This window comes from Hordeum vulgare, chromosome 7H (assembly GCF_904849725.1).
Source record: "Hordeum vulgare subsp. vulgare chromosome 7H, MorexV3_pseudomolecules_assembly, whole genome shotgun sequence".
NCBI lineage: Eukaryota > Viridiplantae > Streptophyta > Magnoliopsida > Poales > Poaceae > Hordeum > Hordeum vulgare.
Window position 1 is genome coordinate 492,569,146 of NC_058524.1, and position 144,179 is coordinate 492,713,324.

The 144,179-nt window shown below is 44.0% G+C and overlaps 1 protein-coding gene across 1 annotated transcript; it reads right to left on the reverse strand.

The window, feature by feature from the left end:
* Nucleotides 1-107,358: 107,358 nt before the first annotated feature.
* On the reverse strand, nt 107,359-111,161 carry LOC123411827. The gene is made up of 8 exons (XM_045104781.1): nt 110,903-111,161; nt 110,582-110,640; nt 110,230-110,484; nt 109,958-110,015; nt 109,725-109,849; nt 108,141-108,203; nt 107,932-108,056; nt 107,359-107,712 (listed from the first exon to the last, which is right to left on the reverse strand). Exons 1-8 carry the CDS (start codon nt 110,943-110,945, stop codon nt 107,571-107,573), a joined length of 870 nt encoding a protein of 289 aa, XP_044960716.1. The 5' UTR covers nt 110,946-111,161; the 3' UTR covers nt 107,359-107,570.
* Nucleotides 111,162-144,179: the final 33,018 nt, after the last annotated feature.

The window sequence follows — 144,179 nt, forward strand, 5'->3', positions numbered from 1 at the left end:
TCGAAATCAACCAAAACACCCACTTAGATGTTCCTGATGTGTATATTACGGCTCAACAGGCGACACAAGTTTTCTATCTACCGTGGGCCTGCCAAACGGATCCAAATCTCAAACTTTGGGATGTCGTTTATGAAGTGCCACCACATTTTAGACCACCTACCCTCAATGAACAGGATTACGAACCTCACATTAACCCAGACACATATGAAGGAGAATTCTTCCAAGAAACACGTATGTCCAAGAAACGTTTCAAGAACCACTCTACTTCACCCCAGAACATTGAAGTAGACAGCGACAGTGAATCCGTCTTAACCCCTGAGCCCGAACAGGAAGAACTGGAAGAAGAAGAGGTTACTGCTGTGGATGACCTGTCACTTCTTGACTGATTACATAATGGTGGCCTTCCACATGTTCTTCGTGATAGTGATGATGATGATGCATTTATTGATTATAGTGATGATCATGATGCATTTATTGACCCTGAAGCATATATAGACGAGCACGATTGTTATTAGTTCATGTTAGGTATTCAACTATTATACTATATATAAATTTTGAGTTCATGTTAGGTATTCAATTTTTGTTAGTCATGTTAGTATTTATGACGATGATACACTTAAATTATATAAATTTTATTACTCATGTTGGTATTTATGTTGTACTCATTTCATTTACTCTTTGTCATGACAGGTGTTGAAAGATGGTGGGAAAGGGTCGAAAACACTCCGCGGCTCCTTCTTCGTCGGTGGGTGATGGGATGGGTACTTCCATTCCTGCCTCGCCTCTTCGGAGAGCGTTGCTCTCTACTCTGCAAGGAGCGCCCCCGTGAGAGGAGGTCGACCTCCCGCGAAGCCGAGAGGTACTAAAGGTACACGTTGTATTCATGTTGGTATTTATGTTGTACTCATGTTGTATGTATATTGGTATTTATATACATTTTATTACTCATGTTGGTATTTATGTTGTACTAAAGGTACATGTGGCCGCGGGAGAGGTAGGGCGGTGGCTGCCACGCCTTCTGAGGTGGAGGCTACACGGTCTCCGCCACCACCCCAAGCTGATTCACCTGAGCACATGGCTTCTAGGGTGGATTCATCTGAGGTGGAGGCTACATGGTCTCCGGTTCACGAGCCTTGGGTCGACGAGCCTCAGGTCGACGAGCCTTCGACCCACGAGACTCGTGTCCTAGAGGCTTCGTTCCAGGCGACTTCGGAGCAAAGCAGGGATGAGGGTACGTCCCAAGAGACCCAGTGGGATACCTGGGCTGAGCCAACTGGCCATGCTGGTAGCAACGAGGAGCTGGGTGAGGGGGCTGTTGTCTACCAGCATGGTAGTTCGGGGCTCCCGCTCGTGCCGGCGACCCCCGAGCAGAGGTGGTCGATTAGGCCAAATGGGGACAAGTAAGTTAATTTACTATTATTTAACCTTTTGCCTTCGCGTTTTCTCAAATATCTAATGTTTTGGCTTTAATTTGTCATACTGTAGGGGTTGGATTGTTGCCAAGGGTGTCCGCAAGCCCAACAGCGTCCTTGGTGTGCTTTGCCTTAAATACTTCCCAGGGTTTGTTACGTTGCCCGGTCGGGAGCGAGAGGTAGGAATGACCTGGGAGCACTACTTGGGTGCCCCGGTCCCGTCGGAGGTGGAGATCGATGGTGTTTTGTGCCACACGAGGGCCGACATGGTGATCCGACAGTTCTGGGTAATTTCTCCTTCACACAATTATAAATCAACCATAGCTATTTATTGTACTAATCAATGTTGTCTCGTTTGCAGACCTACTACAGGTGTGAGGAGGGATACGAGGAGGACGCGGGAAAGGTTATCGAAACCGAATGTCGCCGCCTACTTCAAAACTTTTGGCACGAGGCTCGGGTGCAGGCTGTTCGAGACTACTATGCCACGCGGCGTATTAGGATTGACAAAGCGAAGTGTCGTGATGCTAAGATGGAGAAGGAGCATTACATGAAGGTAATTACATATTATTAAGGCTTTGTAGTTAGTTTCCTTGATTTGGTTCTTACGCGCTCAAATTTCTCTTTATTAACTTAGGTGCCCCCGAGATAGTGTGTGGATAAGATGGATTGTTGGGAGGCCTTGGTGGATCACTAGTGCTCCGAAACGTGGGAGGCCAGCCACAACAATGCCAAGGAGGGGCGTGGCAAAATGGTTAGTGTGCCACACCATCAAGGGAGCGTCAACTTAATCCAATTTGGCGAGGACTCGGTATGTGGTTTGCTTCATGCCTCATGCAACTCATTCTTAATGCTATCTTGAGCCCTTTACTAATACAATTTTCCTCTCTCTCTCTTTTAGGCGCGTCACAATAAGATGGAGGTGCCACAGATGTACGACCTGTATGCGATGGCCCATACTGCCTCGTACAAGAAGGTCAAGGCATTCTCTGACTCTGACCTCGAGCACCCAGAAAACTTCACCAACATCTCCTCCCACCACAAGCTCGTGAAGTACAGAGATCACGGGAAGGCGAGGAAATGGGAGGATTTTAACCCGAGCGAGGGGCCTATTAATCCAGAGCTGGTGATGATAGCTGGCAACGGGAGGCCCCATGGCTCGATCGCCATTGGAGACGGCCTTATACGTTGTCCTAGCACTCTCCGGCAGATAAAGGCACGCCAAACAAGCTCCTGTCCGGAGATAACACATCGTCCACGGCCAGTCGAGCTCGCCATCGAGGTTAGTTTAATGGACTCAACTATCTTTCCGCGTTATGTTGTGCGTTGGAATCAATATGATTACATTGCTAACAATGAGTTGTGTTGCAGGCTGCTATTTAGAAAGAGAGAGAGAGGCAATGCAGGCGGCTATGGCGGAGAAGGATAAGGAGATTAGGGAGCTGGAGGAGAGGACGACTGCATTGGTGGAGGCGGAGAGGGCACAAAATGATGCGTCTAACAGGGCCATATACGAGCTCTTCGTGGTAAGTTTCTTCTTCATGTTATTGCAAATCTTGCATTTGAATGTCCGTTTCATTAATAAATAAAAAGTTTGACTTGTCGAAGCCAAATGTACAGTCTATGTGCGAGAAGAGCGGCCAAGTCCCTCCGCCGATGCCAGTCATTAACGTGGCGGGGACGGTGAGTTTCATTTCAGTGCAGTGATCTTAAGAGTGTCCTCATGCTAACGACACATTGCAAACGATGTTTGGTGCAGAATATCTCCCGAAACGCATCGCACGACCCTTCTACAGTGGAGCCTTCTCCAGGGCAGCCTTCTCCAGGTGAAACAAGCCAAAGCCACCGTGCTTCACCGCCGTGATGACGATAATGGTATGTTATTTCTAGTGTTTTAATAAAAATTAGCTAGACTTCCATCTAAATGACATAATGAGCTTAGTTAGCTCCAAAATAACCTATTTAATAACAAATGACCTATAGTTAGCTAAGTTCTCTCCTAAATGACATAATAAGGCTTACGTAGCTGCAAGATGACCTATTCCCCTAACTTAGGTATTAAATGGCCTATAATTAGCCTAGCTAGATCCAAAATGGCTTAATAAGCATAGTCTGCTCCTGAATGACCTATTTTACCCAAGTTAGCTCCGAAACGACCTATAGTTAGCTAGGCTTCCACCTAAATGACATAATTAGCTTAGTTAGCTCCAAAATGATCTATTTAATAAAACATGACATATACTTAGGTAATTATCCTCGAAATGACATAATTAGCTCCAAAAAGGCATTCTTAGCGAATGCAACCCGAAGAAGGGGACAAGAGGAGAAGAAAGAGGAAAAATGAAAGGAAGGAAGAAGAAGAAGAAGAAGAGAAGAAGAAGAAGAGAAGGAGGAGGATAAGAAGAAGGAGAAGAAGGAGGATAAGAAGGAGAAGGAGCTCCTCCTTCTCCTTCTTCTTCCTCCTTCTCCATCTCCTTCTTCTTTTCTTCTTCTTCTCCTCTTCCTTCTCCTTCTCCTCCTCGTCCCCCTTCTTATTTTACTTCTTCTTCTGTTTCTCTTCTTCTACGTAGCTTAGACTCATCCAAGAATGACAAAATTGGCTAATTATCCTACAAAATGACATAATTAGCTTAGTTAGCTCCAAAATGACCTATTTAATAAAAAAATGACCTATATTTAGCTAAGTTCTCTCCTAAATGACATAATAAGGCTTACGTAGCTGCAAGATGACCTATTCCCCCTAACTTAGGTATTAAATGGCCTATAATTAGCCTAGCTAGATCCAAAATGGCTTAATAAGCATAGTTTGCTCCGGAATGACCTATTTTACCCAAGTTAGCTCCGAAACGACCTATAGTTAGCTAGGCTTCCACCTAAATGACATAATTATCTTAGTTAGCTCCAAAATCATCTATTTAATAAAACATGACCTATACTTAGGTAATTATCCTCGAATTGACATAATTAGATCCAAAAAGGCATTCTTAGCTAATTTAGCCCGAAGAAGGGGACAAGAGGAGAAGATAGAGGAAAAATGAATGGAAGGAAGAAGAAGAAGAAGAGAAGAAGAAGAAGAGAAGGAGGAGGATAAGAAGAAGAAGAAGAAGGAGGAGAAGAAGCAGAAGGAGCTCCTCCTTCTCCTTCTTCTTCCTCCTTCTTCCTCCTTCTCCTTCTCCTTCTTCTTTTCTTCTTCTTCTCCTCTTCCTTCTCATTCTCCTCCTCCTCCTCCTCCTCCTTCTTCTTTTACTTCTTCTTCTCTTTCTCTTCTTCTACGTAGCTTAGACTCATCCAAGAAAGACTAAATTGGCTAATTATCCTACAAAATGACATAATTAGCTTAGTTAGCTCCAAAATGACCTATTTAATAAAAAATGACCTATAGTTAGCTAAGTTCTCTCCTAAATAACATAATAAGGCTTATGTAGCTGCAAGATGACCTATTCCCCCTAACTTAGGTATTAAATGCCCTATAATTAGCCTAGCTAGATCCAAAATGGCTTAATAAGCATAGTTTGCTCTAGAATGACCTATTTTACCCAAGTTAGCTCCGAAACGACCTATAGTTAGCTAGGCTTCCATCTAAATGACATAATTAGCTTAGTTAGCTCCAAAATGGTCTATTTAATAAAACATGACCAGTACTTAGCTAATTATCCTCGAAATGACATAACTAGCTCCAAAAAGGCATTCTTAGCTAATTTAGCCCGAAGAAGGGGACAAGAGGAGAAGAAAGAGGAAAAATGAAAGGAAGGAAGAAGAAGAAGAGAAGAAGAAGAATAGAAGGAGGAGGATAAGAAGAAGGAGAAGAAGGAGTAGAAGAAGGAGACGGAGCTCCTCCTTCTCCTCCTCCTCCTCCTCCTCCTTCTTCTTTTACTTCTTCTTCTCTTTCTCTTCTTCTACGTAGCTTAGACTCATCCAAGAAAGACTAAATTGGCTAATTATCCTACAAAATGACATAATTAGCTTAGTTAGCTCCAAAATGACATAATAAGGCTTCCGTAGCTGCAATATGACCTATTCCCCCTAACTTAGGTATTAAATGGCCTATAATTAGCCTAGCTAGATCCAAAATGGCTTAATAAGCATAGTATGCTCCGGAATGACCTATTTTACACAAGTTAGCTCCGAAACGACCTATAGTTAGCTAGGCTTCCACAAAAATGACATAATTAGTTTAGTAAGCTCCAAAATGGTCTATTTAATAAAACATGACCTATACTTAGCTAATTATCCTCGAAATGACATAATTAGCTCCAAAAAGGCATTCTTAGCTAATTTAGCCCGAAGAAGGGGACAAGAGGAGAAGAAAGAGGAAAATGAAAGGAAGGAAGACGAAGAAGAAGAGAAGAAGAAGAAGGAGAAAGAGGAAGAAGAAGGAGAAGGAGAAGAAGGAGTAGAAGAAGCAGAAGGAGCTCCTCCTTCTCCTTCTTCTTCCTCCTTCTCCTTCTCCTTCTTCTTTTCTTCTTCTTCTCCTCTTCCTTCTCCTTCTCCTCCTCCTCCTTCTTCTAATACTTCTTCTTCTCTTCTTGCTTCTTCTCTTTCTCTTCTTCTACGTAGCTTAGACTCATCCAAAAAAGACTAAATTGGCTAATTATCCTACAAAATGACATAATTAGCTTAGTTAGCTCCAAAATGACCTATTTAATAAAAAATGACCTATAGTTAGCTAATTCTCTCCTAAATGACATAATAAGACTTACGTAGCTGCAAGATGACCTATTCCCCCTAACTTAGGTATTAAATGGCCTATAATTGGCCTAGCCAGATCCAAAATGGCTTAATAAGCATAGTTTGCTCCGGAATGACCTAGTTTACCCAAGTTAGCTCCGAAACGACCTATAGTTAGCTAGGCTTCCACCTAAATGACATAATTAGCTTAGTTAGCTCCAAAATGGTCTATTTAATAAAACATGACCTATACTTAGCTAATTATCCTCGAAATGACATAATTAGCTCCAAAAAGGCATTCTTAGCTAATTTAGCCCGAAGAAGGGGACAAGAGGAGAAGAAAGAGGAAAAATGAAAGGAAGGAAGAAGAAGAAGAAGAGAAGAAGAAGAAGGAGAAAGAGGAAGAAGAAGGAGAAGGAGAAGAAGGAGTAGAAGAAGGAGAAGGAGCTCCTCCTTCTCCTTCTTCTTCCTCCTTCTCCTTCTCCTTCTTCTTTTCTTCTTCTTATCCTCTTCCTTCTCCTACTCCTCCTCCTCCTTCTTCTTTTACTTCTTCTTCTCTTCTTGCTTCTTCTCTTTTTCTTCTTCTACGTAGCTTAGACTCATACAAAAAAGACTAAATTGGCTAATTATCCTACAAAATGACATAATTAGCTTAGTTAGCTCCAAAATGACCTATTTAATAAAAAATGACCTATAGTTAGCTAAGTTCTCTCCTAAATGACATAATAAGGCTTACGTAGCTGCAAGATGACCTATTCCCCCTAACTTAGGTATGAAATGTCCGATAATTAGCCTAGCTAGATCCAAAATGGCTTAATAAGCATAGTTTGCTCCGGAATGACCTATTTTACCCAAGTTAGCTCCGAAACGACCTATAGTTAGCTAGGCTTCCACCTAAATGACATAATTAGCTTAGTTAGCTCCAAAATGGTCTATTTAGTAAAACATGACCTATACTTAGCTATTTATCCTCGAAATGACATAATTAGCTCCAAAAAGGCATTCTTAGCTAATTTAGCCCGAAGAAGGGGACAAGAGGAGAAGAAAGAGGAAAAATGAAAGGAAGGAAGAACAAGAAGAAGAGAAGAAGAACAAGAGAAGGAGGAGGATAAGAATAAGGAGAAGAAGGAGTAGAAGAAGGAGAAGGAGCTCCTCCTTCTCGTTCTTCTCCTCCTTCTCCTTCTTCTTGTCCTTCTTCTTTTCTTCTTCTTCTCCTTCTCCTCTTCCTCCTCCTTCTTCTTATTTTTCTTGTCCTTCTTCTTCTCTTCTTGCTTCTTCTCTTTCTTATTCTACGTAGGTTATTTTCCCCAACAAAGACATACTTAGCTAATTAGCATAGTTACGTAAAAACATCATAAGAACCTTGGTTAGCTCATTAAAATGACTAATTTAGCTCCAAAATGACATAACTAGGTCAAAATGGATTAATAATCATAGTTCGCTACAAAATGACATATTTTTATCCAAGTTAGCTCTAGAATGACCTATACTTAGCTAAGTTCTCTCCTAAATGACATACTAAGGCTATGTAGCTCCAAGATGACCTATTCCACCTAATTTAGCTATTAAATGGCCTATACTTAGATAATTTCTCTCCGAAATAACCTATATATACTTCTTCATCTAGTATTATTCTTCTAACTTTCTTATTTGTCATTTTGTAGATTACATTCACTTCACGAGAAGCTCGGATTATATTAATGGAATGCTTGAAGATGATTTCTTGTACCATGGCTTCACATAAGCTTGTATTGAAACTATTGTAGTATATATATGGATATATATGAAACTTTGTATGCATGTGGATGAAACTGGTGTAATATATGGTTTGGTACGGATGCAACTTGCATAATATGTATGTACTATGGATGAAAGTTATTTTAATATGGTTATGAGTCCGGAAAGAAATTTATTTATGTAATATATATATATATATATATATATATATCTCCTGATTATTGTGAAAAATGTTGGATATAATAAGAAATAAATTAAAAAGGGGCCGGTTCCCCCCTTTGCCGTCTACCCCCACATGGCAAAGGGGTGAAGGCAGACGACAAAGGGGGAGAGAGGGGGGTTGGTTCCCCCCTCTGCCGTCTGCCCCCACATGGAAAAGGGGGGATGGCAGACGGAAAAGAGGGGATAGAGAGGGGGCTGGTTCCCCCCTTTGCCGTCTGCCCCCACATGGCAAAGGGGGGAACCAGCCCCCTCTCTCTCCCCTCTTTGTCGTCTGCCCCCGCATGGCAAAGGGGCGATGGCAGACGACAAAGAGGGGAGAGAGAGGGGGCTGGTTCCCCCCTTTGCCGTCTGCCCCCACATGGCAAAGGGGGGATGGCAGACGGCAAAGAGAGGAGGCCTACCGTTAACACTTAACGGGGCCGTTGGTGTATGTGCCGTCCCATTTATTTTTCCGTCTGCCCCCTCATGGAAAAGATTCTTTGCCATCCGCTTTAAGAAAGCACACGGCAAAGAACCTCTTCACCGGATTTTTTTTGCCGTCTACTTTGCCGTCTGCTGACCGACGGCAAAGCCTTTGCCGTCAGTGGTTCCCCCCTTTGCCGTCCACCATGGCAGACGGCAAATTCTGATTTTCAGTAGTGATAGGTCTTCGTGTGCGTAGGATTTTTTTTGTTCCCCATGCAACGTTTCCCAACACTACCTTAGGTGTGTGTGTTCGGATTTGGACTTATTCTTGTACTGGTGGCTTGGTGGTTTGCTTTATCTACAAAGCAGGGTCAAATCCTTTTTCGATAACACTGCAAGACACAAGTAGCACATGCAAAAAAAGAGAAGTCTGAATACTAATCCACATCCACTTTTAATCGACTCATGACCTGTAGGAGAGGGGTGTGTGAGGACGTCATACCCTAGCTCTAGGCGACAGCTTCGTGTTGTATTGCACAGGGTCGCAACCCCCTGGGTAGCATACAATTAGTATCACATGCTTGGAGTACAAGGAATAGCTAGAGATAGAGATAGATTCGGTTTACAAGAGATAACATAAGTTTAAACTAACTCTAACCTATCCAACTGCTTGATATCCAAGGTTTGATCATCAAAGGCAGCGACATCATGTGTGAAATGTAACACATGCGTTCATTGACATGTTTAATACCCTCCCTTAATCACAAATTTGTCAAGTTGAGATTACGTTTGAATTCTTCAAGATTTCTTTTTGGTATTGCTTTCTGCAACCTGATCTTGTGAATGCACAAAACGAATGTCCAATTACCTTTTAGCAATTCTTTCTCTGAAAAAATGGAAATCAATTCCAATGTGTTTTGTCCTGCCATAAAAAACAGGGTTAGCAGATAAGTAGGTAGCACCAATATTATCACACCACAAGCATGGAAGTTATGTATTCTTCACACCAAGTTCTTTTAGCATGGACTGCACCCCAATGATTTCTATTGTGGCATTTTCTAATGCCTTGTACTAAGATTCTGGGCTTGATCTTGATACAATGGCTTGTTTCTTGGCAAACCATGATATCAAGTTTGGACCAAAAACACTACAAAGCCACCAGTAGAGTGTTTGTCATCTAGACATCCCGCCGACTCAGAATCAGAAAAAGCACTAACAAAAGTGGATGAATATTTGTTGAAAGTGAGACCAAGATTTAGAGTATGCTTCACATATCTTACTATGCATTTGGTAGAAGTCCAATGAGTGTTGGTGGGTGCATGAAGAAAATGACATACTTTATTTACAACAAAATAAATAACAGTTCTTGCCAGAGTTAAATACTGAAGCGCTCCCAACAAACTTATATATCTGGTGCTATCCTTTTGGCACAAAGGTTCACCATCAGTAGCCAACAATTTTTCCGTACTAGAGAGAGGAGTTGGAGAGGACTTACATCCCTACAAACCCACTCTTCTCACCAAATCAGTGACATATTTTTCCTCGGAGAGATGAAGACTATCACCATGTTTCTTGACTTCAACCCCTAGGAAGAAATGCAAGTCTCCCAAATCCTCTAGTGAAAAATCACCACTTAGATCTTTCAACTATGATGTTATTGCCTCATTAGATGAACTTGTGACAATAATATCGTCAACATAGATAAGAACAAATATATAGGTATTTGACTTATTTTAGATAAACAAGGACGTATCCGATTTGGAAGGAGCAAAACCAAGTGCTTGTAATTTTTGACTGAGTCTGGAGTACCATGCCCTGTGAGCTTGTTTTAGTCCGTACAAGGATTTATCAAGCTTGCACACATGACATGGTTTATTCTTGTTTTCAAACCCAGGAGGTTGTTTCATGTATACTTCCTCTTCTAGAACACCATGAAGAAACACGTTCTATACATCTAGATGTGTGAGACTCCATCCCCTGGAAACAACAATAGACAGTACAAGACGAATACTTGCAGATTTTACAATATGACTAAATCTGTCCTCATAGTCTATGCCATACACTGTTTGAAGCCTTCTGCAACAACTCTGGCCTTGTATCGATCTATGATTCCATCAGATCTTCTTTTGACTCTGAAAACCCACTTACAATCAAACAATTTTTTTACCTCTCTCTGGGGAACTAGATGCCATGTTTTGTTTTTATGAAGTGCCATGTGTACCTCTTCCATAGCCTTCTCCCACCGTGTATCACTGAGTGCCTCGTCAAGAGTACTAGGTTCACCCGTCGAACATGCCAAACCAAACTTTGTTATTTGTCTGTAATTAAAAGGCTTCGTTACCCCCTTTTGTAGACATGTATGCCGTAGAACAAAAGTTGTAGCAGGGTTGCTTGGAACAGAAGATCCGTCGGCTCCACCAACTGATTCCAAAGCAGATCTCCCCAATGAGACATCAGGATTTTCTGTGGCCTCGGGTGGAGCTGGTGATGTAGAGGAGGGACCAGAAGATCCTGAGCCACATTACTGATCCTTGAGAGGCCGATCATGGAGTGATGATGGCTTGGGCCTGGACGAATTGTCGCTGGATCCTGAGCCAGCCGACTGGGCAGGATCAACACCGAACTCCGCACCGGTATCCTGTCGGCTCGGCTGGTCGTCTCTGCATGCCTATTTGTGCCTCTTGTAGTGGTGGGGCCCATCTGCAGACCAGCGAGCGAGCGCACGACGCGTGTCACCACCAGATTTGACAAGGCTCGATGGTAACATCGTCCTCTGGCAACCATGTAGTTTTTCTGGATAGCGACTCGTGTTCGTCATCCATACTTTCTGGAGGGTCGCTTTGACGATTGCTTCAGTGGAATTGTGAGGAATTTGGAGGGTCATCCTATAAATTTCATCATGTTCCGATGGAGGAATCTCCTCCAAACTCCGATCTACTCGAGTCATGTCAAATCTAGATGAGAATCTAGACGACTTTAGGGCAATGAGTCAAGTGGCTAGTTCAGAGTTCGTTTGCAAGATCCCACCGTTCATCAGATGCAGAATTCTAATATCGATCACCCCTCAAAAGTTCAGCTTTATACAACCGTTCAAACTCCAATAAACGTCCTATGAGTACTTCAATTTTCGGATCTGCTTTCTGCGCGAAAACTAATCTGACCCAAATTCATCTTTCTTCATGAATGGGATATGGGACATCATTTGTGGAGATTTTTTTCCAGGGTATTGTGTGTCGTTTTCAAATACATGCCCACAAATTTGAAGTATTTTCCGAGGCAATCCTCACCGTCGCGCTGATGTCAAACCGTCCCGACCACGTTGGTCCATGGCTACCGACCTCCGCTAACATCGAGTGCACCGTCGCTCCATCGAGCCGACGGCAACCACCTCGGATTATCACCTGGGCGAGCCGACCAAGTGTTTGGCATCGTGAAGGACAACTAATTATGAAGAGAACATCGTCACCCTGTGGATTAAACGGATTGGGCGCACCACCATCACTGCGCGGTCACTTTAGAAAGCCGGCATTGGCCGTGTCACAAATTCTGACCTGCAACGGCATTTCCGTGTCGTCGCTTCTTCAAGCTGGCATCCATCACGCCGACCTGCTTTGATACGTAGGCTGGCATGGGGGCTCTACCGTCAACTTACCAACTTCTTCATCACATCGGCTAGACCGGGGGATTCACCATCTCTTCATCAACTACTCTCGGGACTTCGTCTTCACCAGCCGACCAACTCCTCGCATCACGCTGATGCAGTCGATCATCTTGAACAGATCGATAGCCTTGCCCCAGGACAGAAGTTGAAGTTCGACAACCTAGAGTACGTCGCCAACGCTCAGGGCGATCTGTTCCTTGTTAGGTTCACGACATCACCCGATGAGCCCGGACGTTCCGAAGCTTTAACTTCGGGCCTCCTCCTCGACCCCATTTCCGGATCGACCCCTATCCTGGATTTTTTTTTGAGCTCGGATCCGATGACTACATCCGGAAACCTGGGGTCGACCGTTACGTTGGATTCGGCTTCGAGCTCAGGTTCGAAGATAGGGGCTCGACCTTGGCCGTGTACGCTACCTGTACTTAGGCGCCGGTGATCATCGAGCTCCCCCTAAAGGCCACTGCAAGCTCGACGCATGTAGGCATCAGCTAACTATAGACGGTTGCACTACGCGGCAACGGAGATTAATGCCATGAAAGTCAAATCAAGGGTCATTACGTCGGGTGAATATTAGGTTTTGTTTTTCCTGACTATTCTCTCAGAACATAAAATTATTGTTGTGCACATAATATTTTCTATTGGTTTTGTACTTCATTATTTTTGTAGAGATATTTTATCAATATTCATGTATGACGTTGGTCTGGCTAGCCTCTTGTGGATTTCCGACCTGTGTCGATGATACGTCTCCACCATATCTATAATTTTTGATGGTTCCATGCTATTATCTTGTCAAACTTTGGATGTTTTGTATGCCTTTTATATCTTTTTTGGGACTAACTTATTAACTCAGTGCCAAGTGCCAGTTCCTGTTTTTTCCGTGTTTTTTACCATTTTCAGAGGAATATTTTAAACGGTGTCCAAACGGAATAAAACTTTCGAAAAGATTTTTTCCAGAACAGAAGATACGCACGAGACTTGAGAATGAAGGCAGGGGCCACCAGGGGACCCCACAAGCCCCCTAGGTGCGGCTAGGGGGGCCCGCGCCTAGCAGGCTTGTGGCCCCCTGTGGCTCGCCTGCCCTACCTCTTCCGCCTATAAATTCAGAAAAAATCCATAACTGCGGCAGAGATCCATGAAAATACTTTTCCGCCGCCGCAAGCTTCTGTCTCTACAAGATCCCATCTGGGGCACGTTTGGTGCCCTACCAGAGGGGAGATTTGGATACGGAGGGCTTCTTCATCAACACCATGACCTCTCCGATGATGCGTGAGTAGTTCACCATAGACCTTCAGGTCCATATCTAGTAGCTAGATGGCTTTTTATCTCTCTTGGATCTTCAATACAAAGTTCTCAGTGATCTTCATGGAGATCTATCCGATGTAATCTTCTTTTGCGGTGTGTTTGTCGAGATCCGATGAACTGTGGATTTATGATCAGATTATCTATGAATCTTATTTGAGTTTCTTCTGATCTATTATATGCATGATTTCCTATCCTTGTAATTCTCTTCGAGTTGTGGGTTTTGTTTGGCCAACTTGATATATGATTCTTGCAATGGGAGAAGTGCTTGGTTTTGGGTTCATACCGTGTGGTGACCTCACCCAGTGACAGAAGGGGTAGCAAGGCACGCATCATGTTTTTGCCATCAAGGATAAAAAGATGGGGTTCACATCATTGGTTTGAGTTTATCCCTCTACATCATGTCATCTTGCTTAAGGCGTTACTCTGCTCGTCATGAACTCAATACATTAGATGCATGCTGGATAGCGGTCGATGTGTGGAGTAATAGTAGTAGATGCCGAAAGTATCGGTCTACTTGTCTCGGACGTGATGCCGATATGTATGATCCTTGCCTTAGATATCGTCATGATTTGCGCGGTTCTATCAATTGCTCGATAGTAATTTGTTCAACCACCGTACTATTTTCTATTTTGAGAAAAGCCTCTAGTGAACACTATGGCCCCCGGGTCTACTTCACACCATATTTCCAGCCTTACACTTTTACTTCATTGCACTTTCCGCCTTCAGATCTCACTTTGCAATCAATCTTGAAGGGATTGACAACCCCTTTATAGCGTTGGGTGCAACATCTTTTGTGTTTGCGCAGGTACTCTGGACTTGGCGCGATTCTCCTACTCGATTGATACCTTGGTTCTCAAACTGAGGGAAATACTTACTGCTCCTGTGTTGCATCACCCTTTCCTCTTGAAGGGAAAAACCAACGCAAGCTCAAGAGGCAGGAGAAGGATTTATGGCGCCGTTGTCGGGGAGGATCAAGTCAAGAACTCATCCAAGTAAGTGTCGCAAACTCATCTCTTGCATTTACTTTTTTTTGCCTCTCGTTTTCCTCTCCCCCACTTCTGAAAAACAAAAATTTACAAAAATATTTGCCTTTTTTCGTTTGCCCTTTTCGTTCGCCCTTTTCTCTCGCTTGCTTTATGTTCGTTTGTGTGGGATAGTCTACTTGTCCTCATGGCTAGACCCACCGCTACGAACAATACTCCCGAGAACGAAGTTCTCGGTTTCAAACAAAATGAGGAAGAAAACTTAAAGGACACTTGGTATAGGATTTGCAATGCTCAGAGTAGATCTGCTCGTAAGCAATCTACTACTGTCCTGCTTCGTAGTTTTTATGTGGGTATTTCTCCTTGGAATAGGTATATTATTGACACCATCGTAGGCGGAAATTTCTTGGGTAGCCATACCGTTGATTCTTACGGAGCTGTAATAAATTTGGTAGGCTCACCCCCACTCATGGTTAAGGAACTACCTTAACTCTGGAACATGTGATGCATAGGCTAGACGTCATTGAAAATAAAGTTGCTACGATCGAACTCATTGAGAATTTGGATAAAAAGATCCACAATCAAATCACTCAGTACGGATCCAAGGTGGGAATGGTTTTGAAAAATTTAAAGTAGAAGGAACCCACAGTTAACGGAAAACTAGGTCATGATTCCGCTAGGATTGGCAAACTAGAGGATGTTATAACCAACTTGGGTTCCGCTTTTGCCGTTGTGCAGAATACTCCAAATTTTGCCCACAATAAGGCCACCAAGTCTGTTTTTGTTCCTAAAAATAGTGGTGAATCATCTATTAAGAAAGATGAAGACCTTAAGATGATGAGTGATCATGCTACTTATGGTTTGAGCACCAAAGACGACGATACGTGATTCTATCGCCTTATGCCTAGCTAAGGGCATTAAACAATAGCGTATGTTGGGAGGCAACCCAATGAATTTATATTTTTATTTCTGTTTTGTTGCGTCGACACTATCATAATTCTGTTATGATTGTGCCTTTTGTGTTTCTTTTTGTGTTTGAGCCAAGCAAAACCTTTATGACTAGTCTTGGTGATGGTTGTTTCATCCTGCTGGAAAAATACAGAAACTTTTCGCTCACGAGATTATTTTTCAATTTTATTCATAAAGAGATTTTGAGTTGATTCTTTTTGCTGCTGGTTGATATGCCTTTTTACCAGGCAGTCGCAATTTGTCATAATTTTTGAGGTACCAAAAGTATACGAAGTATACAGATTGCTACAGACTGGCCTGTTTTTGACAGATTATGTTTGTGTTAAGTTGGTTGCTTGATTTGATGAAACTATGGATAGTATCGGGGGGTACTAGCCATGGAAAAGTGAGAATACAGTAATCTAACACCAATATAAATAGATATCAAGATTGCTACAATACCTAAAGAGGTGGTAGTTTGTTTTCTTGTGCTAATGATATCACGAGTTTCTGTTTAAGTTTTTTGTTGTGAAGTTTTCAAGTTTTGGGTGATGTTTTCATGGACAAATGGATAAAGAGTGGAAAGAGATCAAGCTTGGGGATGCCCAAGGCATCCCAAGCAAAATTCAGGGACACCAAAAAGCCTAAGCTTGGGAATGCCCCGGGAAGGCATCCCCTCTTTCGTCTTCAATCCATCGGTAACATTACTTGGAGCTATATTTTTATTCACCACATGATATGTGTTTTGCTTGGAGCGTCTTGTACCGTAGGAGTATTTTCTTTTTGTTGTGTCACAATCATCCTTTCTGCACACCTTTTGAGAGAGACATGCACTCATCGTGAATTTACTAGAATGCTCATCATGCTTCACTTATATCTTTTGAGCTAGATAATTTTGCTCTATGTGCTTCACTTAGATCTTTTAGAGCACGACGGTGCGTGACTTGGTAGTTGGTTTGTGCTATGAAAGTAGTCCCAAAGGTGGTAGGTACTCAAAGAGCACACAAAAACTTCCATCTTCATGTGTATTGAGTAGAAAGAAAAGTTTGATTCCTCTCAATTAGTTTTGAGACATGGATTTGGTAATATTAAGAGTTATGTTAGTAGGGTGTTGTGAATCTAGAAATATTTGTGTTGAAGTTAGTGATTCCCGTAACATGCACGTATGGTGAACCGCTATGTTAGGAAGTCGGAGCATAATTGATCTATTGATTGTCATCCTTTGTGTTGCGGTCGGGATCGCGCGATGGTTAACACCTACCAACCCTTCCCCTAGGAGTATGTGTTTAGCACTTTGTTTCGATTACTAATAAAAACTTTCCCAACAAGTATGTGAGTTCTTCATGACTAATGTAAGCCCATGGTATATATGCACTTTCACCTTCCACCATTTCTAGCCTCTCTAGTGCCGCGCAATTTTCACCGGTGCACAAACCCACCATATGCCTTCCTCAAAACAGCCACCATACCTACCTACTATGTCATTTTCATAGCCATTCCGAGATATATTGCCATGAAACTCCCACCGTTCCATCTCATGACTTGTGTCGTCACTCTTATATTGCCATTGCATGATCTTAAGATAGCTAGCGAGATGTTTTAACGTCATACGCCAAGCTAGATCGTTGCACATCCCGATACACTGCCGGAGGCATTTCCTATAGAGTCATCATCGTTCTGAGCTTTGATCTGTGAGTAAATAAAAGTGTGATGATCATCATTATTAGAGCATTGTCCCATGTGAGGAAATAAAAAAAGTGGCCAATTTGCCCGCAATAAAAAAAGAGAGAAAAAGAGGCCAAAGAGCCAAATAAAAAAGAGAGAAAAAAGGGAAGAGACAATGCTACTATCTTTTTCCACACTTGTGCTTCATAATAGTACCATGTTCTCCATGATTGAGAGCCTCTCGTTTTGTCACCACCATATACTAGTGGGAATCTTTACTATATAACTTGGCTTGTATATTCCAATGATGGGCTTCCTCAAAATTGCCCTAGGTGTTCGTGAGCAAGCAAGTTGGATGCACACCCACTAGTTCTCCTTTTGAGCTTTCACATACTTATAGCTCTAGTGCATCCTTTGTATGGCAATCCCTACTCATTCACATTGATATATATTAATGGGCATCTCCATAGCCCTTTGATACGCCGAGTCAATGTGACCATCTCCTCCTTTTTGTCTCACAAACACCACCACACTTTATTCCACCTATAGTGCTATATCCATGGCTCATGCTCATGTATTGCGTGATAGTTGAAAAAGGTTTGAGAAAGTAAGAGTGCGAAAACAATTACTTGGCCAATACCGGGGTTGTGCATGATTTAAATTAGTTGTGTGGGGATGATGGAGCATAGCCAGACTATATGATTTTGTAGGGATAACTTTCTTTGGCCTTGTTATTTCAAAAGTTCATGATTACCTTGGTAGTTTGCTTGAAGTATTATTGTTTTCATATCAATAGCAAACTATTGTTTTGAATCTTACGGATCTGAACATTCATGTCATATGAAAGAAGTTACAAAGGACAACTATGCTAGGTAGCATTCCACATCAAAAATTCAGTCTTTACGACTTCCGTACTCGAGGACGAGCATGAGTTAAGCTTGGGGATGCTTGATACGTCTCCAACGTATCTATAATTTTTGATGGTTCCATGCTATTATCTTATCAAACTTTGTATGTTTTGTATGCCTTTTATATCTTTTTTGGGACTAACTTATTAACTCAGTGCCAAGTGTCAGTTCCTGTTTTTTCCATGTTTTTGACCCTTGATACGTCTCCATCGTATCTACTTTTCGAAACTATTTTGCCCTTGTTTTGGACTCTAATTTGCATGATTTGAATTGAACTAACCTGGACTGACGCTGTTTTCAGCAGAATTGCCTTGGTGTTATTTTTGTGCAGAAATCAAAGTTCTTCAAACGTCCTGAAAATCTACGAGGAGCAGTTTAGGAAAATAAGAAAAATATATGCGCCAAGTTCCACCTGAGGGGGTGGTCTAGTGGGCCACAATCCCTGGCTCCGCTACCACCCCCTTGGTGGCGGTGGGTAGGCTTGTGGGGCCCACACGGCTCTGTCGCCCCCAACCTTAGGTCTATAAGTTCACTTTCGTCCCAGAAAAAATAAAAAGAGAATTTTTCGTCGCGTTTACGATACGGAGCCACCGCCACCACCTGTTCTTCATCTGGAGGGCAGATATGGAGTCCGTCTTGGGCTCCGGAGAGGGGAAATCGTCGCCATCGTCATCATCAACCTTCTTCCCTCTCCAATTCCATGAAGCTCTTCGTCATTCATGAGTAATCTATTCGTAGGCTCGCTGGGTGGTGATGAGTAGGATGAGATCTATCATGTAATCGATCGAGTTAGTTTTGATGGGGATTGATCCCTAGTATCCACTATGTTCTGAGATTGATGTTGCTACTACTTTGCTATGCTTAATGCTTGACACTAGGGCCCGAGTGCCATGATTTAAGATCTGAAATTATTATGTTGTCACCAATATATGTGTGTTTTAGATCCGATCTTGCAAGGTGTAGTTACCTACTATGTGTTATGATCCGGCAACCCCGGAGTGACAATAACCGGAACCACTCCCGGTGATGACCATAGTTTGAGGAGTTCATGTGTTCACCAAGTGCTAATGCGTTGGTCCAGTTCTTTATTAAAAGGAGAACCTTAATATCCCGTAGTTTCGTTTTGGACCCCGCTGCCACGGGAGGGATGGACAATAGATGTCATGAAAGTTCTTTTCCCTAAGCACGTATGATGACACACGAAATGCATGCCTACATCACATTGACGAACGGGAGCTAGCCACATATCTCTCCGTGTTATAACTGTTGCATGATGAATATCATCCAGACAAATCACCGACCCATTGCCTACGAGTTTGTCCCACTGCTGCTGTTACTTGTCTTGCTCTGCTGCTGTTACAACTGTTGCTAGTGTTGTTACTTGTCTTGCTCTGCTGCTAATGCTGCTACTACTGTCGCTTGCTACTGTTGCTACTTGCTACTGCTGTCACTACTGCTTTTCCTTGCCGCTGCTATTGCTCGTTACACTGCTGCTACCTGCTACAATTTTGGTTCGCTGGACGTTGACGGGAACTGACAACTTCCGTCAACGAGGCAACTTGGCGCCATTGATACAATCGTTAGGAATAGTCTGCCGTCAACAGATCGTTTCTGACACCGTTGTTATCATACTACTTTGTTGTTACTACTTTGCTTGCAGATACTAATCTTTCAGGTGTGGTTGAATCTGACATATTCAGCTGCTAATACTTGAGAGTATCCTCTCACCTCCTATAGGCGTACCAACAAATTTGGGTTGAATACTCTACCCTCAAAAACTGCTACGATCCCATGCGCTTGTGGGTCGTCAACAACATTCTTCTAGTTTCGATTGCCGGAGAGTTTTAGCAGCATTCATCTGGTGCCGTTGCAAGGGGAAGAACAATTGACATCAAGAATTTTTCTGGCGCCGTTGCCAGGGAGGTATTGCTATTTTCTCTAAGTCACTTGGGATTTATATCTGCTGATCACTATGAAGAACCTGAAGGATCCGAAGACCAAAGTCTTGCCCTCAACTATGAGGGGAGGTAAGGAATTGCCATCTAGCTCTGCACTTGATTCACCTTTAGTTATGAGTAAGTTTGCGACATCACCTCCTGCTAGAAATCTTGATATGTCGCCTGTGCTTGATGATGCTTATGATGCTACTACTAGAGATGCTATGCTTGATACTGCTAGAGATGATGTGCTTGATACTATGCCTGATGATACTATGCTTGATACTATGCCTGATGCTATGCTTGATACTGCTGGAGATGCTATGCTTGATACTTCTTTGCCTGATGATGCTAGAGATGCTATTTTGCCTGATGATGCTATGCTTGATGATGCTAGAGATACTGCTTTGCCTGATGTTCCTCTAGGAGTGTTCCTTGATGCTCATATTGCTAGAGTTACTGCCAATGCTCGTGATGTTTCTGATACTACCGATACTATTGAGATAGAACCTGCTTTTGCTCCTGCTAGATCTAGCTCTCCTAGATATGAATTGCCTGATATACCTGAGGGTTACGTTATGGAGGGAGAGATAGCTGAGGATTTTCTTGCATGTAAGGATGCCTATGACGCTGAGAAATTACTTCTCAAGTGGAAGGAAAAATCTCGGGAAGCTAGGATGAAATACGACCTGAAGTTTGCCACTTCACCTATCTTTATCACCGATAAGGATTATGAATTCTCTGTCGATCCTAACATAATAACTCTAGTCGAATCTGATCCTTTTCACGGTTGTGAGTCTGAGACGTTCGTAGCCCATCTTGCCAAACTACACGATATAGCCACCCTTTTCACTAATGAGGAGAAGATCCACCACTACTATATCCTTAAGCTATTTCCTTTCTCTCTAAAGGATGATGCTAAAGCCTGGTTCACCTCTCTTGCTCCTGGATGGTGAGTAGTCCCTAGGAGATGGTCTATTACTTCTATGAGAAATATTTCCCTGCACATAAGAAGCAAGCTGCCTTGCAGGAAATATACAACTTTGCTCAACTCCAAGAAGAGAGTCTTCCACAAGCTTGGGGGAGGCTCGTCCAGCTACAGAATGCTTTGCCTGATCACCCTCTTAAGAAGAATGAGATACTTGATATCCTCTATAACGGACTTACCGATGCCTCTAGAGACCACCTAGATAGTTGTGCCTGTTGTGTTTTTAGGGAACGAACTGTAGAACAAGCTGAGACTCTACTGAATAACATCTTGATCAACGATAATGCTTGGACTATTCCCGAACCACCTCCTAAGCCAACTCCGAAGAAAAGAGGTATTCTATTCCTCAGTCCCGAAGATATGCAAGAAGCCAAGAAAACTATGCAAGAGAAAGGCATTAGATCTGAAGATGTAAAAAATCTACCGCCTATCGAAGAGATCCATTGCCTCGATAACCCAATACAAGTAGTAGAAGTGAATTCTCTGCGTAGGTTTGATGAGAGTGATATTCCTTTTGATAAACCTGCTAGCCTATGCTTTGATGAATTTGACAACTTTGTTGCCAAACAACAGAGTTTCAATGATTATGTTAGCAGACATTTGGAACAAAGTACTCGTATGCTTAGCCATTTAAGTGCTTGTGTAGACAGAAATGTCAATGATCTAAAGCTTCTGAGTAAACATGCCTCTATGATTATTACTCAGGTAGAACAAGTACTTAAAGCTCAGAATGACTTGCTCAATGAATTAAATGAAAACTCTGTCAGAGTCATTACTAGAGGAGGCAAAATGACTCTGGAACCTTTGTATCCTGAAGGTCATCCTAAGAGAATTGATCAAGATTCTCAAGGAATCAATGCTGATACACCCAGTCATCCTAAGGAGAAGAAGAAGGATGATAGAAACCTGCACGCCAGTTCACCAAATACTGTCACACCTGAAGAACCTAATGATATTTCTGCGTCTGATGCAGAAACACAATCTGGTGATGAACATGAACCTCGTGACAATATGGACAGTGATGTTCATAATAATGCTCAACCTAGCAATGATGAGGATGTGGAGATTGAACCTACGGTTAATCCTGATAACCCACAACCTAAGAAATACGATAAGAATGACTTCACTGCTAGGAAGCATGGTAAAGAAAGAGAGCCATGGGTTCACAGACCTATGCCCTTTCCTCCTAAGCCATCCAAGAAAAAGGATGATGAGGATTTTGAGCACTTCGTTGAGATGATAAGACCCATCTTTCTGCAGGTGCGGTTAACTGATATGCTCAAGATGTCTCCGTATGCCAAGTACATGAAAGATATCGTGACTAATAAACGGAAGATACCAGATCTTGAGATCTCCACCATGCTTGCCAATTACACTTTCAAGGGTGGAACTCCTAAGAAACTTGGTGATCCCGGAGTGCCCACTATACCTTGCTCCATTAAAGGAAACTACGTAAGAACTGCCTTATGTGACCTTGGAGCCGGTGTTAGTGTTATGCTGCTCTCTCTTTATCGTAGACTTGAGTTGGATAAGTTGACACCCACTGAAATTTCTCTGCAAATGGCCGACAAATCAACTGCTTTTCCTATCGGCATTTGCGAGGGTGTGCCTGTTGTGGTTGCTAATACCACTATCTTAACAGACTTTGTTATCTTGGATATTCCCAAGGACGATGCTATGGCTGTCATCTTCGGAAGACCCTTTTTAAACACTGCAGGGGCTGTTATAGATTGCAACAAAGGCAATAGCACTTTCCATGTCAACGGTAATGAGCACACAGTGCACTTTTCGAAGAAATGATATCCAGTAGATTGCATCAATGCTATTGAAAAGACTTCATCGTTTCTCATTAGGAGCTTTGAATGCCCTATTCCTCGTGTTAAGATGAAGTATGATTTGCTTGTTGGGGAGATACATATCCCCATTGAGGTGACTTAGTGGCTATTAGAAAATTCTCCGTTCTCTCATGAGATTCAAGAAGGCTTTGTCATGAGGACTTGATCAATCCCACTGACGGATTTCTTTCGATGACCATGAAACGGATGAATCAAAGAGTCACATACCTCTGTTTTAAGCTTTCATTTCTTTTGCTTAGAAGAAAAATGATAGAATTAGTCTAGCTTTTCCTGTTTTCTGTTTTAGCGTCCCCGAGAAAAATACCTCGAAAATAGAAGTTCTCCGATGGTCCTAAAAATTTAGTATGATTTTTTCTAGAATTTTTGAAAAATTCTGGGCCTGAGAGCTAGCCTGGGGGCCAGACCAGGGGGCCACAAGCCCTGCTACCACCACCTACCCCCCTGGTGGCGTAGTGCAAGCTTGTGGGGCCCACAGGCACCCCCTCCACTCATTCCAGCTCCCACCCTCTTCTTCCACCTCCAGAAAAAATTGTTTTGCAGCTCAAACTCGTGTTCTTGCTCATTTGGTTGTGATTTTCGATCTCCTTGCTCAAAGCACCATTCTCCGAACCATTTTGGGAAAATTACTCCTTGGCAAGTGACTCCTCCATTGGTCCAATTAGTTTTTCCTCTAGCGCTTTATCCTTCGCGTACTCTTGCTACCTTGGTGACCCTGTTCTTGAGCTTGAAAGGTTGATTTTAGCTGGTCCCAAGTAGTTTTAGAGCGTGATACGGTCTCTAGGCACTAGTAGGAGTAGTTGCTACAAGGTGTGGTGGGTCTTCATTCACTTTTCTCTTGAACTACAAAAATTTCAGCAAAAGGAAATTATGGTCACGAGGAAAGTTTCCTGGTGGTTCCTCAATTAAGAAGGGTCCTCGTCTTTCTTTTCGGGAGCCCAAACCTTTTCAACTAAGGGACGCACCGGTTCAACCATGTGAATGGCCTTCCGATGAGTTCATGATCGCAGCAGGTTTCAAGGATGAGTTTGATACACTTGTCCGCAATGCCGGGTTAGAAGAATTCCTCTCAGATAAATGTGAATAGTATGCTATGCTCACTACCTCTTTCGTGCGTAGATTTAAATTTTCAGTTGGCCGTGACTCATCCATACTGTTTGATCTGTACGATAAATCCTATACCGTGGATTTGGAGGATTTCAATAGAATTTGCAAGATACCCGATGGGGGGCAGTATTAACGATCCTTCTAAGTCTTCGGTCAGAGACTTTGTGTCAAGTATAACTGTTGGAGAAACCAGAGATATCACGCAAGCCACCACAGGAAGCATCCATTTCCCTGCCTTGCACTACCTTGCCCTCTTCATAGGTAGGTGCATTAACGGCAAGGGTGCACATTGTCACCTATGCGCTTCCGACCTTAGTATCCTTAAGAGCACAGTAACAGGTGACATGAGCTTCAATATGGGAGCTATAATAGTAAGGAGGCTGAATAAAAATACCAGTGAGGGGGATTTCTTTGGTGGATTTTATGCTACACGCTTAGCAAATTTTCTTGGAGTATCCATCCGTCCAGAAGACCCTCCTCTCCGTACAGCCTACATTGATCGTGTCGCTCTAACACGCTACCAGTTCCTTGAGAGAGATCATGGATCCCTCCTATACCGCTTGATATTTAACCGGTAGCGTGTTTTCCATATTACCTTTCCTTCTCCCGCTTTCTTTGACTTTTAGGTAAAACGAAGATACTACATAACCATAGGAGAGGGAGAGAAGTATGAGAGGGAGGCGACGGCTGCTCGACTTCGCGAGGTAGCTATTCAGGCAGTGGCTGCAGCACTCCTGTATAACACCCATTATGACTTTGGGTTTCGCCAGGACCATCCCTAGGAGTAGACCAAGCTAGGCCAAAAGCCTAAGCTTGGGGGAGTACGTGTTCTCACTGACTTTACATTCATGCTTATGCTTTCACTTTGTTAGCCGGTGTTCACACTTTGCCACTGTATTATCCATGCTAGTTTATTTTCGTTTTCTTGTTTTGTGTCTTTTGAGAAAACCCAAAAAGATTTTTGTTTCTTCTTTTGCTTGTTGGGAGTTTTCCCGTGTAAATAGTTTTCTTTCTCTGTGTGTCAAGGTAGAAGATATTGGTTACAATGTTTATTGGTTCTTACATGCTTACGTGTTTAGCTTTCAAAGAGCCATATTTCTTTGTCTTCTCCTTTGTGTTTTCCTGCAGATTCAGCTTAGTCCAATGTGATTATTATTGTTCACATTGTTCCGCCGTGCAAATGAAAGGCAACAATGATGATATATGATCAAGTGACTGAGACTGAAAAGCTGGTATGAACTCTATCTATTTTGTTTTTGTAAATATGACTAACTTGTCGACCCAGATTTAGCTTTGTTGTGAGAGAACCATGTTTGCACTGACAACTTAGAGATCATTGTTTCTGATGACATGCTTATTTAGACGAGAGCTTATAATGGTTTGTCTTGAATGCCAACATAGATTTTGAGATGACTATGATGTAGTATGATAGGATGGTATTATCCTTTGAATGTTTCAAGTGGCTTGACTTGGCGCATGTTCATGCATGTAGTTGAAACAAAATCAACATAGCCTCTATGATGTTCGAGTTCATGGTGATTTATATCCTGTTCATGCTTGCATTTGATGTTAGTCAAACTCATTGCATCTTGATGACTGTTGTCGCTCTCTGGTTGGTCGCTTCCCAGTCTTTTGCTAGCCTTCACTTGTACTAAGCGGAATACTGCTTATGCATCCACTTCCATAAACCCAAAAGTTTTTCCATGAGAGTCCACCATACCTACCTATTTGCGGTATCTACCTATCATTCCAAGTAAATTTGCATGTGACATTCTCTAAACCTTCAAGAAATAATCTGTTTTGCATGCCCGAACCGCTCATGTGGTACTAGGGGCTATTGATATCTTCCATGCTAGGAGTGTTATCCTCGACATTTGTTTATTCACTGTCATTCACGAGAAAGGGGCCGGTAATTGGAATGCCCAATTCCACACTTAACTCGAAAACATAACTGTAAAACAAGACTCCCCCCGGATTGATGTTAGTAGTGACGTTACCCGAGGATTCGGCTAGCTGTGGAGGGTGACTGATTGGTGGTGGGGGAGTTAAAACTTTACTTTTCTGTTTGGGAACCGCCTATAGCATGAGTAGCATGGGAGATATTGAGAACTCTTGGTCATTGCGTTGACAATGAAAGCATGCCACCCAAAATTATTATCTCTGTTTTCAAAGCTTGAGCTCTGGCACCTCTGCAAATCAATGCTTCCCTCTGCAAAGGGCCTGTCTGTTTATTTTCCTGTTGAGTCATCCTCCTCTTATATAAGCACCAATTAGAGAGCACCTCTGTCATTTTTATGCTTTGCTTTTGATTGACATTGAGTATGACTATGACTGGATCTTCATTGCTATGAATTACAATGTTTAGTCAGCCCTTGATCTTTGAAAGTGCTCTGTATTTATGTTTTGCGGTCTCAGAAAGAGCTAGCGAGATACCACCTATTCGTATTGCTTCATGCTTGTTTTGATTAAAGTGTTGGTATTTTAAACTCATTATTATTTGCACGTTAGCTGATTATGCCATTGATATTAGTTTACCGTGAGACCTTTGTGTCATTTGCTTATGTGGTTAACTTGTGATCTTGCTGAAATTTTGGTTATGAGTTAGACATAGTTGCAACAACAAGATCAAACAGAGTTTGCCAAAGTTTTTCTTTCTCTCTCAGTTTGTCAACTAAGTTGCTTGAGGACAAGCAAGGTTTTAAGCTTGGGGGAGTTGATACATCTCCATCGTATCTACTTTTCCAAACTCTTTTGCCCTTGTTTTGGACTCTAATTTGCATGATTTGAATGGAACTAACCTGGACTGACGATGTTTTCAGCAGAATTGCCTAGGTGTTATTTTTGTGCAGAAATCAAAGTTCTCCAAACGTCCTGAAAATCTACGGGGAGCAGTTTTGGAAAATAAAAAAAATATCTGCGCCAAGTTCCACGTGAGGGGGTGGGCCAGTGGGCCACAAGCCCTGGCTCCGCCACCACCCCCCTGCTGGCGGTGGGTAGGCTTGTGGGGCCCACACGGCTCTTCCGCCCCCAACCTCAGGTCTATAAGTTCACTTTCGTCCCGGAAAAAATAAAAAGAGAATTTTTCGTCGCGTTTACGATACGGAGCCGCCGCCACCACCTGTTCTTCATCTGGAGGGCAGATATGGAGTCCGTCTTGGGCTCCGGAGAGGGGAAATCATCGCCATCGTCATCATCAACCTTCTTCCCTCTCCAATTCCATGAAGCTCTTCGTCGTTCATGAGTAATCTATTCGTAGGCTCGCTGGGTGGTGATGAGTAGGATGAGATCTATCATGTAATCGAGTTAGTTTTGATGGGGATTGATCCCTAGTATCCACTATGTTCTGAGATTGATGTTGCTACTACTTTGTCATGCTTAATGCTTGTCACTAGGGCCCAAGTGCCATGATTTCAGATCTGAAATTATTATGTTGTCACCAATATATGTGTGTTTTAGATCCGATCTTGCAAGTTGTAGTTACCTACTATGTGTTATGATCCGGCAACCCCGGAGTGACAATAACCGGAACCACTCCCGGTGATGACCATAGTTTGAGGAGTTCATGTGTTCACCAAGTGCTAATGCGTTGGTCCGGTTCTTTATTAAAACGAGAACCTTAATATCCCATAGTTTCCTTTTGGACCCCGCTGCCACGGGAGGGATGGACAATAGATGTCATGCAAGTTCTTTTCCCTAAGCACGTATGACGACACACGAAATGCATGCCTAAATCACATTGACGAACGGGAGCTAGCCACAAATCTCTCCGTGTTATAACTGTTGCATGATGAATATCATCCAAACAAATCACCGACCCATTGCCTACGAGTTTGTCCCACTGCTGCTGTTACTTGTCTTGCTCTACTGCTGTTACTACTGTTGCTACTGCTGTTACTTCTCTTGCTCTGCTGCTACTGTTGCTACTACTGTCGCTTGCTACTGTTGCTACTTGTTACTGCTGTCACTACTGCTTTTCCTTGCTGCTGCTATTGCTCGTTACACTGCTGCTACCTGCTACAATTTTGGTTCGCTAGACGTTGACGAGAACTGACAACTTCCGTCAACGAGGCAACTTGGCGCCATTGATACAATCGTTAGGAATAGTCTACCGTCAACAGATCGTTTTTGACACCGTTGTTATCATACTACTTTGCTGTTACTACTTTGCTTGCATATACTAATCTTTCAGGTGTGGTTGAATCTGACATATTCAGCTGCTAATACTTGAGAGTATCCTCTCACCTCCTATAGGCGTACCAACAAATTTGGGTTGAATACTCTACCCTCGAAAACTGCTACGATCCCATGCGCTTGTGGGCCGTCAACAACATTCTTCTAGTTTCGATTGCCGGAGAGTGCTAGCTGCATTTTTCTGGTGTTGTTGCAAGGGGAAGAACAGTTGACATCAACCCTTTTCAGAGGAGGATTTTAAACGGTGTCCAAACAGAATAAAACTTCCGAAAAGATTTTTTCCGGAACAGAAGATACGCACGAGACTTGAGAACCAAGGCAGGGGCCACCAGGGGACCCCACAAGCCCCCTAGGCGCGACACGGGCAGCGCCTAGCAGGCTTGTGGGCCCCCTGTAGCTCATCTGCCCTACCTATTCCGCCAATAAATTCAGAAAAATTCCAAATCTGCGGGAGAGATCCACGAAAATACTTTTCCACCGCCGCAAGCTTCTGTCTCCGCAAGACGTTTTGGTGCCCTTCCGGAGAGGAGATTCGGATACGGAGGGCTTCTTCATCAACACCATGACCTCTCCGATGATGCATGAGTAGTTCACCATAGACCTTCGGGTCCATAGCTAGTAGCTAGATGGTTTTTTCTCTCTCTTGGATCTTCAATACAAAGTTCTCCATGATCTTCATGGAGATCTATCCGATGAAATCTTCTTTTGTCGAGTTCCAATGAATTGTGGATTTATGATCAGATTATCTATGAATCTTATTTGAGTTTCTTCTGATCTCTTATATGCATGATTTCATATCCTTGTAATTCTCTTCGAGTTGTGGGTTTTGTTTGGCCAACTTGATATATGATTCTTGAATGGGAGAAGTGCCTGGTTTTGGGTTCATACCGTGTGGTGACCTCACCCAGTGACAGAAGGGGTAGCAAGGCACGCATCGTGTTGTTGCCATCAAGGGTAAAAACATGGGGTTTACATCATTAGTTTGAGTTTATCCCTCTACATCATGTCATCTTGCTTAAGCCGTTACTCTGTTCGTCATGAACTCAATACACTAGATGCATGCTGGATAGCGCTCGATGTGTGGAGTAATAGTAGTAGATGCAGAAAGTATCGGTCTACTTGTCTCGGGCGTGATGCCTATAGGTATGATCATTGCCTTAGATATTATCATGACTTTGCGCGGTTCTATCAATTGCTCGACAATAATTTGTTCACCCACCGTACTATTTGCTATTTTGATAGAAGCCTCTAGTGAACACTATGGCCCCCGGGTCTACTTCACACCATATTTTCAGCCTTACACTTTTACTTCGTTGCACTTTCCGCCTTCAGATCTCACTTTGCAATCAATCTTGAAGGGATTGACAACCCCTTTATAGCGTAGGGTGCAAGCTCTTTTGTGTTTGCGCAGGTACTTTGGACTTGGCGCGATTCTCCTACTAGATTAATACCTTGGTTCTCAAACTGAGGGAAATACTTACTGCTCCTGTGCTGCATCACCCTTTCATCTTCAAGGGAAAAAGCAATGCAAGCGCAAGAGGCAGCAGTCGACACCGACCATGCGCCAGATAATCGACCTCGACCACATTGCGTCGTTACATCGGCGAGTCGACGTCGTCATACCGCCTCTGCCGACTTTGGCCCTCATGCTATATTGTTTCTCATTACTTAATTTATTTAAGTTAATTAATTAGAGGATTTTCATTTTATTATTATTTTTTATTACTCTTGGCTTGCACTGTATTGTGTGCACATGTAATTGACTTCGACTGCATCATGCGGTCACCTCGCCGTGCCGACATTGTCATCGTGCCTCCATCAACCAAATTGTGTTGTTCACATGATCGAATGGCGTGGGGGAATTTCCATCACGTGTAACACCCCGAAAATTAACCATGATTTCATTTATTAAAATTTGGCCACATTTATTTTAATTTTTGTTTCTAGGTTTTCTGTTGATTTCAGACCCACTTCTTTTCTCTGAATTATAAAAATTTCTTCTCCCAAGTAGGAGTTTTTGAAAAATATGATGAGACTTGAGTGGTGGCATCAAAACATTTCTCTTTATTTGACAAAATTCACTGGAGGCCTCTTATAAATATTTTTCCAAGTTTCATTTATTCAAAATGGCTTTTTGATTCCTTTAAGGACCTCATTTGCCCTACAACCATTTGATAACTTCATTTAAAAATTCTACGAAAATTTGTAGGTGACATGTGATATCCATGGATCACTTTCATGCAAAACCCAATGCGCGTTTTGGAAACATTTAGCAAAACAACCCCTTTTATATCCTGGTCCAGTTGGTGTTTTGAACTACAACCACTGGATCTACTATTTCAAAAATTCTACAAAAAATGGGAGATGTCAAGGGAGGCATGTAGTTCACTTTTATGCAAAAATCCACTTTGGTCTTTTCAAAATTTTGAGCAACCCACTCCCTTTTCTGTTCTGGACTAGTTTTGTATTTTGTACTACAACCATATTTTATTTTGCCCCAACTCCATTGGGATTTTTACTACTGATAATAGGCACTACCAAACCCTTAAGTCCAGGAGAGCAGCCCCATTAGGATGTTTTGAGATCATGCAATAATGACCTGTAGTTTCTGTCCAGAAACAAAGTTTGGAAATACTTGCGCTAACAAGTTACGGATTTTCAAAAACTAAGTTTGCCATCACCCTTAGCATCTAAAAAGGCCTTGGACTGGAAATTTTGGTGGCCATAAAGCTTCTCTAGATGCCCATGGCATTCTGTCGAGCACCTTTTTGTGTCTGGCCAGAATTGACATGATTTTTAGTTTTCATTGTGGATTTAATTCTGTGGCAAACCACATGTCTAACAGAGGCTTGCTAACAACCCTAGCTACCCTGTTAAGTTACACCAAAACCTAAGCCCACTTGCTCGTAATGGCATTTAGTCGAACAGTTGGCGTGCGTGCTCAGGGCGCAAGCAGAGCGCGCGTATTGCAACCGCACCACCCGAGCCGCCACGTCCACCTTCACCCGCCCCTTTGGCCAATCTCACCCGTAGGGTCGCGCCCCGTCTCTTCCCTCTCGTCGCAGCCGCTCAGCCGCCCCCTAGAGCCCCGCAGCATCGCCTTCAGAGCTGCCTTGGCGGCTTGCAGCCGGCTACAGCTGGCCCCTGCCATGGCAGCGCCACCCAAGTCGCCCAGCGCGCCAGCTAGCCTCTGGTACGACTCCATTGTTCGTAAGCTAGCTCGCGGCCCCCTCCAGGCACCGCCACGTCGCCTCTTAGCAACAATTCATCGGAGTTATCCGCAGCAGCGGGGAACCGACATCGCCCGCATATATAAAGGAACTCCGAGCTCGCCCCGAACCAGAATAGGCCCTCTCCGACCCCTCTCAAGCTCCCATTGCAGCCAATCGACCAGGGGAGGTCGTCTTCCTCACCTGCAGTCGAGGTTCGTCCGCCGCACCTCTAGTTAAATCCTAGGCCAACAGAGCTTTTCTAGAATCGTTCTTCCCCTCGGTGGAACGACACTGGCATCGCGATCCCATACCTCCTCTCATTTTTTCTCGAGGTGAGCCATGTGAAAAGTCCCATGCGGACCAGTGCCGCCGTCCGCCGGCCTCGTAGCCGCCGTAGCCTCCCTGACCTCCCACGACTAAGTCCCCACCTCCGCAGATCGCCATGGCACCCCGAGCACATTGGTGCTCTCAGAATCGGGAGTAGTGGCCCCAATCGCCGGTGAGTTTTGCCGGAGGCCTCTCCTCCGCTCCGCTGGAGGAGGGAGATAACCGGTTTGACGAGGGTCAAACCTGTCTGGCGGGCCCCACTCATCAGCGACACAACCGAGCTAGAGCCGCCTTAAGTGAAGGCATATTCGTGCATGTACGTGTCCTCTTCCACAAAAACGTAATCTCTGTGAATCGTTTTCTTTTCTGATTTATTTGAAAAAACAGAGCTTTGACTAATCTTTGACTAGCCATATCTCTTATAATAAATCTCCAAATGAGTTGACTCTTTTTCTCACCTCTTTAAAATTTTATCTAGTTTATTTTATTATTTATTTGCAAATCTTCCAAACAACTTTTTAGTGCTGTTTGAATTGTCTGTTGATTTTAGTAATTTCAAAATAGGATTTGAAGAGAAGATAAAAACTTTCAGAAAGTTTTGATGTGCACCTCATCCCTCTACACCTTGAAGGAAAGCATTCTAGACTTGGATATATTATTGTTGGGTGTGATTTGTTGTGATGGAGGAAACATTACCGTTATGTTAACATAAGTGATGATATTTCATATGGTGATATGATCATGCACATGAGTACATGGTGAGAAATTATATCTGTTGCATATTGAGATGCATGCGATAGTAGTCAGTCCCTTGTTCCACACATGCCTACCGAATGGGATTCGAGAAGAGTCGGTGTCTCAAAAAGACACGACCTTGGGGAATGACATCTCGTAGGACGAGGATGGTTAGCAAGGCATGTTAGGGTATGAAAGGTGGTGATTCTGTCGGGAATTGTGTAACATTTTTGTTGTGCTAATCGTGTAGGGGATATTATAAACCTCCTAAGTTGACCGTAGATCATGTCTTGTTAGTGTGTCACCTTACCCCTTCGTGCTGCCACGGGTCCTTCCGAAAGGGAATACGGTTTAGTAGGTCGTAAACCTATTATCAGGTACACACCAAGTAGAGGGGCCGGGATGAAGGTCTCCAGGGCACTGGAATAAAGGGAGTTACCCGGTTAGGGGGTATGGGTGTTTCCGGTCTGGGACCGAGAGGGGAAGAGATCTCCCCTTGTAGCGCGCGGTAGAAATGTGATCCCATGCTATTCGAGGATGTTGGCCTCCCCGTCTTATGGTTTTTCCCTGGCAGCATAGTCTGGGTGAATCCGAACCTCGCGGGGGTAAAAATGGGTATGTACTCGTTCTGAGTGTTGACTTCTAAAATAGCATACACAGGATTGGTCCGAGTGACTATTGAAACCCGTGGGCTATGGGTAAAGAGTACACCCTCTACAGACTCAAAACTATTAGAGTAGCCGTGTCCACAGTCATGGACGACTGGTTGACAGGTCAAGTATTGGTCTTCGGAGGAAGTTAACTTAATCATGAGACTAAATAAAAAAACCTGGTGGATGATTATGATTATTATTTTTACCATGGACTAACCCTTATGATATATGAATGTTGAATATCCCTGGGACGGTTTTACCTCCTGGATATTCATTGTTATTATTTCATATAAGAACTTTATGTGGTGTCGCTGACACGCCCGACTATGGCATGCTCGTTATTATTTCACGTAAGCCCTTTATGTGGTGTCTCTGAGACGCCGACTAAGGCATGCTTTATATCTTATCCTTTCGAAGCGTCGCTCCAGACACTCAATCGGACTATTTCTGTGTTCTTGTTAATATTTGAGAGGATTGCCGCCCGATGTTCCATTAAATCTTTCTTTCTTTGTTTTCTTATTAAATTCTCAATATGATTAAATTATCTGTTTGCTTGCACTTAAGAAGTTGGAGTATGACTAATAGAATATCATTGAATTATTTCAAGTGCATATTAACCGCCTGTTATTTTATGTCTGATTTGATGATGTTCGCGAGTACATTCAAAGTACTCAGTGGCTGGTCCCTGGCTATTGTCATGGCCATATTGCGTGTTTGGAGAGGAGCATCCCGACGAAAGCCCCGGAACCTAGGCTCCTAAGATAGAAGCCGCATGGGATTGGAATTATCTAGGTCAGCTGTTCCTGTGGGAAATGGAGTCCCATTGACGCTGGAGATCCCCGAACTGCTTCCGCCATCAACTACTAGAAACCTTTTTGATGTACTCCATAGGCCATCTTGGTCTTGTACTTTAAATTTGTAATTTTCTTGGACATTTGTATCAAGGATTTGTGTACGAGCTAATAGAATTTCTGGGGCTGGTCTGCACAAGGGTCATTTTGATGGGAATTTAAAATCCTAGAAAAACCGGCCCTGACAACCTTGGTATCAGAGCCAAGATGCCATTGGCTAATCCTATCTTATTCGGGTCAATAAACCCTAGGTAACCATCCAAGCCAGCTAGTACCATAACCGCAGCCAAGCATGTCCTTGCTAGTAGTCTGAATAGTGTTAACCGACACCTTTCGATAGCTAGTGGCCAACCTATCAGACTAGCCCTATGGTCACATGCTCGTGACCGATGCCTGAGTGGTCCCATTCGCAAGCGTGCAAGGGAAGACTCCGTTTTCTTTCTGTAAAGGGAACAACGGCCCAAACCCATCACATCATAGCCACAATCGCCTCACAAGAGCTGCTACTTCTTGAGCTTGCGTTGGTTTTCCCTCGAAGAGGAAAGAGTGATGTAGCAAAGTAGATAAGTATTTCCCTCAATTTGTTGAGAACCAATGTATCAATCTAGGAGGATGAACAAGCAAGGCCCCAATATTAGCACCTACACAAACAATCAAACACTTGCACCCAACGCAATAGAGGGGTCGTCAATCCCTTCACGGTTATTTGCAAGGATGAGATCTGATAGAGATAGGTATAAAAGATTGCGGAAACGAAAAGTAAAACAAAAGTAAATAAATGGCAGAAATATATTTTTGGTATTTTTGGTTTATAGATCTGAACATATAATATGGAAAATAGACCCCCGGGCCATAGGTTTCACTAGAGGCTTCTCTCATGAAGGAAAATAATATGGTGGGTGAAAAAAATTACTGTCGAGCAATTGATAGAAAGCGAATAATTATGAAGATATCTAAGGCAATGATTATGCATATAGGCATCACGTCCGTGTCAATTGGACCGAAACGATTCTGCATCTACTACTACTACTCCACACATAAACCGACTCGTGCGTGCATCTAGAGTATTAAGTTCATGAAGAACGGAGTAACACATTAAGTAAGATGACATGATGTAGTGGGATAAACTCAAGCAATATGATGAAAACCCCATCTTTTTTATGCTCGATGGCAAAAATGCAATACGTGCCTCGCTACCCCTACTTTGTCACTAGGTGAGGACACCGCAAGATTGAACCCAAAACTAAGCACTTCACCCATTGCAAGAATTACCAATCTAGTTGGCCAAACCAAAGCAATACCTGGAAGAGACTTGCTAAGATGTAAATTATGCATATAAAAATTCAGATAAGATTCAAATAATATTCATAGATAATTTGAACATAAACCCACAATTCATCAGATCTCGACAAACACACCGCAAAAGAGTATTACATCGGATAGATCTCTATGAAGATCATGAAGAACATGGTATTGAAGAACAAAGAGAGAGAAAAAGCCATCTAGCTACTAGCTATGGACCCGTAGGTCTATGGTGAAATACTCACGCATCATCGGAGGGGTAATGGAGTTGATGTAGATGCCCTCTGTGATCAATTCCCTCTCCGGCAGATTACGGGAAAAGGCTCCCACATTGGATCTCACGGGAACATAGGCTCCTGGCGGCGGAAAAATATTTTTGTGGCTCGTTCCGATATTGGGAGAATATTTGGGAATTTATAGGCCAAGGATTAGGGTTAGGAGGACTGGAGGGGACCCACAAGCCAGGGGGTGCGTGTCGTGGGAATGAACCTGACATTAGAGGTGTAGGGTACGAAAGAAGAGGGCAGAGTCCTAGCTACGACAAGCTTGTACGCAAGATGTATGAGTTCAGGCCCCTCTCGTAGAGGTAACAACCCTATGTCTCGGTGCTCGGGAGCTCTTGCGGTGTGGAATATGTGTTACAGGGGGTGCGAACCCTTGTGCCAGAGGGGAGGGGTGGCTTATATAGAGTGCGCTACCCCTCAGCAAAGCCCAACATCTAAGGGTTCGATCAATAGTGTTTAAAGGTGTACTCTCTTCATCTCAGTTTATAAGTCCGACACGTGTACCTAGGTCGTCAATTTGACCAACTTAATGATAAACATATATTAGAAAAAAATTATCATTAAAAACATTAGATGTTCTATTTTCTAATGATATAATTTTTATATTAGATAATAAATTTTATATAAGTCAAATTCACGACCTAGGTACACGTGCTTGCCTTCTAAACTGTGACGGAGGTAGTACATTACTGATAACGTGCGTAATAAATTCTATTCATGATGACCAGCCAAACGCTCGCGTGTTGGCCTCCTTGGAGTGGCTTCTGGACTTCTGCATCGAATGGTTTCTTACGAGTGGAAGTTGGTTGTCGAGTGAAGGGGAACATACTCTGAGTGATTGCTTACCAAGTGACTTAGACGCCATGGATATTCAGTTAGAATCTTCCTTGTGTCCTTCAAGTTAATAATGAGGTACACCTAGGTAGGACACTTACATCAGGCCTATGATCCTACCCTACGTACATATCCCCATCATTAGCCACCGAATAGATTGGGATTCCAGTGAGGAAGGGGTCGATGCAGATTCTATTGAGGTATACCTATCTTGAACGTACTTCCGAGCTTGATAGAACTGTGTGTTGACTAAAGTCTTCGTCATTCACCCTGATCGATTCTGTTGTAAAGCACGTCCAAATGAATTTAACCGTCGAGGTTGGTCCGAGTGGTTAATGAGGTCTTGAGATGTGACATATCACTTCGTCAGGTCCGGATTTCACGGGATTCAAAATTTCGGTTAGCGCGCGCTGCGCGATGATGACGCGACAACCAGGGCAAGTGGGGCAGCGACGCCTCGATTATTGCACCGCCCTTATCACCAAGTATCGTGTCTCCTGTGTTATCGGGATAGACAGAGATCCGACGGGTCCACCAGTCAGTGACTCACTCGGGCGATTATAAATCTGGCTAGCGCTAGGGTTGAGGCAATGCTTTCCCCTGATTCTCCCCTGCTTCCTCTCCACCTCTGCCTCGCAGCTGCTGCTTTGATCCGTCCCGCTGCCGCGGAAATGACGAATGGCAAGATGAGCCAGCTCGAGTGCGCCAAGAAGGGGGGAAGGTCGAAGAAGGAGGTGGTTGATCAGTGGTGTCGCCAGGGTGGATCCAGGGAGATTTTCTCCCGTCGACCGTCCGGACGGAGGACGTTCTGGAGCTTGTTGAGAACGGGATGGTGGATGAAAAGTCGTGGAGGTTGCGTGAAGGGGAGATGGAGCCAGAGCCCCGCGAAGGGGAACAAGTCCTCCCCGTTAGTCACATTGAGCGAGGTTTCTCCCTGCCCCCTCATCCTTTCGTCCGCGGTTTCTTGCATTATTTTGGCGCGCAACTTCATCATATTCCTCCAAACTACATCGCGTATGTTGCTGCATTCATTACATTGTGTGAGTGCATTCTGGGTTGTCCTCCTCACTGGGGACTGTTTAAGCACATCTTCACTGTGCGCTCCCAAGCAGTGAAGAAAGCAAACCCGAGTGACAGTAGGACTCATGTCATTCAGTTGTGCGATGGTCTCGGGATTCAAGAGAGAAGTAGGAGTACGTATCCCCAGATGACCCTTCCTGAGTCCGTCCGGAACTAGCAGTCGACGTGGTTTTACTCTAACGATATTGCATCTCCGAACATGTCGACTGGCCTTCCCCTATTCACCTTGGAGCGACCGACTGCTCCAAGGACGATAAACATGTTCGTTGATGAGAAGACTCAGGTGGGGATGTTGGTCAATGAGGTGGTTAACTTGGTTCGTGGCGGAGTTTCGGGGATGGATTTGCTCGAAACGTTCCTTGGTCGGCGTATTCAGCCTCTCCAAGCGAGGGATCATGCCATGTGGCACTACTCGGGTCCAGAGGATTCCACTCGGTCGCACTTGGAGGAGGTTTCTGAGAAAACCGTAGTCCAGTGGCTCAAAAGCATCACCGGAGCCTATGACAATCCAATAGGAGCCAAGCGAATCTTGCCTTACTCTGCAGAAAACAAGCCGCGGAATTTGGTGCGTTATTTCCATTATGATTAATTCCATATCTTTGTCGAGTGACTAAATCTTTGGTCGATTGACTTTGCTACCTTTGAATCTTGCAGGTGTGGACAAACATGCATTCACCCGTACCCAACGGGGCTCAACTGGACGTCGATGGGGAAAGCGAAGGTGGCAGCATTGACAGCGACTGTGCTGAAGACATTGAGGGGAGTGAAGATGATTCGGGTGAAAGTGAGGAAGAAAACCAGTCTCCTCTGCGACCTGAGTCATGATCCAAGCATCGCCATGATCCAGTGGCTACCCCGAGCAAGACCTTAGTGTCCAGCACCAGGAACGTGAAGCGCGACAGAGCTGCCACGACTGAGTGTGCAGAAAAAGCCGCCAAACAACCTAATCCTAATGCTCCCAAGCCTCGGAAGGCTCTGCCTTGAATGAGGATCGTCGTGCCAGTCGCTTCTACGTGAGTGCCTGTCTTTTTATTTCTTTTGTCATTGTGAATTTCCATGCCTTTGACGACCGAGTGAAATTTACTTGCCAGAGCTGCTACCTCGGTGACGACACCTGTTGCGGATGAAGAAGATCCCATGTACTTGGATGCTGTGGACATGCCTGCTTCTCAACAAGGTACGACAAGTCTTCATTCTACCATGTTTTTTAGATGAGAACCCGTCGACTGAACTAACTGATACTGTCGACTAACACCTTCGGACGTCATCCTTTTGAACGACGAGGGAAAACCGCAACGTTCGATTGCCTAAAAAACTCAGGACTTGCCTGCAGGGCTGGTATCGAGTGCTCGTCCAGCCAGCTTCACTTCTTTGATTATAGCTCCTCCGACTGGTTCAACTATTGTGACAACAGTGCTGACTACGCCTCCTCTGGCGACTCCTGTTATCACTACTGCGATGCTGACTCCTTCAGCGCTGGCATATTCTCTGCAGCGTGTCCCGGAGGATCGAACTGGAGTTGCTAAAGAAGCCATGATTCAAGCCGAACAAATGATGCAGCGGACCAGAGATGCGTTTCAGGCTAGCAAGTTGGCATATAATGCCAGTTCGGTGCTTCAAACCAACATCCAAGGAAGTGCAATTGTAAGTTCATTTCCGACTGAGTCTTGTCAATCTTGCTTTTGCACCCACTGGGTGTTTTCCTGTGTCGTATGGTTTTTTGTCTCTGATCGAGTGGGGGCACGCTGAGTGAACCCACTGGGTGTAGTCCCCGAGATCGATGTCAAGTTCTTGCATAGGCAGGGGTCTGATTTGGAGTCTTCTTCTCTCTTTTTGACTCGGACAAACCGAACCTGGTCGAGTGGTTTTGTATCCAGTGGGGGCATGCTGAGTGCACCCAGTGGGTGTAGCCCCTGAGATCGTTGACGAGTGCTTGCATCGGCAGGGGTCTAATTGGAAGACACATTTTGTTTCTTTTTCGTGACTCGGCCAGGACAGACCTGGTTGAGTGGTTTTGTATCCAGTGGGGGCACACTTACTGCACCCACTGGGTGTAGTCCCCGAGACTATTGTTGATCGTTTATGAAGGACAGTAGCCTTAAGAACTCAGACGCAGAAGACTTTTTTGCATTTATAGAAATTATGGGTGGGTGCGGCGGGCCGCCATTCGGTCGGCTGAACTGTACTTCTCTACTCGGGAGTGAAAAAATATTAGTGTCGACTAAACTATTTCCTTGATATTTTTCAAAAAGCCTGTGAGATTGGAGTCAAGTATGCTGACTTGGCGTCACAGAAGAACCAGCTTCAGCTGGATCTTGAAGTGAAGACCAATGATTTGGACGCCTTGAAGAAAGCACTCGAGGACAAGGACAAGGTCCTTGCGGAGGTTAAGGAGAGGTCCGAGGCTGCTGAGAAGAAGCTCTTGGAAATTGACAAGTTGGGAGAAGAAAACACGAAGCTAAAGAAAGAACAACTCGAATGTGGGAAAAAGCTTGAGCAAACACTACAGGAATTAGCTTCTTTGTCGTCTGCCATCACAGACGGCAAAGAGTATATCACGGACGGCAAAGAGTATATCACAGACGGCAAAGAATCTCACTGTTCGCAAAATTTCTGCATCAGCCTACGACGGCATTGTAGCTTCTTTGCCTCTGCCTCACCGAAGCGGACGACAAAAAACTTTGTCGTCAGCTTTCCATGAGAGCAGTCGAAAAATATGTCGAGACGGCAGCCGGCAGGCGTTGCCTCCGTTAGGGGCTAACGGAGGCTTTTCCGTCTGCCTCCCCCTCTTCTGTGCCGTCTGCCTCCCCCCTCTTCTTTGCCGTCTGCCTCCCCCTCCTCCTCCCCCCTCCTCTGTGTCGTCTGCCTCCCCCTCTTCTTTGCCGTCTGCCTCCCCCCTCTTCTGTGTCGTCTGCCTCCCCCTCTTCTTTGCCGTCAGCCTCCACCTCCTCCCCCCCTCCTCTGTGCCCTCTTCTTTGCCGTCTGCCCCCCTGGAAGCGGACGACAAGGATACTATATGGCCAGCTGCTGCTGCGCAGGTTGCACAGCTGGGCGCCACGTGGCACCTTTGCCATCGGTCAGCTAATGGCAAAGGCCTTTGCCATCAGCTGGCAGATGGCAAAGAGCCTATATTGTCACATTTTTGTTTATTTTTTCTATTTCACAGCACATATATATATAATTCATAGCACATATATGATAAATAGGTCACAACACATATATGATATACATATAAAGCTCATCAATGCCATTTGTTCATCAACGTACATCCCATATATCAAAAGAACCAACACATACAAAGTTTCATGCATATATACATACATATAGTTGCACATATATTGTTCATCCATATATACATATACATATAGTTCCACATTGTTCATCAACTCAAATAAAAACAGGAACTAAAGCACTCCAATGCTAGCTTACATGCATGTAGTACATCCAATCTGCAAAATGGGAATAAAAAAGTGAGAAGAAGAAGAACAACAACATATATATGACAAATAAGCTAAATTGAAGAAGAAATAGAAGAAGCAAGAAGAGAAGAAGGAGAAGAAAAACAAGAAGGAGGAGGAGGAGGAGGAGGGGAAGGAGGAGGAGAAGAAGAAAAAAGAATAAGAGAAGAAGAAGGAGAAGAAGGAGGATAAGAAGGAGGAGAGAAGAAGAAGGAGAAGAAGGAGGGCTCCTTCTCCTTCTTCTCCTCCTTCTCCTTCTTCTTCTCTTCTCCTCCTCCTCCTTCTTCTTCTCCTTCTCCTTCTCCTTCTCTTCTTCTTCTCTTCTTCTTCTTCTTCTTCTTCCTTCTTTTAATTTCTCCTCTTCTCCTCTTCTTGGAGCTAAATTAGCTAACTATGTCTTTTTTGCAACTAAATGGGTTAATTATGTAATTCTAGAGGAAAACAAGCTAAGTATATAATATTAATGAGCTAACCAAGGTTCTTATGCCATTTTGAGCTTATTATGTCTTTTAGGAGCTTAATTAGTCATTTTATTGAGCTAACCAAGGTTCTTATGATGTTTTTACCTAACTAAGCTAATTATGTCATTTTGGATGATAATTGGCTAAGTATGTCTTTGTTGGGGAAAATAAGCTAAATCGAAGAAGAAGAGGAGAAGAAGGAGGGAAGAAGAAGGAGAATAAGGAGGGCTCCTTCTCCTCCTCCTCCTGCTTCTCTTCTTCTACTCCTCCTCCTTCTTCTCCTTCTCCTTCTCTTCTCTTTCTCTTCTTCTTTTTGTTCTTCCTTTTCATTTCTCCTCTTCTCCTCTTCTTGGAGCTAAATTAGCTAACTGTGTATTTTAGAGCTAAATGGGCTAATTATCTCATTATAGAGGAAAACAAGCTAAGTATATAATATGAATGAGCTAACCAAGGTTCTTATGCCATTTTGAGCTTATAATGTCTTTTTGGAGCTAAATTGGCTAATTATGTCGTTGTTGGGGAAATTAAGGCAAGGAGAATATGAAAGAGGAGAAGAAACAGGAGGAGGAGGAGAAGAAGAAGAAATAAAGAAGAAGTAGGAGAAGGAGGAGGAGGAGGAGAAGGACTAGAAGGTCCTTGGCCTTCTCCTCCTTCTCATCCTCCTCCTCCTCCTCCTCCTTCTCCTTCTTCTCTTCTTCTTCTTCTTCTTCTTTCTTTTCATTTTTCCTATTTCTTCTCCTCTTCTCCTCTTCTTGGAGCTAAATTAGCTAACTATGTCTTTTTGGAGCTAAATGGGCGAATTATCCCATTTTAGATGGAAACAAGCTAAGTATATAATATTAATGAGCTAACCAAGGTTTTTATGCTATTTTGAGGTTATTATGGCATTTTGGAGCTAAATGGGCTAATTATGTCATTATTGGGGAAATTAAGGCAAGTAGAATATGAAAGAGGAGAAGAAAGAGGAGGAGAAGAAGAAGAAGAAGAAATAAAGAAGAAGGAGGAGAAGGAGGAGGACGAGGAGAAGGACTAGAAGGTCCTTGGCCTTCTCCTCCTCCTCCTCCTCCTCCTTCTCCTCCTTCTTGACCTTCTAGTCCTTCTCCTCCTCCTCCTCCTTCTCCTTCTCCTCCTCCTCCTTCTTATCCTTCTCCTTCTCTTCTCTTTCTCTTCTTCTTTTTGTTCTTCCTTTCCATTTCTCCTCTTCTCCTCTTCTTGGAGCTAAATTAGCTAACTATGTCTTTGTGGAGCTAAATTGGATAATTATGTCATTATAGAGGAAAACAAGCTAAGTATATAATATTAATGAGCTAACCAAGGTTCTTATGCCATTTTGAGCTTATAATGTCTTTTTGGAGCTAAATTGACTAATTATGTCATTGTTGGGTAAATTAAGGCAAGGAGAATATGAAAGAGGAGAAGAAAGAGGAGGAGGAGGAGAATAAGAATAAATAATGAAGAAGGAGGATAAGGAGGAGGAGGAGGAGAAGGACTAGAAGGTCCTTGGCCTTCTCCTCCTTCTCCTCCTCCTCCTCCTCCTCCACCTTCTCCTTCTTCTCTTCTTCTTCTTCTTCTTCTTTCTTTTCATTTTTCCTATTTCTTCTCCTCTTCTTGGAGCTAAATTAGCTAACTATGTCTTTTTGGAGCAAAATGGGCTAATTATCCCATTTTAGAGGAAAACAAGCTAAGTATATAATATTAATGAGCTAACTAAGGTTCTTATGCCATTTTGAGGTTATTATGGCATTTTGGAGCTAATGGGCTAATTATGTCATTGTTGGGGAAATTAAGGCAAGGAGAATTTGAAAGAGGAGAAGAAAGAGGAGGAGGAGGAGAAGAAGAAGAAATAAAGAAAAAGGAGGAGGAGGAGAAGGACTAGAAGGTCCTTGGCCTTCTCCTCCTTCTCCTCCTCCTCCTCCTTCTTCTCCTCCTCCTTCTTCTCCTTCTCCTTATCTTCTCTTTCTCTTCTTCTTTTTGTTCTTCCTTTTCATTTCTCCTCTTCTCCTCTTCTTGGAGCTAAATTAGCTAACTGTGTCTTTGTGGAGCTAAATGGGCTAATTATGTCATTGTTGGGGGAAATTAAGGCAAGGAGAATATGAAAGAGGAGAAGAGAAACTTACCGTAGTGGTCATCAAGGAGGAGAAACACCTGGAGAAGGGTCGTGCGATGCCGCTCGGGAGTTATTCTGCAGAATAGATATTTTGCAATGTCTCAGTTAGCATCATGACACTCAGTTATTAATACTAGTTTATAATGAAACTCACCGTGCCAATCAAAGAGAAGACGGGCATCGGCGGAGGGACTTGACCGCTCTTCTCGCACAAACCCTGAAGAGTGGGTCGTATTAGTTAGTAATGAAAGAGACATTACACACATGATTTGGCTAATGTGAAAAAAAACTTACCACAAAAAGCTCGTACAGGGCCCGTTGACCCGCCTCATTCCGGGACCTCTCCTCCTCAATCAATCGTGCCGTGGTCTGGTCCCTCTCATCAAGAGCAGCCTGAAGAGCAGCCTGGCTTGCCAATCTCTCTTTCTCAAGAGCAGCCTAGTTTGCCAATCTCTCTTTCTCAAGAGCAGCCTGGTTTGCCAATCTCTCTTTCTCAAGAGCAGCCTGGTTTGCCAATCTCTCTTTCTGAAGGGCAGCCTGAAACACCATTCCTCGTTACCACAGTAATGATCTATGGTGACACACATAATGAAATGGATGAAAGTGTTCTTAGTCCGTACAACTAACCTTGATGGCAAGATCGACTGGCCGTGGACGACGCGTTATCTCAGGATAGATGCTCGACTGGCGCGCCTTGATCTCCGGGAGAGTGAGTGGACAACGTATTATCCCATCTCCAATGGCTATCGAGCCATGGGGCCTCCCGCCACCAGATATCATCACCAGCTCTGGATCCAAAGGTTCCTGGCTAGGGTTAAAGTCATCCCCTTTCGTAGCCTTCCCCGCGTCCCCGTATGCAACGAGCTTGTGGTGGGATGATATGTTGGTGAAGTTATTGGGATCATCCAGGTCAGACTCAGAGAATGCCTTCGCCTTCTTGTACGAGGCAGTATGGGCCATGCCATAAAGGTCGTACAAGTGTGGCATCTCCGTCTTATTGTGATGCGCCTAAAAGAGAGGAACAAAGTATTAGCATGAAGGATGAATTATATGAATCATGAAGCAAATCACATACCCAGTTTCGTCCAAATTGAAGTAAGTTGGCGCTGCCTTGATGGTGTGGCACACCAACCATTTGGCTACGCCGATCCTTCGCATTCTCGTGGACGGCTCGCCAGCTGCCTGTGCACCACTCATCAACCAACGCCTCCCAACAATCCATGTTATCCGCACACCATCTCGGGGGCACATGTAAGTTATTAGAAAGAATTTTGAGCGCTACGCCTATGAATGAAATCAATAAAACTACGTAGAAGGACTTAAGAATAGGTAATTACCTTCATGTATTGCTCCTTCTTCAGAAACTTTCCGCGACAATCCTTCTTCTGCTTCTTAATACCACCTCCTCAGTAATGAATGCCTCAGCCATCGATGCTTCAATTCTACGCTTATTTTTACATTTATCTCGAAGTGTCTTCTGCATCGTCTCAGTTGCATAGCACCAACGATCTTGCACGGGCCCACCCAATCTTGCCTCGGTCGGTAGATGTAAAATCAAATGCTGCATTGGATTAAAGAAGCCCGATGGAAAGATCTTCTCTAACTTGCACGACAACTCCGGTGCAAACTCCTCCATGTCTTCTACCACGCCAGGCGACAATTCCTTCGCACGAAGAACACAGAAGAAATAGCTCAGCTCCGCCAGTACTAGCCATTCATCCTCAGGAATAAAAGCACGTAACATCACCGGCATTACCCGCTCTAGCCATATGTGCCAATCATGACTCTTGAGACCAAAGATTTTTATTTTTTCAAGACTCGCTCCCCTCTTTAGATTCGCTGCATACCCATCGGGGAACATCAAGTGCATTTTGACCCACAAGATAATTTCCCTCATAGCTGGCCTTCCAAGATTGAACCAGGCCTTTGGCTTCGACCACTTCTGCTTTCCTTTGCCTTCTCGCATGTTTTGTAACGGTCTATGACATAGTGTCTCTTGATCGACTCTAGCCTTAGTATTATCCTTTGTCTTCCATCTATGTCGAACAATGTACCAAAAATAGCCTCTCCGATATTCTTTTCAGTGTGCATCATGTCGATATTGTGTGGAAGAAGGAGGTCTTTGAAGTAAGGTAGATCCCAGAAGCACGGCTTGTGAGTCCAGGCGTGTTTTGAATTATACCCCTTGAAATACCCTGGACGCTCCGGATCAGGCTCGAGGGTGTTTAACTCATCCAGGATCTGTTGGCCTGTCAACGCAGGTGGTGCCAAGTTTTTGACAACTTTACCTTTGGTAAAGTTCTTCTTGTCTTTTCTGAACTGATGGTCAGGATCCAGGAACTGTCTATGCAACTCAAAGCAAGAATACTTCCGACCCTCCTGCAACCAATGAAACTGAAGAGCTGCCTTGCATTGGGGGCACGAGAACCTTCCATGCACACACCATCCAGAGAATAGTGCATACGCCGGCAAGTCATGCATAGAGTACATGTACCACACATGCATTTTGAAGTTTTGTTTTCTAGCGGCATCGTATGTCTTGACCCCATTATCCCAAGCGTCTTCCAATTCATCCTTAAGAGGCTACAGGTACACATTCATATTCTTCCCCGGATAATTGGGCCCTGGAATTATCAACGTCAGAAATATGTTCTTTCTTTGCATAATCTGACCGGGGGGGAGATTGAGTGGAATGACAAATACAGGCCAACAACTATATTTGGTTGTCGTCATGCCGAAGGGATAAAAACCATCCGTGGCGATGCAGACTAGAGGATTCCTTGGATCTGCCGCTTTATCCTGATGCAATCCATCGAAATGTTTCCACGCTTCCCCATCCGATGTGTGTACTACCATCTTATTCCCATCCGCATCTAGTTCGGTTCTTTTGCCCAATTTGTGCCATGTCATCTGTCCGGCTGTCTCTTCGACCATGAAAAAACGTTGAAGTCTTGGTACGATTGGCATATACCGAAGAACACTAACTGCGATTTTGGTCTGCCTCTTCTCACCCATACCGTTGTCTACCACAAGATACCTGCAAGACTCGCAATTGGGACAATAGTCCAAGTGTGCATACTCCTTCCTAAATAAGACACATCCTTTCTCACATGCATCTATCTTCTCATAGGGCATCTTAAGTACACGAAGTATTTTGTCCGACTGGTACAGGTTTGCAGGCATGACATGGCCTTTGGGTAGGAAGCGTCCAAATAGTGTCATCATCACGTCGTAGCATTCTCTTCCCATGTTGAACTGAGCCTTCAGAGCCATTACTTGTGCAATGGCATCCAGCTGACAGAGCTCAGTGTGCTCATGGAGAGGACGTTTTGAAGACTCCAACATTTCATAAAAGGCCTTTGCAGATTCCTCCATCTCATCTTCTGAATCCCAAGCATCATCAAAGTCTTGCACCATGTCTTCGATCCCGGTACCATGCTCGTCCGTGCGACGACGGACCACCTCATCTCTTGTGTGTTGTATAGACTCACCATGAAATGTCCACAGCGTATAATTAGGCTTAAACCCCCACCTCTGCAGGTGTTTAATCATTATAGCCTCTGTCGTATTTTTATAGTTGTCGCATCCAGGACAGGGGCAATAGTTTCTTTCCTGGCCATTTGCAAATGCGGCTTTCACAAATTCCTTTGTTTTTACAAACCATTCTTTCGTCATCTCTTTCTGACTTGGGTGACCGGTATACATCCACGCACGATCACTCATCTAGCCTAGCTACTAAAGACAGACGAAATATATTTATATATAATTTAGCATTTATATTCATCGGTTAATCAGGTTCGCCATTTTTATTACATCCAGGCAACCTACACACTAATAGGTAAAGATAGGTCCTAATCCCACCCGAGTATGTGTAGATTGGGTTCATTTTCCCATGCTCTGCTCCGGATCCAACGCAAAATTTTGGCAGCACCTCCCCGCTGTTCTCCTGATACACGTCTCCGCAATAAACAAAGAGGATGTGCATCCGGAGAACAACATGGAGGCACTGACGAAATTCCGCATCGGATCCAGAGCACATCATACGGGAAAACGAACCCAATCTACACATACTCGGGCTGTCCATGGATAATGTTGGAGAATTCGAAAGGATGGCGGTTATAAATATGCAAAGACATGCATATTTATAGATGTCTCCCTTTCGAACGGGAGACGCATACTGGTCACGCATACTGATAAATTAATTTAATTACCTAAATCTAGAAAGTTTCATCCGGAAACCGAGCCACAGTAAATGAAGGGGCAAGGAGGAGATGAAATTTGTACTGACCCACGAATGCAGGGGCGGAGCTCGTACAACGCACGGGGAGGTCCTCGCACAACAGACCTCACAGCGACGAGAGAGCTATCACATGTAAATCCACCCGATCAACACAAATATTCTAATTATGTCATTTTAGAGGAAAACAAGTTAAGAATATAATATTCATGAGGTAACCAAGGTTTTTATACCATTTTGTAGCTAAATGGGCTAATTATCTCATTGTTGGGGAAAATAAGGTAAGGAGAATAAGATAGAGGAGAAGAAAGAGGAGGAGGAGGAGAAGAAGAAGAAATCAAGAAGAAGGAGAAGGAGGAGGAGGAGAAGAAGGAGGAGAAGAAGGAGAAGGAGGATAAGGTATTCTTCTTCTATTCTTCTCTTCTTCTTATCTTCTTCTTTTCTTCTTCTCCTTGTTATTTTTGTCTTCTCCTCCTCCTCCTCTTTTTCTTCTTTTTCTTCTTCTCCTCCTCCTCTTCTCCTCCTCCTCTTCTTCTTCTTCCTATTCTTTCTATTAAGCTAACTAACTAACTAACCTAACTAACCAAGCTAACTAAACCTATCACTAAACCAAGATAGCACTAAACAGCAAAAAATAACAAAAACAGAATCTACCACTAAGTAACTAAAAAAGAATCTAGCTAACTAACCAAGCTAACTAACTTCTCCTTCTTAATTTTTTCTTATTCTCTTCTTATCTTGTTCTTTACTTCTTCTTTACTTCTTCTCCTTCTTATTTTTTTCTTCTCTTCTTCTTCTTCTTCTTCTTCTTCTTCTTCTTCTTCTTCTTCTTCTTCTTCTTCTTCTCCTTCTTCTTTTTCTTCTCCTCCTACTCCTCCTCCTACTCCTCTTCTTCTTCTCCTCTTCTCGTCCTCCTCCTCCTCCTCTTCTCCTCTTCTCCTCCTCCACCTAACTAACCAAGCTAACTAACTAACCTAACTTATTTAACAAGCTACCACTAATTAACAAAACAAAATCTACTACTAAACTACCTACTAAATCTACCACCTAACTAAATCTACCAACTAACTAAATCTACCACTAAAACTACTAAAACTACTAACAAGAAAAACTACTAAAACTACTAACAAGAACAACTACTAAAACTACTAACAAGAACAACTACTAAAACTACTACCACCAAAACTACTAACAAGAACAACTACTACAACAACAATAAAAAATCATGCCGGTAGTTATAATCTAATTCCAAAAAATAATGCGGGTGCGGGGGGGGGGTGTGGGGGCTCACCGGGAGGGGCGGCTGTGGCGGGGCCGGGGGTGTTGGCGGTGGCGGGGCGGCGCCGGGGGCGCCAGGGGCGGCGGCACGACGGTGGTGGGGCAGCGGCAACGGGGGCGAGGTGGGGCAGCGACGCAACGGTGGTGGTGGCGCGACGATGGCAGCGGGGGCGACAGGGACGGCGGCGCGACGGGGGCGGCGACGCGATGGTGGCGGCGGCGCGACGGTGGTGGCGGCGGCCGGTGGGCGTCGAGGATTGGGAGAGAGAGGGGCGGGTGAGCCGTTACACAGTGTGGGTGAGAGAGAGAGGTGGTGGGGTGGGGGGAAAGAGACGTTAACGGGGTTAGCTCTTTACCGTCTGTCGGCGGACGGCAAAGAGTCTAGACTCTTTGCCGTCTGCCTCCGGACTCTTTGTCGTCCGCTAGCCGACGACAAAGAAGGGACTCCAGTTTGACCTAACCACCCCGCGGTCAGGTGGGCCTATGTACATGTTTGCCGTCTGCTGTGAGACTCTGCCGTCTGCTAGCTGACGACAAAGATGTGACTGATGGCAAAAACACTCTATGCCATCAGCCAGTGCTTTGACGTCTGCTTTGTGGAAGCTGACGACAAAGACACTCTTTGCCATCAGCTAGCAGACGGCAAAGATTAGGCAGATGGCAAAAAACTGGTTTCCAGTAGTGAAATGGCGAAAAGGGGAAACGACATGGAAAAGTATCTGAAAGACTTCCTCACCAAAATGCTCGGGACGCTTACTCGTATGCTTCTTTCGCCGAGTGAATTTCTTCGAACTTTACCGAATGAATTGTGACTGACTTTTTGTCTTTCCTTCGCACAAAATTCTGCCTAAACTTTGATAAGGAGACTGAGGAGGTGGAGCCGTATCTGGACCCCACTAAGTCACCCGTTTCATATGCCGTGGCCGTAGATATGTTCCACCTCAACGCTCGTCTCTTGAAGGTCCAGGGGTACGTTGCCCGACTGCGAGCTGCATTGGGGAAGATTGACAAGGAGCTGTGGCCTAAAGATACTTTCCGGACTGATCTGGAGTCCATGATGAGCCGCTTGGACCAGATTCCCGACAGGGTGCAGACATGGAAGAAGTCTTCTGCGCGATGCAATGCCGACGTCAACCTTTCACTCGTCTGGGTCCATTGCAAAGAAGCGAGGGAAGATAAGTTGAAGGCCCTCCAGGTGGCTAATACGAAGAAGCTCCAGTTTGAAGACTTCATGGAGACCTTCATCGACGCGGCGACTCGCATTGCGGATGGGATGGACCTTGAGACCTTCGTTGAGCCTGCAAGTCCTGGTGAGCCTTGAGAAGGAACTTTGATTACTGCCAAACTTTAAGTTGCCATGCCGAGTGTTACTGTATCCATTAGAACTTCATTCGGGTGTTGAACCCGAGTACTTTTCGTCTGCATGGACGAGTTTAATCCATGCTGGATTTTTTTGAATTTATCGACATTTGGCGGAGTTTGTTTGGTTTTTGAACGTTCTCAAATTCGGAGAATATAACTTAGGCAATGACTGACTCGCTGCTAAGTATCCGAGTGAATAGGTTGCTATTCATTCAGAAGGGTTTTTGTAACTTTGGCGATTGACTCGCGGCTAAGCCCCGAGTGAGAGGATTGCTCTTCACTCGGAGTAGTTTCTATACTTAGGCGAAGACTGGTTCCTGGCTAAGCACCCGAGTGAATAGGTTGCTATTCACTCGGAAGGTTTTTAACTTAGGTGAACACATGTTCCCAGCTAAGCCCCGAGTGAGAGGATTGCTCTTCACTCGGAGTAGTTTCTATACTTAGGCGAAGACTGATTAGCATCTAAGCATGTGAGTAAATAGGTTTCTATTCACTCGAAAGGGTTTTTAATTTAGGCGAAAACATGTACGAAGCTAATCCCCCGAGTGAGAGGATTGCTCTTCACTCGAAGTAGTTTCTATACTTAGGCGAAGACTGATTCGCAGCTAAGCGTCCGAGTGAATTGGTTGCTATTCACTTGGAAGGGTTTTTTAACTTAGGCGAAAACATGTTCGCAGCTAAGCCCCGGAGTGAGAGGATTGCTCTTCACTCGGAGTAGTTTCTATACTTAGGCGAAGACTGATTCATAACTAAGCGTCCGAGTGAATATGTTGCTATTCACTCGAAAGGGTTTTTAACTTAGGCAGAAACATGTTCGCAGCTAATCCCCCGAGTGAGAGGATTTCTATTCACTCGGAGTAGTTTCTATACTTAGGCGAAGACTGATTCACAGCTAAGTGTCCGAGTAATAGGTTTGTATTCACTCGGAAGGGTTTTTAACTTAGGCGAAAACATGTTCGCAGCTAAGCCCCCGAGTGATAGGATTTCTCTTCACTCAGAGTATATTCTATACTTAGGCAAAAATTGGTTCACAACTAAACATCCGAGTGAATAGGTTGCTATTCAGTAGGAAGGGTTTTTAACTTAGGTGAAAACAGGATTGCAGCTAAGCCCCCGAGTGAGAGGATTGGTCTTCACTCGGAGTATATTCTATACTTAGGCAAAAACTAGTTCGCAGCTAAGCATCCGAGTGAATAGGTTGCTATTCACTCAGAAGGGTTTTTAACTTAGGCGAAAACAGGTTCGTAGCTAAGCCCCGAGTGAGAGGATTGCTCTTCACTTGGAGTATATTTTGGGTGTGAAGCTGCTCCATTGGAATCGACACAAATTTTAGAAATTATGACTTTGACAAGCAACATTGTTCAGTAAACTCTCTTATTACATCAATCCAACTGGTTGTCAAGCATAAAAACGTGGGAGTAGATCCGCATTCCAAGCACGATGCTCGTCGGCCCTCTTATTGAGGTTGTAAAGATGGTAAGCTCCATTATTCAGTACCTTGGTGACGATGAATGGTCCTTCCCACTTAGGGGCTAGCTTGTGAGGTCTCTGTTGATCCACTCGGAGCACCAGATCGCCTTCGTGTAATGCCCGACTCCTGACATGTCTTGCATGGAAGCGACGAAGATACTGTTGATATACAGTCGACCGAATTAAGGCTAGTTCACGCTCTTCTTCGAACAGATCCACTCCGTCCTGACGTTCCTGTTCAGCTTCAGCCTGTGAATATAAATCCACATGGGGAGAATTATGAAGGAGATCACTCGGCAAGACAACTTCAGCTCCATACACCAAGAAGAAGGGTGTGCGTCCAATTGATCGGTTAGTGGTTGTTCTCAAGACCCACAAAACAGATGGCAGTTCAGTTACCCAGGCTCCAACTGCATGTTCCAAATCCCGCATGAGTCACGGTTTTAGCCCTTGAAGGATAAGGCCATTTGCCCGCTCACCTTGTCCATTGGTTTGGGGGTGTGCGACTGACGCATAATCCACCCGAGTGCCTGAACTCCTCTGAATCGAAGTTAGAGCCATTATTTGTTATGATGCTATGAGGAACTCCATACTGAAATGTTAGATCTCTCATGAACTTGATGGCGGTGCACGAGTCCTAATTCTTTCTCGGCTTGGCTTCAATCCATTTAGTAAACTTGTCGACTACAACAAGCAAGTGTGTGAATCCACTCTGACATGTTCGGAAGGGGCCGAGCATATCCAAACCCCAAACAGCAAATGACCAGACGAGTGGGATGGTCTTCTAGGCAGACGCAGGCTTGTGAGACAAGTTAGAATAGAATTGGCAACCTTCACAGTGATCAATGATATCTTTTGCCATCTCATTAGCACGCGACCAAAAGAAACTGACTCAATATGCTTTGGCAGCAATGGTCCGGGAGGACGCATGGTAACCACAGGTCCCCGAGTGGATTTCTTCCAGGATCAGTCGCCCTCCCTCAAGGGAGATGCACCGTTGGGCTATGTGAGTAACACTTTCTCTGCAAAGCTGATCGCCCATCACAGTAAAAGCCTTCGATCTGCGGGCAATTTGCTTAGCTTCAGCTTTGTATTCAGGGAGTTCTCTTCTCAGGATGTATGCAATGTATGGTACTGTCCACTCAGGCGTGATCACCAGAATTTACATAACTTAATCAACGACTGCTGGAACGTCAATCTCAGTCGGATTGGGGGTGCTTATCAGTTGTGGGGGCTCTTCAGTGAAAGGATCATCGATCTTGCACCGAAGGAGTATGTAAATGTTCCAGGATCACATTGCTGGGGACAGGTTTTTGAGTTGATCCAATCTTGGCCAGTTCATCAGGTGCTTGGTTTTTCAATCGGGGAACATGGTGGAGTTCCAGATCTTCAAACTTCTTCTCAAGTTTCCTTACTGCATTGCAATATCCAGTCATGGCGGGGTTCCTAATGTCCCATTCCTTCATCACTTGATTGACCACCAAATCTGAGTCGCCGTACACCATCAAGCATCATACGCCAAGTGAGATGGCCATACGCGACCCCTAAAGGAGGGCTTCATATTCAGCCTCGTTGTTGGAGGAATCAAAATGAATCTGGAAAATATAGCTGAGCTTGTCGCCTTTTGGGGACACCAATACCACACCAGCACCGGGCCCATTTAACATTTTGGAGCCATCAAAGAATATAGTCCAGTGTGCCGAGTGAATTTGAGCTGGCTCTTGTTGTTCCACCCACTCGGCCATGACATCAGCAAGGGCCTGATACTTGATAGCTTTCGTTGCCTCGAATTTGACGTCAAAGTATAACAGCTCAATGGCCCATTTAGCCACATGACCCGATGCGTCACGATTGTTAAGAATCTCTGATAGTGGAGCATCGCTGACGACTGATATAGAATGATCTTGAAAGTAATGCGCCACCTTCTTCGCTGATAAATATATTCCATAAAGGAGCTTCTGGTAATGAGGATACCTTTGCTTCGAAGGGGTCAATAATTCCGAAATGTAATAGACTGGGCGCTGGACCTAATAAGCTTTGCCTTCTTCTTCTCGCTCGACGGTCAGAACCGTGCTGACAACTTGATTGGTAGTTGCGATGTATAAGAGCAGGGATTCTTTGCCGTGTGGAGCAGCAAGCACCGGCTAGGTGGAAAGCAGGGCTTTTAGGTAGACAAACACTGCTTCTGCCTCGTCATTCCACTCAAACACATCAGATTTTTTCATGAGTCGGTATAAAGGCAATGTCTTCTCACCGAGGCGAGAGATGAGCCGACTCAACGTCGCCAGACTGTAAGTGCATCTAGTACCCTTAGTGATTTTGGTGGTTTGAGAACTTATAGGTTAAGAGACTAATGTGTTTGTAAGTGTACACATGCTCTATAAGTCGCCGAGGAGTTTGAGTTATACGATGAATATTGACCCCTAAAAATGTATGTCTTCGGCTGAAGACTTTGGTCTTACCTTGAAAACTTTAGTCGGAAAGAAATTGCGATGAAATTGATATTCCTCATGAAGATATTGAAGATGAGGAATTCGGTGTATCCTGAAGAAAAACAGACTGATGACTTTGACGCGTGAAGACTTACTCTTTCCGTTCCATTTTCTTTACTCTTGAGTCATAGGAACACCGTACTTTTAAAGGGGGTCGAAGTAATTCTACGGAATGAATTTCCTCATGATGCTTAACCCAAGCCTAAACCTACCAAAGCCTCAAGTGAGAAATATGAGAGACATGAGGACTTTCACAGTTGAAAGTTCCGACCATTGCCGCGACACGTGCCACCTCACTGATCTTATCCACCCAACGGTCACATTATTGAAGGGCATTTATGTTAAATCATGTCGGGATGCTCCCACTCTATAAATAGGTGCCCCCACAACCACTAGTTGGTTGGCTGCTCCGAGAGAAACTCACACTTGTCATTTAGAGCAACCCAAATTCCTGAGAGTCTTCGAGAGAGAATCATCAAGTGAGGAAATACCCCAAACACCAAACCCCAAACCAAAAACTAAGTGATTGAGCATCACTTAAGAATTTGTTCATGTGTGGAACTGAAGCCTTTTACCTTTGAGGATTGTGCATCCTCCAGACGGTTAGGCGTCATGGTCTAGAGCATCCAGCAGTCAATTGTGGATCGCCAGGTGACCGAGTTTGTGAGGGTTTGGAAGTCTGCCCTGAAGACTTACCACGAATGTCGAGCGAGGACTGTGTGTCCTTAGCTCAAGGAGAATACGGTAGGGACTGTGTGTCCCGGGACTGTGTCTCCTTTGGTTTCAATAGCAAGCCGCTCCAAACCAGACGTACAACTATAACAACAGTTGGAACTGGGTCATCAACAACTGTCTTCATCGTGATACGGGTTCTATTCCTTCAACTCTTTCATTTCCTCAAAATTGTATGTTGAAGACATTCATCTGTGCTATTTGAAGAATTTTTCTGAAGACTCTCTCTGAATATCCTCAACCTAAAATTCTTCACTCGAGTTAATCTTCACCTGCGTTCTTTGTACCTACGTACTGTGCAAACCGATTCTCATAATCTTCACCAAGTAATTTGCTGTAGTAGTCTTTGCACTTCTGATCCTGCACTATTTTCGTTGCACTTAATTCATCATTGAGGAATTTCCTCAGCGATGAAATTCTAAAAATCGCCTATTCACCCCCCTCTAGTCGATATAACACACTTTCACACACAGCCTATGAGCTTCTGGACGTCGTGCACACGCACAGGGCTTTTCATCCGGACGATGGCGCCGATCTTCTCGGGGTTGACATTGATCCCACGTTCGAAAACGAGCAAACCGAGTAACTTGCGGCCAGGGAATCCAAAAGTGCACTTAGCTGGGTTTAGTTTGATATCATACTTCCTCAGGTTGGCGAATGTTTCTGCTAGGTCAGTCAACTGGTCGGAACCTTTGCGAGAGTTGACCAAAATATCATCCATGCATGCTTCAACATTCCAACTGATTTGATCGAGCAGGCACTTCTGGATCATACGCATGAAAGTGGCGCCGGCATTCTTCAAACCAAAAGGCATGGTGATATAACACAAACACCCAAAAGGGGTGATGAAGGCCGTTTTTATTTCATCTGGGCCAAATAGATGGACCTATAGGTAGCCAGAATAAGCGTTAAGAAAAGATAAACGCTCCCACCCCGCAGTCAAATTGAAAATTTGATCAATCCAGGGGAGCGGAAAGTGATCTTTCGGGCAGACCTTATTGATGTTCTTGAAATCGATACACATACGAAGGGACTTGTCCTTCTTGGGGACCATGACGACATTCGCGAGCCAATTGGAGTGGTAGACCTCACGTATGAACTTCGGCTCCAAGAGTCGTGCCACCTCCTTGCCGATTGCTTTGCTCTTTTCTGCTGCAGACTGACGCAAATGCTCTTTGACAGGCTTTGACTTCGAATCCACTCTCAATCGGTGCTCACGGAGGAACACGGCATGTGAGAAGGCTTCGATGCAAAGATGTCCCAGTTCTCACGGAGGAACGGTATGAGCTCGGCTTCCTATTTGTTGTCGAGTGTTGTGGATATGTTGGTCGGAGCAACATTAGGATATGTCGGGTGGATATTCACTGGTTTGACTTCGCCCGCTGACTAAAAAGCGGACTCAGAAGTGGGCTTCTTGGAGCGCATCAGGTCGGGAGGGTCAGCATTCTTCCGATATTACTCCAGTTTGACCACAACCATTTGTTGATCAGCAATTTTAGAGCCTTGTTCCAAGCACTCTTCGGCTCTCTGTCGATTGCCTGTGACTGTGATGACTCCCTTAGGCCTTGGCATCTTCATATTTAGATACACGTAACAGGGTCGGGCCATGAAATGAGCATAGGCTAGATGACCAAGGATGGCATGATATGCATTATGGAAATCCACCACCTCGAATGTCAACTTCTCCTTGTGAAAGTTTTTATCAGAACCGAAAACAACGTCCAATGCAATCTGGTCGAGTGACTTGGCCTTCTTTCCAGGAATGACTCCATGAAACTGCATATTGCTCTCACTGAGTCAGGACATCGGAATGCCCATCCCCTTAAGAGTTTGTGCATACAAAATATTCAACCCGCTTCCTCCATCCATCAGGACCTTGCGAAGCCGAACGCCTTCCACAACTGGATCAACCACCAGAGCCTGTCGACTACGAGTAGGGACATGAGATGGGTGATCCGACTAATCAAATGTTATGGGGGTTTGTGAGCACTTGAGGTATGTGGTGGTGGAGGGTACAACCATGTTGACTTCTCTGTTGATGACCTTCAGTCGACTCCTGCTCTCTATGTCAGCAAAAATCATCAGGGTTGCTTGGACTTCTGGGAAATCATCTTTTTCTTCCTCGTTCTCCTTTTCAGGACCTTTTCCACTCGACTCATGCTCTTTAAACTGTTGGATCAACAACCTACACTAACGAGTGTTGTGCTTAGGCAATATCAGATTGCCATCTTCATATTTCTTCATGTGGAGTAGAGACGGTTGATCCAAAACATCCAACTGACCCTTAGACTTCTTGGGGGGAAATTTTCCTTTGGGTTTTCCCTTGAATTTTCCTTGTGTCGCCAAAGCGGCTGCTTCTGCCGGAGTGGAACCATCAGCCTTGCGCTTCTGCTTCCGATTGGAATTGCCACCAGCATCATTGTCGACTGCTTTCCCTTTACTGCTATGGATGCGGTCTTTTTCTTCGCCATTCGCGTATCGGGCATCAATCTCCATCCTCTTGCTCATGGACATGTCGCCTATACGACCGAACTTCAAGTACAGCTCTCTGTATTTGACGCCAGCTTTGAAGGCACAGACTTCCTGGTGCTCAGAAACATTCTCCATCGTGTGATCAAGGATGGTCCATCGCTGAATATAATATCTCAAAGATTCATTCGACTTCTGCACGCAAAGCTGTAACTCGGACAAACCGGTAGGACGTTTGCATGTACCTTCAAATGTTTTGATGAACACTCAGGCGAGATCCTCCCAGGAGTAGATGCTAGAAGGAGCCAACTGATTCAGCCACGCCCTGGCTGAACCATCCAACATCAGAGGCAAATGCTTCATGGCGACGCTGTCATTACCTCCACCAATCTGCACTGCCACTCGGTAGTCATCAAGCCATGTTTCAGGCTTAGATTCTCATGTGAACTTACTTATTCCAGCCACAAACCTGAAGTTGGGGGAATATCAGTAGAACAGATTGCTCTACTGAAGCACTCGAGACCAGAAATTGCAGTACTGCTTCCACTCGGACGATCTCTGTCGAAACCATCTTTGTGAGCTCGGCCCCTGTCAATCCTCCTCTGGACGAGTACATTTCTTGGAATAAATCCAGGACTCCGCTCATCATTGAACGGGCGCCTATCGTCGTAGTGTTGGGAAACATACGTACCACACCTCGGAGGAGAATGCACCCGACGGTGGTCATCACGGTGATAACGGGGAGCGAACTAATTCCGCCCCTGACCTCTGTGTTGATTCTCTCGGTAACCTCCGTCTCTACAATGTTGGGGTGACCCTGGACTGTAAACTGAATGAACTGTATCTGCTGTAGGTGAATTACTGTGCAACTTATTGAGAGATTGTGATACAGCTGAGTTTTGTTGATGCGCTGCTTGAAGCAAAGTACGAATCTGCTCTAAGCCTCTACCAGCCTCTGAGTTTGCTGGCTGAATAGAATCTGCTATCTTAGCGGCAGCTGCAACATTTAGTACCGGAGTATGATATAACTCAATGTTGTCCTGTCGTCCACTCGAGAAGAGTTGCCACTAATGCTAACTAGAAGTTGGAGGACGTCGACGGGCATGTCCACTCGATGGTTCGCCGACCTCGTGTTCACCGCGACCGAACCCAGGCGGGCTCTCCATAGAACCCGCCATAAAGACCTTCTCTATTGGATTGCAGCTCTCGCACTCGGAAGGAACATCACACTGATCTAACACCGAGTGGATCGGGCTCTGGAGAGGTTCAGCAGGCTCGATGGCAGCATCCTGCGGAGATGACGGAGATGATGCCTAGCAAGCCACTTCGTGCTTCACCCATTGATACATCTCCGTCGTATCTACTTTTCCGAACTCTTTTGCCCTTGTTTTGGACTCTAATTTGCATGATTTGAATGGAACTAACCTGGACTAACACTGTTTTCAGCAGAATTGCCATGGTGTTGTTTTTGTGCAGAAATAAAAGTTCTCCGAATGACCTGAAAATTTACGAAGCATTTTTCTGGAATTAATGAAAAATACGTGCGCAAAGATCCACCAGAGGGGGTGAGCCAGTGGGCCACAAGCCCACTAGGTGCGACCACCCCCTGGCCGTGCCTGACAGGCTTGTGGGGCCCACAGAGCTCCACCGCCTCCAATCTCAGCTCTATATATTCCGTTTCGCCCGGAAAAAAATCAGAGAGAAGGATTCATCATGTTTTACGATACGGAGGCGCCGCCACCTCCTGTTCTTCATCTGGAGGGCAGATCTGGAGTCCGTTCTGGGCTCCGGAGAGGAGAAATCGTCGCCATCGTCATCAACAACCTTCCTCCATCGCCAATTCCATGATGCTCTTCACCGTTCGTGAGTAATCTCATCATAGGCTTGCTAGACGGTGATGAATTGGATGAAATCTATCATGTAATCGAGTTAGTTTTGACGGGGATTGATCCCTAGTATCCACTATGTTCTGAGATTGATGTTGCTACTACTTTGCCATGCTTAATGCTTGTCACTAGGGCCCGAGTGCCATGATTTCAGATCTGAACCTATTATGTTCTCGCCAATATATGTGTGTTTTAGATCCTATCTTGCAAGTTGTAGTCACCTACTATGTGTTATGACCCGGCAACCCCGGAGTGAGAATAGCCGAAACCACTCCTCGAGATGACCATAGTATGAGGAGTTCATGTATTCACCAAGTGTTAATGCATTGGTCCGGTTCTTTATTAAAAGGAGTACCTTAATATCCCGTAGTTTCCATTAGGAACCCGCTGCCACGGGAGGGATGGACAATAGATGTTATGCAAGTTCTTTTCCCTAAGCACGTATGACTACATACGGAATACATGCCTACATTAGATTGACGAACGGGAGCTAGTTACTTATCTCTCCGTGTTATAACTGTTACATGATGAATCATATCCGGCATAATCATCCATCACCGATCAAATGCCTACGAGTCTTTTACTACTGGTCCTTGCTATGTTACTTTATCGCTACTCCTGTCACTGCTGCTGCTGTTACTCTGTCGCTACTGCTGTTACTTTGGTGCTACTGGTTACTGTTGCTACTGCTGCTATCATACTACCTTGCTACAGATACTTTGCTGCAGACACTAAATCTTTCAGGTGTGGTTGAATTGACAACTCAACTGCTAATACTTGAGAATATTCTTTCGCTTCCCCTTCAGTCGAATCAATAAATTTGGGTTGAATACTCTACCCTCGAAAACTGTTGGGATCCCCTATACTTGTGGGTTATCAAGACTATTTTCTGGCGCCGTTGCCCGGGAAGCACAACTATATTCTCTGAGTCACTTGGGACTGACGTGTGCTGGTCACTATGGGGCATCCGAAAGATCGAAGAACTGAAATCTTGGCGTCAACTACGAGGACAGGTAAGGAACTGCCATCTAGCTCTGCACTTGATTCACCTTCAGTTATGAGTAAGTTTGCGACACCACCTCCTGCTAGAAATCTTGATATGTCGCGTGTGCTTGATGATGCTACTTCTGCTTCCCATGATCCTTATGATGATGCTATGCTTGATACTGCTTTGCCTGATTATGCTATGCTTGATACTGCTTTGCCTGATGATGCTATGCTTGATACTGCTTTGCCAGATGATGCTATGCCTGATACTGCTCTACCACTAGGTGCATTCCTTGATGCACAAATTGCTAGAGTTGCTGCTAGATGTGATGATGCTTCTGAAACTGCTGATACTATTGAAGTAGAACCTGCTATTTTGCCTGCTAGAACTAGCTCTCCTATGCGTGAATTGCCTGTTATGGCTGAACGTTATGTTATGGAGGGAGAGATAGCTGAGGATTTTCTTGCGTGTAAGGATAGCTATGATGTTGAGAAATTACTCCGTAAGTGGAAACAAAAATCTCTGAATGCTAGGATGAAATACGACCCGAAGTTTGCTACTTCGCCTATCTTTGTGACCGATAAGGATTATGCGACACTGAGTTAATCACTCTAGTCGAATCTGATCCCTTTCACGGTTATGAGTCTGAAACGGTTGTAGCCCATCTTACCAAACTGCACGATATAGCCACCCTATTCACTAGTGAGGAAACGATCTGCCACTACTATATCCTCAAGCTGTTTCCTTTCTCGCTAAAGGATGATGCTAAGACTTGGTTCAATTCTCTTGCTCCTGGTTGTGTGCGTAGCCCCCAGGATATGGTCTACTACTTCTCTGAAAAATATTGCCCTTCCCATAAGAAGCAAGCTGCCTTGTAGGAAATATACAACTTTTCTCAAGCTGAAGAAGAGAGTCTCCCACAAGCTTGGGGGAGGCTCATCCAGCTACTGAATGCTTTGCCTGATCACCCTCTTGAGAAGTATGAAATACTTGATATCTTCTATAATGGACTTGCCGATGCTTCCAAAGACCACCTGGATAGTTGTGTCGGTTGTATTTTTAGGGAACGAACCATAGAACAAGCTAAGATTCTACTGAATAACATCTTGTGCAATGAGAATGCTTGGACTATTCCCGAACCACCTCCTAAGCCAACTCCGAAGAAAAGAGGTATTCTATTCCCCAGTCCCGAAGATATGGAAGAAGCTAAGAAATCTATGAGAGAGAAATGCATTAAATCTGAAGATGTCAAAAATCTACCACCTATCGAAGAGATCCATGGTCTCGATAACCCGATACAGGTAGTAGAAGTAAATTCTCTGCGTAAGTTTGATGAGAGTGATATTCCTTTTGATAAACCTGCTAGCCTATGCCTGGATGAATTTGATAACTTTGTTGCCAAACAACATAGTTTCAATGATTATGTTAGCAGACAATTGGAACAGAATGCTCGTATGCTTAGTCATTTATGTGCTTGTGTGGACAGAAATGTCAATGATCTTAAGCTTCTGAGTAAACATGCCTCTATGGTTACTACTCAAGTAGAACAAGTACTTAAGGCTCAAAATGACTTGCTCAATGAGTTGAATGACAATTCTGTCAGAGTCGTCACTAGAGGCGGTAGAATGATTCAGGAACCTTTGTATCCTAAGGGTCATCCGAAGAGAATTGAACAAGATTCTCAATGAGTTAGCACTGATGCACCTAGTCATCCTAGGAAGAATAAGAAAGATGATAGGAACTTGCACACTAGCAACCCTGTTGCTGCTACACCTAAGAGTCCAAACGATGTCTCTGTCTCTGATGCTGAAACACAATCTGGTGATGAACATGAGCCTAATGATAATATCAATAGTGATGTTCATGTTGATGCTCAACCTAGCGATGATAAAAATGTGGAGATTGAACCTGTTGATCTTGATAACCCACAACCTAAGAATAGAAGATATGATAAGAATGACTTCACTGCTAGGAAGCTTGGTAAAGAAAGGGAACCATGGGTTCAGAAACCCATGCCCTTTCCTCCCAAACCATCCAAGAAAAAGGATGATGAGGATTTTGAGCGATTCGTTGAAATGATCTGACTTGTCTTTCTGCAAATGCGTTTGACGGATATGCTCAAGATGTGTCTGTATGCTAAGTACATGAAAGATATTGTGACTAATAAGAGGAGGATACCTGAGGTTGCGATTTCCACCATGCTCGCTAATTATACCTTCAAGGGTGGAACTCCTAAGAAACTAGGTGACCCCGGTGTGCCCACTATACCTTGCTCCATTAAAGTCAACTACGTTAGAACTGCTTTATGCGACCTTGGAGCCGGTGTTAGTGTTCTGCCTCTCTCTATTTATCATAGACTTGAACTGGATAAGTTGACACCCACTGAAATCTCTCTGCACATGGCCGACAAATCAACTGCTTTCCCTATCGGCATTTGCGAGGATGTGCCTGTTGTGGTTGCTAACATCACTATCTTAACAGACTTTGTTATCTTGGATATTCCCGACGACGATGCCATGGCTGTCATCCTCGGATGACCCTTTTTAAACACTACAGGGACTGTTATAGATTGCAAGAAAGGCAATGTCACTTTCCATGTCAACGGTAATGCGCATACGGTGCACTTTCCGAAGAAGAAATATCGAGTACATTGCATCAATGCTATCGAAAAGACTTCATCGATTCTTATTGGGAGCTTTGAATGCCCTATTCCTCCTGTTAAGATGAAGTACGATTTGCTTTTTGGGGAAATACACATCCCCATTGAGGTGACCTAGTGACTATTTGAAAATTCTCCGTTCTCTTTTGCGATTCGAAAAGGTTTGTCGAGAAGACTTGATCAACCTCACTGACGGATTTCTTTCGATGACCATGAGATGGATGAATCGAGGAGTCACAAACCTCTGTTCCAAGCTTTCACCTTCGGTTGCTTAGAAGAACAATGATACATTTAATTTAGTTTTCCCTGTTTTCTGTTTTAGCGTCCGGTAGAAAAGTACCCCGAAAATAAAAGTTCTCCGAACGCCGTGAAAATCAAGTATGATTTTTTCTGGAATTTTTGAAAAATTCTCAGACGAAGAGCTTGTCTGGGGGCTGCACCAGTGGGCCACAAGCCCTGGAGGCACGGGCACCCCCCTGGCCGCACCACCTAGGCTTGTGGGGCCCACAGGCACCCCCTCCACTCATTCTTGCTCTCATCTGGTTCTCCTACCTCCAGAAAAAAATTGTTTCACAGCTCAAACCCGTGTTCTTGCTCCTCTTGTTGGGAATTTCGAACTCTTTGCTCAAATCACCATTCTCCGAACTGTTTTGGGGAAATTACTCCTTGGTAAGTGACTCCTCGATTAGTCCAATTAGTTTTTGCTCTACTTCCTTATACTTCGCGTATTTTTGATGCCTTGGTGACCATGTTCTTGATCTTTGCATGCTAATTATAGCTGGTCCCAAGTAGTTTTGATGCGTAATATGGCCTCTAGGCACTTGTGGCAGGAGTTGCTACTAGTTTAGTTGAGCCTTGTTCACTTTTCCTTTGGGTCACTGAAAATTTCAGAAAAGGAAGATGTTCAGGAGAAACTATCATGGTGGTTCCTCAAGCAAGATAGGTCCCTGTCTTGCGATTCGGGAGCCTGATCCTTACCAACCAAGGGACGCGCAGGTACAACCATGTGAATGGCCTTCTGATGAATTTATGATTGAGGCAGGTTTCAAAGACGAGTTTGATGCACTTGTTCGCAACGTCGGACTCGAAGAATTCATCTCCGATAAATGTGAACACTATGTTGCTCTCAGTGCCTCTTTTGTTCCTAGATTCAAATTTTCAGTTGGCCGTGACACATCGGTACAATTTAATCTCTGTGATAAATCGTATACCATGGATTTAGAGAATTTAATAGAATTTGCAAAATACTTATTTGGGGTAGCCTCAATGATCCTCCTAAATCTTCGGTTAGAGATTTTTTCTCTGGTATTACTGTTGGATAAACTAGAGACATTACGCAAGCTACCATGGGGAATATTCATTTTCCTACCTTGCATTACTTTGCCCTCTTCATAGGCAGATGCATTAATGGCAAGATTGAGCATTGTCACCTCTGCGCACCCGACCTTAGTATCCTTAAGAGTGCAGTGACGGGTGACAAGAGATTCAACATTGGAGCTATAATAGCAAGGAGGTTGAATAAGAATGCTAATGAAGGGGATTTATTTGGTGGGATCTATGCCACCCGCATAGCAAATTTTCTTGGAGTGCCCATCCGCGAAGGAGATCCCTCGCTCTATACAGCTTTCCTTGACCGCGTCGCTTTGACACACTACCAGTTCCTTGAGAGGGATGATGAATCCCGCCTATACCGTCTGATATTTAACCGGCAAAGTGTTTCCCATATTACCCTTCCTGCTCCTGCCCACTTTGACTTTCAGGTAAAACGGAGATATTACATAACCAGAGGAGAGGCAGAGGAGTATGAGAGGGAGGCAAAGGCTGCTCGTCTCCGTGAGGCAGCTTTTCAGGCAGTGGCTGCAGCTCCCGTATAACCCCCATTATGATTTTGGGTGTCGCCAATACCATCCTTGGGAGTAGACCAACTTAGGCCAAAAGCCTAAGCTTGGGGGAGTACGTGTTTCTCACCGACTTTACATTCTTGCTTATGCTTTCCCTTTGTTCGTCGGTGTTCACACTTTCCCACTGGATCATCCATGCTAGTTTATTTTATTTTTCTCGTTTTCTTTTCGTGTGTCTCTCTAGTTTGAGAAAACCCAAAAGATTTTCTTTTTCTTCTTTTGCTTCTTGGGAGTTTTCCTGTGTAAATAGTTTTCTTTTTCTTTGGGTCAAGGTAGAATATCATGGTTACAATGTTTAGTGGCTCTCGCATGCATACCTGTTTAGTTGTCATAGAGCCATATTACTTTGTCTTCTCCTTTGTGTTTGCCTGCAGATTCCAGCTTTTGTCCAATGCACGAGCACTCTTATTATCGTTCACATCGTTCGGTCATGCAAGTGAAAGGCAATAATGACGATATATGATGAAGTGGCTGAGCCTGGAAAAGCTGGTATGAACTCGATCTATTTTGTTTTTGTAAATACGACTAGCTCATCGTGCCTGATTCATCTTTGTTGTGAGAGAAACATGTTTGCAATGACAACTTAGAGATGATAGTTTCTGATGACATGCTTACTTAGCTAGGAGCTTATAATGGTTGTCTTGGATGCCCACATGAATTTTGAGATGACTGTGATGTAGTATGATAGGATGGTATCCTCCTTTGAATGTTTCAAGTGGCTTGACTTGGCGCATGTTCACGCATGTAGTTGAAACAAAATCAACATAGCCTCTATGATATTCATGTTCATGGTGATTTATGTCCTACTCATGCTTGCACTCAATGTTAGTTAATCTCAATGCATTTTGATGACTGTTGTCGCTCTCTAGTTGGTCGCTTCCCTATCTTTTTCTAGCCTTCACTTGTACTAAGCGGGAATACTGCTTGTGCATCCACTTCCATCAACCCAAAGTTGTTCCATATGAGTCCACCATACCTACCTATTTGCGGTATCTACCTGCCGTTCAAAGTAAATTTGCATGTGCCACTCTCTAAACCTTCAAGAAATAATCTGTTTTGCGTGCCCGAACCGCTCATGTGGTGACAGGGGGCTATTAGTATCTTCCATGCTAGGCGTGTTATCCTCGGTATGTGTTTATTCACTATCATTCACGAGAAAGGGGCCTGAAATTGGAATTCCCAGTTCCATGCTCAAATCGAAAAGATAATTGCAAACAAAACTCCCCCAGGATTGATGTTGGTATGGACGGTACCCGAGGATTCGGCTAGCAGTGGAGTGTGATTGATTTGTGGTGGAGGAGTCAAAACTTTACTTTTCTGTTTGGGAACCGCCTATAGCATGTGTAGAGTGGAAGATGTTGAGAACTCTTAGTCATTGCGTTGACAATGAAAGCATGCCACCCAAAATTATTATCTCTATTTTCAAAGCTTGAGCTCTGGCACCTCTACAAATCAATGCTTCCCTGTGCGAAAGGCCTGTCTATTTATGTTCCTGTTGAGTCATCCTCCTCTTATGAAAGCACCAATTAGAGAGCACCTCTGCCATTTTTATGCTTTGCTTTTAACTGTGTTGAGTATGACTGTGACTGGATCTTCATTGCCATGAACTAGAATGTTTAGTCAGCCCTTGGTCTTTGAAGGTGCTCTGCATTTATGTTTTGCGGTCTCAGAAAGAGCTAGCGAGATACCATCTGTTTGTACTGCTTCATGTTGTTTTGATTGAAGTGTTGACATTTGAGGCTTATTATTATTTGCTCGCTAGCTGATTATGCCATTGATATGAGTTTACCGTGAGACCTAGATGTCATTTGCTTATGTGGTTTGGTTGTGATCTTGCTGAAATTCTGGTTATGAGTTAGACATAGTTGCAACCACAAGATCTAATAGAGTTCGTCAAAGTTTTTCTTTTGTCTCCTTCAGTTTGTCAACTGAATTGCTTGAGGACAAGCAAGGCTTTAAGCTTGGGGGAGTTGATACATCTCCGTCGTATCTACTTTTCCGAACTCTTTTGCCCTTGTTTTGGACTCTAATTTGTATGATTTGAATGGAACTAACCCGGACTAACGCTGTTTTCAGCAAAATTGCCATGGTGTTGTTTTTGTGCAGAAATAAAAGTTCTCGGATTGACCTGAGAATTTACGGAGAATTTTTCTGGAATTAATGAAAAATACCTGCGCAAAGATCCACCGGAGGTGGTGAGCGAGTGGGCCACAAGCCCACTAGGCGTGACCACCCCCTAGCCCCGCCTGGCAGGCTTGTGGGGCCCAGAGAGCTCCACTGCCTCCAATATCAGCTCTATATATTCCGTTTCGCCCGGAAAAAATAAGAGAGAAGGATTCATTGCGTTTTACGATACGGAGGCGCCGCCACCTCCTCTTCTTCATCTGGAGGGCAGATCTGGAGTCCGTTCTGGGCTCCGGAGAAGGGAAATCGTCGCCATCGTCATCATCAACCTTCCTCCATCGCCAATTCCACGATGCTCTTCACCATTCGTGAGTAATCTCATCGTAGGCTTGCTGGACGGTGATGAGTTGGATGAGATCTATCTTGTAATCGAGTTAAATTTGACGGGGATTGATCCCTAGTATCCACTATGTTTTGAGATTGATGTTTCTACTACTTTGCCATGCTTAATGCTTGTCACTAGGGCCCGAGTGCCATGATTTTAGATCTGAACCTATTATGTTGTCGCCAATATATGTGTGTTTTAGATCCTATCTTGCAAGTTGTAGTGAGCTACTATGTGTTATGACCCGGCAACCCCGGAGTGACAATAGCCGGAACCACTCCCGGAGATGACCATAGTATGAGGAGTTCATGTATTCACCAAGTGTTAATGCGTTTGTCCGGTTCTTTATTAAAAGGAGAACCTTAATATCCTGTAGTTTCCATTAGGACCCTCTGCCACGGGAGGGATGGACAATAGATGTCATGCAAGTTATTTTCCCTAAGCACGTATGACTACATACGGTATACATGCCTACATTAGATTGACGAACGGGAGCTAGTTACTTATATCTCCGTGTTATAGTTGTTACATGATGAATCATATCCGCCATAATCATCCATCACCGATCCAATGCCTACGAGTCTTTTACTACTAGTGCTTGCTACGTTACTTTGCCGCTAGTGCTGTCACTGCTGCTGCTGTTACTCTATTGCTACTGCTGTTACTTTGCTGCTACTGGTTACTGTTGCTACTGATGCTATCATACTACCTTGCTACTGATACTTTGCTGCAGACACTAAATCTTTCAGGTGTGGTTGAATTGACAAGTGAACTGCTGATACTTGAGAATATTCTTTCGCTTCCCCTTGAGTCGAATCAATAAATTTGGGTTGAATACTCTACCCTCAAAAACTGTTGCGATCCCCTATACTTGTGGGTTATCACCCATCGCTGAAGTCGTGAGCGACCGGATCGCTTGTGACGACGAACAACGGAGCGAACGGTCGACAACGGGGTCGACGACTGTCGAAGGAGTACACCGAAGGGGCTTTCACGGAAGTGCGTTGCCCCGCAGATCGGGAGTGCCTCGATGTCGAGAGGCGCCTCGTGAAGCCATATCGAGTCATCGGCAATGAATATGAGCGTGCCGAAATGGATCTCGCCGCCCAAGAACAAGTCGCAGCTGGAAGACATGACGGAGAGTGAAGATTGCAAACTTGCTAGAAGTCGCTTAGACGCCTGCCCCATGGTGGGCGCCAACTGTCGTGGGAATGAACCTCATAGTAGAGGTGTAGGGTACGAATGGAGAGGGCAGAGTCCTAGCTACGGCAAGCTTGTACGCAAGATGTATGAGTTCAGGCCCCACTCGTAGAGGTAACAACCCTACGTCTCAGTGCTCGGGAGCTCTTGCGGTGTGTAATACGTGTTACAGGGGGTGCGAACCCTTTTGCGAGAGGGTAGGGGCGGCTTATATAGAGTGCGCTACCCCTCATCAAAGCCCAGCATCTAAGGGCTCGATCAATAGAGTTTAGAGGTGTATGTTATTGATAACGTGTGTAATCAATGCTATTCATGATGACGAGGAGAACACTCTCATGTTGGCCTCCTTGGAGTGGCTTCTGGACTTCTGCGTCAAATGGTTTCTTTCGAGTGGAAGTTGGTTGTTGAGTGAAGGGGAACATACTCTGAGTAATTGCTTACCAAGTGACTTAGATGCCATGGATATTCAGTCGGAATCTTCCTTGTGTCCTTCAAGTTAATAATGAGGTACCCCTAGGTAGGACACTTAGGTCAGGCTTGTGACCCTATCACACGTACATATCCCCATCAGCCCCCTAGGGCGTGCCCTACAGGCTTGTCGCCTCCCGACAGGTCTCCTACCCCCTTATCCAAGCCTAGCACGTGTCTTCTGGTCCAAGAAAAATCATTCCAAAGATTTTATTCCGTTTGGACTCCATTTAATATTCCTTATCTGCAATACTCAAAAACATGGAAAAAAACATAAACTGGCAATGGGCTCTAGATTAATAGGTTAGTCCCAAAAACAATATAAAATAGCATATTAATGCATATAAAACATCCAAAACAGATAATATAATACCATGGAACAATCAAAAATTATAGATACGTTGGAGACGTATCAAGCATCCCCAAGCTTAATTCTTGCTCGTCCTCGAGTAGGTAAATGATAAAACAGAATTTTTGATGTGGAATGCTACCTAACATATTTATCCATGTAATATTATTTATTGTGGCATGATTATTCAGATCCATAAGATTAAAAACAAGAGTCTAATATTGACAAAAAAACAATACTTCGAGCATACTAACAAGCGAATTGCTTCCTTTCGAAATAACATGGTCTTAGCAAGTTATCCCTACAAAATCATATGGTGTGGCTATGCTCCATCTTCCCCACACAAAGTATCTAAGTCATGCACAACCACGATGAAAGTCAAGCAATTGTTTCACACTTTTTATGTTCTCAAACCTTTTCAACTCTCACGCAATACATGAGCATGAGCCATGTATATATCACTATAGGTGAAAATAGAATATGGTGGAGGCTGCAAAAAGAAAGAGGCAAAGATAGTCTCACACCAACTAGGCGTATCAACGGCTATGGAGATGCCCATCAATAGATATCAATGTGAGTGAGTAGGGATTGCCATGCAACAAATGCACTAGAGCTATAAGTGTATGAAAGCTCAAAAAGAAAACTAAGTGGTCGTGCAAAAGATGAAATTCCACTAGTTATATGAAAGTGACAAAATAGGAGAATCTCTATGAAGAACATGGTGCTAGTTTGAAGCACAAGTGTGGAAAAAGATAGCAGCATTGTCCCTTATCTCTTTCTCTCATTTTTTGATGGGAATCTTTGGCCTCTTCTATTTTTTCAGTGGGCTTCGCTGGCCTCTTTTATTTTTTTAAGTCCGAAGACTCATCCCAACTTGTGAGGGAATCATAGCTTCCATCATCCTTTTCTCACACGGGACAATGCTCTAATAATGCAAATCAACACACTTTTATTTACTTACAACTCAAAGATTACAACTCGATACCTAGAACAAAATATGACTCTATATGAATGCCCCCGGTGGTGTACCGAGATGTGCAATGATCTAGCATAGCAATGTGATGTCTACTACACAACCTTCTCCTTGTAGACTCGTGTTGGGCCTCCAAGCGCAGAGTTTTGTAGAACAGTAGCAAATTTCCCTCAAGTGGATGACCTAAGGTTTATCAATCTGTGGGAGGCGTAGGATGAAGATGGTCTCTCTCAAGTAAACCAAGAACCAAATAACAAAGAGTCTCTTGTGTCCCCAACGCACCCAATACAATGGTAGGTGCACTAGTTCGGCGAAGAGATGGTGATACAAGTGTAATATGGATGGTAGATATTGGTTTTTGTAATATGAAAATATAAAAACATCAAGGAAACAAATAGTAAACAGCGAGCAAAACGTTGTATAAATGCTTGAAAACAATACTAACATAGGTTCCATAATTTCACTTGTGCAAGTTCTCCCAACAATACTAAGATAGTTGAATCATATATAAATCCCTCACGTGCAACAAAGAGAACAAACGAAGAAATTATTGTAGGGTACAAAACCACCTCAAAGTTATCTTCTCCGGTCAAACTTATGAGCTATCCCTATAAGTGTCATGAACAACCATAGAGTTTGTACTAAAATAAAACCTTAAGATACACATCAACCAAAACCCTAATTTCATCTAGATACTCCAATGTCACCACAAGTAACCATGGGCTTGATTATACGATTTGCATCACATAACTTCAGATTCATCATGTTCAATCCAACACAAAGAACTTCAAAGAGTGCCCCAAATTTTCTACCGGAAAGTCAAGACGAAAACATGTGCCAACCCGTATGCATAGATTCCCAAGGTCACGAAACCCGCAAGTTGATCAATAGAACATCCCATTGTCACCATAGATATCCCATCACAAGAAATACATCAAGTCTTCTCAAATCCTTAAAGACTCAATCCAATAAGAAAACTTCAAAGGGGAAACTCAGTTCAACACAAGAAGATAGAGAGGGGAAAACTCCATATGATTCATCTATATTAATAAAGCTCGTGATAAATCAGGATCATGCCATATCAAGAACACGAGAGATAGAGAGATCAAACACATAGCTACTGGTACATACCCTCCGCCCTGAGGGTGAACTGCTCCCTCCTCGTCATGGAGACTGCTGGGATGATGAAGATGGCTTCCGGCGATGGTTTCCCCCTCCGGCAGGGTGCCGGAATGGGCTCACAATTGGTTTTTCTTGTCTCTAGAGGCTTGCGGCAGCAGAACTCCCGATCTAGATTTCTTTCTGTGGGTTTTAGTATTTATAGGAATTTATGGCGTCAGTCTCATGCCAGGAAGGTTCCCGAGGAAGTCACAAGCCAGGGGACGCGGCCCAGGGGGGTTGGGACGCCTAGCAGGCTTGTGGCTTCCTCATCCACTTCTTGTTCTAGCTCTGGTGCTTTGGGGGGTCCCTTTTGGTCCATAAAAAATCACCATAAATTTTCAGCCCATTCCGAGGACTTTTATATCTCCACAAAAAATGACACCATGGTAGTTCTGCTAAAAACAGCGCTAGTCCGGGTTAGTTCTAACACAGTCATACCAAAATCATATAGAATTATTGTCAACATGGCATGAATACTTCATAAATTCTAGATACGTTGGAGACGTATCAGGATCGCCAAGCTTAATTCCTGCTCGTCCTCGAGTAGGTAAATGATAAAAGAAATAATTTATGAAGTGTGAATGCTAGCAAGTGCACAAGTTTGACAAATGATACTTCCAATCACTTTTTCTAGCACCAATATAAACCATAAAAAGTATCTCATCTCATAAAACTTCTCGTGATTAAGTAACAAGCTATTCACATGTTTAAAGTATAGACCAAAAAGTTTCTTGAAAATTAACAAACCATAATCCTAGTCATCGAACAATTGCAATTCATCTTATTTTCGGGAAGGGTCTATGTAAGAGCTTTGATTTAGAAAATTCCACATACTCAACTTCATGTAGTCTTTCATGATTGCTAACACTCAAATCATATTTTTAGAGCAAATAGCCTCCATTGAACACAGAGAAACATATGGCTTATTGTTTCGCCTCCCAACTTATTTATCATACAGATAATTTTCAACAATACTAATTCATGATCAAATATATTTGTGTGCATATATATGTCTAGATCATTCCCCAACACATGACGCTTGCCAATATAAAAAAGGCGAAAATATAGGAAGTGGTGAAGATCACCATGACTCTTGCATAAAGTTAAGTACTAGAAAGTAAAAGATAGGCCCTTCGCAGAGGGAAGCATTGATTTGTGGAGGTGCCAGAGCTCAAGCTTTGACAACATGGATGAATAATATTTTTGAGAGGTATGCTTTCATTGTCAACATAACAACCGAGAGATCTCGGTATCTTCCATGCTAGATACGTTATAGGCGGTTCCCAAAAAGAATGGTAAAGTTTTTACTCCCCCTCCACCAATCAATCACACTCCACGGCGAGCCGAATCCACGGGTACCGTCCATACAAACAACAATCATCGGGCGAGTTTTGTTCATTATATCGGGTGAGAATAATCCACCTAGCATGGAAGATACCCACAGCCCCTATTCACTATATGAGCAATTCGGGCATACAAAACAGAATATTATTTGAAGGTTTAGAGTTTGGCACAGGCAAATTTACTTGGAACGATAGGTAAATACCGAATATAGGTAGGTATGGTGGACTCATAAGGAACAAGTTTGGGTTTAAGGGTGTTTGGATGCACAAGTAGTATTTCTACTTGGTGCGAAGTTTTGGCTAGTATGAGGTGGAAGCAAGAACCACATGTTGGAGGATCCATAACAATATAACTTCTATACAAATATACCCAAGCATAAATCATTATGTTGTCTTCCTTGTCCAACTTCAACTAATTTGCTCAAGTTTGAAAATAATTAACGGGTACTCACAATCATAGAATATTTTCAAGATAGTATATTTATATGTGAAATCTCTATTCCTTCAATATTCTTTCATGAATTGTTCAAGTGACCAATGCGGTGTTTGCTAACTTTCAATAAGTTTTACCACCTATACTTATTATTTGTGAAGTCATTACTCCCAAGGGGATAACCATATAAAACATATTTAATTTCAGATTTATTATATTCAATTCATTCAACCATTTACTCATAGGATATAAGTGAAGCACGAGAGTAAATGACAAAACTACTCCAAAACATATAAGCAAAGTTGTCAGAATCGTGACTCAAGTCTTAGAATCTTACGACTTTACGATCCAAACTAGCCCCTATGATTCTACGATTTTTCTCATAGAATCTAAGTTTCTACGATCCTAGTAGTGATGATTCTATGATTCACGATCCTACCAACGGAGCTCTGATCCGATTCAGAAGTGCGACTCTGACAACCTTGCATATAAGTGAAGATCAATGAGTAGTCAAACAATTAAGTAGCTATGCGAGGACTTTATCTCTCTCTTAATAAAGATTTTTAGATCTGAGTATTTTATTTAAACAACAAAAAAAATAAATATAGCACTCCAAGAATAGGACGCATCATGTGAACGAATAAAAATTTAGGCTCAAGATAGGCTAATCGATGGTTGACGAAGAGAGGTGAAATGTGTAGCATCCCCAAGCTTAGATGCTTGAGACTTCTTGAAATATTTACTTGGGGTGCCTTGGGCATCCCCAATCTTGAGCTTTTTTATCCTTTTCAATCCTCTCGTATCTCAGTTTCACCTATTCTCAAAAACTTCATCCACGCAAAACATGAAAAGAACTCGTAAGATAGGTCAATGCACATAATAATAAATCAAATTTTTATGTACTGCAAAGAAAAGTTGAATAATAATTGCAAACATCATCTACTGTTTACTTTCATTTGAATAATTTATATCTATGAATATAGGCTATGGAAACTATATGATAAGTAGATAGCAAAACTATGACATCAACCTGTCCAAATAGAACAATCTATAGAAAGTTATTAAAAAAGTGTACTTCTGTAACTCACAAAATCATGAAAATTTAGGACAAGCTAAAGAATTTGTATGAAAGTATCGTGTTAAAATTTCAGAAACTTTCCATGTTCTGGTAAAATACCATAATTAAAATACTACAACAGATGTTTCTGTTTTTGTACGGCACACATCACACATGCAATTCAAGCATTCTAAATGCAATTCTTGGAACTCTCCAAGAAAAAAGATTATAAATAACACCTAACAGAGAACAACAAAATAAAATTACTCTCCAAGCAAAACTCATATTATGTGACAAATAAAAATATAGCTCGAAGTAAGATATACCGATAATGTTGAAGACGAAAGAGGGGATGCCTTCCGGGGCATCCCCAAGCTTAGGCGCTTGAGTCTTCCTTGGATATTACCTTGGGGGTGCCTTGGGAATCCCCAAGCTTAGGTTCTTGTCAATCCTTATGCTCGTCATATCAGTGTCTCACCCAAAACTTGAAAACTTCAATCACACAAAACTTAACGGAACTTCGTCACATGGGTTAGTACAATAAATAATGATCATTCACTTAGGTACTGTCAAGACAAGATTCATAATTGTTCCCACATGATACCTACTGTATTATACTATTTCCATAATTTATATCACCGAATATTAGCTATGGGAACACTAAAACAAGCAAAATATGCATGCAAAACAGAATCTGTCAAAAATAGAATAGTCTGTGAAGATCTGTAGTGTAACCATACTTCCCTATCTCTAATTTTTTTTTAAAATTAGGACAATCCAGAAAATTTGTATATCAATCATGTGTAAAAAAATCAGATCAAAAGCATTAGTAATAAAGAACTCACATACTTATTGCAAAAGCCTATTAGTTATCAAAGCAAAGTATTAGACGCATGCTCCTAGGAGAAGGGTTGGTAGGAGTTAAGCATCGCGCGATCCCGACTTCCACACAAAGGTTGACAATAACTAAACAAATCATGGTCCGACTGCATCACATAACGGTTCACCATACGTGCATGCTACGGGAATCACAAGATTTGACACAAGTATTTCTTCCAATTCACAATTACTTACTAGCATGACTCTCATATTACCATCTTCATATCTCAAAACTATATGCAAGGAATCAAACTTCTCATCATATTCACTGCACTTAATATGAAAGTTTTTATTATATCCCTCTTGGATGCCATTATATTAGGACTAAATTCATAACCTAACCCAATTAACATGTTGTTTAAAGACTCCTAAAATAATATAAGCAAGGTACAAGAGCTTAATAATTTCTATAAACTAAAACACGGCCGTCCTCTAAAAGATATAAGTGAAGCACTAGAGCAACATTGCCTATCTCAAAAGATATAAGTGAAGCACATAGAGTATTCTAATAAATTCATGATTCAGTGTGTGTCTCAAAAGATGTGCACCAAGATAATTGTGGCAAACTAAAAAGTAAAGATGCATATAATACAAGACGCTCCGAGCAAAACACATATCATGTGGTGAATAAAAATATAGCCTCAAGTAAATTTACCGATGGATTGAAGACGAAAGAGGGGATGCCTTCCGAGGAATCCCCAAGCTTAATGTTGACACACGAAAACATCACGTGTACCATCGATGTCGGGGGTGATGCACCGCAACTCACATCGAAGGAGACCTGACCGACAGCGTGATACGCAAGACAGTCGGCAGATGCTTTTGAGGACCCGGAACCTCACTCACCCAGGAGGGACCCTATCAGGGAATGGCGGCTATGGTCTTCCCTAGGTCAATTCGCTCGCCCCTAGATCCTCGGGATTCGCAGCTCTCAAACTTGAGGAACAGCGAGGAACAAGAGATAAAATACAATGGAGAGATAAAACATACATGAAAAAGTAGTATATTGATATTTCGGTTGTGTGTTATTTCAGTCGGCCGTCACCTCCAATATATATAGGAAGCGGCTGGACTTGCCGTATTAGCAAAGTATTCATCTAGGCTTTCCTTATACGAAAATTACAGCAAATCACGTCCTAGAGTCCTAATTCCAGTCTAATTCAGATTTAGCCCAAATCTGGCCCAATCTTCTGTCTTGCTCCTTGCGTGGGCTGTTGAATCTGCATATGACCTCTGATGTAGACGGTTCAACCATCAATTTTGTCTTCCTCAACGAGACCAACAATCCGTATATTGATCACTTTCCCAAATAAAGCCATCTCCAATACTCCACGAGGTCATCTTTAACTTTGAATCAGCCTCGGTCATGTAGCTGACTAGACCGTCCAAGTGTTGTAGCGTCCCTGTAGGCCATGTACTACCTCAGATGATAACGGCCTTCTGGTTGAATCACTCATTCTTGGAGCCCTTTAGTCAGTCGAGTGAAATTTCTCACTCGGACAACAATTTTTCCACTTGGAATTCATGTATCTGGACTTCTTGTATTTTTGCTCAGGGTCTGTTCGCAGTGTATTGCTTCTAACTTTTTCATACGAACTCGGATTCATATATAAAAATCGATCAGCTCGACGAGACGAAGACAATCCATGTAGAGCATTCCTTCATCTGAGGTTGTCTTGGAGGCGTAATCGACCAAAAAAGCACTCAGAACATCCATGACAATCCAAGCGTAATTTGGCCCTTGAAATGATGTTGAATGGCGATGGCCTAAACATCAAGGTTGTTTCACTCGGCGAGATGAACTTTCTCGTATAAGAAACCTTCTCGTTTGAGTCCATCTTTACTGCATTTTGCATCATGCCAAAATCAGGTGTCAACACATGCCCCCTGTTTTTCGGCAAAGCTTGCACGCCGAAAAATAATTGGCACTATATTTGTTCTAAGGATGATGTCAACACTCCATCGTCCATCTATATTTCTCATGGCGATAATTATGTGTTTGGCATATTTATGCTAAGGGCGATAATCATATACCGGCCATTGCCTAATTAGGTTTCTTGCCATACACTCGGGTGGTACTTCTTCAGATATCTACCATTGAGAGCTCGACGTAATAATACTCCTTGTATGGATTCCACCAAATATGAATTTTCAGGAACTATTCTTGCAATCCTAAAAGGACCTTCCCAGTTTGGAGACCACTTCCCAAATTTTCTATTTCTAGAACCAATCGGCAGAATTACTTTCCACACAAGATCGCCAACTTGAAAATTCTTCAACTTGACCTTTTTATTGTAAGCTCCTGCTACCCTTAACTTGTCCTTCTATTTGGCCTTTAATGCAGCCAAACGTTTATCCGCAACTTCATCAATATTGTCCATCATCAAATCATTAAAGTCCACCGCCGATAAATCATTTTTGGGGCTATTCTCAAAGCACTCAAATTTACTTCTACTGGTAAAACAACCTCTTGACCGTATACTAGCTCATATGGAGTTACCTTTGTAGCACCATGCCTTGAGATTCTATGCGCCCAGAAATCCTCAAACAACAACTCATGCCAATTTCTTGGATTATCCTCAATCTTCTTCTTGATGAGTTTAATCAATATTTTGTTGCTAGACTCAGCTTGTCCATTAGCTTGGGCATAATACGGAGATGAATTGAGAAACTTTATGCTGTATGATTCAACAAATTCTCTAACTTGATGTGACATAAAAGATGAACCTTGATCTGTAGTCAACGTCTGAGGAATGCCGAATCTATGAATAATGTGTTTGGTTATGAATTGAATTACCTCTGTATGCCTCATGTTCTTGAGAGGTACTGCTTCAGACCATTTAGTGAAATAATTAGTTGCCACCAACACGAACCGATGTCCCTTTGAATAAGATGGATGAATTTGTCCAATGAAGTCTAAACCCCATCCTGTAAAAGGCCACATCATGATAATTGGATGTAACATAGCAGCAGGAGCCAACTGAATATCACCAAATTTTTGGCAAGCTTCACATCCTTTATAATACCTGCAGCAATCATTAATCATCATCGGCGAGTAAAACCCAGCACGTCGCAACAACCCCTTCATATTGGGAGCCGACTGATGAGTTCCACAAATACCTTCATGTACCTCTCCCATAGAAATTCTAGCTTGGTCTTCGTCGAAGTACTTCAAAATAATATCATCAAACGTTTGGCGATAATTTTATTATCCCTCATCACATATTTGAAAGCTATACGCCATACAGCCCTGTCCACCTTTTCACTCGGATCACACAAGTAATCAATATTGGGCTTCCTCCAGTCTAGATTTTCATTTGCACTAGATTTTTTGTTAGTGGCCGAAGTTGTATGTTCTGGTTCAGCCTCACTCATACTGGCAAAGCTATACATCGGCTTTTTAGAAATATGAAACATGCCATTATCAACATGATAGCAGGATGCTTGTTGTGCCAAATCATTCGCTCTCCTATTATCATGTATAGATATATGAGCAATGCTAAAAGAATCCAAACAAGAAATTATATCTAGAGATTTGTCAAGATAAATCTTAGGTGATTCGTCAATACATTGAAAAACTCTAGATATTTTTTGTACCACTAATAAGGAATCGCCAAAAGCCTCAATATGTGTAGTGCCTACAACTATCAACATCTCTACGCCGAATAATAGTGCTTCATATTCGGCTTGATTATTTGTGCAAAAATATTCTAATCGACATGAGGCTTCAAAAACAGCACCATGGGGAGATATATAAACAATACCAACACCTTTTCCATTGCTACAAAATGAACAGTCAAAATATAATCTCCACGGCACTACCGAGATAATGTTTACATCAACATCGTGCTCGTCATTAATCTGATGCTCAACAATGAAATCAACAACTATTTGGAATTTCATGGATTTCAAATAAACATAGTACAAATCATATTCAATCAAAGCATAAGCCCACTTGACAATTCTACCACTAAGAATTGGCCTATGCAACATATACTTAATGACATCGGTTTGACAAGTTATTATGCAAGCACTCGACACCAAGTAAGGTATCAGTTTTGTGCAAGCGTAATATAAACAAAGGCATAATTTTTGAATAAATGTGTACCTTGTCTCGGGGTCTAATAAACGCCGACTCAAATATGTAATAGCATGCTCTTTTCCTTCGGTCTCTTGAGTCAAAACAACACCAATAACACCTTCCTCCACCGCAATGTAAAGCCTAAAGGGCTCTTTATGTTTGGGAACTTTCATCGCCGGGGGAGTGCTCAAATAAGTCTTAATCAGGTCGAATGCCTCTTGTTGTTTTGCCCCCCAAGTAAAATCAGCATCACTCTTTAATAGAAGGATATGAGTGAATGCATCAACCTTCCCTGACAAACTAACTATGAACCTTCTCAAATAATTGATCTTGATAAGGAATTTTTGCATATCTCTCTTGCATGATGGAGCCTCCACTTTCTGTATAGCTCCTATCTTTTTGGGATCAATTTCTACGCCATTCTCATGAATAATGGAACCCAAAAACTTTCTAGCCGACACGCCGAATGCACACTTCAAAGGATTCATGTACAGTCCGTATTTTTCATTCTTTGAAATCCTAAACGCAAATTGGCCAAATGAGACTTAAAAGCATATGATTTGACAACAATATCATAAATATAGACTTCAAGTATAATACCGAGTAAATCATGGAAAATTAAATTCATAGCTCTTTGATATGTGGCACGAGCATTTTTTAACCCGAATGTCATCACTATCCACTCGAATAGACCAAGGAAACCAGGGCAACGAAATGTTGTCTTGTACATGTGCTCTTTGGCCATAAAAAATTGATTATATCATGCATTACCATCAAGAAAGCTGATAACCTTATGTCCAGAAGCATCATTAATAAGCATGTCGTCTATTGGCATGGGATACTCAACTTTTGGTGTAGCCCTATTTAAATCTCTGAAATCAATGCAGACTCTTAACTTGCCCGGCCCCTTTTCTCCACTAGTACAATGTTAGAAATCTACTCGGCATACCTGCAAGGTCGCCAAAATATCTTGGTAAGAGTTTGCTAATTGAGTATGCTCTACTATTGCATAAATGGTGTTGATTACATTGCTAACTAGGTTATTATTGTATTCTTCAACAACAACTGCCAAATCATGTAGTGCCTCTATTGATGCACCCAGAAGGTCATATGAAAATTAAAAGCCCGCTGAGGACTGAGTTCGATGCTCCATACTCGATTGACCGCAATTCAAAAAGGCTCCAAATTCAGGCATCGAGAGAAATAAAGAAGGATCGCAAGCCACAAGTTGGAGACCGTTGGATCTCTATGCTTCATCACGGAGACATATGTGTTATTCTGTTTTTTGACATTATACCTAGGAGCGAGGACTAGGTCTTATGAGAGACAAGTTTTTTCTGGTTTATATTACCTTGGCATGATCGATTAGGATGCATGCATATGATGACTATTATGATGTTTTTATGTTTTATGGGATTTTAACTTGGTATATGATTAAGATGATGATGAGTTGTTAGATGAGTACGTAAGATGATGATGAGTTACATGACATTATAATTGTGCCATGACCTTTGTGCCATGACTTGTGTGTATTGCTATTTTCGAGATTTGATGATATTTGTGTTGGATAATGATATATGTGTTGGATAGTGATGATGATGGTATAAACTTTCTGGCCGATTGTTTGTAAGGTCTAAAACCGGTCTTTATAGGTAATCGATGCTCCACTAGCTCTCGGCTTAGACCTGGCATCTCATGATATTCCCATGCAAAGCAACAAAAATATTATTTCAGTAGCCCGATCAGCTCAACTTTACGGTCGGCTCTCAAATTCTTGTTTACAAAAGTCAGCCGAGTGACTGAACCATCTCCTATATCTATCTCTTCTAATGGATCGGCCGGCGTAAAATCTTGTCCTAATTTATCCATGTCATCTAACTCTTCTATAGATCCATACATATCGTTCTCTCTAGAACGATATTTCGTAAGACGTTTCTGCAACCACTCGGAATTAGAATCCATTTAATCATATCATACCTTGGAGTCGATTGCTTCCAGCCAGCTTTAAAGAAACTGGCACAAACCCACTCTTTGTAGCAGTGAGAAAATCAAACTTTGATAGGTCGCGTCCTATTAAGCAAGTAGCATTGGGATGTTGCCAATGCACTGATGCATCGGCCAAAGCAACACAAGCTGAGTTATCCACATGAATAACTTCCACTTCATCGCCAACCCACTGAATTAAGAACTAGTGCATAGTAGATGGCACGCACTAGTTTGCATGAACCCAGTCGCGGCCTAAAATAACATTGTAATTACCTTGCACCTCGGCGACAAAGAATGCAATAGCCAAAGTTTTGCTTCCGACTGTAAGTTTCACGTACATCACACCTTCGGCTTCAGTTTTCTCTTTGCCCTCAAACACATTGAGCACCATATTGATCTTGACTAATTCGTCATCGGGCAAACCCAATTTCACGAAGACAGAATAGGACATGAGATTCACCACAGCACCACCATCAACAAGCATCCGAGTGAGTGGTGATCCATTGATATGACCTCTAAGGGACAATGGTTTCAAGTGCGTCACTGGTTCTTTTGGCTTCTCGAATATTGCATTTTAGGGCCAAAATCCAGTAGAGCCACCTCCCCTTTTTCGTCCACAGCACGAAACTTAGTGGGTAGATAGTACACCATATTGATATCCATGCCTTCATGAACTGGTGTAGGATCATAGTCCAAAACATCATCTCCATCCTCAAGCATGTCCACCGTTTCCGAATATCTCCAAGTGAAGAAGTAGTAAAAGGTGAAGTGGATGATGTAGTGGCGGCTGCATCGTCCTCCGTTGGCGGTGTAAGTGTTGCTGTTATAGGTGCAGAAGCCGCTGCATCTTGCATTGTTTTAGCCTTACATACTTGTTTTGTAGGCACCATGGGTCGAGTATCATTGAACAATTTATCTCTTTGCTTCTCGGCCTCTCGTTCTGCCATCTCTTGATTTCCTAACCTCTGTAGTTTCCTCTTTTGTGATTTCATTAGCCCTGGAGGACACCACTTCGGTTGAATGTATCTAGGATCTCGTGGCTTGGCTTGGCTAGTACTAGCCTCATGATCATTAGCCGAATGCTTTGGCGCGATAGCTAGTATCGGCTCAGTCGGATTGCTATGCACATTCGGCTACTGTATGGTGAATGTTTTGTCTCCCAAGATGAGTGAGTCGGCATTAACATTTTCCTTGCCTTTTCCCGACTCCACTGCTGCAACACTTGGCAATTTGACACGCCTCTCTTGTTGACTTTTCTGGTCTACGAAGGTTTCACTCGGGCGCACCCTTTTACTCGGATGAAATCCACTCAGACGTTCAACTAAGTAGAATCCACTCGGTCGTGTTCTTTCATTCACATAACTTCCACCTGGGTGCTTTCTTACACTCGGATAATTTCCACTCGGCGGCATATTTTGAACAACCAAGTGATGGACACCAATATTTAGTCAGTTTTCATACGAGCATCCAAGTCGATCCCAAACAGGCTGTCATTGTTCTTCTGGAAACTGTACCCTCGATCCAGTCGGTTTTGCATACCGACTGAACATACCAACTGATGGTGACCTTGGTCGCTTCAGGTACGATGACCAATTAGATCTAGAACTAGCTGATTGATATGCATACTTGGACAACAACATGTCGAAAGTTGGCTTGATCCACTTACGATGTACCTTGCCTTCATTCAACTTCCACCTGCCAACTTCTGGAATCTTGGGCTTAAAAAACTTGACATGAGTGTTCCCTTGTACATGTGGTTGCCCCCCCCCCTCGAGTGTAGGATTACTGATGGTGATCTTAATTATCTTCTTGCCACCAGGATGTTTGTCAAGCATAACTTGTCTCTCCAAGACCTTGTCGCCCTCCTTGCTTTTCCCGGGCTCACCTATGACAACATTGGACTTACTAGCAGATTCGGCTAACTCCGGTCGAATGAGCAGTTTCTTCCCCTCCAAATCCATGGTGTTCATAGGAAAAGGCTGTTTATCAGCTTCCATCTCAGAAAAGTTCAATCGTCCATCGCTAATGGCCGATTGTATCTGTCATTGAAAAACATTGCAATCGTTAGTAGCATGAGAAAAAGAATTATGATACTTGCAATAAGCACGCCATTTCAGCTCTTCAAACAGCGGTAGAGTATGAGATATTCTAGTAATCTTAGCTTGGAGCAAAGCATCAAATATTTTTTCACACTTAGCAATGTTAAAGGTGAACCTCATCTCTTCATCACGATTCTTATGAATCGGTTTCCGATGATTGCAAGTAAATGGTTTGGTCTTTGATGGCCAAACAAATTAAGTAGCATAGATGACACCCTCATCGTCCAAGTGATCACTATCATATTCAACCATATTCATCTTTGGACGATCCGTTTTATATCTACGCACTTCTTTAAGATATTTACTTCGGCTTTCCTGAGCCAAAGCCCTTTGCAAGACTTGGTTGATACTTACAAATTCATAGCCTTCTAGCTTTTCTCTTATGTGAATTTTAAAACCATTAAGCACCAGATCAAATAAGTCTCTCTCAGTTATCACCAAACTATAGCACCGGTTTTTTGTATCTCCAAATCTCTTGACGTAATCGGAGACCGATTCATCATTCTTCAGTTTAACCGATGTAAGATGTGATAACTTAAGTTCATTTTCGCCGCTATAAAAATGATCATGAAATTTCTGCTCTAGCTGCGACCATACATGGATAGAGCCATGTGGTAAGGAAGAAAACCATGAAAATGCAGTACCAGTTAAGGACAAAGGAAACAAACGCACTTTCAATTCATTCAATGAAGCTGCTTCACCGAACTGGGCTAAATATTGACTAACATGCTCCCATGTGGTTTTTGTGCCCTCTCCATTAAATTTAACAAAATCTGGGATTTTCGATCCTGGAGGGCACTGTATTGCATCGAAGTACCCGAGATACGATTTTTGATAAATCCGATTCCTAGGTAATTCAACACCAAAGTTTTCTCGAAGCATTTTAGCCATCTCCTCTCTGAAATTATCTAGAACATTGTCCATAGCGAACGATGAAGTTTGCTGCAGTGGCACAGGAGGAGTAGGATTACTAACGGCAGGTACAAGCTGTGGTATATATGCCGAACTATAATTCGGCAATGGTCTAGCAACGTTTGCACCTATAGGTAACGCTTGGCTTGGTGTTGCCACCGAACTTGGTATGCTCATGATAGAACTAATGGGTGCAGCTACAATCTGGTTTTTTTGAGCAGGATAATAACTCATCGGCATGGTAGGTGTCGATGCAATAGGTAAAGACATATTAGGGTTTTCTGCACCACTCGGCATACCAACATTATGAGCAGATGATTGAGGCATATTTTTCTGAGGAACGGTATTTTCCAAGAAAGATTGATAGACCAGATTGTTACCATCGGCAATATGACTCTCAATCTTAGCCCATTGCTGAGGAGAAAAGGTAGTACTCACAGGGGGTTTAACCTGCTCGGCTTGAAGAGAAGGGAACTTGATTTCTCCAATCGGAGTGATATTGCCTTGGCGATCCTTCTTGAAGTGTGCAAGGAACTCTTGTAGCTCCATCTTCTCGCGTTCCTTCTTGTACTCCTCATAGGCTTGACGATGATTGGCCGATAGTTCATCAAGCTTAGGCTTAATGATATTATCGGCGTTTACCTCAGATGGGTTGGGCAGATCAGACATGATGGTTGATCTTTCTTCCCCATCGGAGTCGCCAAAAAGTGTGTTGACACACGAACACGTCACGTCTACCCTCGACGCCGGGGGTGATACACCATAACTCACGTCTAAGCAGACCCGACCGACAGCGCGATACGCAAGACAGCCGGTGGATGGTTTTGAGGACCCGAAACCCCACACACCCGGGAGGGACCCTGTCAGGGAATGCGGCGGCTATGGGCTGCCCTAGGTCGATTCGCTCGCCCCTAGAGCCTCATGATTCGCAACTCTCAAACTTGAGGAACAACAAAGAACGAGAGATAAAATACGATGGAGAGATAAAACATAGATGAAAAAGTAGTATATTGATGTTTCGATTGTGTGTTGTTTCAATCTGCCATCACCTCTAATGTATATAAGAGGCGGATGGACTTCCCGTACAAGCAAATGATCCATCTAGGATTTCCTTACAAGAAAATTATAGCAAATCACGTCCTAGAGTCCTAATTCCGGTCTAATTCGGATTCAGCCTAAATCTAGCCCAATCTTCTGTCTTGCTCCTTGTGTGGGCCATGTAATCTGCATATGACCTCCGATGGAGACGGTTCAAACATCAATTTTGTATGCCTCGACGAGGCCAGCAATCCGTATATTGATCACTTTCCCAAATAAAGCCATCTCGAATACAACATGAGGTCATCTTTAACTTTGAATCAGCCTCGGTCATGTAGCGGACTAGACCGTCCGAGTGTTGTAGCGTCCCTGCAGGCTGTATACTACCTCAGATGATAATGGCCTTGTGGTTGAATCACTCGGTCTTGGAGCCCTTTAGTCGGTCGACTGAAATTGCTCACTCGGACAACAATTTTTCCACTTGGAATTCATGTATCTGGACTTCTTGTACTTTTGCTCATGGTCTGTTCGCAGTGTCTTCCTTCTAAATTTTGCATACGAACTCGGATTCATATATTAAAATCGATCAGCTCGACGAGACGAAGACAATCCATGTAGAGCATTCCTTCATCCGAGGTTGTCTTGGAGGCGTAATCGACCAAAAAAGCACTCAGAACATCCATGACAATCCAAGCGTAATTTGGCCCTTGAAATGATGCTGAATGGCGATGGCCTAAACATCAAGGTTGTTTAACTCGGCAATATGAACTTTCTCGTATAAAAAACCTTCTCGTTTGAGTCCATCTTTACTGCATTTTGCATCGTGCCAAAATGAGGTGTCAACACTTAGTCTCTTTGGTATCCTTGAATATGGCTTGAGGTGCCTTGGGCATCCCCAAGCTTAAGCTCTTGCCACTCCTTATTCCGTAGTCCATCAAATCTTTACCCAAAACTTGAAAACTTCAGAACACAAAACTCAACAGAGAACTCATGAGATCCGTTAGTATAAGAAAATTAAATCACCACTTTAGGTACTGTTGTGAACTCATTCTTTATTTGTATTTATGTAATATTTAATTTATTCCAATTTTTCCATGTTTCATGCCCCCGATACAACCCATAGATTCATCTAAATAAGCAAACAACACAAAGAAAACAAAACATGTCAAAAACAGAACAGTTTGTAGAAATCTATAAACTTTAAATACTTTTGTAACGTCAAAAATTATGAAAAAATAGGAAAATAAGGGAAATTTGTATATCAATATTGTCTAAAAACTTCAGATCAAAAGCACGTTCCAGTAAATTTACAAAATTCCTGGACTTAGAGCGAAAGTTTCTATTTTTCACCAAAATCAACTTGCAAACACCATAGACCATCCCAAAGGTCTTACTTGGCTCAAACACAAATTAAGACAAGAAAACACAATTATTACAGAGGTAATATTTTTTGCAACACTCAAAAACAGAAGCAAAAACAAAAACATAAAAATAAATTTGGGTTGCCTCCCAACAAGCGCTATTGTTTAACGCCCCTGGCTAGGCATGATGCAATAGATCTAGGTATTGTTATCTTTGGTATGCAATCCATAGGTAGCTCACATAATAGATTCATAAGGTAATTTTATTTTATTTCTAGGAAAGTGCTCCGTGCCTTTCCTTAATGCAAACTGGAATATAATATTTCCTTAATTGCACCAATCATTCTATGGAAAGGTCTACCAAGGATAATAGGACATGTAGGATTGCAATCTATGTCAAGAACAATGAAATCTACGGGCTCATAATTCTTATTTGCAATAATAAGAACATCATTAATCCTTCTCGTAGGTTTCTTAATTGTAAAATCTGCTAGATGCAAATTTAAAGAGCAATCATCAAATTCATGGAATCCTAGCACATCACATAAAGTTTTTGGAATCGCGGAAACGCTAGCACCCAAATAACAAAGCATGGCAATCATAATCTTTAATTTTAATCTTAGTAGTAGGTTCTCACTTATCATAAAGCTTTCTAGGTATATAAACTTCCAACTCAAGTTTTTCTTAAAAATATTTCATCATAGCATCGACAATATGTTTAGTAAAATCTTTATTTTTATTATAAGCATGCGGAGACTTCATCATGGATCGCAACAAGCAAACATAATCAATCAAAGAACAACTATCATAATTGAAGTCCTTGAAATCCAAAAGAGTGGGTTCATTGTTATTTAAAGTTTATAATTAAAGTCTTTGAAGTCCTCTTCAATCCCACTTTTATCAATCTTAGCATTAAGATATATATACTTCGAATCATTGGGGCGCCTTTTAACTAAAGTTGACTCATCTCCAGTCCCATCTTTTTCAAGATTTATACTAGAAAACAAAGATTCAATAGGAGTCACATCAATCACTAGAAGATCTTCATCATTGCTTAAAGATTCTGGCTCCGCGACCATTTTATTAACTAAGGTGGCTTCTTTATCAGAAATCTCGCCTACTAAATTTTCAAGGTGAGCAAACTGAGATTTCAAACCAGAAAATTCCTTAGTCATATCATTAAGTTCTTTATTCATGTAATCCAGCATAAACCTTTCTTCTTTAAGCTCGTTCCTAAAGAAACTATTATGGTCAAATTGGAGCGACATGAATCCCATAGCATTATTCTCAATATCTTCCAACTTATTAAGATACGGACCAAAACTTTTGGGTTGAGCCATGGAAACAAACAAACGAAAAACAAACAAAAAAGACGAGCGGAAGACAGGCAAATAAAAAGGCAAATCTTGTTGGTATTTTCTGAACATCTCTTTAGAAGTGGGGGAGAGGAAAACGAGAGGCAAATGGCAAATAAAGTAAATGCAAGAGATGAGTTTGTGATGGGTACTTGGTCTGATTGATCTTGCTATGTATCCTCCCCGGCAACGGTGCCAGAAATCCTTCTTTCTACTTCTTGAGCTTGCGTTGGTTTTCCCTTGAAGAGGAAAGGGTGATGCAACAAAGTAGATAAGTATTTCCCTTAGTTTGTTGAGAACCAAAGTATCGATCCAGTAGGAGGAACAAGCAAGGCCCCAATATTAGCATCTACACAAACAATCAAACACTTGCACCCAACACAACAAAGGGGTTGTCAATCCCACATGGTTATTTGCAAGGATGAGATCTCATGGAGATAGGTATAAAAGATTGCAGAAAAGAAAATTAAAACAAAAGTAAATAAATGGCATCAATATTTTTTTGGTATTTTTGGTTTATAGATTTGAAAATATAATAAAGAAAATAGATCCAGGGGCCATAGGTTTCACTAAAGGCTTCTCTCATGAAGTAAGATAATACGGTGGGTGAACAAATTACTGTCGAGCAATTGATAGAAAATCGAATAATTATGAAGATATCTAAGGCAATGATTATGCATATAGGCATCACGTCCGTGTCAAGTAGACCGAAACGATTTTGTATCTACTATTATTAATCCACACATCGATCGACTCCTGCCTGCATCTAGAGTATTAAGTTCATGAAGAACACCAGTAACACATTAAGTAAGATGACATCATGTAGAGGGATAAACTCAAGCAATATGATGAAAACCCCATCTTTTTTACCCTCGATGGCAACATTGCTATACGTGTCTGGCTACCCCTACTTTGTCACTGGGTGAGGATACTACAAGATTGAACCCAAAACTAAGCACTTCAACCATTGCAAGAATTACCAATCTAGTTGGCCTAACCAAAGCAATAACTTGAAGAGACTTGCTAAGATATGAAATCATGCATATAAGAATTCAGAGAAGATTCAAATAATATTCATAGATAATCTGAACATATACCCACAATTCACCGGATCTCGACAAACACACCACAAAAGAGTATTACACGGATAGATCTCCATGAAGATCATAAAGAACATGGTATTGAAGAACAAAGAGAGAGAAGAAAACCATCTAGCTACTAGCAATGAACCCGTAGGTCTGTGGTGAACTACTCACGCATCATCAGAGGGGCAATGGAGTTGATGTAGATGGCCTCTGTGATCAATTCCCTCTCCGGCAGATTAGTGGAACAGGCTCCTAGATTCGATCTCACGGTAACAGAGGCTCCCGGCGGCGGAAAAGTATTTTTGTGGCTCGTTCTGGTATTGAGGGAATATTTGGAAATTTATAGGCCAAGGATAAGGGTTAGGAGGCATGCAGGGTACCCACAAGCTAGGGGGCGTGGCTTCCCTAGGGCACACCCTGCAGGCTTGTCGCCTTCCGACAGGTCTCGTTCCCCCTTCTCCAAGCTTGGCAGGTGTCTTCTTGTCCAAGAAAAATCATTCCGGAGATTTTATTCCGTTTGGACTTCGTTTAATATTCCTTATCTGCAATACTCAAAAACATGGAAAAATAGAAACTGGCACTAGGCTCTAGATTAATAGGTTAGTCCCAAAAATAATATAAATAGCATATTAATGCATATAAAACATCCAAAATAGATAATATAATAGCATGGAACAATCAAAAATTATACATACTTTGGAGACGTATCAAGAAGCCAAGGCATCAAGATGCTAGCCCCGTCATTCACAACGAGACCACTGTCGCTGAGCAGGGAGGTTTTGTAACCATCCTTGCAAACCTCACCCATCGTGCCTTTGTGATGGGAGAGCCCCGAGAGTACGTTGTGTACCAAGAGCACACGAGGGATGCCAACCTTCACTTCTGGGCCATGGTACACATGTACGACAGGAGTATCACCTAAGAGAGCCCCTATCGGTTCGCCGGAAGGTCAACTCCCAACGAGCCACAAGCCATCCGTCTAGCAGCTCGAGAGGCAATAGTCCAACTCCGACACCTGTCGCCAAGAGTTATCTGCCGCTCGTTCTACTACTACCCAAGCCGTGAAGGTTATGGTAAGTCGCCCCAAGTATCCAACAGAGACAATGAGACCGACCCCACCCTCTTGCATCTCGTGCGCTACATTAGAGCGCAAGATGCACTATACGAGCAAGTCACCCTCGACCTGATTGCAGCTCGTGCAGAGTTGGATCGTCTTGATCCAAGGAGGAGAGAATCGTAGCCCAATGTCAGCAACACTCTAGTGATGTTTGGAAGACCGATTGAGCCCCTGAGGTCTGACCCTGCTGTCGAAACGAATCATGCGCCTATCTCCCCTGAGGAGCTTCGCCGCATCTTGGGGATTCCCTCCAATGGGACAGTAGCCACAGAAACCCGCAATGGACACCACTGCTACCCTAGTCTTATAGCCCCGCCTTCTTCCCCGAGCAACCCTGATGCTATGGTTCCAGCAGCCTCGACGTCTGCGAGACCCGCCCACATGGATGTAAACGAAGTAGACTAAGCCATAACCCCGCCTTATTATTCCTATGCCATGTAATAGTATGAGCTAGTATTATCATGAATAAGTGGGCACACTATTTGTGTGCCATTATTTTTAATAATACCTCTTGCGGCCATGTGTACATGCCATTCGCCTTATAGTTTAATAATTAAGCATAACCGTAGGAAGCCAATCCCAAACGACCACCATAGTAATATGTCGCATTAAGTGGACTTTTAGCTGTGGCCTTGATCGAACCATGTTAGATCAGGCCCAGCCACCATGACCTACCCAACATAAATGTGTACCTAACCCAGCCCTATATAAGAGTCACTCAGTGACCAGGCATAAATCACCTTGTGCACTACCTTCACAACCACTTTTTCCTCATGCCACGCATTAGAATTACCTAAGGATTCCGGAGGCAACTCCGGGTAGTTTTTTAGGGTATTGTGGGATTTTACCTGTAGTACCATGGGTTCTCTCCATCCACCCCAATACGAGCTGTTCAAATCGACGATCACTTCCATCGCCTTGAAATATTGGATAGTTGTGCACATCCCACCCGTAGACCCAAATGAAGACCCTACAGAAGCCTCCTTTATCGGGAAATCTATGCCCACTCTGAAATGGCCTTAGATGTTGCTACTTACGAAATGATTACTCATCTTCGTTTTGCAGTACCATATGCCAGTGACCGGGGGTATTGTTATTTTTCGAGTCGTACATCGCCCAAAGAAGCAACGTCTTTTCCAAGCACCTGTGTAGAAAGACACCCCATGTTGATCAAGCTTTTGTAGAATGTCATCGCTCAAGAGCGTTTGACCCAGCAAATGATGGATTTTCTCGGAACCCTTGCGATTATGAATCCTCATATCACCATCGGCGGACCTCTCAAGCCAGACCTAGGAAGACACGTTCTGCGAGTCCTCCACCCGCTATCCCCTGAAGGCGAAGGATATATTCCACTGTCAGAAATATTTCCTCCCGACCGTTAGATTTATGCTTGTTCTATGAACGCCATGTTTGTATCTGCTAGCCTAGATTGAGTGTATGATGTGATGATTGTGCCTTGCCTAGTATTTTATCACATGTGTATGTCACGATTTCAATTTTTTGATTGCTTTAATTCTGTGTTTGGATTATTTTCCTTACAGCAATCCTTTGAATAGGATTTTCTTAAACACTACAGCAAAACTTTTCCCAACATAAATTTCATTTGCATGCTAACCGCCTCACAACCACACTCACTCTGCCAAATGCACTAAGAGCAGAACCACGCACACACTTAACACCTAGCTAATTGCCTCACTAGCACACCAAAGTTCTTCCGAAAGGAAACATTTGTGGGTATTTTATTTTTGCAGAGTTGCTGCGAGAACACTAGCACCCACTCATGCACTTTGCAGAAGCCTAGTCATCGTGGTCATCGCCGCCGTGGAAAGCCATCGCTCGAGCAACAGCGTCATGACACATATCAGGAAAAAATAATAATACCTAATATTCTCTCGATAAATCTGCTGTTTATACGTTGTTCTCTCTATATTATGTGCAATAATATGTTTTGTAATATGTGCAAATATCAGGAAAAAATAATAATACCTAATATTCATACTAGTGGCGCACCACTCAGCACTTTAGTGGCGCACTGCAAAAGCACACTAGTGGCGCATCGTCAACTAGTGCGCCATTAGTAAGTCAGAGCACATGGGTAAATATGGCCCCTGGGAGGCATACTAATGGCGCACCATGAGCTATACTAATGGCGCACTGCCTGGTGCGCCATTAGTATACGAGATACTAATGGCGCACCATGAGCTATACTAATGGTGCACTGCCTGGTGCGCCATTAGTATACCAGATACTAATGGCGCACCCTGAGCTATACTAATGGCGCACTGCCTGGTGCGCCATTAGTATACCACATATTAATGGCACACCTGTGGTGCGCCATTAGTAAAAAATTCTAATGGCGTGATACTAGTGGCGCACCTGTAGTGCGCCATTAGTAGCCAAAATAGGTGCGCCACTAGCAGGCCTTTTCCTAGTAGTGGAAGGTCTCGAGGGCACTGAATAAAGCCAGTCATCGGGTCAGAGGGCATGGGTGTTTCCTGTCTAGGACCGAGAGGGGAAGAGCTCTCCCCTTGTAGCGCATGGTAGAAATCTGCTTCCATGCTATTTGAGGATTTTGGCCTCCCCGTATTATGGTTTTTCCCTGGCAGCGTAGTCCGGGTGAATCTGGACCTTGCGGGGGTAAAAAAATGGGTGTGTACTCCTACCTTTTGAGCTTGTGTTGGTTTTTCCCTTGAAGACGAAAGGGTGATACAGCACAGTAGCAGTAAGTATTTCCCTCAGTTTGAGAACCAAGGTATCAATCCAGTAGGAGTATCAAGACAAGTCTCCAATGTACCTGCGCAAAAACAAACAAACTTGCACCCAACGCTATAAAGGGGTTGTCAATCCCTTCACGATTAATTGCAAGGTGAGATCTGAAGGTGGAAAGTGCAACAAAGTAAAAGTGTAGAGCTGAAAATATGATGTGAAGTAGACTCGGGGGCCATAGTGTTCACTAGAGGCTTCTCTCATGATAGAAAATATTACAGTGGGTGAACAAATTATTGTCGAGCAATTGATAGAATCACGCAAAGTCATGATGATATATAAGGCAATGATCATACATATAGGCATCACGTCCAAGACAAGTAGACCGATACTGTCTGCATCTACTATTACTCCACACATCGACCGCTATCCAGCATGCATCAAGTGTATTGAGTTCATAACAAACAGAGTAACGCCTTAAGCAAGATGACATGATGTAGAGGGATAAATTCATGCAATAGATATAAACCCCATTTTTTTACCCTTGATGGCAACAACACGATGTGTGCCTTGCTACCCCTTCTGTCACTTCGTGAGGACATCGCACGGTATGAACCCAAAACCAAGCACTTCTCCCATTGCAAGAATTATAGATCAAGCTGGCCAAACGAAACCCACAACTCGAAGAGAATTACAAGGATACGAAATCATGCATATAAGATATCAGCGGAAACTCAAATAATAATCACAGATAATTTGATCATAAATCCACAATTCATGGGATCTCGACAAACACACCGCAAAAGAAGATTACATCGGATAGATCTCCATGAAGATCATGGAGAACTTTGTATTGAAGATCCAAGAGAGAGAAGAAGTCATCTAGCTACTAGCTATGGACCCGAAGGTCTGTGGTGAACTACTCACGCATCGTCGGAGAGGCAATGGTGTTGATGAAGAAGCCCTCCGTGTCCGAATCCCCCCTCCGGCAGGGCACCAGAACGTGCCCCAGATGGTATCTTGCGGAGACAGAAGCTTGCGGCGGCGAAAAAGTATTTTTGTGGCTCTCTGTGGCAGTTTCAGATTTTTGGAGAATTTATAGGCGGAAGAAGTAGGGCAAAGGAGCCACGGGGGGGCCAAAGCCTGGTAGGCTCCCCCCCCCCCAGGCCGCGGCTAGGGGGCTTGTGGCCTCCCCCTGGGTCCTTTGCCTTGGTTCTCAAGTTCCCTGCGTATCTTCTGTTACAAAAAAATCATTCCGAATATTTTATTCTGTTTGGACTCTGTTTAATATTCTTCTCTGAAAAGGGTCAAAAACACGAAAAAAATAGGAACTGGCACTTGGCACTGAGTTAATAGGTTAGTCCCAAAAAAGATATAAAATAGCATATTCATGCATACAAATCATCCAAAGTTGACAAGATAATAGCATGGAACCATAAAAATTATAGATGCGGTGGAGACATATCATGTACTGGTTCTGAGTGTTGACTTCTAAAATACCGTACACGGGGTTAGTACGAGTGACTATTGAAACCCGTATGGTCTGGGTAAAGAGTACACCCTCTATAGAGTCAAAACTATTCGAGTAGCCGTGTCCACAGTCATGGATGACTGGTTAACATGTCAAGTGTTGGTCTGGGTGTCTGTCTTCAGAGGAAGTTAACTTAACCATGGGACTAAATTAGGAAACCTGGTGGATGATTATGATTATTATTTTTACCATGGACTAACCCTTATGATATATGAATGTTGAATATCCTTGGGACAGTTTTATCTCCTAGATATTCATTGTTATTATTCCTTATAAGCCCTTTATATGGTGTCGCTCAGACGCCCGACTGTGGCATGCTTGCTATTATTTCATATAATCCCTTTATGTGATGTCGCTCAGACGCCCAACTGTGGCATGCTTGTTAGTATTTCATATAAGCCCTTTATGTGGTGTCGCTCAGACGCCCGACTGTGGCATGCATGTTATTATTTCTTATAAGCCCTTTATGAGGTGTCGCTGAGACGCTCGACTCAGGCATCCTTTATATCTTATCCTTTTGAGGCATCGCTCCAGAAACCCGATCAGACTATTTACTTTTCCTTGGAATTATTCGGGAGGATTACCGCTCGATGTTCCAATAAATCTTTCTTTCTTTGATTACTTATTAAATTCTCAGTATGGTTAAATTATATGTTTGCTTGCACTTAAGAAGTTGGAGTATGACTGACGAAATATCGTTGAATTATTTCAAGTGCATATTAACCGCCTGCTATTTTATGTCTGATTTCGTGATGTTTGCGAGTACATTCAACTCACTGGCTTGTCTATGGCTATTGTCTTGGCCAGATTGCATGTTTGGACAGGAGCATCCTGACGACAGCCCCGGAACCTAGGCCCCGAAGACAGCAGAAGCGTGAGATAGGAATTATTTACGTCGGCTGTTCCAGTGGGAGATGGAGTCCCATAGACGCTGGAGATCCCGGAACAGCTTCCACCATCAACTAGTAGAAACCTTTTTGATGTACTCCATAGGCCATCTTGGTCTTGTAGTTGTAATTTGTAACTTGATTGGACATTTGTATCAAGGATTTATGCACCAGCTAATATTATTCCTGTGGCTGGTATGCATAAGGGTCATTTTGATGCGAACTTAAAATCCCAGAAAAACCAGCCTTCGCATCACGTTGCCGAACTACTCGGTCTCCTCGGCTGGACTGGAGACTTCACCTCGCCCCAGCAACTGTGTTGCATTGTCACTTCTTGACTTGAGCTCTTCGCTCGATTACTTCGAGCTTGGGGTTTAGGACCTCGGCTAGGCCGAGGACTACGTCTCCTTCCTGCCACAACCACGGACCACACCGAGCACATTAACCAGCAAAGTCTTTTCGTGCTCAACTCTTTTTGAAATTTTCCTTTTTGTTCGATTTAAGGAGACATTATATTTTTTTGTTGAACAAAACAATTGTTTGTTAAAAACAATTTCCTTTACCCAACTTAACCGGGGGCTCTTAAATTTGTATGAGTCGTTTTATAATAAATGTGTTTTCTTCTTGGTGGTTGCAAAGTCTTTTTCTACTACTCCTCTTTCCGACACTAGTGTGTGGTCAATAGCCGGATAGCCTAGTTTGTTTCTAAATCCGTTCAAGTTTAGTTTACTAAATAGGCCTCGGAGAAACACTCTGCATTCATGATATGGAAGTTGAAGCCAAAGGTTGACCCGATTGGAGTCCGGAGATGGGATGTATCATGTTAAAGCATGACCGAAGCACAAATTAAATTTTAGACCAATTTTGGATTGGCGCAATTTTCTTTTATCTAAATTTAAAGTTTTTTTCTGCATAAGTTTTTTGGTTTTTCCGAGCATAACTTTTGCAGCACAACGCCTGATGCATTTCACGCAACGACAATATTAAAGGGGGGGTCTGCGCTTAGCACCCACCCACCAAACACTGAGGTATTCCATGCAGTCCTCGGCAAAATGACTCAGTATTTCGCATTATATGCATTGATTTTGACTTGTGTATTTGGTCTATAGCTGGATTCTCCGACTCCTATGCTTACGCCTTACGTTTCCGCTTTGTTTGGCTAAGGGGTAAAGGGAGAACCAATGCGATTGTCACTTCCAGTTTAACTGGTTAAGTACCTCAGTTGGAGAAAGCCAAAAGCTGACTGTTACAACAAGTGTAAATCGGTCAGTGAACCATAGGCGGGGTTCAACCAAATATGGCCGATCGAGGTTATCCAAGTAAAACGAAGGGCCTTTCTTTCGTGAAAAGGCCAAGTTGTGGGTGGTTCAACCTCGAATAATCCAAGGAGTAGAAGTATACCGGGGGCTATTAAGTTGCCCCCAAACATATGCTCCTGTGACTAAGTGAAAGTTATAAAGCCCGAATATATGATCGCATTGTTTCCACTAACACAACCGCCTCTGGGCACCGGGACATCGACGAAGAGTTGTCTTGTTTGTACATAAGCACCCTACGTAGCATCTACAAAGGGGTGGAAGCCGACGATAGGCCACTTTTAAATTATAAACATACCCTACGGAGTCAAAATAAACCATACCGAGGGTTCCTTTGTGGCACCTCAGCATAGATACATCTAGATCCACGAGAGGCCAACATATCATCAGCGTTTGTATTTGATATACAAAATCTGCCTTCCATAGTGATCGTTATAAATCCATAGATATGCATCAGTTAGACTTAAGATTTTAGCCAAGCTGGGTTGCCTTAGCCCCTATGTTCCCGATTGTTCGGCTAGTGGGTAAAGGGAGCACCTCTAGATTGTTACTTCCGGGTCATCCAGGTTAGTACCTCAGACTGGGTGAATCCGAAAGCTAGCCATGTTAAGAATATAATTGGTCGGCAACGATGGAAGTGAAAATTTTGGTTCATTAAAGGCCACAGACTTCGGGGCCATTCCCCGAACTGAATCCTTAATATTTTCCTCCCACATTGATCGGAATTGAGGTTTCACGATCATGGTCATCATGATATCCTGGGAAAAAGAGATTATAAATGAATTATTTTTCCTAGAAGATGCTTCTCACAATAAATAGTAATATATAACATATCTCTCTCCGTACCTTTGTTTGTAAAACGATATGGACGAATTGCCTTGTTTGCCGTAAATCGTTGCCCTTATAAAGGCTTTATAAAGTAGGGAAACCACTCCTCGGCTATTGGCTGAGGAGATTGAAGCCGATGGTCGGTCAACAAAGTCTTGTACGATGCGGATCAGAGCATTGGTAATGTAAATTACTTGGTTACATAGAATTATTGCACATAAATTGTGTCAAATGTAACAAAGTTTGTTTCAAACAAATGTCGATCCTTAATTCGGCCACCCATGCCCAAATTAAGTCTCGAGGGCTACTACATTGCCCATTCAATGCAGCAAATTCAAAGTGCAATACAGTTTCCGAGGAGATTTGATCCTCAGATTGGTCGGCCACACCCAACCCGAGTCTCGTGAACTATTGCATACCGCGTTTCCATCCCTAACATATGCCGCCGAGCAAGATCTTGATCCTCAGGCCGATTTTACAAATCGACCCAAGTCTCAGGGCTACTAGGATTAGTGGTTTTATATTTACCCTTCATGCACATCTCGGATTTTAGACCGACACAAAACTTGAGGGCTATTGGCTATACATTTTGGTAGTAAATAAATCAGGGCGATCGGAAATAAATTTCACAAAAAATAGACCGAGACCGAGGTAGAGCGCCAATTCGGCCACCCGTGCCCAAATTAAGGCTCGAGGGCATTGCCGGCATTAACGTCGGATGAACTCCTTAAAATTATCAAAGGTCGAGGTAATTTATGACGCCTCATATGCCTCAGATATAGTTCAACCTTGGATCTCGAATGCAAGAGGATACCTTGGATGCTGACTAGCGTTGGAGCTCGGCTGTAAAAAGACACCTCAGATGTAGTTCGACATTGGAGCTTGGAAGCAAGAGGACACTACCACACGGAAACACTTCAAACCTGACGTGTGGTGTAAAAATTACAAGGCATTGCGAACGGCCGAAAATTTAAAGGGGCTCCTCAGATGCCCGATGTGTGAACTCTTCGGATACACTTCGGCGATCCTCAAGATGGAAGATTGGAAGATTTGTTGATCCAGTTTTCAAGACCGTCAGCCAAAGATGAAGAACAGTTCTGAAGAACCGAGGAGCATCCCAAACTTGAAGACCGGTTTAGGGGGTACTCACCACGTCTCCCGACCAGTAGGGCGGGCCGAGGACCCCCATGGTGGTTCACTAATGGGCTAGTTTGGACAACCCATGAAGCATACAAGGGAGATTCCATAAGATTTGGCGCACAAGACAAGGACTCCTCTTAACCCTAGGCCTACGGTACATTATATAAACCGAGGACAGGCTAGTCAATAGATAATCTCATATTCGTTACGACAATCTCGTGGTAGATACCTGTACTATGTACTATCCTCATATCAATACAATTGAAAGCAGGACATATGGTATTATCTCCTTGAGAGAGCCCAAACCTAGGTAAAATCATGCATGTGTCCATGTTGCCATCACTACCCCTACTACTAGATATGCCCACTTTGACACCGACAATCATGCCATCGTGTTGAAGACACATTGGTGGCACTAAACACTTGTTTATTCAATATTCTAAGCTTCAGAATGAAGGGTAAAGCCCACAAACACATCTACCTCGATAGAGCACCTTCTTCATTACCCGATATTGCAGGCATCAAGGGCATTGACGATGTAGGAGATCAGCTCGTCGTCCTACTGCGGCGAGGCCTCTCATGTGGGCGAAGAAGGAGGTCACAGATTGTGTCCCCTTCAGTGCATTCGTGAGGGCTGCACGGATTGTGTTGATGCGTGACAGCGAGGTTGACGAGAACATGCTGCCAACGTTGTCCAGAGCTCGTGTGCATGGCTAATGAAGGTAACCTGCACGAGTGTCTCTTTGGAGGTGTTATTTAGAAGGTAGCCAAGTACCTGCTGGTCTTCTCTGATCCAGACTACATGGAGAGGATTTGGATGGATTCCTCCTTGCCATCTTTCTCCTTGCTGACGACGACCTTGGCTGGCTTCGGTATGCTCTCGTCCACGTAGCCGAAGACACCAACTCCTTGGAGCTGCGGTCTGATCTGGGTGCGTCACAAGATGTAGTTGCTACGGGTGAGACGCTCGGTGATCTGGCTGGTGAGGGAAGGTGGGGAGGTGCTGGAGGAGGCCATGACAGCCGGTGGGGAGGTGCTGGAGGAGGCCATGACAGCCGGTGGGGAGGTGCTGGAGGAGGCCATGACAGCCGGATGCGGTGGAGGAGGTTTAGCGCTAGATGGAAAGAGTGAGGCTCTGATTACCATGTGAGAACGTCGTACCATAGCACTGGGCGATGACTTCGTGTAATATTGCGCAGGGTTGCAACCCCCTCGATAGCGTATAGTTAGGATTACTGCCTTGAATTATAAGGAATATCTAGAGATAGAAATAGATTTGGTTTACAAGAGATAACAGAAGTTTAAACTAACTCCAGCGTATCCAACTACTTGATCTCCCAGGCTTGATCATCCACGGCAACGACATCATGTGTGAAACGTAACAGGTATGGTCATTGACATGTTTAACCGGGTGTACTTGTTGTAAAAGACGCGTGCATTACGCTTCTTCCAAATGGTTCAAACAGTCGTGTTAAAAAGAGAGAGGCTCAAACAGTCATCACACATATGCAGTTCAGCTTCTTTTGTATCCTTGCCACTGAAGACCATCTCTCGTGGACATCCACCAGGGGACCAGCTCCCGACCCCTCCCGCATTGCCTCGCTTGCGACAGGGAGGGCGCCTGCGCCGCCACCTCCATCCCCCCTTCTCCCGCTCCTCCTTACTTGCCGCCGCCACAGGGCGCGGCTGGGCAAAGCCTGGCCGGCGTCGGCGGGGGCGGGGCTCTCTCGGCTCCCCACGCGGCGGCCCCGACGCGGGACGAGGCGACCACTTTGGGACGTTGCACTGGCGCTGGGCGCGGCGGCTCTCCGATGTTGTCTCGTCGACGGCAGGGCCTGCCCGTGTGTCGGGCGGCGAGCTGGTGATGGAGCAAGCCAGCGGGGTGGATCTCCTCTCCGTTCTGGATCAGATCTGGCTGGCTCCGTCAGATCTGGGCTGGCTTGATTCTGTGGGACGGGCTGGCTCCGTTGAGGTTTGTGGTGGCTCCTACGTGGTCATGGCGTGATGGCTTGGTGGGAGGCGTGCGTGCTAGAGGAGGTGCTTCGCATGGGGTTGTGGTGTTGGGAGGTGCTCTGGGCGAAAGCTTGTCGGCCGACGGTGTCGGCGTCTGTGGATGTCGTCTCACCTCCTTTTTTTTAAAGATCCAGCGATTGGCTGGCTTGTATTGATTGAAGGAGGAAGCACATGGTAATAGAAAGAGGTGGGTGTTGATCTGAGGATCAAGGAGATAAAAAGAAGACTAGAAAAAGGACCTAAACAACCCTAGCTAAATTTCACGGCGTCTCCCCAAAAGGGTGCTCCGGAAAAACCGCGCCTGCTCCGCGCCAAAACTGAAGTGTTCTTGTGATTGCTGTGTTTATGTTTACCACTTCCACTGCCTTGTTCCTGAAGGTGCAGTCATTTCACTCCTTCCAAAGCTCGAATAGGATCAGGATGATCATAGTTCTAATGGCCTTTTTTTGCTCCGGTCTTGCGTTGCTCACCATTTGAGCTATGATGGCTACTGGCTTGCTATTGCTCGTCCATCTGCTTGGGTGTAGGGAGCTACAGCCGTTGTATGATGCAGTTTGTGTCCATACTACTATTGCTATCGGATACTGCCAGAACAAATGTACCGATTATTCCAGGTTTTGGAGGCATAACTGGCAGAAGTATACATTCGTCCGCCCCCTTCTTTGTAGGCGGTCATTGCACCACAACCTATCCTTAAGAAGCAGCCATGCGAAAAACTTCAGCCTAGCAGGTGCCCAAGTGCCCCAGATTAGTTTCCTGAAATCTGATTTCAAGAATCCCTGAAATTGGGCCTTGTATGTAGAGCTGGCTGTGTACATTCCTAATGCCTCGTGTGTCCATTTGATGGTGTCTCTTACTTGCTCTTGAAGCTGAATATTTCTGATTTGTATCCATCTGTGCAACGTGACTGCCTCTTCCCAAATATGCAGTGTGTCCCCGTGAGCGAGATCCGCTATCCAGTTGTTGTTCTGCAGTGCCTCTCTCACCAATCTATTCTTTCTTCGGGCGTGTTTAAATAGCTTTGGGAAAGATGTCTTCAGGTTCCCCGAACCGGTGCATGAGCAGTGCAAGAACGATGTCGTTGCTCCATTGCCCAATTTAACAACCATGGAGGCGCTAAATAAAGCCATGTCACCATCGTCACATGGCAGTTGCATGCCATTCCATGGCCTGTTGTGGCTTGTCCAAGACAGCCAAAGCCAGCGCAGCCGGAGCGCTCTACTATAACGTGTCATGTCCAAAATTCCCAGTCCTCCATTTTCAACCGAAGAGCAGACTATGGGCCAGCTTACTTTGCATTTTCCCCCGCTGATTTCTTCCTCTTGTGCCCATAGGTAACGACGTCGAACCTTGTCTACTTCATCTAGAAATTTCTTCGGTGCTCGTAGCACCGACAAGGCAAAAGTCGGCAGAGCGGTTAGTACGCTGCGAACCAAGACTCGTCTGCCAGCTATGGTCAGCAGTCTCCCCTTCCATCCCGCTAGTCTGGCCCTTATCCGGTCAAGGATGAACTAGATGTGGACAAGGCACAATCTCGAGAGAGTTAGCGGGAGGCCCAGGTATTTCACCAAGAACCCCACTGTCTCACCCCCGAAATTTTGCAGAACTTCTTGCAGGTTGATCCCCTCGCATCGGATAGCGGAGACAGTTGATTTTGCGGGGTTCACACGCAGCTCAGTTGCCTGTCCGAAATCCCGTAGAATGTCTAGCAGGGTGTCGATCTCCTCTATATTGGGGTTGGCAAGAATTACTGCATCATCCGCATAGAGGCTAACCCGAAGAGGGGTGTCTCTACCCGGCTAGGGGGCGAGCATGTCATGCCCGGTCGCCTTTGCCAGCAACCTGTGTAGGGGGTCAATGGCGATGATGAAGAGCAGGGGCGAGAGCGGGTCTCCCTGGCGCGGGCCCTTACGATGACAAATGTGGCGGCCTACCGTCCCGTTGAGCATAAAGAGTGATGACGCTGTGCTGAGAAGCAGTGAGATCCAGTCCCGCCATCGTGTCGGAAAGCCTAGCACTTGCAGCAGCTCTAGTAAGTACTCCGAGGAGACGTTGTTGAAAGCTCGGGCGATGTCTAGCTTAAGCAGGAGTGCGGGTATATTTTTTCGGTGTAGACATCTAACCGCATTTTGTACATATAGGAAACTATCCTATGTAGACTTGGAGCACAGGAACGCTGATTGTGCCAGCGAGATAATGCTTCCGATCACCGTAGAGAACCACATAGAGAGCACCTTAGCTATTAGTTTTGCGAATGAGTGTATCAGGCTGATTGGCCTGAAATCTTGAATTTTTGTGGCGCCATCTTTTTTGGGGATGAGTACTACCATGTCAGTATTTAGCTTATTGAAGTCCCCTCCCGCCAGATGGTAAAAACTGTTGAAAGCTAGTAGGATGTCTGCTTTGATGTGCTGCCAGCAACTCCTGAAGAACATCTCTATGTAGCCGTCGGGACCTGGGGCCTTCTCTGATGGTGAAGCTTTTATCGCCTCCCAGACTTCCGCTTCGGAGAAGGGGTTGTCTAGGCCTCCACCTTGGACTGAGGGCATATCTAAACTACTCCAGTTGATGCCGAGGGGACGAACAGCTTTGGTGCCTAAGCTGTCGTTAAAATGCTGGTAGATTGCCGCCTCTTTTTGTTCGTGCGTTGTGGCAATCTCATTGCCCACCTGGAGGCTGTGGATGAAGTTCTTACGTCTACGTGATCTCATTTTTGCATGGAATTTTTTTTCCCGCGTCGCCTACCCGTAACCAAGTTAGACGGGATACCTGGCGTCTTCTAGCGAGCTCCATTGCTGCAAGGCCAAGGAGGCGCAGCTTCAACAGTTTTTGAAGGCTGAATTCAGCATCCGACAGTCGACGTGTCTCTTGTGCTACGTCTAAGCGAAGAACCAACTCGGCAGCTATATGAAATTGCAGCTTTGCATTGCTGAAAAGGATTTGCTCCAAACTTTCAGGTCGCGCGCCACTCGCACCATTTTTGTATGTAGTCGTTGAAAGGCGCAAGTGGACTGCACTGGTCTACTCCACGCATTTTCTACTGTGGCATGGAAGCGAGGGAAGTTTGGCCAGAAGCTTTCGAACTTGATAATAACGGAGCGAGGCGCAGCGCTCGTGTCGGTGAGGAGCAGCGGGCAGTGATCGGATGTAGCCGTAGAGGCCGCTATTAGTGAAGCAGAGGGGAAGATGCATTCCCAGGCTTGATTGCAGAAAAACTTGTCGATGCTGACTAGGGTGGGGTCACGACGCTCGTTACTCCAAGTGTATCGACGGTTTTTGCATTTGATCTCCTTCAAACCCGCGACATTGATGGTTGTTCTAAACCTGCCCATCAGTCTACGATTTAGGTTGAGGTTGTTTTTGTCTCGTGCTTCATAGATGAGGTTGAAATCTCCGTTAATAAGCCATGGTTCTGCTGATGGCGGGGCCGAGCGGGACAGCTCCAGGAGGAAGTTTTCCTTTCTGGCATCATCCGCAGGGCCATAGACACAGGAGAGCCAGAAGCCTTCCGGTTGTCCTAGCAGGGTGACCTTTGTCATAATCGCCAAAACTCCGACAACATGGGAGGTGACCGTGGCCAGGTTTCTATTCCAGAGTATCGCCGCCCCGCCACTGGCCCCGATCGCCGACACTACAATGCAGTCAGTGAGGGAGGCTCCCCCAATCTCGCTAATAATGTTAGGGGACCAATCAGTGATCTTAGTCTCCTGCAGGCAGAGTATTGCCACGCGGTGTGCAGTGACAATCTCGCAGATGGCAGCTCGCTTGGCGGGGTTGTTGATGCCTCGGACATTCCAAGACATGATCGGAAGTAGTTTGTCACTCATGGGGGAGACAAGCATATACTCCAATGGCTAAAATTGCTAACTGGCCTCGGGCCCACCGTTGAGGAGTTCTCTCCCGACACACCCTCGGATCCAATTCTTCGGGTGAAAACCTTAGGCCCGGTTGGGTCGGACGACGGCGTCGACATCGTTGCTTCCTCCTTGGGGGTGTCGTCTTGAAGAGCTTTGGATCTCGTTTGCACTCTCAAGGGGCTAGACGCTCGCGACATTGCGGTCGGCTGGGGCTCGTCCGACAATGTGGTTGATCTGCGCGGCTTCTTGTGTGGCAACGATGGCCCCTTCAAGCGGAGTAGGATTTGTTGTTGGGTTCTGATAGTCGGTCTCATCCGACGTGTTCGAGGAGTCGTCGTGCCTATCTTGTCTTCTGAAGTTAGAGTTGTTTGAGGAGGAACCTTGCGACGACGACGACGTAAAGACGGATGGTCGGTTCTAGCGCTGGCTCGGCGCAGGTCCAGTGCTTTTTATCCTACAATGCTCGTCGGCTAAGTCGAAGCTGCCTGGTCGCCAGTGCGTGTGGTGGACTGTTTGGCGTTGTCCGACGCAGGCCTCTTCGCTCGTCTGCGGTGGAGGCTACATCGATGGTCGTCGATGGTGAAGTCGGAGTCGCCCTTGCGGAGGCGTGATGACGATGACGCCGGATTACAACCTCGACGGAGCTCTTCCCCTTGGCGGCGTGTGTGCGTTCTTGTGTAGGTTGCCAGGTCGCCCTATGTGCCTTGTTGTGGGCGCATTGTGACAGTTTTTGCCCGGTTTTTTGATTATTAACCGGGCAACTCTCTTCGACCTATTTTAATGAGATCGGTACCTAAGGGACCGTGTTTAAAAAAAAAGGTCCTGATCAACCGATGGCAAGAGCTATGTGGTTAAGTTCTCTGTTTGAGCTACACAAGAGCTATATGTAATCAGGAGGCCCATTAGTCATTGGACACTCTATGCCAATAAGTTAGTGAGAAACATAATGGGCTTTGAATTCTCTATCTTATGCGAAAATTCACATTTCTGAGCCCAACCTCATCTGCACCTACGTTGGATAAAAACATCAAAGTAAATACTAAATAGATTCAAAAATTCTATTTTTTGTGTGGTAGATAATCTGATACGCGAGGTTTGCTCCAATTTTAAAATCATTTGGATATCTGAGTAGCTCTCGGCAAAAAGAACAAATCCGAAATTTCTAAAAAAATATATTGTTCATGCATTGTTTTGACCCGATTTATCTTTTTTGCTGAGATCTGCTCAGATGTTTAAATGATTCAAAAATTGAAGCGGACCTCACGCATTAAATTATCTTCACCGGAAAAAACTGGAACTGTTTGAATTTTTTAGTATTTGTTTTTATTTTTCTTCTGATTGGGTGCAGATGAGCCTGGACACCGAAACGCTGCACTCTTATACGAAAATCCATTTTGCATAAGGAGATATCATGCATGATGGACAGATTTGTTTGAAGATTCTACTTGGTCTGGGTTTCGCATCTGATCAGTGGAGGCAGCCACAATGGAATAGTGACCTTAGGGGAAAGAATAAGTAATGTCTTGATCGAGAAAAAATGAATAGGATGCCACGCCAGAGAAAATGGTGCACTGGTAGGCGGAGGTTTCGGACGAACAACACATGATGATTGTAATAACATCTTATATTATGTATGGGACAGAGGGAGTAGTTGGGTTGACACTACTTTGGCGTTCCGGTAGTTTTGCACTTTGTAAACTGAACCGTTCTGCTCTCACCATTTCATCAGTGCGTTGATGCATGCATGCATGCCTGCCTGCCACCTGCAATATTACTGCGTCCCTTAAAAAGGAAAACAATCAATCACACCTTACCTGCAGGAATCAACAACTCTACCTGGCAAGCGCATCCATTATCCAAACCTCCTGACAAAAAGTTATATAGGCCTGGCAAAGGGAATGAGTTACCGATCTCCCTCTTCCTAACAATCACCTGCCAAAAAAGGACACCCAACAACCACGCATTATACATACTAGCCATCATCTTGAGCCTGGTGTTGCTATCAGCTTAACCAATCAAACTCAACATGTCTGCTAGTGGCAAGATCATTTTCATGAGGATAATTCTCATCTCTTGCATTCTACTCCCCCTTGGGTTTCTTTCTCTTGCACCACCTCTACCCGCAGCTAGCTCGAGAAGCGCACGAAAGTCTGGATACATTGTTATCAGTGGTAATCTGCTAAAACTCTCTCTCTTATCATGATGCTTTTCCGCAGCTTATGTAAGCTTTGACACGCTTTTGGCTATTAGGAGATTGTGCTGACATGTATTGCTTTGCATCATCAGTCTTCAAACAGTCATAGAATGCATGCATTTGTTGCAAGTCATATGAAATCACTGATTTTCTTGAAATGGAATGCCCGGAGATGACAGCTATGAACTGATACTGTTTTCAGGTTGCAACAATTACTGCAGCGTGGCCTGCTGCTACTGTAACATCCACAGGTTTCCACCTGTTTGTGAGAAATGCTGCGAGTAATACGAAGTCTTCACTTCCTCCATCTTTGGAACAAGGCAGGAGATACTTCCGGTGTGCTGTCTTGGCATGATTTCATAGTAAATACATCTGAAAGTCTGAGTTTCAACAACATGGAAACGCCTGGAAACCCTTAAGTTTTCAGTCGTGCTGTATGTTACTTTTCCGATAACTCATTATGTTTGTTACTTTGAAGCAACATGATCTGATTCTGGCATATCAGACCTACACATGGCAGTTTTTGTTAAATAGTACTCCCTCCGTTTTCAAATATACGCCCTTTTAGAGATTTCAATATAGACTACATACGAATGTATATAGACGTATTTTAGAGCGTAGTTTCACTCATTTTGCTCTGTATCTACGTAGTCCGTATTGGAACCTCTAAAAAGGCTTGTATTTAGGAACGGAGGGAGTAGCAAACGGTTTCAGGTTCGGTATAAGCCAGAGTGCCAGCAGCTCAGAAAGTATGGGAGATAACATGACACAAGTAAAACTGTTATCACCAGCTTACATCGCCACCAAATGATTTGAAGACTACTTATCCACAGATAATACATGTAGCAACTGATTTAACCAACGAGTCCAGTAAGAACTAAACAGTCTATGCTAGTACCACATGTTCAAGAGGAAGTATTGCCCATTCTACATTTCTCTTTCTGAGTTGTCCCTGAAGCGCCAAAGTAAGCCTCCAATAATATTGTTTATGGAGTGAGAAGCCATTGGGACTATGATGCTTGAGGAAGCTATGGTTGCTAAACCATAGGCAAGGCCAACGAATGTTGCCCTGGAAATATAGAAGATATTAAGATATAAGAACACATACTAGTAAAGTTGGTTGGTGAGTGGCAACTCCCTTCAAAATAAAAGGTGGTAATTGGCATGTTTTAAGAACTGCGAACAAACCTATGGCCCTTACACTTTTTTTAGTGTAAAAAAACGTCCTACATTTTGAGACTGAGGGAGTACTAGAAATGTTCGAAAGTAGCGCAGGGGGAACAGTTACCAGATTGCAAATGAATATTTCCTGCCGTTGCCCAAGTGAAGAGCACCGAAAAAGGCACCAGTTACCAGGGCGCTTATCCAATTCAATCCAAAAATTGGCATCAGTGCCCCTCGAAACAGGAACTCCTGATATCGAAAGTAGAAATGAAGCTTTGTTCTCAAGAAAATAAATATTCTTGAATAAAGCTTTAAAGAAAAATATATGCTTACTTCGCTTATCCCAGGGAGACAAGCAACTACAATGTAATCCAGAGACTCCAGGGAAGTAAGGATCTAACAGATAAGAATAAAATCAATAGAAGTTAGTGTCGAAATAAGGGGACTTTCACTAGCTAATACCGTTAGGTAAGTTTGCCAAGGTCCAGTTAAGTTGAAAGTGACATCAGAAAAGAGCACAAGTAAATTTAATAAAATAAGGCATTTTACACAAAGCTACATAGATTGTGAACGGTAATTGTTTACATACAAGGCACATATCGATTAATACAAATAAAATTTAGTAAAACACAAGCCTGGTTGTCCATTGTATAATTCATCCAAATTCACAAGATCCTTTCTGAAATGTTTAGGCAAATATGCAAAAGGCATAATTAATTACCCAAACAAATTCTGCATGTTGACCTAAAGTTTCGCATCTTTAGCAAAGATACTCGTAAGTGCCCACGTCTCCCTCCCAACCCTAGCCGCCTCCGCCTCCCCCTCCCCCTCCCTTCCTCGTCGTCGCCTGAGGCAGCCGCCGGGCAAGCCCGGGACGCCAAGGATGGTGGCGGCGGGGCCTAGGCTGCCCTGCATCTGCATGCGGAGATCCGGATCTGGAGCGGCGGCTCCATTGGCGAGGCACGACAGGCTAGGGAGGTGGATCCGGCGTCTCGGCCGTGCGGGCGGCGAGATCCGGTGGTCGTTGGCGTCCTGCGGCGGCTTTTGCGGTGGCCGGTGCGCGCGATCTGGCGCCTCTCCCCTCCTCCCCTGTTCGGCGTGCGGGGCAGCCTGGTCGGGCCGCGCTTTCTTGGATTGCCGGTTTTGTACAGGAGGTGCTGCTGGTGGTGGGGATCTAGTTCGGGCGAAATCCCTGGTCGGCCATGGCCGGCCGCGTCGATGGCGACGCCTGAGGGCGCCGTTCCCCTCCTTGGAGGCGTCGGTATGGACTGATCCCCCCACTTCCCCTTCCCCTAGGTCTCCCGGGCGAAAGCCTTAACTTTGTTGGGCGGCGGCGGCGCTCACGGTGTCGTTCCCTTCTTGAAGGCGCCGCTTTGGGAACCTTGGGGCTGAGTGGCGCTTGTGGGTGGTGGGCGACGGCGGTGGTGCGGCCCTATCCTAGCATGGATCTCCGTCCGTTGCTTGGAGATGGACTCGCGTAGGTGGAGGTCGTCGTTTGGCGTCATGATGGCGTCAATGACGGAGGCACCTGCCAAGGCTGGTACCTCAATCTGATCTGAAGATGGACCAGTGGAAGATGGCGGCGACAACACATGTGAGTGCGTCGGATCGGTTTGTGTCCCGGACCCGGTATGTGGCTCGGTCAGGGTCTCCGGCTTTAGATGTTAGGCTTAGGTGAGAGGTCTGGGTATTTGGTCCAGCTTGCACCCCTTCATCATATGAATAGGAGTAGCGACAAATGTTGCCAAGATGGCGGATTCAGACATATTGTTGTACTGCTTTGTAAGGTCCTCGAGAATAATCAATAAAATGGCCGCATGCATCTCCCAGATGCAAAGGCCGGGGGTCATCCTCCTTTTCTAAAAAAAAAAAAGATACTCGTAAGTAAATGAGACTTTATTCAAAGGATGGACATACCTGTGTATTTGCAGCTTCACTGGAATCTCTGAAATCGGGCCATGTCTGAAGCAGAATGTATCTGGTAGACGATATCAATATTACTAGTCCCGCGACCAACTCGAGATGCCAAGTTTCAAAATTGACTGCAGAAAGGCACTGGATCAGTTTTGCTTGGGGACATTTAGCCGACTTAAGACAAACCATTACATGACATCTCATTTATTTCGTAACAGAACAAGGAGCAAACTGACAAGATACGGCCGTAGGGTCAGCAAACGGCAGTCCATTTGAAGATGCAACGTGTGATGCCTGTAAAAGAGATGGTATGACATTTTGATCACTAGGATGTTCTGCCACACTAGAGAGTACTCCCTCCGTCCCGAAAAGTGTCAACAATGGTCTTACATTTCGGGCCAGTGGGAGTACTAAATTATGCATGCTTTAGAATGGCTTGTGCTTCCACTAGCTGAGATTTTTTTCAGAGAAAACTAGCTTTGGAACCACTGCAAACACAATGTTTTACCTCACGAAGAAGGAGACCTGCAGCAAGCAGCAAGCCGGATGTGAGAGTGCAAGACTGAAGAACAGCACTCCTTGGGGCACCCGCAGCTTTCTCATCGATAGTAGCATCACCATCGCCATTGAGATCAAGAATGGCCGTGGGATTTTCACCATTACTCGGAGAAGCTTCTTCGGCGATTAATGCTGGGCCTTTGGACAGATTTCGGGAGCGTCTCCGTTTCCTCTCATTATTCTTTGTTGCAGATGTTCTGAACACCTTCAGTATCAGGCAAGTGAGGTCTGGTTGTCACTGATGGATACACGGGGAACTAAACTGAATTTTTTTTTTGACTGTTCAGAGTGTGTAGACGTACAGTTCGTGGGGCTGAATGTGGATGTTGGCAGGTAACAGCTGAGATCTGGCGTTTCCAACCTGATCAAATATGATCTGCCAATGTAAGGACATCAAAATGATGATTGAATTCACATTTACATGACATAATTAAGTGCCCCAAAAATTGACGGAAAAAAGGAAGATAAATGCCAGAAGACGGGCGGAAGATTCTAGGGTAATCAGAAAACAACTGCCAGACTGTGGATTTCATCCCAAATTCTGGTTCTGGTTTCCAGTGCCCAATTCAAGAACTTCAATCAGGGCAAGAAAAAGAGGGACATGGATGGGAAATTATGCACACCTTGGAGGGACGGTGCGCTCGCTGCGGCTGCGAGCACCATCATCCGCAACGGATGGCCACAATCAAGCTGTAGGATTCAGGGACAGGGAGAGAGGACCCCGAGATTAGAGCCGGCTCCTCGAAGCTAAGTTACGAGCATCACTTGGGCCAGATTGTGACGAGCGCAATCAATCTTTCTCGTCTGGCTTTTTTACTCCACACGTATGAGTGTCCAGATTGGAAGAATCAGGTCCGGGGCATATCTGCTGCCTTCCACTACGTACGGCTACGTTAAAATATAGCAAACCGGACATCCTGCTTTGATAAATTTATTTGGCATCGGTCTCACATCGTACGGGTGTAGCTCGTAAAATAATGAAATTCATATGTATATAAAAAAAATCGAGGAAACCAACCTCCCCGTACCTCTAAAAAAAATCCCTTTTCTCCTCAGATCTATCTCTTTCCTCACCTCCTTGTCCCGATTTAGTGTGGATCTCCTTCCTCACCTCCTCACCTTCAAGCTACGTATTAGTCGGCCCAAGGGCTCGGCCGATGGGAGCAGCGAGGAGAAGAATCCGGCGATGTCCGCCGAGGCGTCGCGGTGAGTGGAGGTGTTGTGCCGTGGAGGACGAATGGTCCGAGGTGGCGCTGTGAGCGGGCTGATGTGCGGCGGGGGACGACTGGTCGATGCTGCAACAAGCGTTGCCGTTCGAACTGATGGACGGCTGGCCGTTGCTGCTGAGGATGCGTGGACGGTCGGTCGGCCGTTGCTGCTACACGAGTAGGTACGCAACTGCTGCTGCTGAGGATGCGTGGACGACCGACCGACCGCTCCTGCTACACGAGCAGACACGCGACTGGAAGCACCATAGATGAGGATGCGTGGTGTTTACATGCCGGATATAAAGAAGAAAAAAAGGCTAACAATATTAAGTTAGGAAATAGTAATGTTCAGTCTATAAATTGGGTAATAGAAATATGCGATGGTGTTCAGTCTATGTGTGGTGTGCCCTTGTTTAGTTAAGAGATAGCAATATTCAGTTATTAATGTTAACTATTGCACTAAGCAGCAACAAGAAATAAATTAGAATGTTCTCATTCAACAGTTTGTAATTTAAATTACACAATTACAAATAAAGATGCTTGAATGGAAAACTAAAATAGAACTAGGGTGCAAACTAATTAGATGGACTCATATAAAACTTATAAATGCTAATGTTCATTTCCTCCGAACTTTTGCCAAATGTTCTCAACCAAATCAGCCTTGAGACGACGATGTGTGCGTCCATCCCGGATGGCAGCATCTGTCTCAAGAACCACATCAAACCCATCAAATGGTCCTTGTTCTGTTTCAAGATATGGTATCTGAGCGCCTTGTAGCAATTCATAGTCACAATCATATTTGTCATAGCACTTGTAGGTAGGGATGAAAACGGAGCGGAAACGGATGAAACTGAGTGCTATCACATTTGTTTTCATATTGTTTTATAGAAGTGGAAACGAATACAGAAATCCCGGAAATGAATACGGAAACAGATACTACCAGAAACAGACACGGAGCAAATACAAAACAGATACAAAAATAGAGGTGGGCATTGACCGGAATTTCAAAACCCCTTGAATCATAGAGTAATACAGACAACAACAAAAATTAATGAATTGCTAACATGTCTACAAAATAATTTGATTATGTTAGCAACATATCCTAGTATTGTATTAGTACATGACAATTGTGTATAGGGTCTAGGTGAGTACATATATGGTCGTATAAGTTGGGCATCAAATGATCCATTATGCTCATTGTGTCATTATGTGTTATTTGGTGGTTGGGCTACAAAGCAGCCGTAGGCCTATAGTAAAAATGAGAAATTTCATATTCACGGAAACGGAAAGTTCCATTTCCACATATGTTCCACCGCAAAACACTCTTCCGTTTTTTGTTTCCGTTTTCGCATTAAAAAATCCATTTCCATTTCCGTTTTGCAAATTTCCATTTCCGCTTTCATATTTCCTCTCCGTTTTCATTTTTTCTCCGGAAAAGCGGAAAGTTTCCACTCCATTTTCATCCCTACTTGTAGGTGTGCCTCTCATCTACAACAATCGTGTTATGCAATATAATGCAAGCATACATGATCTCAGGCTAATGGGGTGTTGATGTTGAAAACTAGGAATATATTATGTGGGTGGATAGTTCATATGTGGATGATGGGGCTGAAAACTAGGATCGTGTTGCAGGCTAATGGGGTTTTGTAGATTTTGTAGGCTGTTTGGGCTCTGTGCACCTGAAGGTGAGAAGGAGTTCATCATGCTTGTGAAGCTTTGAGAGATGAATGATCCATGGTTTGGGGGATAGGTTTTCCAGGAGCTATTGTGTTCTATGAACTTGTGACGTACATTATATAGAGATCTTCAACTTCTCCAAACGGGCCAATTTTGCTGGTGCAATGCAACGGTCATATGTTCTGAATTAATGTTGTTTGCTAGGAATTGAAGGTTGTTGTTCAGTGGTAGTTGAGATAGAAATGCTCATGTACATATGATAGTTACAGTTTAATATGTTATATTACAATGTTGGAAGTAGGCACCGGAGTAGCAACTTGCTCCGTTTCCCAAATTTTTTTATGTGGCACCGCATGGGCTATGGAGGGCACCGGTGCCAAATGATGATAAAGTGGATTTGGCACCTCTTTTGGCCTATATAGTGGTAGGCCTAAGAGCATCTTCAGTCGTTCGGCCCCCACACACTGCAGGTTTTTTTTTCTGCGGGCGCCGAAAAATCCCCAGTCGCGTCTTTAGGACGGCGATTTTCGTCGGGTTGATCCATATTTTGGCACGACGATCCTAGGTAGAACCCAGCGCACTGAGGGGCGCTCACTCTAGGATGTGTTTTCTCGCACGCGCCGAAAAATCCCCCAGTCGCGCCTCTAGGACGGCGATTTTCGCCGGTTCGGTCCATTTTTTGGCCCGACGATCCTAGGCCGAACCGAGTGCACTAAGGGGCTTGGGGGTTCCGACGAAAGGGAAAATGACACGTGGGCCACCACTGTGACACAAAAACGTTTTTTCCACCTTTAGATTCGCCCCCACGCGCACTACACCTTTCGTCGTCTTGCCGATCCCGGTGGCGTCCACCTGCCTACGCCGCTAGTAAGGTCATCTCCCCGACGAGAAAGAGAGGGTTTGCCGCGACATCGTCCCCCTGCTTCTGGGCGAGCTTTTCTGGCGCTCTGGCCACGCAAGCGGGGATAAGAGATGATTTGTCTCAGCGATGGACTCCGATGAGGAGGAAGCGTTGGCGGTGCCGCTAGATGAGGAAGCCAATACCGACACCCAGGATGAAGAGCACCTCATGGTCCTTGCCGCTCTGGCCAGCCTATTCGCGAGCAACACAAAGTCGCGGCGAGGTGGCTCGACGCCGGGCCAGCTGAGACATCGACTAGAAGGCTATTGCTTGCTCTACTCCGACTACTTCTCCGACGCTCCACTGCATGGCGAGAAAGTATTTCGGCACCGTTATCAGATGAGCTGGAAGCTCTTCCTCAGGATTGTGAATTCCATCAAGGAGTTCAACATCTACTTCAAGTGCAAGAAGGATTGCACCGGCACACTTGGATTTACCTCACTCCAAAAGCGCATGACAGCTATGAGGATGCTTGCATATGGAGCTCTCGGTGATGCTCACGAAGACTATGGATGCATGGCCAAGTCCACCAGCATTGAGTGTTTGTGCATGTTCTGCAGGACAGTGATGGGAGTGTTTGGACCTCAATACTTGCGACCACCCAATGCCGAAGACACTGCTCGGATCCTAGCCCAGAATGCAGCAAGAGGTTTTCCTGGGATGTTTGAAGTATCGACTGCATGCATTGGAAATGGAAAACACTGTCCATTTGCTTGGCAGGGGATGTACAAAGGCGCCAAATGTGCTTGTAGTGTGGTACTTGAGGCAATGGTCACACATGACCTCTGGATTTGGCACTCCTTTGTTATGCCACGAACTCATAATGACATCAACGCACTCCAGTGCCCGAATGTCTTTGCCAAGCTTGCTTAAGGTCATGCTCCTCCGGTGAACTTCGAGGTCAATGGGTACCACTACACCAAGGGATACTACCTAGCAGATGGCATCTATCCGAGATGGTCCACATTTGTGAAGACTATCTCAACCCATGTGCGAGGAGGCAATAAATCCTACTTTGCCAAGTGTCAATAGATTTGTAGGAAGGATGTCGAGCCGACATTTGGTGTGCTCCAATCTCGATTTTCGGTTGTCCGGTACCCCGCCCAGACCTGTTCGAAAGATCAAATGTGGAAGTGATGACTTGCTATGTCATCTTGCACAACAAGATCATTGTGAGCGAGCACGAAGAGCTACTGTTTGATAGTGAACCATATTACAGGCACGATTCTCTTGCCCAAGTTGATCACCAGCTATCGACAACTTGGACTACCTTCCTCAATGTAATGCCCCAAGTGTGCATCCTTCCCTTTTTGGAACCTTCTTCATGTGGGTCCACCTTCTCAATGTCATGAGAGCTTTGAATGCATGTTATTTCATGTGATGCCACTTGTTATTCTTCCTTGCATGCATGCATGCCATATCATATCATTCCATGTGTCATGTTTTGTTGCTTTGTGGTTATATGATTTCATGTGATGCTTGTGATCTTATGTGGTGATGTGAGAGGTGAAGATTGTGTGGAGTATACATGTCATAGTAGGAGTTGAACCTTGTGATTGCTTAGGTTTCAAAACCATCTTCTCCCCCTCTCTATTTCACCTCAACATCAAGATTCACTTGGTCCTTTTCTGTTTTTAAAATGTTCCTATTTTAGCTCTTGTTTGTGGTGAATTTGTGATGTGTAGTTGCTGTTTTAAATAGGGGTGCAAGAGGTGCAAATAATTACAAAACAGGTCAAAGAATTGCTATTTTGTAAATATTAATTTGCCCCATATATCCATTTTACATTTTAGTCAAATAGGTCTTGAATTATCATGTCCAGGGATGTGCTGGTATTATTTTTAGCACTTGTAGTTTTCCTTGTGCATTTCTATTCTTCTCTGTTTTGTTTCTGTAAATAGTTAAGCCTAGGGAATTGTTTTCTCTTAAGTGGCGCTCTCGTGGCCTTACTCCCGCACAATGTGGACCAGTTCCCCTCTCTCCCCGCGCTAGCCCACTCCCGCGTCCCTCCTTCCTCCTCTGACGCCGTCTACAGTCCCGCGTGCTCTCTTTCCTTCTACTTGCAGAGAGAGAGTTGCCGCCGAGAGGGCACAACCGTCGAGGACCCCCCTTTATAAGGGTGGGCGTCCGTGCCCTCGTCCTAGGGTTCCCCTCTCCCCCATCCGCCGCCGCTACTTGATACGTCTCAAACGTATCTATAATTTTTGATGGTTTCATGCTGTTATCTTGTCATCCTTGGATGTTTTATGTACCTTTTATATCTTTTTTGGGACTAACTTATTAATTCAGTGCCAAGTGCTAGTTCCTGTTTTTTCTGTGTTTTTGGCTCTTTTCAGATCTGATTTTGGAACGGAGTCCGAACGGAATAAAATCCCTAAAATAAATTTTTCCCAAACGGAAGAAGATCAGGGGGCTTAAGGGCCAAGCCAGGAGGGCTACAGGGGGGCCACAAGCCCCCATCCGCCACCAGGGGGGCGGCGGATGGCAGGCTTGTGGCCTCCCTGGCGCCCCCCTGACCTAGATCCTTCGCCTATATATTCCCTAAAATACAGAAAAAAAATCAAGGGATCCACGAAAATACTTTTCCGCCGCCGCAAGCTTCCGTTTCCGCGAGATCTCATCTGGAGACCCTTTCCGGTGCCCTATCGGAGGGGACTTTGGAGTTGGAGGGCTTCTACATCAACATCATCGCCCCTCCAATGACTCGCGAGTAGTTCACTTCAGACCTACGGGTCCGTAGTTAGCAGCTAGATGGCTTCTTCTCTCTCTTGGATCTTTAATACAAAGTTCTCCATGATCTTCATGGAGATCTATCCGATGTAATCCTCTTTGGCGGTGTGTTTGTCGAGATCCGATGAATTGTGGATTTGTGATCAGATTATCTATGATATATATTTGAGTCTTTGCTGATTTCTTATATGCATGATTTGATATCCTTGTAAGTCTCTCCGAGTCTTGGGTTTTGTTTGGCCAACTAGATCTATGATTCTTGCAATGGGAGAAGTGCTTGGTTTTGTGTTCTTACCGTGTGGTGACCTTTCCCAGTAACAGTAGGGGCAGCAAGTCACACATCGTGTAGTTTCCATCAAGGGTAACAAGATGGGCTTTGCCGTAGATATGAGATTGTCCATCTACATCATGTCATCTTGCTTAAGGCGTTACTCTGTTCTTTCGGACTTAATACACTAGATGCATGCTGGATAGCGGTTGACGTGTGGAGTAATAGTAGTAGATGCAGAAAGTATCGGCCTACTTGTTTTGGACGTGATGCCTATAGATATAATCATTGCCATAGATGACGTCACGACTTTGCGCGGTTCTATCAATTGCTCGACAGTAATTTGTTCACCCACCGTCTACTTGCTTTCATGAGAGAAGCCACTAGTAAACACTACGGCCCCCGGGTCTATTCACACCTATCGTTTCCACTTTCGCTTTTACTTTGCTTTGTTACTTTGTTGCTTTCAGTTCTCACTTGGCGAACAATCTATAAGGGACTGACAACCCCTTCATAGCGTTGGGAGCAAGCTTTTTGTGTTTGTGCAGGCACTTGTGATACTCCTTCACTGGATCGATACCTTGGTTCTCAAACTGAGGGAAATACTTACCACCGCTACGCTACATCACCCTTTCCGCTTTGAGGGAACACCAACGCAAGGCTCCAAGGCCACGGGGGAAATCCTTTGCATATTTGCCTAGGAAGTCCCTTAAGGCGTAGCCGTAGCAAAATGATTCCTGGTGCCGTTGCTGAGGAGTATCAAGACAAGAACAGTCTCCCGTCAGCACGTGTTTCTGGCGCCGTTAGAAGGTCTTTTGTTGCAGTAGCAGAAGTATTTCTGGCGCCGTTGCCGGGGAAGGAGAGATCTATCCAAGTAGGTCTCACAAACTCATCTTTTGCATTTACTTTTTTGCGAGTTGCCTCTCATTTTCCTCTCCCCCACTTCACATTTGTTGTTTTCATTTGCCTTTCTCCTTTGTCGTTTTCTTTTGCCTTTTGCCTTTTGCCGTTTTCCTTTGCCGGTTTTCTTGCTTGCTTGTGTGCTTGTTTGTTTGTTGAAGTCATCATGGCTGAAAACACCAAACTTTGCGACTTCTCGAATACCAATAATAATGATTTTATTAGTACTCCGATTGCTCCCACCACTAGTGCGGAATCGTATGAAATCAACGCTGCTTTGCTGAATCTTGTTATGAAAGAGCAATTCTCGGGCCTTCCTAGTTAAGATGCCGCATCCCATCTCAATACCTTCATTGAGATTTGTGATATGCAAAAGAAAAGAGATGTGGATAATGACGTGATTAAGTTGAAACTTTTTCCTTTCTCGTTGCGAGATCGCGCAAAAACTTGGTTTTCTTCTTTGCCTAAAAATAGTATCGATTCTTGGGATAAGTGCAAAGATGCTTACATATCCAAGTATTTTCCGCCGGCTAATATCATCTCCTTACGTAACGATATCATGAATTTCGAGCAACTTGATCATGAACACGTTGCACAATCTTGGGAGAGGATGAAGCTTATGATTAGAAATTGTCCCGCTCATGGCTTGAGTTTGTGGATGATTATACAAATCTTTTACGCTGGCTTGAATTTCGCTTCTCGCAATATCTTGGACTCCGCCTCAGGTGGAACGTTCATGGAAATCACGTTAGGAGACGCTACAAAACTCCTAGACAATATCATGACCAACTACTCTCAGTGGCACACTGAAAGGTCACATGCTAGCAAAAAGGTACACGCTATAGAAGAGATTAACTCGCTTAGCGCTAAGATGGACGAGTTGATGAATTTGGTTGCTAGTAGAAACACTACTGTAGATCCTAATGACATGCCACTATCTTCTTTGATTGAGAGTAGCAACGCTAGTTTGGACGTGAATTTTGTTGGTAGGAACAATTTTGGCAACAACAATGCTTTTAGAGGAAACTATGTTCCTAGGCCTTTTCCTAGTAACTCCTCTAACAACTATGGCAATTCCTACAACAACACTTATGGAAAACAAAACAAATTACCCTCTGATTTAGAGAGTAATATCAAAGAGTTCATCAACTCTCAAAAGATTTTCAATGCGTCCATAGAGGAAAAACTACTCAAAATAGACGATTTGGCTAAGAGCGTTGATAGGATGTCTTGTGATATTGATGCTTTGAAAGTTAGATGTGCTCCTCCCAAGGTCAACTTGGATGAAACTTTGAAAGCTATGCGTGTCTCCATGAATGAGAGCAAAGAAAGAACATCCCAAATTCGCGCTAGGCATGAATGGTTTAAAAGGGTGCGTTCTAGTGATGCAAATCCCAAAGATCTTAAAGTGCTTGGTGTGTCTCCTCTTGAATCTTTATTTTCGTGTGTCAAATCTATTTATGGAGGGTCTGGATATGAATCCACTTTGGTTGAAAAACGCCCCAATGATTCGGAGTCCACCCATCTTAATGATAAAGGTGTGGAGAGTGGAGTAGAAGAAATCAAAATTTTGGGTAGTAATGAAACTCCCACTTTGGATTTCAAGGAATTCAATTATGATAATTGCTCCTTGTTTGAATGCATTTCTTGATGCAATCCATTGCAAACTCTCCCCATGCTTATAGCCAAAGCAAAGTCTTTACCGCGCATATCATAGATGCTATGATGAAATCTCTTGAAGAGAAGCTCGAATTAGAAGTCTCTATACCTAGAAAACTTCATGATGAGTGGGAACCTACAATCAAAATCAAGATCAAAAACTATGAGTGCAATGCCTTGTGTGATTTGGGTGCTAGTGTTTCCGCGATTCCAAAGTCTTTATGTGATATTCTTGGTTTTCATGAGATTGAAGAGTGTTCTCTTAATTTGCATCTTGCGATTCTATTGTCAAGAAACCCATGGGAAGGATCGATGATGTTCTTATTGTTGCAAATAAGAACTATGTACCCGTGGATTTCATTGTACTTGACATAGATTGCAATCCTTCATGTCCCATTATTCTTGGTAGACCTTTCCTAAGGACTATTGGTGCTATCATCGATATGAAGGAAGGGAATATTAGATTTCAATTTCCTTTAAAGAAGCGCATGGAGCACTTTCCTAGAAAGAAAATAAGATTGCCTTATGAATCTATGATGAGGGCTACTTATGGTTTGAGCACCAAAGATGACTGTACGTGATTCCATCACCTTTTGCCTAGCTAAGGACGTTAAACAAAAGCGCTTGTTGGGAGGCAACCCAACAAATCTATCCTTTTTATTTCTGTTTTGTGTTTTCCACACTTTCATAATTCTGTTATGATTGTGTTTTTTGTGTTTCTTTTTGCGTTTGTGCCAAGCAAAACCGTTATGATTAGTCTTGGGGTTGATCGTTTGGTCATGATGGAAAAGACAGAAACTTTCTTCTCACGAAAAGAATTTTCATTTTTTTTCTGTAAGAGATTTTGAGTTGATTCTTTTTTATGATGATTTCTACACAAATTATTCAGACTTTCGTAATTTTTCAGAATTTTGAAGTACCGGAAGTATACAAAATATACAGATTGCTACAGACTGGTCTGCTCTTAACAGATTCTGTTTTTGTTGTGTTGGTTGCTTATTTTGATGAAACTATGGATAGGATCAGGGGGTATTAGACATGGAAAATTGAAAATACAGTAACCCAACATCAGCATAAGTAGAATTTAAGTTTTCTACAGTACCAAAGGAAGTGGTGGTTTGCTTTCTCATACTAATGTTATCACGAGTTTCTGTTTAAGTTTCGTGTTGTGAAGTTTTCAAGTTTTGGGTGAAGTTCTTATGGACAAAGAGATAAAGAGTGGGAAGAGCTCAAGCTTGGGGATGCCCAAGGCACCCCAAGATATTCAAGGATTCCGTAAAAGCCTAAGCTTGGGGATGCCCCGGGAAGGCATCCCCTCTCTCGTCTTCAATCCATCGGTAACGTTACTTGGGGCTATATTTTTATTCACCACATGTTATGTGTTTTTGCTTGGAGCGTCTTGTATTGTAGGAGTCTTTTATTTTTGTTGTGTCACAATCATCCTTGCTTCACACCTAGAGAGAGAGACATGCAGTCACCGTGATTTTGTCGAGTTTCCCTTATATCTTTTGGTAGACAATTCAGCTCACATGTGCTTCACTTATATCTTTTGAGCTAGATACTTTTGCTCTATGTGCTTCACTTATATCTTTTAGAGCACAGCGGTGCGTGGCTTGGTAGTTGATCTATGCTTTGAAATTAGTCTCAAAAGGGGTAGTTATCCAAAGGGATACGAAAACTTCCACCTTCATGTGCATTGAATAGTTAGAGAAGTTTGATTCATCTCAATTAGTTTTGAGTTGTGGTTTTGGTAATATTGAAGTCATGCTAGTAAGGTGTTGTGGATCTAGAAATACTTGTGTTGAAGTTAGTGATTCCAGTAGCATGCACGTATGGTGAACCGCTATGTGATGAAATCTGAGCATGATTAGTCTATTGATTGTCATCCTTTGCGTGGCGGTCGGGATCGCGTGATGGTTTATACCTACCAACCCTGCCCCTAGGAGTATGCGTTGAATGCTTTGTTTCGATTACTAATAAAACTTTTGCAACAAGTATATGAGTTCTTCATGACTAATGTTGAGTCCATGGTTTAGGTGCACTTTCACCTTCCACCATCACTATCTTCTTTAGTGCCGTCCAACTTTCGCAGGTGCACAAAACCCACCATTAGCCTCCCTCAAAACAGCCACCATACCTACCTACTATGGATTTTTCAAAGTCATTCCGAGATATATTGCCATGCAACTACCACCATGACATGTGCCACCACGTCTACATTGCCTTTGCATGATCGTAAGATAGCTATCATGATGTTCCCATTAATGTCTATGCCATGCTAGATCATTATCACGGTACACTACCGAAGGCATTCTATATAGAGTCATCGTTGCTCTAAGTTTTGAGTTGGAAGTGTGATGATCATCATTAATGGAGCATTGTCCCATGTGAGGAAATAAAAGAGGCCAAAGATGCCCACCAAAAAAAAGAGGCCAAAGAGCCCACCAAAAAATATAAAAAATGAGAGAAAAAGAGAGAAGGGACAATGCTACCACTTTTCCACACTTGTGCATATTAAGCACCATGATCTTCATGATTGAGAGTCTCTCGTTTTGTCACCACCATATAGCTAGTGGGAGATTTTCATTATGTAACTTGGATTGTATATTCCAATGATAGGCTTCCTCAAAATTGCCTTAGGTCTTCGTGAGCAAGCAAGTTGGATGCACACCCACTAGTTTTCTTTAAGAGCTTTCACATACTCTTAGCTCTAGTGCATCATTTGTATGGCAATCCCTACTCATTCACATTGATATCTATTGATGAGCATCTCCAGAGCTCATTGATATGCCTAGTTAATGTGATCATCTTCTCCTTATTTTGTCTTGCAACCTCCACCACACTCCACACCACTTATAGTGCTAAAACCATGGCTCACGCTCATGTATTGCGTGAGAGTTGAAAAGGTTTGAGAAAGTAAAGGCGTGAAACAATTACTTGGCCAATACCGGGGTTGTGCATGATTTAAATTCGTTGTGCAATGATGATAGAGCATAGCCAGACTATATGCTTTTGTAGGGATAACTTTCTTTTGGCCTTGTTATTTTGAAAGTTCATGATTACCTTGCTAGTTTGCTTGAATTATTATTGTTTCCACGTCAGTAGCAAACTATTGTTTTGAATCTAATGGATCTGAACATTCACGTCACATAAGAAGAGTTACAAAGGACATCTATGCTAGGTAGCATGAAAGCATCAAAAATTCATTCTTTATCACTTCCCTACTCGAGGACGAGCAGGAGTTAAGCTTGGAGATGCTTGATACGTAATTTTTGATGGTTTCATGATGTTATCTTGTCATCCTTGGATGTTTTATGTACCTTTTATATCTTTTTTTGGGACTAACTTATTAATTTAGTGCCAAGTGCCAGTTCCTGTTTTTTCTATGTTTTTGGCTCTTTTCAGATCTGATTTTGGAACGGACTCCAAATGGAATAAATCCCCGAAATAAATTTTCCCGAACGGAAGAAGATCACGGGGCTTGAGGACCAAGCTAGGAGGGCTACAGGGGGCCCACAAGCCCCCCATCCGCCACCAGGGGTCGGCGGATGGCAGGCTTGTGGCCTCCCTGGCGCCCCCTGACCTAGATCCTTCCCCTATATATTCCCTAAAATACAGAAAAAAATCAAGGGATCCACGAAAATACTTTTCCGCCGCCGCAAGCTTCCGTTTCCGCGAGATCTCATCTGGAGACCCTTCCCGGTGCCCTGCCGGAGGGGACTTTGGAGTTGGAGGGCTTCTACATCAACATCATCGCCCCTCCAATGACTCGTGAGTAGTTCACTTCAGACCTACGGGTCCGTAGTTAGTAGCTAGAGGGCTTCTTCTCTCTCTTGGATCTTTAATACAAAGTTCTCCATGATCTTCGTGGAGATCTATCCGATGTAATCCTCTTTGGCGGTGTGTTTGTCGAGATCCGATGAATTGTGGATTTGTGATCAGATTATCTATGATATATATTTGAGTCTTTGCTAATTTCTTATATGCATGATTTGATATCCTTGTAAGTCTCTCCGAGTCTTGGGTTTTGTTTGGCCAACTAGATCTATGATTCTTGCAATGGGAGAAGTGCTTGGTTTTGGGTTATTACCGTGTGGTGACCTTTCCTAGTGACAGTAGGGGTAGCAAGACACACATCGCGTAGTTGCCATCAAGGGTAACAAGGTGGGATTTGTCGTAGATATGAGACTGTCCATCTACATCATGTCATCTTGCTTAAGGCGTTACTCTGTTCTTTCGGACTTAATACACTAGATGCATGCTGGATAGCGGTCGACGTGTGGAGTAATAGTAGTAGATGCAGAAAGTATCGGTCTACTTGTTTTGGACGTGATGCCTATAGATATAATCATTGCCATAGACAACGTCACGACTTTGCGCGGTTCTATCAATTGCTCGACAGTAATTTGTTCACCCACCGTCTACTTGCTTTCATAAGAGAAGCCACTAGTAAACACTACGGCCCTCGGGTCTATTCACACCTATCGTTTCCACTTTTGCTTTTATTTTGCTTTGTTACTTTGTTGCTTTCAGTTCTCACTTGGCGAACAATCTATAAGGGATTGACAACCCCTTCATAGCGTTGGGAGCAAGCTTTTTGTGTTTGTGCAGGCACTTGTGATACTCCTTCACTAGATTGATACCTTGGTTCTCAAACTGAGGGAAATACTTACCACCGCTGCGCTACATCACCCTTTCCGCTTCGAGGGAATACCAACGCAAGGCTCCAAGGCCACGGGGAAATCCTTTGCATATTTGCCTAGGAATTCCCTTAAGGCGTAGCCGTAGCAAAATGATTCCTGGTGCCGTTGCTGAGGAGTATCAAGACAAAAACAGTCTCCCGTCAGCACGTGTTTCTGGTGCCGTTGGAAGGTCTTTTGTTGCAGTAGCACCACTCCTTCCCATCTCTCTTCTCCCCAAAGGGAAGGCTGTGCAGATTCAGATTAGAGAGAGAAGAGAGCATCGCCGGCGTCTAACCCCCGTGCATCCACGTCGTCCGGCGCGACCGCCATGTCCAGGAGCTCGGAGAGGCTCCCCACGCCCCATTCCCAACCTCGCTGAGGCCGGGGAACGCCCACGTCGACAGCCAAGAGCTCGCCAACGCCTCGGCCCCGCTGCTCTTCTTCGCCTACCTCTGTTCAACGACAGTACCCCTCCGATCGTCTACTTCCCCTTCGGCATCTCCTCCATGCTCTGCGGCTTCCCTCTTCCTTCCCTATGTGAGGACCCCCTCCTTCCTCCCTCCTTCTCTTCGACTAGATGGGCAAGTGCTCGCCGGAGCTTTCTCTGTCAGGAAGTAGACTGTGGTGATATGTGTGTTGCTGTGTTCTTGGGAGCGTGCGCGTGTACTAGCGCGACAGCGTGTAGGCAAGCGTGGCGTAGCAGTCGAGCAGTAGCAGTAGGTGGTGTTCCCACGTGGTGCAGCAGCAGCAGAAGGGCAGCACGGTGTCCTTCCTGTCGCCGACAACCCTGTGTGCAAGCAGAGCACCAGGTGTTGTTGCTAGTTTACCTAGATTTACTCCCCCATTCTGTCAGACTCCTGTATAGTAGCACAGTGGTGTGTGTCTGTGTGTGTACACCTAACGTGCAGGGTTCGATCCCTAGTCGATGCACTCCCCCCTTTTTGCATTTTATTTCTTGGCCACAGTAGATTGCCGCAGCAGCGAAGCTTACCTGCTCTGTTCCCCTGTTCTGTCGAGTAAAGGTCCCTATCAGGGTGGTAGGGTGCACCCTGGTGTACCAGGGGGATCCAGGGTTCGATTCCTCCTCAACCCATTTTATGTTTTTTGATGCCTTCTTGCTGTTTTTTCTTCTTGTGTTTGCTAAATGTGGGCTATGGTGTTTAAACAACAGGTGAAATTTATTTATTGTTTTTCTCCTCTCGAGTGCAGCTTGTGTAGCTTAGTGATGTAGCTAGTTGTGATGCATGCGATGAGGTAGATTGTGTAGTGTGTGTATGTGAGTAGTTTCCTTGTTTATGAGTTTAACTTGTGTATATATGTTCTAGTGGATAAGAGTGCAGGATATAGGTGTGATGTGGAGGTGGCCTTGTGCAAGCATGAGTATGTGTGTGGAAGGGTTCCCCCCCTCACCACATATCATGTGTGTGAGTGTGTCCTAACTAGTGTGATTGTTTGTGGGTGTGTGTGTGACCATGTGTGTGTGTCTCACCCATGTCATGGAAAGATATGACTTGGGGAGCACATGTGCAAGATAACATGTGTAGGGTAGAAGCATTTATGTGAGTTTAGTTAGTTGTGACATCTATTAGTTGTGTAGATTGTTTCCTTTTGTTATGCTTGTGCTCTCATGATGATGTAGTGGTGTGCCAAGGCACATGGGCATGAGGTATACCCCTCATGTACCCCATTGATGTTGGGAACTTATGCTTGTGCTTGTAGGTGTAGTTCTAGTGAATAGTACATGGGATGATGCACTATTCACTAGACATGATTCTTTGTAGATTTTCTTTCCTAGTTTGTGCTCACTTGTTCCAAGCAAGTGCATATCTTTTATATATGGTTTTGGGGTAGAAAGATCCCAGGAGTCCATTGGTGAAATCATTTTTGCCATTGGAACATTTTCTGGAGATGACATATTTCAGGTTTGTTCCATGTTGAGAGCTTGGTTCCATGTGATGTGGTGATCCCAAGGGTTTGTTTCTTGGTTGTGGTAGTAGAGGGTGACCCCCTCTACCACATGTTTAGGAGTCTATATGTGCAAGTTGTGCCCAATCAAAATAAGCATGTGGCTGAAATTCCACATTAGTGAAAATCTGAGATTTTCACTAAGTGTGAGAATCTATTATGCAGGTTATGCAAGTCAATGTGTTGTGATTCAGGGTTAGCTTTCAACTGGAAAGTTGAAGCCGATATGTTTGTCTAGCTCCCTGTAAATTTTCATTCCATTTGGAGTCCTGTAGATATTGTTTTGGCTGCTATCAAAATGCTTCAGAGCATAAACAGATAGTGAGAATCTGGAATTTTCACTAAGTCCGTGAAATCTGATATTTTTGGGCAAGTTTGCAGCTGTGTAACTTTCTGTGTTTAACTCCTTTGTGTGATATTTTTGCTTGTGCTTGTAGTAATCTTGGATAGCTACAGCCACATATCTTATTTGGCATGTTTAGGTGGCCGTAGGTGCTTTGCATGTAGCTCACAAAGTGCTATGATGCAGTTTATGACAGATTATGTAGTTTTGATGTTTTGATGATTGTGAGTGCTTAGTTGATGATGTGGTGTTCTTCTTTGATCCACCCCATCCATGTTGGGTTGTTTTATGTCTTTCCTACCTGGAAATACCAGAGTTACGCCATTGGAGTGTGTGGTGATGAATCTGACACGTAGCTCTTTATATCTTGTTTTGTAGATTCCCGTTGATCCATAGCTCCGATTGTTATGTTCTTTATATGGTTTTGCATCGTTTTCATGAGAAGAATCTGATCATGCCATTATCATGCATGTCAAGATAGCTTAGGATGCATTTCTGTCCAGTAACATGAATTTACTTCTCATGCTTGTGCTAGTGATAGAACTAGTGATGCATGCTCATATTCATCTCATGCATCATGTGCTTGTTGCATCTTGGGGTGCTGTTGTTCATTGGATGTTATTCTTATGTTGGGTAGCACCGGGATTGGAGAACGAGTACGTGGATTCGGGAGAGTACGTGCATGAAGATCAAGAACCGTTCTGGGCCGAGGATATCACACGCAAGATGATATGACCTTGATTCCTTCTCTAGACTTGTTATGCTAGATTACGTTTCCTTATCATATGCTCGCTGCCAACCACTGAAATAATTGCCTCCTAATATGCCATGAAACCCAAACACTTATCCCTTCCTAGCAAATCTTGAATGGCTAAGTAGGCTTTGCTCAGCTACTAATGTTAGCGTTGCTAGATGCAGGTGCTTTGTCTCATGTGATAACATGAGTTTGATATCATTATTTTAAATCTGTTATTTAATTAATGCACCTATATACTTGGTAAATAACGGAAGGCCTAGCCTTTTTCCGGGTGTTTTGTTCCGTTATTGCCGCCATAGTTACCGGCTACAGGTGTTTGATTCCATATTGATCGCTCCTAACACGTTCGGGGTTGTTATGGGGACCCCCTCAATAAATCGCGTAGTGTCAAGACTTGTCCGACAGGACCCAACATTGGTGTTAATTTGCTAATCACTTAATAATAATCTGCATAGGGAATAGCTACCCCGAGGAATTTAATCAACAACCCGGGCCGGTGCTCCTCATGATTGTTGGTTCAAACTAGGCAGACTACGGGGCCACCACAGGGCAACCTTAGTTTTGGTATACCTGTAGTGTGACTCATCCATCATGTCCTGAGACTGAGATACGCGGCTCTTATCAGGGTCGTCGACACGACGGGAGGTCCTGCTAGTCTTGTCTTACCTTAACGATATATCTTGCGTATAGGAATCTCGGTGAAGCTTTGGTTCTCCCCAGAGTTGAGGTTTTCCTCTAAGGAATCCGACGAGATCACGAGATTCGTGATAGAGTATTACTTTGCGGCCCATGTACATTTGTGATGGACTAGTTGGAGCACCCCTGCAGGGTTTAATCTTTCGGAAAGCCGTGCTCATGGTTATGTGGCAACTTGGAATATTTTGTTAACATCCGGTAATAGATAACTTAAACATAAGCTAATAAAATTGCCAACTGTGTGCGTAACCGTAACTGTCCCCTTCGAAGATCTCTCTTCGATCGGGAACATGGTGGGCTTATGTTTGACGTAGGTAGGTGTTCAGGATCACTTAGTGGTCATTTGTTATCGACCGCTAGTATAGACCACCTTCATACATGCTCTACGTAAGTTAGCCACTATATTAAGCTTAGGATGCTGCAACCTAAACACTCCACCTTTCCAACCTAATAACTTGACTAGTTCTGGCACCGAGGTCATAGATTGCTGAGTCCCCGTGACTCACAGATTCCTTCACAAAACCAACAGGTTTAGGTACCCCCGAGATAGATGGTCCCGATGGCACGCAGCTCGCATGGCAGTACGATGAGGAGAACGACCGCCTGTACGTGAACTATCCAGAAGATTGAGGCGTGGTCGTGATCATGGGCCAGCATGCAGGGTAGCATAGTCATTTGTCATGTTTTGTAGTCCGTAGCGGAAGTACCTTGTTTGGATGCGTGATGTACTCTGATATATATATGAGATGATAGTTGAATCCCTTATTGTCATTCCTCTATTATTTATGTATGTGCTATGTTACCATGTTTGCGAAATGCTTAGATGCGCTTCTTTCCAATTCGGGGCCTCGATCCCCAGATCGGAAAGGACCGCATCTTAGTCGTTACAAGTTGGTAATCAGAGCCTTACGACCATATGAGCCTTTGTGTGATCTACTTGGCCGAGTCGAGTCTAGTAAAATGTTTTGAGTCTTAGTTATATCGGTGAGTAGGATTCTTTTTTCTCCTCTTCCATGCTCTGGTGAGGTTCCCGTCTTAGGAAATCTTAATTCTACTCCTGTTCTCGCTCAATTTTTTTTAGGATCACGCGGGTATTTGTGAAATATATATGATTTTGATGTGATGGAGTTCTGTCTTGGTGCCTCCTGTCTGCCTTGATTTCTTCCGGGGAGTTGAGCTCCAGGGGATTCTTGCTCACATCGCCATCATTCAGATTTCTGAGTATCTAAGAACGAAGGATGTTCGTGTTGGAAATATGCCCTAGAGGCAATAATAAATTAGTTATTATTATATTTCTTTGTTCATGATAATCGTTTATTATCCATGCTATAATTGTATTGATTGGAAACACAATACTTGTGTGGATACATAGACAAAACACTGTCCCTAGTAAGCCTCTAGTTGACTAGCTCGTTGATCAAAGATGGCCAAGGTTTCCTGGCCATAGGCAAGTGTTGTTACTTGATAACGGGATCACATCATTAGGAGAATCATGTGATGGACTAGACCCAAACTAATAGACGTAGCATGTTGATCGTGTCATTTTGTTGCTACTGTTTTCTGCGTGTCAAGTATTTGTTCCTATGACCATGAGATCATATAACTCACTGACACTGGAGGAATGCTTTGTGTGTATCAAACGTCGCAACGTAACTGGGTGACTATAAAGATGCTCTACAGGTATCTCCGAAGGTGTTAGTTGAGTTAGTATGGATCGAGACTGGGATTTGTCACTCCGTGTGACGGAGAGGTATCTCGGGGCCCACTCGGTAATACAACATCACACACAAGCATTGCAAGCAATGCGACTTAGTGTAAGTTGCGGGATGTTGTATGACGGAACGAGTAAAGAGACTTGCCGGTAAACGAGATTGAAATAGGTATGTGGATACTGACGATCGAATCTCGGGCAAGTAACATACCGAAGGACAAAGGGAATGACAAACGGGATTATATGAATCCTTGGAACTGAGGTTCAAACGATAAGATCTTCGTAGAACATGTAGGATCCAATATGGGCATCCACGTCCCGCTATTGGATATTGACCGAGGAGTCTGTCGGGTCATGTCTACATAGTTCTCGAACCCGCAGGGTCTGCACACTTAAGGTTCGACGTTGTTTTATGCGTATTTGAGTTATATGGTTGGTTACCGAATGTTGTTCGGAGTCCCGGATGAGATCACAGACGTCACGAGGGTTTCCGGAATGGTCCGGAAACGAAGATTGATATATAGGATGACCTCATTTGATTACCGGAAGGTTTTCGGAGTTACCGGGAATGTACCGGGAATGACGAATGGGTTCCGGGTGTTCACCGTGGGGGGGGGGGGGGGCAACCCACCCCGGGGAAGCCCATAGGCCTTGGGGGTGGCGCACCAGCCCTTAGTGGGCTGGTGGGACAGCCCAAGAAGGCCCTATGCGCCATAGGAAGAAAATCAAAGAGAAAAGAAAAAAAGGAGGAGGTGGGAAAGGGAAGAAGGACTCCACCTTCCAAACCAAGTTGGATTCAGTTTGGAAGGGGAGACCTTCCCCCCTTGGCTCGGTCGACCCCCTTGGGGCCTCTTGAGCCCCAAGGCAAGGCTCCCCCTCTTCCCCCTATATATACGGAGGTTTTAGGGCTGATTTGAGACGACTTTTCCACGGCAGCCCGACCACATACCTCCACGGTTTTTCCTCTAGATCGCGTTTCTGCGGAGCTCGGGCGGAGCCCTGCTGAGATAAGATCACCACCAACCTCTGGAGCGCCGTCACGCTGCCGGAGAACTCTTCTACCTCTCTGTCTCTCTTGCTAAGACCGAGATCATCGTTGAGCTGTACGTGTGCTGAACGCGGAGGTGCCGTCCGTTCGGCACTAGATCGTGGGACTGATCGCGGGACGGTTCGCGGGGCGGATCAAGGGACGTGAGGACGTTCCACTACATCAACCGCGTTCACTAACGCTTCTGCTGTGCGGTCTACAAGGGTACGTAGATCAAACATCCCCTCTCGTAGATGGACATCACCATGATAGGTCTTCGTGCGCGTAGGAAATTTTTTGTTTCCCATGCGACGTTCCCCAACAGTTCATTATTGCTTCAATACTGGTAGTGGCGAGATAACCCCGATATCCTCAGTACTAGTGCAGATTGTTTGGGAGTACTGCCATACTTGGTATCGTTGTGATCACGAGGGTCTATTGTAGATGAAGGTCCGAGATACTAGTTGTGTGTTGACGGATGTGATACAGGTGACGGGTTAGTATAGGAGTTGTGTGATATTACTCCTTGTATCCGTGTACCAAATTGCATGACCAGTTATTTTGGGAATTCATAGGTGGGATATCAAGTAGTATCTTATAGGACTATCTTCCTATAGATGTATGATTGAGGTTGGGATTCGATGTTCAGTGGGAGTGTTTGTTCACGGTCGTCTTACAACGGTTCTCATTGTGTCTTAAAGAGTCCTTGTAGCTCGCTACGACCCGGGGATACTTCGTATGTCGTGTGCACTACCTTGCACAGGATGGCTACTGTAAATTCGAGCCCGTGCGATCTTATCCACGAAGATATCGGGTGAAATCTCGATCATATGTTTGTTCCGAGCAGTTCTAGCTCATACTTGTTTGCAGTGGTCTTAATCAGAATTTTGTCGACCGTCACTTTGAGGAAGCATTCTTACTATTTTGTTCGAGTGCAATTGCTTTATTCCTATTCAGATATTCCTGTCATTTTGATTCAGCTATATCTTCAATTTATTCTGTGGGCTAATGTATTGTCCGTCTTCAGGATGGCTCCACCAACGCGTCAGAACCCAAGGCGTGAGGATGTGCCGCCACCACCTCCTCCTCCATCGCCGCCTCCTCCTGCTGAGGCTTGGCAAGCGGTGATGGCTGCTGCTAATGCAAATACTCAGATGCTGCTACACTTGTTGCAAGAGAGAGCTAATCAGCAGCAAGGCAATTTCCAGCATGGTGGCAATCAGTTTGCTAATCTGAGTCAGTTCCTGTCGAATCAGCCAAAGACTTTCACTTCTTGTGACCAGCCATTTGATGCAGAGGATTGGATCCGTGATATGAACAAGCATTTCAAGTGTAGCAATGTTCGTCCTGAGGATTTTGTCAAATTTGCAACATTCCAGTTGAAGGGGCAGGCTTCTATCTGGTGGCAACAGCTGAAGGACTCCAGAGGCGCTAGAGTGATTACTTGGGATGAGTTCTGCCATGACTTCAGGTCCCACTACATTCCTTCCAGCTTCGTGGAGGAGATGCGTGAGAAGTTCAGGCGTTTGAAGCAGGGTGGCAATTCCATGTACAAGTACGACATTGAGTTCCACGAGCTAGCCCGGTACGCCTTGCAGGATATCCCTGATCAAAAGAGCAAGATTTATCAGTTCAGAGGTGACTTGAAAGAAGATTTGCAGTTAGCTCTTGCTTTCCATGATCCTGAGGAGTTCGGCAAGTTCTACAACTTAGCTCTCAGAGTAGAGACAACCTTGCTCAGGGTGGAGAATTCTTAGAAGCGCTTCAGAGATTCCAGCTCTTCCTCTACTCAGGTGGTTCAGAAGCAACATAAGTTTTGGGTGTCTCCTCCTCCTCCTCGGCACTCGCAGCAGCTCAAGCATTCTGGTGGCCGTGGTTCTTCCCACCCACCCAACCCTGGATTTTAGTAGAGATTCCAACATCAGAAGCAAGGGCCTCCTCAGACTCAGTACTGGCAGCCAACAGAGGTTACTTGTCACAAGTGTGGTCAGAAGGGTCATTATGCCAACAAGTGCACTTCTCAGCTCCGATTGCCGCCTCCTCCTCCAGGCAAACCTCCAAGTAATGCTCTTGTCAAGTTCAACCCTAGATCAGCTCGAGTCACACATGGTGAATGCGGCTGAGGCAGAAAACTCGTCAGATGTGATCATGGGTAACCTCCTCGTCAATGATATTCCTGCTAAAGTGTTATTCGATTCTGGCGCATCACATTCTTTCTTGTCATATCCTTTTGCGGCAAAGCATGATTTCCATCTTCAAGAGTTGGCTAGGTCTTTGGACATTGTTTCTACGGGTATGCTTATGAGTTCTCTTTGGGTTGTTCCGGATGTTTCTATCAAGATGGGTGCTTATGCTTTTCTGGCATCTCCTATTGTTTTGGGCAATTCCGACATTGACTTGATCGTTGGTATGGACTGGCTGGCCATGAACAAGGCATCAATTGATTGTGAAGCTAAAGAAGTTAAGCTTACCCACTCTTCGGAGGACGTGATTATATTCGTGGCGCGCGATGATACAATCCGTATGTTCTCTTTGAACGAAAAGGGTGAGATTAATCCTATTTCGCAAGTCCAAGTGGTATGCGAATATGAAGATGTGTTTCCTGAAGAGCTGCCAAGCATGCCTCCGCACCGAAAAGTTGAATTTGTGATTGAGCTTGAGCTAGGCACCGAGCCCGTGTGCAAACGGCCGTACAAATTGGGTGCAGAAGAATTGAAGGAACTTAAGAGGCAACTCGATGAGCAGGAGCGTTTGGGTCTAATCAGACCAAGCTCGTCTCCGTGGGGCTGTGGAGTTCTGTTTGTCAAGAAGAAGGATGGCACAGACTGACTGTGTGTCGATTACCGTCCATTGAACAAGAATACAATGAGGAATAAATATCCACTTCCGAACATAATTGAGTAGTTCGAACAACTGAAAGGTGCTAAGGTCTTCTCCAAGCTTGATCTCAGAATGGGCTATCATCAAATTCGCATTCGCGAAGAAGATATTCCGAAGACTGCCTTTAGGACTAGTTTTGGCTCGTATGAGTATACGGTCATGTCTTTTGGTCTGGAAAATGCTCCTCCGACATTTTGTCGATTCATGAACTACATATTCTCTCCGTTCAAGAATGACTTTGTCTTGCTCTATCTCGACGACATTCTGGTCTTTTCTAAAACTGAGGAAGAACATGAAGAACATCTCAGATTGGTGCTTGATAAACTGAGGGAGTAAAAATTGTATGCAAAGTTTTCCAAGTGTGAGTTCTAGCTGAAAGAAGTTGTCTATCTTGGGCACATTATCTCTGCCGAGGGCATTAAAGTTGATCCGTCCAAGGTGCAGGCCATTGTTGAATGGGAGCCTCCGCAGAATGTGAAGCAGCTTCGAAGCTTTCTCGGGCTTGCAGGCTATTGCAGAAGGTTCGCTGAGAACTTCTCCAGGATCGCCAAGCTGCTCTCAAGTCTTCTTCAGAAAGGCGTGAAATATGCTTGGTCTCCAGAGTGTTAGTTGGCCTTCGACACACTCAAAGAGAAGCTCACCTCCACTCCAGTCTTGGTTCCTTCAGATGATTCCAAGCCTTACCAGGTGTTCTGCGACGCTTCTCTCTAGGGTCTTGGTGCAGTTCTGATGCAAGAGAAGAAGGTGGTTGCTTATACCTCCAGGCAGTTGCTGCAAGTGGAGAAGAACTATCATGTGCATGATCTTGAGCTAGCAGCTGTGATACACGGTCTGATGACTTGGAGACACCTCTTGTTGGAACGAAAGTTTCAAATATTCACCGATCACAAGAGTCTCAAGTACATCTTCACTCAACCCAACCTGAATCTTCGGCAAACACGTTGGGTGGAAATGCTCCAAGATTATAATCCGAGTGTTGAGTACACGCGAGGCAAAGCTAATGTCGTGACAGATGCCTTGAGCAGAAAGGCGTACTGCAACAGTCTGATTCTGCAACCTCTACAGCCTAGTCTTTGTGAGTCTTTCCGGAAGCTCAACCTTCAGTTAGTACCTCAGGGATTTCTTGCAAACCTTCAGATCTCTCCTACCTTGGAAGATCAGGTCCGAGCAGCACAGCTTCTTGACGCTATGGTGAAGAAAGTCAGGATTGGCGTGGCAAAGAGTCTTCCCAAGTATAAGTGCTTCAGTGTTGATGCCACAGACACGTTGTTCTTCGAGGATCGTCTTGTCGTCCCGAAAGGTGGTCTCAGAAAGGTAATCATGGAAGAAGCTCATAACTCTCTGCTCTCTATTCATCCTGAAAGTTCCAAGATGTACCAGGACTTGAAACAGACCTTTTTGGTGGACTCGTATGAAGCATGAGATTGCTCAGTTCGTAAATGAATGTGATGTATGTCGAAGGGTGAAAGCAGAGCATCAACGTCCAGCAGGTCTTTTGCAGCCTTTGCCGATTCCTGAGTGGAAGTTCGATCACATTGAGATGGATTTCGTCACCGGGTTTCCGAAGTCCAAGAAGGGTAATGATGCCATCTTCGTCGTCATCGACAAGTTGAGTAAACTGGCTCATTTGCTTCCAGTCAAGGAATCCATTTCCGCAGCTCAGCTTGCAGAGTTGTACACCTCCAGGATTGTGTCTTTGCACGGTGTGCCTATGATGATCTCTTCGGATCGCGGAAGTATCTTCACTTCCATGTTCTAGGACTCTTTTCAGTCTACCATGGGCACGAAGATCCTCTTCAGCACAACGTTCCATCCTCAGACTAGTGGTCAAGTGGAGCGAGTCAATCAAGTTCTTGAGGATATGCCGAGAGCCTGTGTTATCTCTTTTGGTATGAAGTGGGAGGATTGTCTGCCTTTTGCGGAGTTCTCATATAACAACAGTTATCAAGCTAGTTCCGGCAAGGCTCCGTTTGAAATTCTCTATGGCAGGAAGTGGCGTACCCCGCTCAACTGGTCCGAGACTGGCGAGCGTCATATCCTTGGGAATGATTTGATAGAAGAAGCTGAGGAGATGTGTCGGGTCATTCGCGACAACCTCAGAGCAGCTCAGTCCCGTCAGAAGAGCTATTATGATAGCAAGCACCGTGACATGTCTTATGAGCTTGATGACTTTGTCTATCTCAAGGTGTCGCCTATGAAGGGTATGCAGCGGTTTGGCATCAAAGGCAAGCTTGCGCCTCGATTCGTTGGTCCGTTCAGAGTGGTCGGCAAGAGAGGCGACCTTGCGTACCAGCTCGAGCTCCCTTCAAACTTTGCAAATGTCCATGATGCGTTCCATGTTTCTTAGCTCCGGAGGTGCTTCAAGACCCCCGAGCGCACTGTTCGTCTTCAAGACATCGACCTTCAGCCTCACCTATCTTATTGTGAGCATCTAGTTGCGGTTCTCGAGGCGACTGAGCGCAAGACCCGCAACAAGACTGTCAAATTTCTCAAAGTGCAGTGGTCACACCATTCCGATAAAGAGGCTACATGGGAACGCGAGGATCACCTCTATTCTGAATTTCCGGAGTTCTTTCAGGCGTAGATCTCGGGGCGAGATCTTTTTGTAGTGTGGGAGAGTTTGTAATGCCCCAAGTGTGTAGCCTTCCCTTTTTGGAACCTTCTTCATGTGGGTCCACCTTGTCAATGTCATGAGGGCTTTGAATGCATGTGATTTCATGTGATGCCACTTGTTATTCTTCCTTGCATGCATGCATGCCATATCATATCATTCCATGTGTCATGTTTTGTTGCTTTGTGGTCATATGATTTCATGTGATGCTTGTGATCTTATGTGGTGATGTGAGAGGTGAAGATTGTGTGGAGTATACATGTGATAGTAGGAGTTGAACCTTGTGATTGCTTAAGTTTGAAAACCATCTTCTCCCCCTCTCTATTTCACCTCAACATCAAGATTCACTTGGTCCTTTTCTGTTTTTAAAATGTTCCTGTTTTAGCTCTTGTTTGTGGTGAATTTGTGATGTGTAGTTGCTATTTTAAATAGGGGTGCAAGAGGTGCAAATAATTACAAAACAGGTCAAAGAATTGCTGTTTTGTAAATATTAATTTGCCCCGTATATTAATTTTACATTTTAGTCAAATAGGTCTTGAATTATCATGTCCAGGGATGTGCTGGTATTATTTTTAGCACTTGTAGTTTTCCTTGTGCATTTCTATTCTTCTCTGTTTTGTTTCTGTAAATAGTTAAGCCCAGGGAATTGTTTTCTCTTAAGTGGCGCTCTGGTGGGCTTACTCCCGCACAGCGTGGCCCAGTTCCCCTCTCTCCCCGTGCTAGCCCACTCCCGCGTCCCTCCTTCCTCGTCTGACGCCGTCTACACTCCCGCGTTCTCTCTTTCCGTCTACTTGCAGAGATAGAGAGTTGCCGCCGTGAGGGCACAACCGTCGAGGACCCCCCCTTTATAAGCGTGCGTGTCCGTGCCCTTGTCCTAGGGTTCCCCTCTCCCCCATCCGCCACCGCCACTCCATCCCATCTCTCTTCTCCCCAAAGGTAAGCCTCTGCAGATTCAGATCAGAGAGAGAAGAGAGCATCGCCGGCATCTAACCCCCTGCATCCACGTTGTCCAGCGCGACCGCCATGTCCAGGAGCTCGGAGAGGTTCCCCGCGCCCCATTCCCGACCTCGCTGAGGCCGAGGAACGCCCACATCGACGGCCGGGAGCTCGCCAACGCCTCGGCCCCGCTGCTCTCCTTCGCCTACCTCGGTTCTACTTCGGTTGAACGACAGTACCCCTCCGATCGTCTCCTTCCCCTTTGGCATATCCTCCAAGCTCTGCGGCTTCCCTCTTCCTTCCCTATGTGAGGACCCCTCCTTCCTCCCTCCTTCTCTTCGACTAGATGGGCAAGTGCTCGCCAGAGCTTTCTCTGTCAGGAAGTAGACCGTGGTGATATGTGTGTTGCAGTGATCTTGGGAGCGTGCGCGTGTAGTAGCGCGGCAGCGTGTAGGCTAGCATGGCGTAGCAGTCGCGCAGTAGCAATAGGTGGTGTTCCCACGTGGTGCAGCAGCAGCAGCAGGGCAGTACAACATCCTTCCTGTCACCGGCGACCCTGTGTGCTAGCAGAGCACCAGGTGCTGTTGCTAGTTTACCTAGATTTACTCCCCCATTCTGTTAGACTCCTGTATAGTAGCGCAGTGGTGTGTGTATGTGTGTGTACACGTGAGGTGTAGGGTTTGATCCCTAGTCGATGCACTCCCCCCTTTTTGCATTATATTTCCTGGCAATAGTAGATTGCCGCAGCACACAAGCTTACCTGCTCAGTTCCCGTGTTCTGTCAAGTAAAGGTCCCTAGCAGGGTGGTAGGGTGCACCGTGGTGTACGAGGGGGATCCAGGGTTCGATTCCTCCTCAACCCCTTTTTTTATGCCTTCTTGTTGTTTTTGCTTCTTGTGTTTTCTAGATGTGGGCTATGGTGTTTAAACAACAAGTGGAATTTATTTATTGTTTTTCTCCTCTCAAGTGCAGCTTGTGTAGCTTAGTGTAGTAGCTAGTTGTGATGCATGTGATGGGGTAGATTGTGTAGTCTGTGTATGTGAGTAGTTGCCTTGTTTAGGAGTTTAACTTGTGTATATATGTTCTAGTGGATAAGAGTGCATGATATAAGTGTGATGTGGAGGTGGCCTTGTGCAAGCATGAGTATGTGTGTGGAAGGGTTCCCCCCCTCACCACATATCATATGTGTGAGTGTGTCCTAACTAGTGTGATTGTTTGTGGGTGTGTGTATGACCATGTGTGTGTGTCTCACCCATGTCATGGCAAGATATGACTTGGGGAGCACATGTGCAAGATAACATGTGTAGAGTAGAAGCATTTATGTGAGTTTAGTTAGTTGTGACATCTATTAGTTGTGTAGATTGTTTCCTTTTGTTATGCTTGTGGTCTCATGATGATGTAGTGGTGTGCCAAGGCACCTGGGCATGAGGTCTACCCCTCATGTACCCCATTGATGTTGGGAACTTATGCTTGTGCTTGTAGGTGTAGTTCTAGTGAATAGCACATGGGATGATGCACTATTCACTAGACATGATTCTTTGTAGATTTTCTTTCCTAGTTTGTGCCCACTTGTTCCAAGCAAGTGCATATGTTTTATATATGGTTTTGGGGGTAGAAAGATCCCAGGAATCCATTGGTGAAATCATTTTTGCCATTGGAACATTTTCTGGAGATGACATATTTCAGATTTGTTCCATGTTGAGAGCTTGGTTCCATGTGATGTGGTGAGCCCAAGGGTTTGTTTCTTGGTTGTGGTAGTAGAGGGTGACCCCCTCTACCACATGTTGGTTTCATTTCATGTTTTGGAATCTATATGTGCAAGGTGTGCCCAATCAAAATAGGCATGTGGCTGAAATTCCAGATTAGTAAGTCTGAGAATCTGTTTATATTTTCTTCCCATGTAGATGAGGTTGTGCAGGTCAATATGTTGTGATTCTGGCTTAGCTTTCATCTGGAAAGTTGAAGATGATATGTTTGTCTAGCTCCGTGTAAATTTTAATTCCGTTTGGAGTCCTGTAGATATTGTTTTGGCTGCTCTCAAAATGCTTCAGAGCATAAACAGATAGTGAGAATCTGGAATTTTCACCAAGTCCGTGAAATCTGATATTTTTGGGCAAGTTTGGAGCTGTGTAACTTTCTGTGTTTAAATCCTTTGTGTGATATTTTTGCTTGTGCTTGTAGTAATATTGGATAGCTACGGCCACATCCAGATATTTGGCATGTTTAGGTGGCTGTAGGTGCTTTGCATGTGGCTCACAAAGTGCTATGATGCAGTTTATGGCAGATTGTGTAGTTTTGATGTTTTGATGATTGCGAGTGCTTAGTTGATGATGTGCTGATCTTCTTTGCTCCACCCCTTCCATGTTGGGTTGTTTTATGTCTTTGCTACCTGGAAATACCAGAGTTGAGCCATTGGAGTGTGTGGTGATGAATCTGACACGTAGCTCTTCATATCTTGTTTTGTTGATTCCCGTTGATCCGTAGCTCCGATTGTTATCTTCTTTATATGGTTTTGCATTGTTTTCATGAGACGCATCTGATCGTGTCATTCTCATGCATGGAAAGATAGCTTAGGATGCATATCTGTCCAGGAACATGAATTTACTTCTCATGCTTGTGCTAGTGATAGAAATAGTGATGCATGCTCATATTCATCTCATGCATCATGTGCTTGTTGCATCTTGAGGTGCTGTTGTTCATTGGATGTTATTCTTATGTTGGGCAGCATCGGGATCGGAGAACGAGTACGTGGGTTCGGGAGAGTACGTGCAGGACGATCAAGAACTGTTCCAGGCCGAGGATATCACAGGCAAGATGATATGACCTTGATTCCATCTCTAGACTTGTTATGCTAGATTACGTTTCCTTATCATATGCTCGCTGCCTACCACTGAAATAATTGCCTCCTGATATGCCATGAAACCCAAACACTTATCCCTTCCTAGCAAATCCTGAATGGCTAAGTAGGCTTTGATCAACTACTAATGTTAGCGTTGCTAGATGCAGGTGCTTTCTCTCATGTGATAACATGAGTTTGATATCATTATTTTAAATCTGTTATTTAATTAATGCACCTATATACTTGGTAAATAACGGAAGGCCTAGCCTTTTGCCGGGTGTTTTGTTCCGTTATTGCCGCCATAGTTACCGCCTAGAGGTGTTTGATTCCATATTGATCGCTCCTAACACGTTCGGGGTTGTTATGGGGACCCCCTTGATAAATCGCGTAGTGTTAAGAAATGTCCGACAGGACCCAACATTGGTGTTAATTTGCTAATCACTTAATAATAATCTGCATAGGGAATAGCTACCCTGAGGAATTTAATCAACAACCCGGGGCAGTGCTCCTCATGAGTGTTGGTTCAAACTGGGCAGACTATGGGGCCACCACAGGGCAACCTGAGGTTTGGTATACCTGTAGTGTGACTCATCCATCGTGTCCAGAGACTGAGATACGCGGCTCTTATCAGGGTCGTCGATATGACGGGAGGTCCTGCTAGCCTTGTCTTACCTTAGCGATATATCTTGCGTATAGGAATCCCGGTGAAGCTTTGGTTCTCCCAAGAGTTGAGGTTTTCCTCTAAGGAATCCGACGAGATCACAAGATTCGTGATAGAGGATTACTTTGTGGCCCATGTACGTTTGTGATGGACTAGTTGGAGCACCCCTGCAGGGTTTATTCTTTCGGAAAGTCGTGCCCGCTGTTATGTGGAAACTTGGAATATTTTGTTAACATCGGGTAATAGATAACTTAAACATAAGCTAATAAAATTGCCAACTGTGTGCGTAACCGTGACTGTCCCCTTCGAAGATCTCTCTTCGATCGGGAACATGGTGGGGTTATGTTTGACGTAGGTAGGTGTTCAGGATCACTTAGTGGTCATTTGTTATCGACCGCTAGTATAGACCACCTTCATACATGCTCTACGTAAGTTAGCCACTGTATTAAGCTTAGGATGCTGCAACCTATACACTCCATCTTTCCAACCTAATAACTTGACTAGTTCTGGCACCGAGGTCATAGATTGCTGAGTCCCCGTGACTCACAGATTCCTTCACAAAACCAACAGGTTCAGGTACCCCCGAGACAGGTGGTCCCGATGGCACGCAGATGGCGTGGCAGTACGATGAGGAGAACGGCCGCGTGTATGTGAACTATCCAGAAGATTGAGGCGTGGTCGTGATCATGGGCCAGCATGCAGGGTAGCATAGTCATTTCTCATGTTTTGTAGTCCGTAGCGGAACTACCTTGTTTGGATGCGTGATGTACTCTGATATATTAATGAGATGACAGTTGAATCCCTTATTGTCATTCCTCTATTATTTATGTATGTGCTATGTTACCATGTTTGCGAAATGCTTAGATGCGCTTCTTTCCAATTCGGGGCCTCGATCCCCAGATCGGAAAGGACCTCATCTTAGTCGTTACACTCAACATACGTCAAGATTGCAGCATGATTTGGTGGATCACTTATGGAGGCTCAAGGGTAACGCCTAGCTTAACATGTGATGAATTATGACTTTTTATTTGCTGAACTATTTTGATTTGTATTGATTTTTTGAACTATTTTGATTTGTATCGATTTCTGTGATGAACTATGTGATAAAAAATAAGCATTTGTGGAATTTGTGCCAAAGCACGCTGAATATGGGCCGAAATTGGTCCAATTTTGCGCCAAAAGTGGGCCAATTTGCGCCGAAAGGGGACCGAAATCGATGGCTGGGGGGCGACCTCGGGGGGCGGCTGGGAACTCGAGCTCCCCCATGCCGATTGTTTTGCCGGTGCACCCCCAGGTGGCGCTATTTTATCCCCTGTGGGTGCCGAATGACTTGAGATGCTCTAAGAGTTTAGGCTAGAGGCTCGGGTGGTGTTTTGTGGTCTAGAGTTGTGCCGCCCCATGGTTTAGAGTTCTGCCTTCATTAAACAATAATCCAATGTAGACCCCTAAACCTGACACCGCATTCATCCGCGAACCTCACGGGAAGGGGGCACAATCCACGAATACTTATGCAAAAGCTGACCATTCAACTCATTCCAAACTGGATAAATTTTATGTAAACCGGATGATTTTCATATAAACAAGCCAAAATTTTCTACATTTCAACATATTTCAACTAAACTATAACGGGCTGGGCTATTCCATTCTAACAAGTCTATCGTCAGCCGTGATAGATACCATTTCCCACGATATGTCTTCCCATGTCCAGAAGCAAGCTCACTCAACCGCTCTAAGCTTCGAGGGATATGCTTCGGCGGGAGGGAAAGAGTAGTCTTCGCTTCCATGAAGCACGAATCAACGTTGAATTTTGGGGCATGGAGGATAGTGACCATGGCCTACTATTGAAAATATGCCCTAGGGACAATAATATTTTATTATCATATTTCCATATTTATAATTAAGAGTTTATATTCTATGCTATAACTAAAACTCGTGCATCGACATCCTATACAAATGGTTTTTATCTCCTTTCCGCAACAGAGTTTTAAACCACCGCTTTTGCCTCTATGGGAGATAGGGAGGTCCATCCCACACGCCGGACAAAAATCATAGGTGATAGTGACCGATGAACGCAAACGCTCCGCCAAAAATAAACGTGTCTGATGCAGGATAATATCACACGAACTACATTTTGGTAAAACCTGTGAGATTGGGGACCATTCACACACGTCTAATTGCACATGGAAAACAAATGGTGTTTGACATGTAACCGTTTCTGAAATATTACCTAAGCCACAAGGGCGTTCGTAGAAACTGTGCACCATTTCTGGATCATCGCACACGAGTCTTGTATGGCAAGCGCCGGCCATGGATGATATCATTGCACACGTTTCTTGAATAATTAACGAGTGGGATTGCATTTTACATTGGGCATGGTTTTATTTAAGCTCACGTGTGAGATAATGTGCTGCAAACCGACTGCGACTGGATCTATATCACCAACAGTTCACTTCAGATCCCGTGTGCTTTCGCACTAAATCACAGGCGGTCACACTATGAGTGATGTGTGCTTTCCGTTCTGGATCCCACAAGCTTAGTTTCTTGAACCGTGTTCGCTTAAATGGATATCACATTTGAAACGCCCTGCACAAAGCAAATTCGCCATGATATGCAATTGAACAAATAGCGCCCAGAAGAGCAACACTCATGAAAATACGCTACAATATGCAATTGAACACATGGTAGCTAAACTCTATAGATGTATCAACATATGTGAAACATAATAAAAATGTACAATGTAGCTGCTAACACTAACTGAATGCATACTTATTGTTCAAGGAAAAGGAACAGTGAAATATTCATCATGTTGACTGGGCTTGATACAGTGTGGCAGGAAGGAGATTGTCATAAATATCCTAACATCTAGCAATTCAGTTGCGGCAAGCGGTTCAGGTGTCATCGGTTTAAAGATCAACTTCAGGATTTTTAGATCAGAATGTGTCATATTGTGGAGTAGAAGATAGTAATTAAGATACAAACTTGGTCATACTATCCGGTCATCATCCCTACAACAACTAGAAGATTTTAATGTGGATATCTTGTGTGTGCAAACATAGTATCCACAAAAGTTGATCCCTCCTTATTGTCAAGGACAATGACATTTTTGTACATAATCAGTCTTGTATTTGCCATGTTAGGAACAAGCTAACCGGTGTAAGTTGTTTCTTTTTTCTTCAGAAAGAAATAGAAAGATGTTTACTTAGAAACTTAAACATTTGACTAGCATATTCTGAAAATAATGGATTGCGGTGTCTTACCGGAGAAACAATCTCGTGGTGCATATGTAGTTGGCGGTCTAACCGAAATCCTCCTCCTAAAGTTATGTACCTTGAGAATACACTGCAAATGAAGATGAATTTTCATATACTCAATTCTTGAACCATATATGAATATACAATATGAACATCAAAGAATTCATGGCCAATCCATGAATTCCTGAAGATGCCTAAG

What these genes read in the sequence shown, in the direction of transcription:
- LOC123411827 (XM_045104781.1), bottom strand. Translation starts at nt 110,945, where the DNA reads ATGATGGTGCTCGCAGCCGCAGCGAGCGCACCGTCCCTCCAAG. An exon ending in CAGGTCTCCTTCTTCGTGAG is followed by an intron (nt 110,016 to 110,229) that starts GTAAAACATTGT and finishes TCTCTTTTACAG; the next exon opens with GCATCACACGTTGCATCTTC. An exon ending in AAATATTCATTTGCAATCTG is followed by an intron (nt 107,713 to 107,931) that starts GTAACTGTTCCC and finishes CTATATTTCCAG; the next exon opens with GGCAACATTCGTTGGCCTTG.